This window comes from Etheostoma cragini, chromosome 15 (genome assembly GCF_013103735.1).
Source record: "Etheostoma cragini isolate CJK2018 chromosome 15, CSU_Ecrag_1.0, whole genome shotgun sequence".
Taxonomy (NCBI): domain Eukaryota; kingdom Metazoa; phylum Chordata; class Actinopteri; order Perciformes; family Percidae; genus Etheostoma; species Etheostoma cragini.
This window is the reverse complement of record NC_048421.1, coordinates 14315426-14443386: the sequence shown is the minus strand read 5'-3', so window position 1 is coordinate 14443386 and position 127961 is coordinate 14315426. Positions and strand designations below refer to the sequence as shown.

Sequence of the window (127961 nt, the reverse complement as noted above, 5' to 3'; positions counted from 1 at the left end):
CATATATATATACACATACACACATATACACATACACACACACAAATATATATATATATATATATATATATATATATAGATATAGTGGGATATTCTCTGGCCTGTATAATAAAGCAAAATGTATTCAGTGGCAAGTTTCAATACAGCATAATCAAACACTCCTGCTTACCACAAGCAGCATGCACTGTCACAACTTTAAAGCAACATCACCATTGATGTTTTGGTTTAAGACCAAACACTTGCAAAACTTAAAGGCGTTCCCATCAGCCTCAGCTGTGGGCTACAAATTGTTAGCATGCTAACATGTTAACATGGGGCTTATAATGTTTGTGTTGGGAAATACTTGATATTCCACAACTTTATGCATCTACAAATCTATCAAATGAATAGACGATAAAGCAACATGATGATGTTCAATATAAAGCTCTAATTAAACAGTTCACAACTCTTACATGCACTGGTATTTTAAGTAGCTATAGTGGTTGATCAAAATAGAATGGCCGATAAAAGAAAAGCAGGGCTATGGCCGAGGTAGGCATACCATGTGAACTATGGAAACACAATGCATAACAGCGATATCTTTTATAGGCCTACTTTGTGTTTTAGGCAGATGAGTAGGTTATAAGCGTTTAACGATCTGGATGCAAAATAACAAAGCCGACAGACTGTCATTAACACACCTGGTGGAGACCACTGCTCCTGCGTCAATGATTTAACACTCGCCACGAATGGAAAATAAACACGTCAGTATGCCTATATCTCTTACGTGTTTGTATTTGAGGATTTCAAATATTAAGGAAGACAAGTAACCCTACAGCTATAAAAGTAAAAAGTATAGCTAAGCTGCCAATTTTCAGTTTATGTGGAAACACTCACCTGGTGCCACCAAACGTCCACAAAGGCTCTGCCAGGCGGCGCCACATACTGAACTATTGTTTAGCTCAGTTAGTTTTATGTTGAGTTTATTCACACTGATATTTCCTGTTGTGTAATATCCAGCCAACCGGACAGGTCTCTGGTTTATAGGTCGTTGTTGTCTTTCTTGCATAGTTGAGCCATAGATTGATAAAATATCAACCCAACACACAAATCCTGTGGTCTAGTCTCCATTAGCAAACACGTAGCTAATAGGCTAACGACCTGTCAGTCACACATTAAATACGACCACCGGATTCATATTGGAGCTTTCCTGTTTGTGATGTAACAATTTAAAACTGAACTTTAACTGAAATAAAGAATTGACATTTAGGTAAAAAAAAAGTATTTTACTTATTATTTTAACTATCAACGAATCTACTGATTATTTTCTTGATTGGCCTACTAGATAATCACTTAATAATAAAATGTTAGAAAATAGGGTTAGTGAACATTTGAAATTCACAAGGTGACATTCAGATTGCTTGTTATGTTCAATCAACAGTCGAAAAAACCCAGAGATATTCAATGTAGGCTACTCAAATATGACAAACTATGTAGGCTACTGGTTGAAGAAGCTGGAACAAGCAAGGCTTTTCTTGAAAAATGACAATCCTTTATCAAAATAGTTATTTTCTGTTGATCAACTAGTTATTTATTTGACTTATCATTTCAGCTCTGATTAGCCGTTTTAGCACAGTTAGCGTCTGAGTTTCCATAGCTCTCCATTCCCCACATCTTGCCCCAGATCTAGGAATTAGATAAAAGTCATGTTATGTTTAAGCAAATTGTGTAAGGTGCTTTGAACAGTATATTGAAATTTTCAGACACTGTGTCTGTAGATGAATAAAATCCTAAAATAATTAAGCCACTCTCAAGTTGTAAGATGTGCTTCCCCCTCACCAAACTAAACAAAAAACATTAAATGGGACATGTAGTAGACAGATACTGTATGTCCTAGAGACCGTGACAAGAACCCTAAATGTGAGTAGCATCGACTAAATTCACACACACACACACACACACACCATGTTGTCCTTTACTCAACTACTCCAAGCTGCTTTAATTTCAAAAGAGAGCTAATTGCAATTAGCTGCATGGGGTGTTGAGCTGTGAAGTAAAAGGAAGTAATCAGTGTTGATTATAGAGCCTGAGTCTGATCAGAGTAAATCATACACTGTTCGACTCTTCTCCGCCTGCCTGAATCTGAATCCGGCATGACACCGGAGCAGAGCCTGTTTTAGTGTGATTACGTCCATGACAGCACTACTGACTCCAGCTCTGCCAGATTTGAAAGGATTACGTGACACAGTGAGGGTGACCTAATCATTTCTTGCCGAGAGATACACATAAAGATGTGATCTGGGTCAAAAGTAAATCTCCCCAATACAGCTGCCAGCCTGGAGCTAATGGTTTCCTGGCCAGTTGCTTTAATTTCATAATCTGGGTTTGTTTTGGAAACTGCTCATTATAGCTAAAGCTGTTCTGCTGTATAGCAGGCTTGATTCATGTATACACTGCAGCAAGATGAAGCTCTAAATAGTTTCAGCAGAGTCAGTTTGCTGTGATTAGCTGGCTAAATCAAGCTGTATCGGTTCTGAGAAACCAAAAAATAAAATGTATCTTTGAAGCCAGTGCGTTAAATGATCATTTGCAAGTCTAATACATCTGTACCTCTAGCCTATGTAGATGATATTAACTGATCCAAGCTGAAATACATAACCCTTTATTGATCCAATGATGCAGAAGCAGCATAGTGAACTGTAGCAGTCAACACATTTCACAACATGACATTTTAAAAGGCTCTTGCAGACATTGTGGTTTCAGGGAACTTTTTCAGTGCATACAATTCTTCTACCCAAACATACATTGCCTGTTTCATAACAAACCAACCGTTTGCATCAGAACTAGTGCATGGAAATGCTTTGTTCCCTTTGATGTCAACTGAGTACAATTTTTCTTTTTTAGATGTCACGTATATACATCTAGAGGCTGTAATCAACCATCTTGTACTGGCGAAATAGTAAAGTATTTGAGGACACCGTGCCTTGCTCTAGGGTAAATCAACAATTTGAGTGTGAGAAGAGATTTACACATTTCTCTTCCTCAACCTTTTTATTACAGCTGTCTGAGATGGACAAATTGTGTCTGACTTGATTGACTAACCAACACTGACACCTAGTGGTCAAAGAATTGCAAATATAATTACAATAGACTCAGAATTCTCTTTATTAATCCTTTTGGGATGATTCCCGCAAGGAAATTGAAATTTCCAGCATCCCAATTAGCAAGAAAAGAAAACTGACAGTTTAAAGATAACAGAAAATAGCAGTAATAACAATAAGAACACATATCTGTTAGGCGTATTTCAAAAGGTTTATATTTAAATTGTGTTTCTATTTAGTTTATTTATATTGGCCATAATTATTTGTCATAAAATAGTATACAGCAACAAAATAAACCAAAATAAAAGTGGCTATATCCTGTAAAATGCCTAATGACATACACAATAACTGCATACGGCAGACACAGCAGTACGTTGTTTTAAAGTTATTTAAAATAGCTAAAAGAGTTCATGAGAAATCATCTTCATGACGACATGTCAAGTGTACATGATGGTTACGGTTCATGATGGAGCAGAGTTCATTGTATGCCTCGTTTCCGTGCTTGAGTAGAGAAGAAGCAGAGAAAATGCACACAAAAACATGCAAAGGGAGTTCGGACCTTGGGCATAAACAATGCTTGCATGCTAATTTCAAGCATGATTGATGTGTAACGGGTTTTAGCCCACTGCTGCCTCACCGGCCCGACAGCACAAACTAATGCAAGCATGTAAGGAACGACTCCTTTAAAACCTTGTTCCTAGTTAAATGCCTTGATGTTCATTTTAAAGGATCACAGATAATCAAACAACAATAGACTAAAATGTTAAAATGGATAAAAAGTAATGTGCGTTGAAGTTGGGGGAACCCCCCCACACAGGAATCTTTTGTTGGCATTTCAATCGAAGAGGTTGGGGAAGTTGTCTTTGCAGTATTCTGCAAAGCTGAAGTCCTCAACAGTGAAAGGGACATCCTTCCACTGCTTTACAGTGATCCTGCCTTGAGGAGTTTCCAGGGCCAAGTTCTTAATCTTAAGATTGGGTAGCAGGGCAACCTCCTTGTACTTCATCTCATATCCCCAGTCCTGTGAATTTAAAAAAAAGAATAAAACTTACGCCCCAACATCCGCTCTGTTGATGAGCTGCCTTGAGCAGGTCAGTCTCTTATTTTCAAATGATATTTGGCGGAGGGCCAACTGTACCTTGTTGCAGGTCCTGCAACTGATTACACAACCGGGCTCCCAGTCCTCAAAGCTCCTTTCTAGCATCACCTGCTCACCGACTTTGTAGTGTTTCCTGAGAGCAAACATAAGCCACGATTAGGCCGGTAAAGACTTTTTAAAAAGACTTCAGCCTTAATAAAATTGTGCATTTACTCTTATATGACACAGAGTTCAACTCACTTAAAGTCAGGATTGACATTAACAAAGTGCTGATTGTCAAGAAGTTTAATGTCACTGCCAGAGGCCACGGACTTGAAACAGTTTCGACACAAGAGTTGGACACTTGCAGCAGTGTTGCGACTCTTTTTCTCTACTTTGTGGCTCTCTGCAATTTTCCTGCAAATAACTGCCTCTCTTTGTAGCTCAGTTATCTGGAGACAAAGAAAGACAAAAAAGGTAATGGCGGAAACAATAAGCAGTGAGAGCAAAGGATGAAGATGGACAGAGTGCTGCTCCCTCCTCACCTTCAATTGAAACTCTCTGAGGCTCATCTCCTGGACCTTAGCAATGGCTTTTCCTGTCAGCTCTTCCAGATATTCATTGGTGAGCTCCCTCTGTACTTCCCGCCCCCCTTTCTGGGCGACCACTGAATACTTGCTGTCTTTTGCTCTGGCACGTCCGCTGGCCTGCTGCTGGGCAATCTCATTTGTAAGCAGTCCATAGCGTACCACCAGGTTGCATTCAGGTATGTCAAGGCCTTCTTCAGCCACACTGGTGGAGATCAAGAGGTTGAGAATACCTTTGCGGAAATTTCGGATTGTGTCTGCCTGCTCATTCTGCAAGAAAACGGTAAAGTTATACAAAACAGAAACCTATCTACAGATAAGTTGTTACTGAATTGGGGGGATTTAAAGCTCATAGATTGTATATAAACACACCTGCGTCATGTAAGTGCTACCAGCGCCAGCCCCAGTGAGAAAGTCTGCCTTGATGCCAGCCTCCTGTAAGGCTCTATTGTTGAGGACCCAGTCCTTTAGGCAGTGGATGCTTTTACGGGTTTTGCTGAAGAGGATCCCCTTTGATTTCACATTTGGAGTAAACTGTTGTAGCAGAGTGCTCTCAAGTTTGGCCATCTTTGGGTTCTCATAGCGAGAATCCCTTGCCAGTTTCTGCAGCTCCACCTGATTCTCTGTGTAAAAACATTAAGTATTGCTTGCATGGTGGGGAATTTTAAGCTTAGCAGAAATGAACAACTCATGTGCATAAAAATAGACAAGTAACTTAACAGTTTGGATTGCTACCTTGGAAAAGTCCCACCAGGAAGAAGTCTGTTCCATCAATTGCTGTGGTGAACTTGTTGATGTAGAACTCCTCTAGGGAGCGATAAGCATCCATCATTCGCAGGGTGTCATTGATGAGCAGGGCATCATTGTACTGTCGGAGGTGGAGTGCACATTGTGCTACCAGTCTGTTGTCCTGTCTTACTCCTGAACCAAATATACATATGTTATGTACTTACATCAACGGAAACATTGCTTTATATAGACATTCGATTTACATTTAATTTGCCTCAAATGTGTTCTCCTACCCATCCCACGTGCACACTACAGGCCATTTCAGGATCAGAAAATAAAATCAGTTCTTACCACGCTGCTCTAGTACCACCACATCGGCCTCATACTCTTGTGTGCCACACTCTCTCAGTCTGACGTCTTGAGGAAGGTCCATATACTCATGGATCATCTGCATCATGCCCTTCAGATGGTCCCCAAATGGATCCTAAAAGATGATTTTTTTGTGATTGTATGACTATCCGTAGACTTTTTATGTGATTATAACATCTTTCAGATTGTTTTAAAAGTTTTTGCTTGTAAAAATTTAGATCAAAATCCGTGCAGGTTACATCGCTTTTTTTCATCCCAGTTATCTCAATGTCCCAGCCCAGGTCAGGTCAGTGGGAGTCTAACAGTAATTATCGGGGTGCATTACTGTCTACCACAGAATCTGTTTTTATTTGGAAATTCTTCAAAAATTCTAATGATACTGGTTTTCACATTTTTAAAAGGTGAGATTTCATTTTGCTAACCTGAAGCCTTTTCTCCACAATGTCAAACGTCTTGCGTGGTCTGGGGACTTTCTCCCTCAGCTCGGAGACATAGTTTTTTGTTGAAACTATGGCTGAGTCCAGATTGGAACAAATCTGAGAGTGAGATAAAGATGATGAGGAAACTACTTGTGGGAAATCCAACAAACCAGCTCATTTAAGTGACAAATTCAGTAAAAGCCCAGAGCAAATAAGAAAATTCTGACCTGCAGTACATGCCCCACAGCCTTTTCCAGGGTCTTCCCACCCCCCGTCCCCGGTGAGGCAGTCAGACCGAGGATCTGTGGCAATGGGCCTTCTCCTTTCAACTTTTTCTCTACGTAGCACGCCATCACCTGGTTGTAAACTGAGTCCTTGTGGGTGTGGTGACACTCATCGATTATCAGTAGAGTAATATCTGTAAACAACCATGCAGCATCATGTGTATAATGTCTACACGTGACTCTCACTCAATTAGAAAACCTATCTCACATAAATTCACCTTGCCATTAGATCATTATAATCTTTGATGTATAAGCTCACTTTCACTGACCTGAGAGCTCAACATGTTTGTTTTCCTCCTTGTTGATCAGAGCATTGTACAAGATCTGCGCTGTGCAGATGACCAAGTCTTTGTCTTGTACCACTCGCCCAAAGAAGTCCTTCTCGTCTCTCTCTCCACTGACTGCCATCAGGGTGTAGTCATGACCCAGGTGAGGCATGAACTCTTTGTTGTAATGTTGGTCTACAAGGTGAACCTACAGTATAAAAAACATGAAAAACACATTGGGTAATGCTGCATTGGTAGTAAAAAGATCCCCTTTTTTTTATTAGTATTATGAAAACGATTGTGCCCTGCGCATTATGTGTACCTTGTTTACCAGAACCACCACCTTAGCCCGTGGCTTAGTCTCCAGGTGTTTTTTGGCCACATACACAGCAGCACGGGTCTTTCCACCTCCAGTCGGCAGCCAAATTATTACGTTCTCTCCCCGAAGAGCCCTTTCAACCACTTCCTCCTGGTAGTCCCGCAGTTGAAAGTCGGCCATCCTAATCCGAATCTTTGCTCCTGTTCGACAACCAATAAGAATTACATAGAATTATAATATTGTATAGGCTACAGATGAAGAAATAAAAGGACACTACATCATAGCAGTAGCCTACATCAAAACTGTGATCATTGACATAAAGGCTCACTCGATCAGTGAAGTTGCTGAGAGAAAATAAGCATACATTCTGAAAGACATGCATGTTGAATCGTTGTATGATAAAGCTGCTAAAAAGTCAGACAACTCACCAGTCGGCTGTGTGGTGTTTTCAGCTTCCCCTTGTCCACTACCACCACACAGTGTGGTTGCTGGGGTTTTAAAGTCTGTTGATCAGCTGTGTGACTCGGAGACGGGAAAACGAAAGTAAAAGCCCTTTGACTTAGACAAGTGGCCCTACTGAGGGGGGCTCTGGAGAAACAGCAGATAGCTTCCATTTTGCAGTGACTACCGCCTCCCAAACTACACTGACATAAGACAGGTCTATTACAACCCCTTTTAAAAAGCCACGTCTAAGACTATATTTATACCTGATCTATATGTATTTACTCTATTAGCGGCTTACAGCTGAGGGGTTTTTGTACATGGTGCTGAAAGCGTCCTGAGCTTTGCATGCACCTTAACAGGGCCCTACCTCTTTTTTATAACATTAGGAAAACAAAACCTATGCTGTTTGCAGGAAATCCTTGTTGCTATTTTGCAACATTTTGAATTAAGTTGCAAGTTATTGTTGCTTGGGTAGAGTATTTTTGTGTCAACACTGTAAAGGGATTGCTTCAATCTCATTACACATAATGACAATAAAGGCATTCTATTCAATTAAATCTTAAACCAAGTTAAACATTTGGAATTTGAGTGAAGTACAAAATATTTCCTGACAGTTTAAGGGACAAAGTTACCAATCAGGCCAAGGTGGTTACTAAGGGCAACTACTTAGTAAAAGGCAGATAAGGGATACACTTGTAATTAAACTAAAAGTAGTTACTCAGTGATTTCTTCCCCAAATTAAGTATTGTTTCAAAATGCCCAACATAAATGTAGCATAAAGTTATTGTAAATGCTTAATTATGTTAATATATATTTAGTAACTTGTCTAAATTTGTAAGCTTAATCAGTGGTGAACAGCTTGGACAGATACACTTTGGGAACACATTTAGGAAAGACCTGTTGAAAAAAAAAGAGAAAAAAATCTGTGTTTTGTGTTTTACTTATTTTTGTCTTCGCTGTGACAGTCATAATCTTATTGGATATTGTGGCAGCATCATTTGAAGGCACGAGTCACTTGTCTTTTCTGAAATCCCCGTCTTGATTCAGTTCTGGCTGCAGTCCAAGTCAAGTGACTCAAGTTCACACCCTTAGTTTACAATGTCGTCAACACTATTACAGTAAATGGAATTTAAACCATGAATAATGTTAGTAGCCAGCCTTAAACTGGTGGAAAGAATCACTGACTGAAGCATAGGTGTTTCTCTCACACACACACACACACACAAATGAACATGCCATAACAGTGGCTAAGAGTTGGATGGTTTTTATGAATTGAAATTGTAAACAGTCCACCATGCATGACACCCACTACAGCTTGTGTACAGTGTGATAAATAGTTACCTTCTCCCGAACATCACTATGAAGACGGCTGGGTAGCTTTCCCCACCACCATGTTTGGATTGTATCAACAAACTATCCAGTAAACCTGGACCACAACAAAGAAATGTGGCTGTACACTATATAGACTACTTAGCGTGTGTGTGTGAGTGTGTGTGTGGAAGTGACTGTACTGCAGAGTCTAGCAACAGAACAAACAATGCCAACAACTACAGTATCACCTGCAGACAGGGTAAGAACCATACTAATGTGCGACCTCATCCTGAATGGTTTAGAATAAAACCCTGCCAGTGATAAATGTACAAATAGTGCATCATTTACTGTATAAATAAGCCTCTTCTATGTTGTCAACATGAAAACAGTGTTTTCTTGAAGGCAACAGTTGGGGAAATTTAGTTTATTGCTAAAAAAAATATTTGATACCCAGTCCATCACTAGCATCAGCCTTATCTGTTCATCTGCGATGTTTTCGATCAATTGAAGAATGTTGAAAACAATGTTGCTACTGCCTATATGATAATTTACTCTTTTCAATTACCACACATTCTATACATTCAAAAACAATATAGACATATTTAAAATACACGGGAGATAAAAACCAGCAGTGTTAGGTATTGGCACTCCCTTACAACTTGTAACAATTTAACTTAATTACATTTTTCACCAATCGACTGATCAAATGACCTTGATCAACTGCTGTTTTGCTTGTTTGAAAGCCATGATGTCTCTCTCTCTCTCATGGAAGGGCAAAATTCTCTGTGCGGGCAAAGCAGAGAAAGGGGGGGGGGGGGTAATCTTGCTCCTTATGGCCTCACAAGGAGCAAGATTCCAGATTGGCCCATCTGAGCCTTCATTTTCTCAAATGCAGAGCAGGATACCCAGGGCTCGGTTTACACCTATTGCTATTTCTATCCACTGGGGGACCATAGGCAGGCTAGGGGGACGCATATTATGTTTAAAGAAAAACTCAATTATATTTTCATGCCATGGGACCTTTGAGGACTTCACCCCTCAAAAAAGTTGTATCTTTATACCCATGAAGATGGCTGGGATGTTCAAGTGTCTGTCAGTAATGGAAGGCACCGTGGCTTTAGGTCCCAAGGTCCAGTTTGTTGTAAAAGAACTCTACAATACATAAATGTTACCTCGAGTGACGAGTTTTAAGCAAATTGGAATGAACAAATGTCATTAAAACGCGACAAAACCAGGTCAATTGTACAATAAATAATGGTGGAAAGTGTGGCATTGTTATAACTTGGACCTATAACTTTGGTACACTTAATGAGACATGTATATGCAGAGTATTGACCCATTGTGAGTACTGGGAAAGAGAAAATGACAACATAAAAGGGAAAAGTAATGCCATTTTTGACCCTTTGTAATGCTCAGCTTCATCACATATGACCAAACAACGCTCTGTCCAACAATTCCCTTGTAAAGTGTCATGTACATACCATAAATTAACTCAGATATGACAATAGCTAGCAATGTTGTCCCATCTTGGTGTGTGAAAGTTGCCCCTCGTCTGTTAAGAAATCTGTAAATAATTCTGTCGCCAAATTTATTTCTCGATCAGGCCTCCATCTTTTAATTTGAAGTAGAAGAACTTCTCCAAGGTGTTGGCACTCTTACAGTACTCGCTGTCTGGAGGGTTGTACTCGCGACAGTTGGTGATGATTCGCTGCAGGTCGGCAATGAAAAGCTTCTTGGTCACATAGTACCTATTCTTTAGTCTCTCTGTCATGGTCTTTAGGTCTGTGGGGACAAAACGGGAGAAGAGAACAATAAATGTTAATTCATAATAATTGAATGCATGTCTGGTGGCAAAACAGGAAGCAAATGTAATCAGGAAGAAGAAACACTGCTGTCTAATCAAAAAGATGCTCGCTTGCTCACCAATGGGGAAGCGGATAATCTCGTAGTAATCTGGAGCCTCCGATTTTTTCACTGGTTCCATGAAGGGCCACGCATCAGGATGAGTCTGTTGAAGAGATAAAGATCTGATTAGTTTACATTGCAGCATGGTGGCCAATGGTTAGCACTGTGGCCTCTCAGCAAGTTCCGGGTTCGAATCCAGGTCGTTCCGAGGCTTTCTGTGTGGAGTTTGTATATTCTCCCCATGTTGGCGTGGGTTTTCTCTAGGTGCTCCGGTTTCCCCGCACAATCAAAAAAAACATACACTAGGTTCTCCAGTCAGTGCCCTTGATCAAGGCACTGGCTCAGATCTGGAGTTGGTCCCCGGGGGCTGTAAATGGCTTCCCACTGCTCCCTTGAGGGAGGGGTTAAATGCAGAGAATGAATTTCACTACATGCATGTGTATGTGACAATAAAGTAGCACAACCTTACATTTTCCTGTAGGTAGCACGTATGCGTTTTGTGTTCCTGTCTGGTGTCAACAGGTGACCCTTACCTTTATCTGGGCCAGGAGGTTCTTCAGCATGTTGTATAACACGTCAGGATCCTTCACCTCTTTCCTGCAAAACGTGGAATGATAAATATGTTAAATATTGACTGTAGAAGAAAAATCACTTAGGCATCTTAATGAGGGGAGTGCATTGTAATCAGGGAAAACTGTGGACTTTTAACCTGTTAGCGGCAAAGTGTCACTGTGACACAGACACAAATGTTGAAGCCATTATGTGAAGAACTTGTAAATGTCTTTTTTGGCGCTCCCAAGTGGTAGGATCAAAATACACTCTGTGGCAGACTGCAACAGCACACAGGTGCCCTTCCATTACACCAGAATATTACATCAGCCAGAACACACACATCTCAACACTACAACATTTATTTAAATAATATATGCTAAAAGCTTACCCTTTGTCCTTGTTACTGGGTTTCCAGCCGGTCTCTCCTAGAAGAAGAAAAAAAAGACATAAATACTGATAGAACTGATTTATGAAAAATATTTTATTGTACACAAATCAAACCCTCACTTATGCCTGGAATGCTCTCCACCGGGATCTGTCGTACTCCCTCTTTAAAGCAGGTGAGACCTGGGTAAACCTTCCTGATCTGGCTCTGTTTTCTCTCAATCAGCTTCTTAATAATCTGTTAGGACATTTAGGATTATGTGATTATTAAGAACACCAAGAATCACGGAAGAAAACATGTTTTGGCTTAAATGATCACGGCCTCACATACCTCCTTCTGTCTTTTAATGATATGAGAGAGCTCCGTGTAGGGGATCCTCGGGTTCAGCTCACACTCCATGAGGGTCGCTCCCTCGTAGTCTTTGATGTATCCAAGGTATCGACTCTTCGGCACTTTGATGTCTTTGGAAAAGCCCTGCGAGGAAACCAGCGATTAATGAAAGGACAAGGTGGAGCGAGAGGACTGGGGCAGAGCCATTGCACAGGTCACGCCTGCAGTACCTGCTTCTTGAAATAGCCAATGGCGTACTCGTCTGCGTAAGTGAGGAAATAGAGGATGTTGTGTTTGATGTGGTACTCCTTCAGGTGGTTCATTAGGTGGGTACCATAGCCCTTATATTAAAGAAGAGACAAGAGAAAAGAATGTCAAAAAAACAACAGAAAAAAAGCAGAAGAGGTGAGGTTTTATAGAATAAAAACTGTTTATTAAGGCGGAAATCATGATGAAATATTAAAGCACTAAAAAGGAAAAGTTGGGGATTGTCGTTATTGTTACAAAGAGTCAGTCTGGTGCACCGTGGCTACTTCTGAGAATGTATTTAAGGTATCTCTGACTACCATGTGCAGGAAGTCTTTCTTTTATAACTAGGGCTAAAAAAATTCCTTCAGTAACTCGAATAATTTGATTACTAAAAAACCTTAATGCAAAAGGATTTGCCTCGCTGTTTCCGCAAGGAACATTATTACTGTCGCACACCGGGTTGACGCTGCTTGCAACACATGCCACAAGAAAGAGATGAGATGATATTGTAAGCAATGTAGGCATTAAAAATGTTGGTTTCCAAAACTTAAACCAAAACTATTGTATATTATTGCTCTTCAATAAAACAAAAGTATTTCTTATCCGATTAATCAATGGAATAATCAGTAGAATATTCAATTACTAAAATAATCGATAGCTGCAGCCCTAGAAGCTATTACAAAGTAAACAGTGTTGACAAGCACCTTGTCCGTCTATTCAGACGGCCACAACTCAACAGTGTAAATAGTAACTGCGTACCTTAACTTGCTCATTGGATGTGACAGCACAGAAGACGATCTCCGTGAATCCCTGAGTAGGAAACATCCTAAAACAGATGCCTCCAATGACGCGGCCATCTTTGATGAGGGCTAGGGTCTTGTGCTTCCTGTGAATGTTGGAGACATCAGAACGGTGCACAGGCGTCTGATGGTGATGTGTGGTAGGAGAACATTTACTTACGGGTCAAACACCAGTCGTGTGATGTACTCTTTGGGCATGCGAGGTAATTGATGAGAGAAGACATTCTGCAGGCCCACCAGCCACATCAGGATCTTCTTGTTGGACTTCTGGGAAAGGGAGTTTCCAATGACGTGGAACTCTATGATTCCCCGCCTCTCCTCCAGCCTGGCAGTCTCATCACGGGCAGCGTTCGGCGTCAGCAGATTAGTCTGGTAATATTAAAGATATAAACTGTGAGTACCACGGTCAAATGTGGAATAACGTAAGATGGTTGCCCGAAATACCTCAGGTCCAAGCATAGCAGCAGGGTCAGTGATTGTCATCATGACTTCATTGACCAGCTCCATAGGAATATCTCCCATCACACGGATCCGCTTGGCATCCTCTAAGGTCAGTGCCTCCGGAAGTTTGCGCTTCTCTCCTGAACAGACAACGACATTACTCCGCTCAAAACAATGAGAGGAGACAGCTAACAATGATCTTTGAGTCAGAGGGTTTTGTTAATCATAACACCATGCATCATCAACCAGTAACAAGTGCATGTCATAGAAGTGTATTGGGTTCTTTACAATGGCTTTCAATGATACACAATACTCCATTAGGCCTTCTAATTGCATGAGGTGTTTGGGAGGTGTCACTGTAGCGCCTGAGAATCTGCCAGAGAGGTAATGGAAAACCACAGAAGAAGAGCTGACAGACCTGTGATGGGCTCTGTGCTTCCAGCGTCCATGCTGCCCAGGGAGGAGACGCTGCTCAGACCTTTGGGCAGAGAGCCGGACACTGCAGCAGGACTGATCACTGCAATGGAGAGAGACGCCCCCGTACAGGTAATTCATTACAAACCCTACAACAGGAACTGTGACAGCAGTGACATACATTTACGATTATACTTACTATAGAGTAGTCATTTTACAACGAGTTTATGTTTGCAACCTTTGTATAAGAAATAAGTTCAAAAAGCAATAAAGCTGAATCTTTACAAACAGTATTCAGCAGTATTAATATAGTGCAAATATCTCATAGTATATTTATATTGTGTATCTATACTTTTGAATGATTCTAACTTATTATACCACCTCAATTAAGATTTTGGAGTTGCATGACTAGACTCATTTCTGCACAAATAAAGTACACAGTATGACCAATGACGACGTCCTGTTTTTGGCTTACTATCACAACACATCACGTTCTTGGGATTTTTATCTTGTTAATATTGTTGTTGTTTACTGTCTAAGTGTTAAATATCTGTTGAGCACTTTTGTCTTTACTCTGTGGAAGGAGTGTCTGTCTTATCTGTTGTCCATTTTTGTCCATTTTTTTGTCTTCTTCACCGCGGTGATGGTGAGAAACAAACTTTCGATTCCTCTGCATGTCTAGTATACGTGAAGAAACTGACAATAAAGCTGACTTAACTATAAATGCTATGCTATTCTTTGTGTTATCCGTTCTTCATGCGTTTACCCCGTTTCTTACACTGCTGGATTGTAAATTCTCCTTTGGACGTGAATAAGTTTTATCTTTTTACCCTAAAACTGACATTGTTTTGTAATGGGATGACTCTGCACTGGATGTGAACCCGCCTCACCGGTCTGATGTCCCAGCTGTGTGCCGTCGGAGGCAGGCATGGTGAAGTCGGACTCCCAGATTGGGGAATTCTCCCCATAGATTTCCTCCTCCAGCATGGACAAGAACCTGATGTCATTCAGCATAACAAGTTATTTCAAATGCATTTATTAGCAGGAGCCAACAGCTGCAGGGGAAGCAAAACTAAAGGTGAAGCAAAAGGTGATAAACAAAAGGTTTATCCAGTAATAGATAAATCATCTTCTTTTATTTTGGTTTACATGACTGAATGGAAAGTTCACCAAATAACTTTCATCTCTACAGACTAGCTGATATAAGACTTCATCGTGGGTATTATCAAAAGAGCCCTGTTTTTTTGTTTTATGGAATCCGACTGCAGTCTTTTTTTCCTACATTAGAACTTTTTATTCCCAATCTTTCGAAATGATTAGTAAGCATTTTTACAACTTTATGTCACAAAATAAGTTTTTGCGCTTTGATATAATTAAATTACAGAGCATGACCTTTTATCTAAGGATTTAAGCTGCTTTGTTAATGCTTCTTGTGCTCAGGTGCCTGAATGGGAATCCACAATAAGCTTGTCTAGCAGTGCAGCGATGAGCTTTTTTTAAGGCTAATATAAAAAATATCTGGTGAAGATGGATACTTCCATTGAATCCGAATATTTTTTCAGCTGTCATTGAAGCTCTAAGAAAGACTATTTCAAGAGACTCTGCTTACTTGGGAAAGTGTGTGAGGATGAGCGTGCGTTTTTCTGGTAGCAGTTTGTCCTTCTCCACTCTGAACTTCTCCAGAAGCTGGCGTCGGGTCACAGTGAAGATGGATTTGAGCAAACTGCGGCCGAACACGTGAGTGGTTTCGTAGCGCGGCAGGCTGTCGTTACTCTGGGGCACGTGGCAGTAGCACAGCCACCTGGGAGTCAAACGGGAAAACACTGCTAGTGTACACACCGATATATCAGCCTCAATCACAGAAATCTAACAAGTAAAAGCATTTCCCTGCTGACTTTAACAACAACAACAACACACCCACACACCTGGTGTAGTCCACTTTGTATGCTGTCCCATCGTCCTTCTGAGTGCGCTGGCGATACTGTGTTGGTGTCTCCAGCTTCCAGTAATTTAGGCACAAGAGGAACATCTTTGATAGCTCAAACATGGTCTGCCTTTCCTTTGGTGCCAGGTGGCTGAATTTATACTGAACAAAATTCAAAACCCCCTTTGGAGGAAAAGGACACAAAATATCAAAAAAAGGAAGCAAAGTAGGATGAATTTAGATGAACAGGGTGAGCACACAGGACACCACCTACTGTTAGGACAGACAGCACAAGAAACAAGCATGCCTATCTTCAGAGGAGGGCAGTATAATCCTGTGTCTTTTGCAGCTGCTGATGAACATCAGGAACGGACCTGAAGGTGGTTTTAGTTTAGTTCACCTGCTCGATGTTGGGCTTTTCAAAGGGTGGACTTCCGAGGGATCCCTCTACGACTGGCTGGCTCATCTGCAGGATGCATTTCCTCAGCAGCTAAGGGAAATGGGATAGAAAAGAAGAACAGTGTGGATTGTTTAATGTTTAACTGGGCAAAAAAACATATCATGCACATGGACTCACAGTTATTGGTAGGTCTGTTTGAGGGCTGTGTGTTTTTTTGTTTTTGTTTTTTTAAATCGTCATCCAATATCAACTGGCGCAATACAAATATCGTGAAAGACACTCAGATTTTTACTTTGGTTGAAAGAAAATTTCAGCAGACTACAACAGAACAACTATGTAACTGCTAGTCTTGTTCTTAGTGCTGCCTTTTATGTTCATTTCAAAATTCAATTTGTTCAATAAAAGAAAATCAGAAATGATTTCCTTGTCTTTGTTTTAAATTCAACACCAAATCTGTTGTACTTTAGCGGAATACGGAAATCAACAGAACTGAGAACACTTTAATGTCTGTTTTTTTGATTGCAAGTTATATCATAATGGCAATATTCAACAAGGTTGTAGAATATCGCACATTTTCCTCATACTGTGGAGCCCTAGTCCGTTTTACCTATTGTGAGACCCACTTTGGCTTTGCCTATTAAGACAAAACCTTCCCGTTTTCTCAACAGCACATACTGCAGAGCCATTAAACCTCTGAACAGCTCTCCATCCCTGAACCAGTACCTCATGAAGAAAGGTTCTCCTAACAAGCCTGTATAATCTGCACATCTATTTACACTGGTTTTACAATAATCTTCTATATTGTATTATGCTACCCAAAGTAGCTTTATTTGAGCTATTCATTGTAAAAGTTTGTGGATTTGAGTTCTGAATCCCTTTGCACCATGTCACCACATCTGTCACTCTAGCCTCCTGGACTGACATCCAGGTATGTGGTGAGCGGTGTGCCTTCTTTCTTTTCTTTTTTTAAATCTGAATGTGTCAAGTGTGTTTCCGTGTGGGATACCGTATGTGTATCTACCTGTATATGCTCTGTTTTTTGTGTGTGTCTTTGATGTCCTGTCATGAGCACACTGAAGCAAATCCCAAGCAACTTGCACCGAGTTGTAAGGCAATCAAGAATTGAATCGTAAATTTTACCTTGAATAGGTAGAAGTAGACCTGTTTGGTGTCGGTGTCCTCCTCTTTGTGTACAGACATGAAGAGGTTCTCCACGTCCACCACCATCCCCAACAAGCGGTTTATCTCATCCTCAGACACATTCTTCAGGTGTGACACATGATCAGCTGTAAGCAAAGCATTAAATAAAAACAAAAGTCAAAAGTACCAACATACAAGGTGTCAAACAACATTGTGAATCAAAAGTCCCTGGAATATAGCTGTATTTGATATTGGGAGATACTAAGGCCGGGGTGTAGAACGTGTTGTGGAGGGTGGGTAGTTGGTACCCAGAGCATGTCCACAGCTGCGGCACGGCTCGCTCAGGCTGGCTGCTTGCTGTTGCAGGTCCATTCGTGTGGCTGAGGGTGGATTTGGGTTTTTCCATCCATTGCACTTGCATGTGTCACTAGCCTGAGAATAAGCACAATATGCTGAACACCAAATAAAGTGACTTAAACAGTAACTAAACTGCAGTTTTTTTGTATGCCAATGAATGACTGAACAGTTAACTGATAACACGAATGCTTTCATCAAAGATGTAATGTGAATATTAGCTACAAATGTCCGAGAGGCTTACTGGCTGGCTGGCTGGCTAGCTAGCTAGCTACAAAAGTTACCAATGACGCTAAGTCATTGTTTATGTTTTTGTTTGCGGTGCCTTGGCCGTGCTACCGTTTCCGACCCCACATACAGTTATGCTAATACTACCCGAGGAGTGCTTTGTTGTGGTGAACTTTGGCTAGCTAAGCTAGCTACCTTGCATGCGGAGAATACGCCAAGTTTCTCAAGCTTTTTCGCCCGTGGAAAAGCTCGGACTTGGGCTTTCTTCTGGCTTGCACGTTGTTGCTGGCTAAGTCCCGGTCTAGCCGGGTCACTACTCGCTGATCCGGAGCCTGTCGCGGCAGTACTGGAACCAGCTGACCCAGTAGACTGGACTTGGAGAAGCCGGGGTTGCAAGGCCTGCGCCGCCGGGTCCGACATGTCCACGCTGCTAAACTGCTCTTCCTCTGCTCCAGTTTACCTCATATGCTGCCTTCAAGTGCTGTCGGCGAAAAAAGATTTAAAAGGACCGCACGCAGCAATGTTTAGAAATAGAAATATTATGTTGAGATTGTCACATTAAAACAGAGGTATTTATAACATATACATAAAGTATACAAACACTGCGCACAAGTGATTTTACGCTTGAAACAGACTTTTCGTCACAGGATCAATCAACCTTTCAATGTACAAATAACTCCATTATGTTTTGGCTTAAACATCTCCAAATTACGTGACCACTATGAAAGAGGCGACGTTATGTACATCTACATAGAGCGTAATAATCCATATACCTCCATAATCACGTAATTTCTGCAGTCTACGCCTCTGAATAATGTCAAAGTTTTATTTTGAAGATCTTCACCGGAAGTTTCCTTCTGCCGTTTGGCCTGCTTTGTTTTCGTGTGTACGTGTAGCTCATTCTATGGTAACAGATGTGTGTCTTATAGAAACTATACTTCATGATTTTATCTGGAGGAAAAAGCCCCATTATCTAAGGAAAGAAGTTATTAGAGTCAGTAAAAAACAAGGAGCTCTCGAGGTTCTGGACTTTAATATATATTGAATAAAACCTTTAAAATTCAATGGATTTTCTAAAGTCAGTATCTGGAACGCTTGTTTAAATCTATTGGTGGCATTGACGTCACCCAAATGTAAATTGTAAATAAAATGTAAATAGTCTGTTGACAAAATCCCGATTAAATTAGCTAACTTTCACAAGGCTGGACACTAATATGCGATTATAACTCCAGTCCTCATACTACATCTGGAATAATAGACATTTGCGTACCAAAACAATTTAGCTCATAGTTTGATAATGGAATTTTGTTAGTTGGACATCTCTCAAATAAGAATGTTAGGCATATGCTATGTAACTGTCATATTCAGAATTCAGACATTAATACAGAATATTTCATCATTTGTTACGCTATTCCTGCAGGTTATCTTAAATTTTTAAGAATTGTGAATGGCACATAGGAAAACTTTGTTTCTAAACGTGTTTTTATAGAAGGAATTGATATTGACAATAACTCGTGCAGTAACACAATATTTGTTTTGGACTATAAAATACTTTCTGTAAAATGATTTTAGTCTTGTATTGTAAGTGGGAAAAGGCATTCTTGACAACTATTTTATTAAAAGAAAGGTAAAATACAGTATTAAGATATACAATTTACCCCTGCTTGAATCGATTTACTGTTAAAATAAAACAGTTTTGCACCTCGTTGTAGCCGCTCGTTGACTCGAGGCTATTTAAAACCATGAGCGTACACTGCCCTCCAGTGGTCAAATATCTAAACTGCAACATTTTACATCCATAAAGTTATCGTCTATGAGGGCATAATGCCATGCTTCCACTTCCGGTTTAACATTTTCAAAACAAGGTGCCCATTCGCAGCAATCGGGAAACAAACTGAAATGATCATAAAATGATCGCGCTATTTCTTTCGCGGTTACCGTCACAGATGACCGCTATATCATTTAATGTAGAAATTATATCAATATTCATTCTGATTGATATCATTTACAGGTACAGTATCAATAAGCATGTCATCTTTATTTTGCCATCAAACCATACTACGCGCTAACGTTACTATGTGGTGGATTTCAATAAACAGCTCTGCAATAAATATTACTTTATTACTTACCAGTAGAAATAATATTAGAATCACGCGCAGTCACTCTCGCTCTTTGTTGCTTTAGTGTCAGTAGGACTTGAACAGATCTTCGGTGGTAGGATACCTATGACTTGTACACAGAACTGTTGTATTTAAATATTCAAGTGCACTTGAAAGCAACACGCCTCGCCTGTGGTGATTTTTCTGTAACGTAGCCTGTTGACACCGAGTTTTTTTTAAACTCTTGTTAAGCCTACACATAAATAAACATGATCCAATTTAAATATATTAATTTAAGATGTAAAATGTCTTCTTTTAAAATATCCTGAACACAGCTCTAAGATGGTTTAAAAAAAGTTAAAGCAAATATTCCACTGGTACTGGTTACTAGTTTAAAGATTCAGTCATTCATTTTAGATATAGTGAAATGATTTAGCAGGCATACATAAAAGATACCTTCCTCCTGTTTATTGCTCACTACCCATGAACCCACCACCAACAGTGGCTGATGCGCAGGTCTGGTTGTGCTAGTTGTAGATGCCATAACAGGATGACATTACAGTTGAAATCAGTCCCTCTCTGATATAAAGAGTAAAAATAAAGAGTGAGAGAAACGGAAGCTGACGAGAACACCTTAATTCACAAAGTTGATGACAGAACCAGTGCATTTAATACCATAGATCTTCAGAGAAAAAAAATTAAGACATGAAAACAAATCCATCACAAAATAAGTAAGGTTGACAAAACATTATGTAGAGATTGGGAAGATATGTTTTTGACAACTACTGACTAATTATAAACTTGAAAAGTCTGATACAATTACAGCAATTTGTCAATACACAGCTGTGGTTTTGGTCAAGCAAACACATTTTGCTGTATGTATTTGTCATTGTACACAGATGATTCAAAAACAATACATTAATGCTAAATTTACTTATGGGTGACCATTTTAATAAAGTACTGTTTTACGGTATATGGTTTGATAACATAGATGGATGATTGTGAAACCTAAAGGCTTTAAAATCACACCCAACAGCCCATCAAAAGAAGTTGAAGTAATAATAATAGTGATAACATAAAGTAATAATTCAATCTACACAGCTCTACAAAGAAGGAAATATCTCTCCATTCCCGTTATAAACCTCGTCTCCCTCTTTTCCAGGAGAAGACAGAAAAGTAGGACTGCTGCATGCGCCTGGAGTGTTAACAGTGATGGAAATACTAGAGAAACGCATGGCGCATGGGAGAGCAGGAGTCAGAAGACGAGAGGACAAGGCCAATGAGCCCGTCTCAGTCCTTCCTGTTGCTTTCATTTCATTTCCTCGACACAAATACAGAAAGGAGAGGTGAGCCAGAAGGCCCTGTTAGGTGGCCATTGGTATGACGTTTTTTTTTTTTTTTTCCTTCTTCCATGAATGGTTCCCTCCCCCCCCCCACCCCCCGCTAAGGTGACGTCAAGTGTCCATCATCATCAGTAGAGAGGTCATAGATTGGCAAGTCCTGGGTCTAAAACATGATTCTGTAAATGAGCCTGTGGGTAGATTTCTTGATTCAACGCCAGAGGGGGCTGGCGGTTTACTGGCCGGTGGACTCTCTTGCCAAACGGTTAATTGGTGCAGTGTTGCTCATAGGGTGGTTGGTCCGACCGTGGTTCGGGTTGACCGATGGGGCATTGTTTGACAGCTGGCTAATATCTGGTCTGGTTGATCGAGGCTGTACATTGGTTGGATCAGCTGTCTCGTCGTGTTGGTTAGTTCCCGCCCCCGCAGCACTGGCCGCTGCGGCCCTGCGGCGCAGCTTCCTGCAGGTCCACGCCGCCTCTGGTCCGTCCACCGGCGGCCGCTCCGCCCTGAGGCTCGTTCTTGGGGAGCTTTTTGGCTGTTTGAGGTCAAAGGCATAAGGAATTCATTTCTGAACTACGAGCAACATGACATCCCGTATTGATTATTCTGCCGATTGTATTCTCAATATTTTGGCCTGTAAAATGTAAGAAAATACTTAAGGAAAACTCATTTCACATCTTGTTTTATTTGCCCCCAAGTCCAAAACACCCATATATTTAGTCAACTGTATTTCAGGATAAGCAGCAAATTCGAACGTTTGACAATCTGGAGCCAATAAATGTTTGCCATTTTTACTTAATTAAAAATAGAAATAATTTAAACAGAGCTGAATTAGAAACTGAAAATTGAGCAGTGACCATTTTGATACTCGATAAATCATTTCAGTTTATTAAGCAAACACTCTGGTTCTAGCGTCTGAAATGTGAGGATGTGTTTTTTTTTCTTCCTGGTCTTGCGTTACAGTTAGGTGAATTTCTTTGGGTTTTGGACTGATGATCAGAAAATATAAAAAAGGTATCGGAAGATGTCCTCTTGAGCTCTGGGAAATGACATTCCTGATATTTATTATCAGTAGGATTAATAAAGTAATCCGGAAAATAATGGGTGAATTAATCAATGAGAAAACAATCATCATTAGCCCGAGAGTTTTTTGTACAAACATGAACTGATTATCAAGAGAGCTGCAGATCTATTTTCAATGGATGGCCTAACCGAGCAACTGGTGCAGGATGAAAGGAGAGTAAAATGTGTCCAGCACTCACCGATAGCCATAAAAATCTCGTTGACATTCATAGCCGTCTTGGCTGAAGTCTCCATGAAGAGCAAACTGTTGTCATCTGCATAGGCTTGTGCTTCCTAAAGAAAGAAATACAACAGAGAAACCAACAAAGTGACAGCTTGTATTATTTCTTCAAGTTTTAAATTAAAGAATTGTAAACTTCAATATAAATCTTTACCTGGAAATCTATGGCTCTCTTGTTGGCCAGGTCCGCTTTGTTTCCTGCCAGTGCAATAACAATATTCGGGCTGGCTTGTCGCTGGAGCTCCTTCACCCAGTTCTTAGCACGTGTGAATGTGTCCTTTAAAAAAATAAATATATATATATAAAAAAACATGCAGTTAGTAACATGAGACACTATGCTTTTAAACTTTAAATCCTTGATGCAGGTATTACATGTTACGTATGAATGTAAAAGTTAAAAGAGCAAAAGGTCTGGAGCTTTCTCTCGAATTAACAATCAACCTAAACTGAAAGATTAGGGTCGGCAAACAAATGACATGAGACTGTCTGGGCCGACCCTGTCCCGTTACCTCCATGTTACTTACTGTGTTGGTGATATCGTAGACCACGATGGCGGCCTGGGCTCCCCTGTAGTACATGGGTGCCAAGCTGTGATACCGTTCCTGTCCTGCAGTGTCCCAGATCTCAAACTTGACCGTCGTATCATCTAAACATACCGTCTGTGTGAGGAAGGCAGCTGGAAAGAATATATATAATATAACATGTAAGAAAGAACACTAGTCCAGAAAAATCACTATTTACAGGGATCAAGTGTAATATTTAAATTTCAACATGCAGTGATTCAGACCACGATGAAAGAAGGAGGAACGGTAATGAAAATCAAAAGAGACAAAAAATAAATAAATAAATAGAATATTTAAATTGAATTCAGGGAGTTGTGGTGCTATGACAACAATTGAGAAATGGGCAAGATCGTTCAGCAGCATTATTAGTTTGACTGGAACAGAAACAAACTACAAATCACAGCATGATTAAGAAAACATGCCAGGAGGGGGAAATAATAGAGAATCATGGAATTACACAAAAGAGAAAAAAAGTATCCTGTGTGTACAGTAAAAAGACGCTGTAGCACATACCGAGCACTGCAGGCAGAAGTCGCTCTCTGAGCCGACTGTCACATGAGGAAACTCACATACTTTAAAGCTTTGTAATCTTTGACCAGGAATGCAGCTCACCAGACGATTCAGTAGAATATAAAACATGCTGACTCGCGAGTCTTTAGTTGGTGTAAGCACTGAGCATCCTGTGCACACATCCTACAGCCACATTACTCATAAGTTGTAGGAAACATGGAGAAATGTTTGACGTAAAACGAAAGAATCTGACTTGTCAGAGTGTTCAGGCTGTGGGAGGCCGGTGGGAAAGAGCTGAGTAATGAAATAATGAACAACAAGCCTAGTCACAGAAGTGGAAGACGCTACAGTGGAAACCTGTCACAGTTGTTTTCCCACCAGGACGGAGGATACCAGAAAAAAAGTTTACTTCTGCGTAGCCCTCAAGCTCTAGCCCCCACTACGTAGAAAAAAAACAAAAAAAAACATTTCGACTGCATTCACACACATGCATTCGGTCGTCAGGTGCTCCGGCAATAACACAAGCCTTCCCATTCATTTTGAATGGGGGTGCTGCGGTTAAGCTGTGGCGATTGGGGGATGCAAGTGGGAAAAACTGCAGCGACCTGCGGCGAAAAGGTGACACAGATTTAACTTTTGGAGATATACAACCCGCTGCCTGACATGGCCAATCGTGTAAGGGCCAATCAGACTCGTTGGTCCATCGTGAGGGGTTGTGAGAGTCCAGTACAGTAAACCGTAAACATCACCGCCTCTATTGCTGCCACAAGAAGGTTCTAAAACCCTTTGATGGCAAAAAAAACCCCCCAAAAAACAGCTGACTGTTTGCTGCAGCAAGCACCCTCTGTCTCTTTTCTTACTTGCTTTCTCTGTGAAATAAAGCTGCCTTCAAGTGCGGACATACATGTTGAGATCTATAAGTGATCTGAAGAAATAATAGTTGTGTAATATAAAGACTACTTGTGCTACATTTGGGGGGGGGGGGGGGGGGGGGGGGGGGGGGCATCTAAGTGCCACTCCCATCATCGCACATGCCTTGAATTGACAATTCGCGGATTGCTTTCTCTGGCCTGCTAGGGCACTTAGCCCGACCACTTTAAAAAGTGTCCAATTTACAGACTGATTCTAATAGTCTTGCTTTAAAATGTAACAATACTTGTCACTCCCCAACGTAAGTTGAGTGCAGATTTACGTTGTGCGTGCGTCACTTTGCGACAAGTAGCCTACAAGGTGCTAACGAGAGACTTCTGTAAGATCAATACAGAACAAAAATGAACCTACTTTAGTTTGTTCACTGCTGGCTACAAGCTAGCATCAAACACAACAAAGGTTGGCAGTTGAAGGGCGTTTTGAGCTAACGTTAGCAATCAAACAATCCTAGACAGCTAAAACGTTTTTGAAAGGATTTCCATCTTGTGTTATTGTTTGTAATAAGATACGTTTATTATTTCATGGATTTCACAAATTTCAGCATGAAATGTTTGCCGTATTACGTTTAAATCTGAGCATGCGCGACTCCTATCTGCACTGGACTTGCATCGGGGAGTGACAATCCTTTTTCACCAGCTTCTCTGATCTGCAGGAGGTCCAGGAAATCCCCATGGTTGTCTCAATTCCTTCCTGTTTCAAATTACTTGAAACAGAGGAGTCCATTTTCAGTTCATGTCCAAATACATTAAATGCGTTTCTACAAAATCAACACAGCTGTCTGTCATGTATGAGCTTGGTGGCTCATGGGAGAGAGGTAATCAGTTGCAAATGATTCTGCCACTCCTTGTGCACAGGCAACAGAAAATACCAAGAGCAACAAGCAAGCATGCAGCTCCTCTGCACTGGCAGGGAAATGGTTTTTCCTGATTCAGCCTTCATGTTATGCTGACATGTTGAAAATATTTGTGATTACAGATAGAGAGATTCTACACAGCCACATGATGCATTTATGACGATGATAGATTAGAAAGCTTGAAGAGCAGGACCAACTCTGGGGATCACAAAACCCTCACCTCCGATGGTGCTCTCCTGGTACTCGTGGAACTGGCCTTTAACGAAGCGCAGCACCAAGCTGGACTTTCCCACCGCCGATTCCCCCAACAGCACTAGCTTAAACTGGCAGATCTTGTTGCTCGCTGCAGTGCCGTTGGTCCGTGCTGGTCCGCCTCGCCCTGCCATGGCGCTGTGTTGAAAATCGGGAGAAAGATGAGGAAGCCGGGGGAAGAGGGAGGAAGTCTGGTTGGCTTCGGGCTTGGTGCAGGGGCTGGTGAGGCTGAGCTAGATGGGGGGGTGGGGGTGGGGGGGAGGGAGGGGGTAAGTTCAGTCCAGGCAGCTAGATGAGCCAGAGGAAGAGAAGTCCTCACCAGTGGGAGCTGGAAGACACAAAATATTCAGTATGTGAAGCTTTATTCCAAACAGGAAACCGACTTTGTAATAAAACAACCATGTCATCTGCTAAATATTAAAGCCATAAGACTAGTGAATGGAGTAAAATCTAGAGAAACTGTCAAATAAATCCCACTAAATCTTTTGTTTTGGTCAAGAATACCAGCAGGCAATTTAGAGTTTAGGTTGTTGACATAGAAACCTGCACCACACCGGGGCTGGGCCTCCAGATAAAGACTTTATTATCTAACCATGCTTGGTATAAACAAGCGCAGGAGGAGAACACTTACTGGAAACGGTCTGAGCATCGTGCTCCCACATGTACATGGTCTACCATGCAATAAAATTCTTACTTTTGTTTTAATGTAGCGTAACTGCTTAAAGAATACACAGGACTAATAAGCACATTTTAAAATACAAATATATAATGAATACATACACAAATAATATACAGTACAAATAAAAAGTGGATCAGGTGAATTGATGGTGCAAATGTACAGAAGTACTGTAGGTGTAGACTATGTAAAACCAAAACTGAAGAAACAAACCATTGAAATGAGTACAAGTATTGCCCCCTCCCCCAGCCCCCCCAGCCCCCCCCCCCCGGGATCAGCTCAACCCTTTTGTTCCTGTGAGTCATCTATTAACAGATATCTGGCCACAGTTGAAACTCATGACTATAAAGTGTTAAGATCTCTGTGGCTGTTTCCATTTAACGCTACTAAAACCAGATAATGAAACTTTAACATTAATAAGCAGTCAAAAATAAAATCATTTTAACACTGCAACTTCCTGAAGCAAATTTTGTGGCATTAATAAAATCTTAACTATAACTTGTTGTAGAATTTAGACAGTTTACAATTCTACTATGAGGAACCAAAGAGGTTGACTTTAAAGTTTTTATAGTATTTCATCCAGCCTAATTTGGCCAAAATAAGCCACACAACTTCTACATATACAAAGAGAGTAATAATAAACCTATGATTTATTCTCTTGACATTGGCCTGCTTTGCATATTTGAAACCCTGCCTTATCTTTTTTTCATTTGGGTGATACACATGAGGTCAGCCAGCTTCTGCTTGGTCAAAGGACAGGAAACACAACTCAGCCAAAAGCAGGAAGTGAAGATTGCAAGACATTTACTGCTGAGCACATTAACACTTGGGATAGCCATAGCATTGTCACCAGGATAAGAGAAACACAACGTGTACTGAAGACAAGTAGGTGGGTAGACGATTCGTAAGTAAGTAAAATGTCGAGAATAAGGAAAACATAATGACCCCAAGGCTGATAGTCTTTACAGTTGGGTTGTGCTAGGCTTTTTTTCTCAGCTCATTGCTGAGCCAGACTTAAGCTTCAGCATGTGACAGGAGATCATGGCTCTGTCCATAAAATATTCACAACTGGCATGCTTCATTTGACAGAGTGTCAACCATACTAGGTTCATTTTAGGAACAAATTTCTGCTATGAAGGTCTACATCTACCAGTAGGTTTCAGTGTTAGTTTAATTTCAGAAATCATTTTCACAGAGCATCATGGGATATAAAAATACATTTAAAATCAGTTTACTTTTGATCTAGATTCTGGGAAGGCTGCATGGTAGTGCACCTGTGTCCAACTACAGCAGACTCATAAGCAGTGCATGTGAGGTCTCACTGGACTCTTAAAACAGCAGACATGCACACACACTATCACAAGGCCTGAAAGAGCAGAGGGAATCCTTCACAGCGACAACAGAGCTGGAGAAGGAATAGAGGCACTCTGTTCGCCGGGTCAAACAGACGGTCTGTCCTCGTTGGACTGCAAGCAGCAGAGACCATGAGCTCGCACCTGTGCAAAATCCTCACAAGAGAAGGAGAGGGTAATGGGCCGGGTTTGTGGAAACAGACCTACATAACAGATCTGAAATCTAGCTTGATTGCTTTTCTTGAACAGAGAAGTTGCAGAAGAATTACATTTTGGGAACAATTAGCTGGAATTCAAGTCAGGCAAAAAAATAAAATAAAATAAAATAAGCCTTCATCGCATGTTGACATCATTTACAACTTGTAAATTTTGATGGCTATATGAATCTACTGATTTGAAAGGTTTGGGTGAGACAGGTAGATAGATCTATATCAACAAACAGGCCCAGGAATAGGTTTTGTTATTAAGCACAGGGACTACATGTGTGGGACTTCTTTTTTTGAGCCATTCACAGGAGGAATTCAGTGAAGGAAGGTTTCAAAGACATAAAGAGTAGCCAACGCAAAACAGTCCTGTGTGTCCTGGTCTTAAGATCTGTTATTGCTACCAACAGAAACTATTTATAGGAAAATAAACAATTATTGTGTCTAATTGTATACCCAGAGTCTTCTTGCTACTAATTGATGTTGTAGTACCTGTTAAGTTCTTAAAGGGTAGCATCAATGCCAAAAGTAGAAGAGGCTGTCTAGCTTGCAATCAGAGACTCTTTGTTGCACTGAGACAGTCCTGTACACATCTTACACTGCCTGGCTGCGACGGATGCTTTCATGGCATCCCTAATGGGCTCCGAAGACTTCCACAGGGAAGTGGGTCAAAGAGAGAAACAGGGACACACGGGTCAGTGAAAGGGGGAGGAGAAAATGCAGGAGAAAGGGGAAAACTAGAGGGACAGCCTGTGAAATATTCCTAGTGGCCTCTGCTGCCAGAATGATACCCAAGCACTAAGCAGTGATTGCAGTGCATTGAACACCTAAATATGAGCATGTTTGCACAAATTAAATGCCTGTATAGATCCACAGAACTTATGGCAGTGTAATTCAAATGCAAAACCTGCACTAAAGACTGTAAAAACGACAGATCATTTTCCTATAAATAATTGCTGTTCTCTATGAAAGCATACACTGTGGCCTCCCACAATCAAATAATGATTCCCGTTCCTGTGTTGTGTTATGGCATGCGCAACCAAAATGATTCTTGCAGTGGTATTAATCATTGATAATTGCAATTAAGCAAAATCATACTTCTCAGTAACAAATACAAGTCCACGTTCGAACAAGCACTGTTCTACAAACTTCAGCAAAATGGTTAGGTCTGAGTTTTAGTTAACAGTTTCCTAGATGTTTTTATGACTTCTAGTTATGAAGAAATTAAACATTTGATTCAGCATTTGTATAGTCCGTCTGAAACTGGCGTGCATTGAATATTTATACAAAGTTTTGATTCTTCATTTCATCCGCAGTATGAACATGGACGATCATATGCGGTTTTCAATCAACAGCTCTAGCTTAGACATGGCCTCATTTTTTGCAATAGTTAAAGAGGAAGGAAAATACCAAGTTACATTTTTCCTCTGCAGGCCATGCAATTTAAAATCTGTTACATGATACGTTTTATGCAAGGGACTTGGCAATTGATTAAAGCAATAGAAAATTAAACAAATAGTTTGCAATAAACTTAACGGTGTGCCAGCATGTAATAAAAAAATCTGAACTCATTGAAACATAACATTTAGGAGTCGAACAACCTTTGCGGCTGGCGTCACGATCACGGTTTCAAGAGCACAAGCAGGGACTTGTGTTGCTCACTTCCTTTGAAGGGTGGGGTCCTGGAAGAACTGGTGGTGTCTGATATGAGGAGCTGCATCACCATCCTGCTTTTGTCTATTCTAAGTAAGCGAGTTTAGGTTACTAGTCAAGAATGGCTTTGGAAACAGTGATAGGGAAACTGGGGGCATAACACAGGAAGCGCAAACATGATACGCATAAACTAGCAGTTAGCAAGGCCAATAGGAAATCAAAGGCATTTCCTTTTCCCGTGACTGATGTGTGAAAAAGCTCCATACGCAAGCATAAAAATATAGCTACAATAGGTCCAGCTAAAATCTACACCTCCCTAAAATCACAGTTAAACTTTAAAAACTAACTAATACATTCAAAAACATTGCTCACCATATGATTCAGTGATCTTACAGTATAGGAGTCTTGCACAGATTTTCTAAACATGGAATTTAAACAGACTGAAGGAAATTCTCCCTTTATGCATCTCCATCTTAGTGCAGTCTAATTTTATTTTAAATAAAATCCTATATTTACTGGTGCATGCAGGCAGAGATATGGTCTTTGCCCCCTTCATGCCCCCAAGTAGTTTTTGGTGAATCATGAAAAAAAACGCCGCTTCAAAATGGGCTCCTTTCTGCAGATATAAAAAATGTAAGTTGTGGACAAGTTGATGGCAGATCACCACCACCGGCTTAAAGACACAAACTGCTACCATTATACACCTCAGGAAGTTGAACTCAACAGTACTGACCTACAACTTTCGAAGGTGCTGAAACATACCCTAGGTAAAACTCAGGTGCTTACTAAATAAACCCAACCTTCATGATGGGGAGTGGGGGGAAAAGTACCAGTCATTCTTTCCTGGATGGTTTGTCAAGATGTGTCACCACTTTAGAAGGACAAGGTCCATCTGCCATAAACCTAACAAGAGCTCAAGAAATTAACTGCAATTCCCCTTTCTGTCTCAAAGGTCCAAGCTCTGTTCCCCTTTATAAGCCATAAACAGGAGGTACCAAGATGCATGCTTGCGTGAATATATTTGCTTTTATATGCAAGGAGACACTCAGACAATAACATCAGCCATGTCAATTTGCAGAATTACCACACAAATGCTGTCAGAAGTAATGACATCTTTATGACACTTAATGTGAAAGTACAAACTGTGAGAGAAACTGTAAACCCTATTAACTACCTTAGATGAGTAATTAAGTTCAACTTAATTAATGTAAACTGAAAATGCATGTAACAGCATTTTAAAGAGAGTTAAAAGCTATCAAACCACCATAGAGCTACTTGAGGAAAACAAGTGGCAGTTATCTGCGACTAGTTTTAGCAGAGGGATAACTGGCTTAACGGTAACTTGTATAACGTTAGAAAAAATATATATTTTATATAAATATATAAATATAAAAGAAAAAATGTATTTATATATTATCAACTACTGTAAGGTAGCTTGCTAACCAAAATGTGCACCGAAGCTATGATGTAAGATATAGCTAGTCATGGAAATGGCTAGCTAGTTAACGTTAGCTATGATCCCCGGTCAAAATAATGCGACCGCTTTCAATAACGATAGCATAACACAGACTGCTAACTTACTAAGGTCAACTAGCTAACATCCAAAATTGACATTATTGGATGCTTAGCACTAGCTTGCCAACTTAAATTGTCGCCGAACAACTAATGCTTAACTCTGGAAATTAAAACTTGCATTCTTAAAAAAGCGTTAGCAAGGTTAGCTATGATAGCCAGTTCTCGAAAACGTCATTAGACAACTTTCTGGTTCACGGCCCCACGTCGTCAGCTGTTTGACATTTGACTTGTTATTGTGTCTGCTGCTGGCATACACATATGTCATATGCTTCTCAACAAATGTTCGTGCCAAGGCTTCTTGGACATGTTATGTGGTCTCCCAGGGCTAGAAACTCGTAGCCTCTCGATCCTGTCTGATGGACATGTCGACTGAACCCGGACTTGGGTGAACGATTGACCAAAATTTGACAGTGCGTGTCTAAATACGGTGAACAGCTAACTACTCGACGAAGAAGTTTAAAAAGCGTCACATGTTCCTCTTTACCCTCATGTTCTATCATTTTAATTTGTATGACTTACAATACTTTTTCTCCTTTCGCTGGTCTCATCGGCGGCGTCTGTCTTCGTCTTCTGAGGCTCTGGCCTTTCCTTCCGGTTAGCGATTTTTCCGGGAACGTCCCACTTTTTGTCAGCGGCGGTCTGACCAATGACAAAAGCAGTCTACACAAGACACCACTTTCTGCAGTACGGAGGAGGCGTTTCAGATTCACAAACACTGCACCAAGACATCAATTTGCTGTGTCAATCAATAATCAGATGTATGTCTAAAACTTGAAAACCAAATCTAAACACTGCAAACAGCCGTTTAAAGCATCAGAGCTAAAATAGCCTAATTACTGAAAGCCTGCACAATTTTAAGTTTCATTTTAACTTTTAAAATTTTAAGTTTAAGTTGCTATATATTTTGTCAACATTAGCTACTTATTACTTTGCAGATAATTAGATAATTAGATAATTAATACAAAATAAATACACCAACCCATGAATTACTACACATAAGTATGTAAAGTAAATAAACTATGCTCCACATGCTCTGCAACATTAATGTGAAGTACACATTAATGCATCACTAATTATGATCCAGAAATAAAACGTATGATTTTGAAATGAGCCATTCTGCATACTGAGTCATTTTTCTTAAGGTGTTTTAAGTAAATTTTGATAATAATACTCATGTACTTTTACCTAAGCAAGATTTTGAGCGTCCTTTGCTTGCAACAAAGTCTTTTACCCAGATCCCTTTCTAGTTTCTCACCTTCTAGTTTCTAGTATTTATTTGTCATGCAAGGGAGCATGCAGTTACCTTGTGTTTGTTTTAGTTGCTTTGTCGCCAATGGTTACGTGGGCTTGTTGGTTATTTTTTTGCTGCTACACTACAGTTGTGATGAACATGTACAACCAGAGAAAAAAAAATCAGACGGAAGGGGGAATATAACTCAATTTATTTAATCTCTTACTGTACCAGACAGACATTATAACCATGATATAAATCACTCTGACAATCACTCATGGCGAGGACACAATGAAGCATGCTAAACTAAACTGTTGCTAAATCAAAGAGATGAGCTGACTGTGGCTTCACCCAACACTTTGGTTCCAGAGATCACCACCCACCACTGAAGTGATGGGTGAAGTCTTCTGTAATAACAATTTCTTGACTGGAAATTCTGTACTCTGGAATTTGTATAATGAATAATGCATTGTTCTGAATTTTAATAATAATAATTTATTAATTTCACACGGGAAATGACAATGTTTTTACTCTGTTGTTAGAACACACATGCAGAAATGGAGAGATGTCAGAGTGATGGACAGTTGCCCGGAGCAGCTGGGAGTTTGGTGTTTTGTGTCGTGAACTGGCACCTCTCCAGCCACCAGTTTACCACCATACTTTGGTCTGTATGGGGAATTTTACTTTACAACCCTCCGATTCCCATTCCAACTCTCAATCCAAGAGACTGAGCTGCTGCCACCCTTTGGCCCGCCACTTCAATGGTGGGTGATAATTTCCAGATCCCAAATGTCGTGAGAAGCCACAGTCAGCTTATCTCCTTATTTTACTGTAACTGCAGATAAAGTGATAATAGAGAGAGTCCAACTTGATGTTCTTCATCATGTTTCTGAAAACATTATGATCCACCGGTTGTTCTTGCCTGATATTAATATGCAAGAGCTGTTTGAGAGCAATCAGAAGAGGTTGTGGAAGGTTCAAATCTTGTTTAAAGCTTCAAAGCAATAATTTGTTTCTTGTACAAAAATACTTAAAAAGACCCTCAACAGAACAACCTTTTTTTTTCTTCTTTTTTTTCATGGTATTTGGGATTTATAGGATTTCATGTTAAGTGCCACATGATTAGATTTAACAGGTCTGTATGCAGTAGGGAGGGGTTTCAGTGTGATTGAGTTTCTTATCTTCTCCAAAAGTGTTTGTAAGTTGTAAATCATTAATAACATGGACAACAAGATTTAGAAGTATCAGAAATGTCACTCGACCAGGAAGCATGAGGCCAAGGCTTGAAACATTGGCCATGGAACATATGGCAAGTCTCTGGAGTGCTGTTAAAACCATGCTGTTTGGGTATTTACTGCATGACTAGATAGCCAGAGTGGGACCATGGTCGGGTGAGTGGTCATGATTTTATGAGGCCTAAAATAACAATGTAGAAAACTTATAATTAAAATAAAACCTTAATGCAAATGTGCAATGCAAAGTATTGGGATTTTCTCCATCAACTGTACAGTATCACTCCTTTCTTTTTTTCTCAGTTTCAAGGTGAACAATCAGATGAATATCATATTCAGGTTTGTGCCACTGTGCTGTGTGTGATGAAATGTCAGCCTTTTGTGGTTTAACCCCCTGTCACCACTGAGTGGCGCTGCATGCCATGGTTTGGAACTTGCATCTCAAACCACTGTGATGACAGCAGTGAAAATATGTACAACATATCTCCCTTGTGCTAATGCTTTTCAGGGTACCTGATAACTTGCTTTTTATGAATATCTATATGTCCCTGTATTGAACGTTAAAAAGAGAGTGTGTGGTGCATGTCCTGCTATTATACCATGCAAAACTTAAATACACAAATAATTTACAAAATGTTTCATTCAGTTTTGGCAATCGGGTTTCAGCAGTAGTTTGTGCATTTGGGCAGGAAACATTTTAATTGGTGGAAAGCATTTTTATCCTACAGTAACACAACAAAATACCTGGGTCATCAGTGTGAGCTCTGTATTCCCTCCACGTCCAAGAGAGGTGGTTAAACTTCTACATTTGGAGTACTGATGCATGTATCTTGAGATTCAATACTGTCTGTCCTCTCTTGATACAGTGAAGCTCTACAGTCTCTGTCTGTTACCTGACCCAGAAGAGAAGATGCAAGGTCCTGTGTTAGGTGGACAGGGCTGGATCCTACTGGGTCATTTTGCCTGGGGCCAATGATAGAGCCCTGGTGGCTCTGGTTGTTCCCTATGAATGTTGAAGTATGGGCCGCTGAAGGGGTGACTGTGCTGAAGGTAGTGTGATACTGCGGCTGGCCTGTCTGGGAGTGGAGGACTGGGGCGGTCTGATTGTGATTGGGATCAGAGTTAGTTTGAATGCTCAGAGATGGACGGGCGTAGCCATAATTACCTGGGGAACACAAAGGGTGAGAGTTGCTCATTGTGGGAATAGAGACGTTGTATGGCACCTGGGTGGCCTGAGAAAACACTGGGAAGCTACTGAAGGCAGAACTGAGGCCCAGGAGGGATGGACCACCTCTGGCATGCGGGTGGGTCATGTAGGGAGAGTTTGGTGTTGTTCTGGCTGCTTGGAAGGCGTACTGGCTCTGTAACCTATGGACTGGGGCCCCTTCTCTGTCAGAGCAGCACAGGTGTAAACAGGATGGCACAGGACTTGAAGAGTGCAGCAAGTCGGGACTTCTGCCCTGGAAGGGCATGCCACTGCAGCTCCAAACATTTCTGGTAGGGTGGCTAATTGATTCATGATGAGGGTGAAGACCAGTGGCAATATTTAAAGGGACATGGGGTTGAGTCACACTAGGACTGGGAACCATCTGTATGCCACAAGAATATGTGGAATCTGGAAGGGCATGGAGCATGGCCACATGAGACTGCATGAAAAGCATTATGTTGTGGAGCTCCTTGGCCAGGTTGGATACTTCTTGGTTCAAGTCGCTCACCTGAGAAGAAAGAGAAAAGTTGGTACCAAGAAATGTCTGCCTCTTAATAATTATAACTCTTAAATGACAAAAAAGCAGTAATCAACCTGGTGGAAAATGATAAAAACACTTAAAATTGGACTGTATTTACTTCTTACAGTACCTTTAATACGGTCACCCAAATTCTATAACCCAAAAATAAAAATTCACTGATATAGCCATCTAATTTGTATTTCACATTTTTATCTTACTGAGTTGTGTCTAATATTGACCATACCTCTTTGTTCAGTTTGCTGATGTTCTGTCTCACTACCTCTGTCTCTAGAAGCAGGTTAGCACTCACGTGGAACTGGTCTGAAAAAGGATGAAAAACAGAGCTATACAAAACAGCTGATCTTAGATAACCCTCTACTTACAGCATGTAACATGACATCTAACGGGCAGGTACTCCTTGAATATAGAGAAACAAAATCAGCCACAAAGTGTCATTCCTGTGTTGATTCAACCATGCATAATTTAGAGTTAAACATTTTTTCCTTAAGTGTTTTTAATTAAGATCTTTGCTGTGTTAATTCAATGTAGTTAATTTTTCCTCCATTGTGCAGTTTGCAGAGACTTTACCTGTTACATTGGTCTTTGTGTCACTCGGCTCTATGTTAAATTGAAATGTGTGATCATTGTCCTCAATTCCATCCACAACCCTAGCAGAGACACAAATCAGTGTTACATAATGTTAAATAGATGCAAAAATGATTACTGAATTGTATTGGGGGTGAGCAGGATGAACAGGTTACCTGGGGCTAAGGTTCAGTGGACTGATACAAGGCAAGGATGGCATGAGTAGACTCGCCGGCCGATCGGTTAAGCCTGGGTCACTGGAAAGACTGGGCAAAGGAGAAGGAGAGAGCTCCTGATTGGCAATTGGCTGAGGAGAGGGACTCCGGCCTCTACCGTCCTGAACAGGTGACCGAGTGATGTGGAGTGCATTGATGTGGCGGAACTCCTCTCCTAACAGGCTGCTGAGGCAGCGTTGACGAACAGGGCTGCTGATCCCGTGGAACAAAGGCAGTCTCCTCTGCTGAGAGTGGCTCATGTCCTGTCCATGTTCATTATCATCTGCCTCAACAATATAGGGTAGTTTATGGCCCGTGGAAGCATGAGGCTGAGGAGACAATGGATGTAGAATTAGACGTTTTCTTTGACATGTGAAAATGAATGGAAGCTGCAAGAGTTTATTTGTTATGACAATATACACATCACATCAGTGTACAATTAGGGATCAAACGTACCTTAGCAGAGCCTACCATTTAATGTAAGAAATGAATACTGTCTTTCTGGTTTCAAATATGGTAAATAATGCACATTTGCATGTACAGAAAGTGCTGTATCAAAATATAAAGGTAGAGCTTTCTCCTTTGCAACAGACCATAAACATCTGCAGTCTTGTCCCTTTGGTAAGTGAACTGTAGATCTTATTGCAAGTTAAGTTTCTCTTGGGGCAAATCATACGTTGTGTGCTCAGAAACCTGAATTAACGAATGTAGCAAAGCCTTCTTTGCCTCTTCTTATAAAAGTGTTGTCTTACTGATTTGTACAGTGTCATACAGGCTTTTTTAAGACGCCTTAAGGTAAATCGTGCACTCATTTTTAGATTAAAGTTGAATCTCTTGAGACCCTAATTGGTCTTGTCTGTGCAGTCCACATATAAGCATACTTATATCATATCCATCCTTATATCAGATATTTATAAGAATTCAGGCAGTTACTGTGCCATTTTCCACATCAACCACAACAGTTCTGCATTTTCAGAAAGGCACTCTAATGCCTTAAGATGGAAACACATAGTGTGGTACCTGTCAGCCAGATGCGTCAAGCAGATGAAGGCTGAAGTAATTACCTTAGTGAAGTGCACATACCTGTGACAGTTTTGAAGACCATGGATGCTTTGTTGCTCCCTAGAGGTATTGAAGTCAAAATTAACGAGATACTCTTGAGCAGAGAAAATAAACACAGATGCATTGGAATTTCTATGTGTCTCTACGTGAGAGCAAATATCTTACATCAGCTTTACTGCCCTCTCTCAAGTTGTAGGTAAGGTTGTGGTGGATGTCAGAACTGAACCGGTTGCCGTACTCCGGGTACAGCTCAAGGACCTCCCTCAAAGCTCGAACACTGATGTACTGCAAGTCACAGTAGGTCAGCGCCTTTACGTCTGCATTGGTCTTGATCACCTGGTCCTGTTCAGGGAGATCAGCCCCAATAAGGTCACCTTTTCCTATAGGGAGTGTCGATTAAAACAGAGGGGTTACAACAAGGAACAACGTATCAGAAAGGTGCAGAATGAAGAAGAGAGGACATGGTGCACACTTGGTGCACACTGACCCAGGATGGCAAGCACCATGCCATCTTTCAGAACCTCCAGGGAGCCAGAGCAGACAAAATAGTTGGCTTGTAGGGCATCTCCATGACGTATAAGATATTCTCCAGGGGCACAAAAAGAGGTCTTGATGTGCAGGGAAAGGGAGCGCAGACACCCTCTGCCGGCTCGCTCAAATACAGGCAGCTGCAAGATGTCTTTGTTCAGGTGCATGGCAATATCAGCTCGCAGTTCATCTGGGAAGTCATGCAGCAGCTAAGAAAGGACATTAAAGATAAGTCTTCAATCATCACGGATCTGCTACAAAGCTTCAGGACATGCAAAAGAGCCCCACCTCTCTAGGTGATCTAAGTGTGTCTTTATATTGATGTGTTTCCCGACTAAATACTTTTACACAAATCTATGACACACAAACGTCCACGAAAAAGATGAAAAGCGTTTCACTTTAAAAGAGCAAAAGGCTGCATACAGTATATTTAGAAAATTATTTGATTTGTTAACACTGTGAGATGTTGTGTATTTATTCATAAGCTCCATTAGGAAATGCCTTTGTTTTAAAACTTACACAAACTATACTCGTGTAGCTCTATTTAGGAGTCTCTCGCTCCTCTAAATAAATCACATGATTTAGCTCCAAAGGGGGTTCTATGTTAAAATACTCAGACTACTCCTATGAATTAGATATTTTCGCCAAAAAAAGGGACAGATTGTTGTTTTAAAGGTTTATCCCTTCACATGACATGCCAAGCTGCTTAGTATAAACAGACAAACGGTGTTAAGCCAGCACGTTCTCAAAATCAGTGGCTTTCTGTTACATTCAGCAGTGAATTAATTATCCACAGATGGTGGCAGTGAGGGTGTTAATAAGTATTCTTTCCATTTCAACTCGTACTCTTTAGTAATTACAGGAAACATCTCCTAGATTGGTTCTGGCATTTGTTACTGAAGTTCTATTTGCAACGAAGTGCCGTCTACATTAGAAAATGGAACAAGACACCAGAGAATTTGAGGTGACCCACATTTTAAGGGTGACATTTCTGAATGTAGACTAGCACCCACATACAATGTACTTTTCTTCACAAAAAATACATTTGCAGCCCACACATTTGACATTTCACATATTGTACAGTTACTTAAAAAGAGACAAGCAGAAAAACATTTCTTATTAGGGCTAAAATGTTCAAAGATATCACAGGCAAGTGGTTGCTAATTCTTGATTCCTTACCCACCTCATTGGCATTAATGCCATTGTTGACAGACCAGGTTGACTGAAAGTACTCCAGCATCCTCTGCTTCAACAGCTGAGGCAGCCGATGCACACGGATGAAGTCCTTGAGATCCTTCATTCGGGTGTGGTAGAGAGAGCGGCGTGAGTACATGCGCTGGATGATGGCTGTCACATTGCCAAAGACCACTGCGTGCATCAGGGCTTGAGGTGGGAGAGGGAGTAACATGATGATGTACTCACAGCGTTTCTCATAATTCTAGCAATTTTTTGTGACACAAGTGAACTCACCACCAATGAGCATAATGCAGATGGAGAATATTTTCTCAGCGTCTGTATTAGCACACACATTGCCAAAACCGACACTGGTGAGGCTACTGAGAGTGAAGTAGAGAGAGGCGATGTAGGCGCTGGTGATGGAGGGACCACCTATGGTGCTGTTGATGAATGGTGTGTCCAGACGCTTTCCCAACTCCTGAAGCCAGCCTGGTGGACAAGGTCAGAAGAAAGCTGTTTAAGACTGTAAAGGCCTTAGGTGACTAAACTAACACGTCTGCTTTAATAGATGACCCTTTTTCCTTTGGTAGGTGACATAATGTAGAATGATATAATGCATGACTGGTGATATAATTTATTTAGTCTGTGACGCGAACTTCCTCCAGGCTGAGAGGAGACAAGCATGACTAGAGATGTGCAGTACTGTCCCTTTGTGGTTGCCAAGAGAGACTAAAAATGTCTCAGCAGAGCTTAATGAGTGAGAAAGAACATCACACTCTTGATTTAGTAGTGTTGGAGCTGTCATACACTCACACTTTGCTCACCTATGTCCCAGGTAATGGGGTCACTGCTTTCTATCTCCTTGCGTCCGATGACATACCAGACACAAGCCATCCAGTGAGCCAGCAGAGCAAACACAGACATGAGCAGGGTCAGGACCACAGCGCTGTACTGGGAGTAGCGATCCAGTTTCTGTAACAGGCGCAGCAGACGTAGCAGACGAAGCGTCTTCAACAAGTGCACCAGCGAGGTCTAGGCGAGTAAAGACAGAAAGAGAGAGCAGAACATACAAGTTGGATCCTTTTGTATCACTTTTCTTTTTTTGTATAACTTCTTTTTCCACACATACAGATTCAACCCACACTTGTTCTATTAGATAGATTTGTTGCCGTGACCTGTGACCCATCCTCCTTTTTTCTCACAACCTTCATTTAGAGTATTTTAATAGCCTCTATTGTGAAGCTTTTGCTAGGAATTTAATGTTCTTATTAGCAGTAAAGTTGTAATCCAAAGTCATTTTAAACAAAACCAAAGGCTCAGAGTAGTTAGAGGCCAAGCAAGTTTATTTGTATAGCACATTTACATAAGATAGAAAGGTATTAAGAAAAGATGTAAAAGAAACACAAGGACAACATGAAATGTCACACAAACAGAGAATTTTAAGGAGAGTCAAACTAAATAAAATAAAAGATCAAAATAAACTACAAAAACAACAAGATAAACAGTAGAATAAAAATGACAGCCTGCAACAGTGCATTGTAAGATATACAGTACATATACATAGAACAGAGTACAGACATTAATTAGCGCAGTGCAATGGCAAACAGAAAGGTTTTAAGCACTGATGACCTCTCACAAAGACAACTCTTGTCTTTGTGATAGGTCTGCACCAAAGTAAAACTTATCTTTGAGAAGTACTAGTGTTTCTCTGGAGAATAAACTGAAGCGAGCAGACAAATGAGAATGCTCAGTGAAGTGGTTGAAGAGGGATAACGTCTAGTCTAATGTTCTAGCGGAACAGCACAACTAAAAGTTAGTGGTCCGTCTAAAAAAAAGTATAAAAACCTTTGGGGCACACTGTACTTCGAGAAATGTAAAGCGATAATCTTACCACTGTGATGTTGAAAGCATAGAGAAGGTCAAAGGGCAACGCTGCGATTAGATCCACAAAGAACCAAGTGGTGCAGTAATGGAGATAGATGGAGCGGGCGTCGTACACCACCTGACCCGACTGACTCACATAGGTTGTATGGAAATTCAGAATAATATCTGAAAAAGAGAGAAGCACAGAAAATGTATCACACAACAGAAAAAAGAAAATACACGTTTGTTTTTTTTAAATTGCATTGTGGTATTAGATCCAAGCTGGGCAGATTGGTAGTTTATTCAGACTCTAGCTCAGGTACATACTAAAATAATTCAAGTAAATTAATTAACAATAAATACTTCACAATTGTAAAATTGATTACTCATTTGTAGCTTACTAGGGAAAAGACCAAGTGTTAGTGATTAAATCACAATACGCCTATTAGCTAATCTTAAAACAATAGCTGCAGTAACTATTACAGATGCAAACATTTCAAACCATTCTTCGGATATTGGGGGCAAAACAAAATTGCTGCAAGAGGTGAGATGATGTCGTTTTTAATATTGCAGTACATAAGTACTGTATGTTGTGCCAGTTGTTAATTATTTGAAAGTAATTATTCATTAGAAAAAAGTTCTACATTGATGATGATAAAGACCATTAAATTGCCGGCTAAAAATGGACGTTAGCAGTATTTCCTAGCAAACATTTGACAAGTACTGCAACATGTCAAAGTCTATTACGGTTTCACATGATACACTCAAAAGACAAGTTCTTCTTTTGTTATTGCAATTAGATAGATTGGAGAGTGTTCATGAATTTAAATGAAGCTGGTTCATGGACAACCATTTGTAGTAGTTCTTCACTGCAAATGGTTTACTGTTACAGAAAAAGAAAAGAAGAGCATGTGATGCCAGGTGAGCAAAATCTTTCCCCAGACAAAATTGTTGAGAAAAAGGGAGTCAGAGAGCCTCATGACATATGTGCTATCACACATTCATTTGAAAGGAAAAGTGGGACGAAGGGAGAGAAATCTTATGATTCGTAACCTGGGGCAACAGAGACACCCTGAGTGGGTGATGAAAGGATGGGGGGGGAGTCGGGGGTTGGCCATTGACAGGGAAACCACTGCAGCTGCACCTGGAAATACAGTTGTTCTTACTTGCATGATACCAATTATGTATCACAAAGATATTTGAACACAATCACCTACAATCTGGAGAAAGATGTGAGTGTAGTGCAAGCATACAATGATGAGGGAAATGTTTTTATCAATTACATCATACCAAGTATGAAGAGCATCTCCACTGCTATGTCACTGGTTCTGCGGCTGAAAAGTGAGTGATGGTGGCTGCCCTCATCATGACTGACAAAGCAGATGTCATAAGGCACGGCGACAGCAACGTAGAAGGTCGCCAGTAGAATCAACCAGTCCCACAAGGCCTTGGAGATGCTGTAGTGTAGCAGGATGAAACGGGACTTCTTAACAGCTGCCACCTTGTACTCAGGCAGAGATGGTTTCTGAAATATACTCTGAAAGACAAGTGCACATGTAAATCACATACAAATCCGGAAAGCATCGTGAAATTGAAATCTGTGAAAAATGGAAGGCATGAGGTTTCAAACTGCACTGCTCTCATTTACATCCCCCTGTAGTTCTGAGTCAACAGTTGGAGAGAATTTACTTAACAAAAGTGCTTGGATAATGTGCCACGGCCACCTTGAACCCTGCTGTATACTGAGTTGTTTGGATGAATAAAACTCAAATGTAAAAAATGTAAAAAAATTATAAACAATGTGCATTTTCTTTACCGCCAACTAAAGTAGTGATAGCTTTAATGACCTCAGCAAAAAACACTGTTTTTATATTGTGGATATAATGATCTCATGATCCAGGGGAATGCACTCACACTGGTCAGTTTCCTCTTGCCCCTCTTGGTGAACAGGTTGGTAAGGTTGTGCAGAATAGTCCTCCCCCCCTCTCGAGCTTGAGAAAAGTGCAATCGATTCCTTTTCCTACTCTGGTGAGCAGCCTCTGACACACCTGTGAGCAAAACCACAATTGCCATTCAGTGTAACTGTGCAGTATTCCATTAAGCTTTGAATTTTATAAATGAATGTAACAGCATGACTTGTGAAGACGAAATTAAAATGGGACATTTTAAAGCTAGGAAATGCTTGTAGCCAGGGCTCACCGTCTCCTTGGCCGCAGGGATGGCTTTTCCCATATGATTCACTGATGTCTTTAAAGGACAAGAGGAACATCACCACTTCACCTTTCTCATTTTTGATTGGCACAATATCCAGGAGGCACGGAAATGGATTTCCTGTGGATATTAAACAAGTAATTACACTGAAATTATCCCACAACAAAACAGCTAGATAGCTCTTACCCCTAAATTGATGATTGGATTTCTATTAAAACTGGAATAACACTTTTCTATCTTTCTGGTAGCTAACCTCTTCTTGTTCTCTTGTGTGTACATTCTTTAAAGAAAAACTGTTATCACAAAAGTGAAATTTATGACATCATCAATTCTCTGATACTTTAAGGTTAGGTTTATTTACAATGGTAAAACATCTGTTTCAGAGTGCATGGCCAACTCCACCTAAGGGTGATCATGTGCATGTGATCCTCACCATTTTTCCTATAGAAGCAGACTTCTCCCTGGTACGCCTGCTGGCACTCCAGAGCTTTGACCACCTGTTGGATTGCACTCTCATAGGTCTCGGCTCCATGCAGGAAGCTGCAGGTGCATGTTTTCTGCATCACCTCAGTCCGAACAAAGCCGGTCAGCTCACAAAACCCGTCAGAGCAGTACACAATTGGGTAGCCATGATGACCCTGAGCATTTCCCAGTAGGAAGTTACTGTCTGCAAGAGAAGAAATACAGGTACAAGTTAAAGTTACTGTGTGACCCTAAGGAATAGAAAAGACTGATTGAACAACAGGCAATATTGTGCGTTTTGCTTACTGCACAGCTGTAGCGCTGAAAGAAACAAGACATTCAGAGATGGCTACCAGGTTGTGTTCTCGCTCCCCACTTCTTATGCACACTTCACTCCAGATTTGATTTTTTTGTTGTTGCACCAACAGAAAACATTTTTTTCTTTTTCTAAGTCATTCTGTCTGCCTTCAGCTCAGAGCCATTTAATAGTCTATCAGAGAGTGCTTTGAAGTAAGCTGGTGTGTGTGAAGTCTAAGGACAAATGCAGGGCTCCAGCTGGCTCCATGGGGGACCTGTGCCTCTATAAGGCTTTGACCCTTAATTAGCAGGCGGAGCTTTCATCCTGTCTTTCGAATTTTACACACATATTTTCAAAGATCCATCCATTTTCTGTTGCTTATCTGGGGTCTTGTCACGGTGGCAGCAGGCTAAGAATAAGTTCTACGTTCTGTGTAGCTTGCAATTGATACCACACAGACTAGAACCGTAGCAAAGGGTTGTCAGAACACGTTAGGACGTGGTGTTCATGGGAAATGTAGGCTTAGTCCTACAAGCAGTGTTACCAGATAAAGATTACGTTTCCAAGCCAAACACACATAAAACTGCCCAAATTTCTTGCCAGAAAACAGACCAATCTGGCATCAGTGAGCTTAACTTTGCAATGTTACTAGGCAAAGTTTGTTTTTAGCCGCATTTGGAGGATTGACAGATGTTAATTTAAAGCCCTGCAATCCAACTTCAACACTAATTATCTTCTAAAACGACCAGAAAGTTAAAGCAACACCTATCTAAAACAAACTGAACAAAAACTGAACATTAGAACCTTCGGGTATGATTGCAGAACTTTTGTATTAGACATTAGTTTTATCCATATGCATATGCATGCACCTTGTAAACCTGCAGTTGCCGGGCAACCAGTTGAGACTCCAAGAAGTAACTTGTCCTCCTTACCCAGAAATAGCACATAACTCCCTGTATTCATGCACGTATTTAAAAAACAACATGGGCCTAAAAAGTATCAATGAGTAACCCGGTATTTAATAGTTGGTAGGCAGATTTTGATGCCTTTAGACAGAGACAGTCTTGCCGTTTATTCCCAGTTTCAATCTTACACCTAAGACAGTTAGACTTTCCTCAAGTCTTAGCACAATAGCAAAAATGAGAATGTCTGAAAAAAATTCCCTTTAAGATGTTCTACACATATTTGCAAGTAGGCATTTTATTTTTTGTGACAATCTTATTTTGAAATCTGTCTTTGACAATACTTTGGAATTGAGTTAAAAAGCTTGTTGCTACTAAGATGACATTTCTATGTATTTTGTTTATTTAAAAAGATGCTTTACTCCTTTTTTATTACTAATTTTGGCACTGCAAAAAAACTTACATTGACCCGTGTTTGTCTTTCAAACTCAGCTGAGAAGAATATTTTAACTAACATTTTAATATTCAGTTATTACATAACACATGCTCACATAAGGCAAGAGAGAATACGTCTCGGTCTAAAATATGTTTTTCTGTATGTGGAATAATGATGGAGATGTCCAGTTTTGTCAATTCAGAAAGATACTTGAAATGAAAGCACTGTTGGAACATTGAAGAGTAATGTTAGGACAAGAGGTGTGGATAATGAAACTGCAACTAGACTCTTTTATGTCTCTTTTGTAATAAAACACAAAATAGTTATATAACAGACTATTTCTTTAGATTCATGTATTAGAAGGGCTGTGACAGACTGCCGTGTTAATTTAAAGAATTTATCTAGAAATAGCAAGGTCAAGCAGTACACCATGTGTATGTTGTGTGAGTAATCTACCTCATTACAAGCTACTATCTGCTTGAAAAATACAGAGCTTGGAAATAAAGAAGCCTGCCAGATTTAATATATTCTTTATAAGCTGCCGAATGTTTTAAATATGGGGCTATGCACTCCAGGGTTTAGGAGAAAGCAAAATATCATCATCATTTACTGACTAATGCACGTCAGGTTTCACTCATCTCCACGTAACCCTAAATATCCCTTCAATAGTTAGACAGATGAACTGAGCCCATTAATGATGTCTTCTTTCATTATTTGTTCAGTCACTCTCTGAATGCAAGCTGATTCAATTTCAACATATTCAACTGCAAAGCACTATAACGATGAGCTGCAAAGACAACATTGAACACCTGTACTGCAGCCACATATCACATAAAAAGATGCTTTGTTATCTCCCTACAGCTAGGACAGTAAACACTGACTGGTAATACCACATGCAGCTGGTGTAGATTCACCTGATTTAGTTTCTAATATTTTTAAACCAGAAAATAATTAGCAAGAAGGCAGCATGGAGGGGGTGTTAACAAGTGTCCATTCCAAAGAGGAAAAGACATGTAATTAGTAATGTGTGGATATTTTCTACCTGATAAGTGTGCAGTTTATCTCTTGTGAAAGTAAATTAAGATCTGTGCACGCTCTTGTTGCCATGGCAATTTGTGTCAAAAAAATAAAACGTATGCCAATGCAGCATTTTGCATCTACAGTGTTACCAAGACACTGTGACCCGTGAAACACAGATGAACCCATAAAGAATCTGCAACAGTGGCCTTGTTCTGATTTGTACTCAACACATGTAATAGATATGACTGACTCTGATTGCTGAAGTGCTTATGAATGAGAGAGGATTTAGTAAAATTACTTTAAAACTGGAGCCCTTTGAGCCCCTTAAGCAGATATTCTTAAATCATGTGATCACTTACACTCATCAATTTGATCAATATTGATGCAAATCAGTCACATTACTCTCTCGACTGTGATCCTCTCGAGCAATGGTATGTCTTAATCAGATCCCTCAAGCCCCTTACATACCAACCAGACTGCTGACAATCTGCAGAAAATGCATTTGGACTGATCACTCTCCCCAAGTTGGTCAAAAAAGGGCCTCGGAACACACCAAAGCAGAGAAACGTTATGTGTCCCCATAAGAGCTGGCGCTAATCTGTGATCAGTATGCCAGACTGTCATGGCGGCTTGTTCAGAATTCAATCTCATATTTTACTAAAATAGATCACTGAAACATGTTTCTGAAAAAATTTTAAGTGATAAATAGGCCATGCAGTTGGTGAATCTATCTTACTTTCAGATTGACAAATGTTAGTTTTTTTCATCAGATTTTGAGAGACTTTAGTCACGCTCCTTGTTTCCGGGTTAGCACTCTACCAATCAGATTGGTCATTTGAGTCCAACTGCCGGCAGTGCCCACCTTCCGGCTGAGGATGTCGGGTCGGCCAAAATAAAGGACGACGGCCCCTCCGATGGATGACGGCACTGAACACTTCAAACAGACTTGAGTCACTGACCTCGCCAGACTGTCCGATGGCCGATTATTGGTTTGGTGTGTCATGGCCTTTCCTGGCAGTTGTCAGATCCTGTCTCTAAAATCAAAGTCCTCTATGTCTTCCATCTCCTCTGCTTGTTTCTATGGCTTCATGTTACTCAAGAGAATAGTATGGCTCACACTGACAGCCATGCACGACTGGCCAAACAATTGTGTAAATGTGATTTACCTCACAATCATTTCTTTTCGGTAAATGCTAATGTCAAATCTTAGATAGAAAACAGTGCATGTTGTAAACCAATTAATCAAATTTCTTATTCATTGCTTTCTCAAATACTCTACTTGGCATTCACCAATAACATTTGATTTTTTAAGTGAAAAAACTGTCTCTCAAACACAATGACTCATATTTTAAAGCGTTAATGTGTTTTCCTTAATGATCCATTATGGCACTTATGAGGAGGAGAAACACCTACCAAGGCAGTTGAGAGAAAAACTCTGGACAAGAAGGGATGAAAAAAGCTACAGTACAGTAGCCAAACAAACAAGTATATAGTTATAAGATCCAGGGCTATGATGCTCTTGACCCTGCAGTCCACAAAGTAAAAATGTTGTAATTATACGTGTGTATACATATCTTAAATTATATCATAACTGTTACACAAAATCATCAATTCAATTTTGTATTTAGCTGAAAGTAATTACTTGCATTTGGAGTATAAAGTGATAAAGTGAGGGAGTATTTATTTTTTGCTTTCAAGGAAAATGGCTGAGCAACACAAATTATGTTTGATTGGCTCTTGGCCTCTGCACTGTTAATTTTACTGTAACATTATTTTCCTAAAAAAATATCAGGGCCATTTGAAATCCACCTCAATTCCGCTGAGACCATTCTCCATTATTAATTTTTTTAAATTGTGGATAGCATTTGTTCTGCATGTAGATATAGTATTAATTGGAATAGGTTCCTCCGCCTTGTCTTCAAAGAGATGTCATCATCACACAAAAGGCTTTCCATTACACCGAGACAGATTCAAGCCAGTTTTTCAGATCATCTCTTGTCAGTTGGCCCGTTTACTGTACCTCCCACTCATCTACTTGGTCAGTCTGTCCACTTGCACATCGGATACAGAGGTATTGTGGCAGCTAAGATTGAGAAAATGTCTGCGGTGTGGTTTGTGTATGTGTGTGTGTGTGTGTGTGTGTTTGTGTGTGTGTGTGTGTGAGAGACATGTGATAGGGAGACACAGACAGAGATAGTGTAATCACACTGAATTTGTGAATTTGTCAAGTTGTAAAGGACATGGACAGTCTGACCCATACAAACTCTGTCACACAATGCATCGTGTTCTGCAGTGAGCTGACTTTCTACTCTGTTTATTCTGAGGCATGGTGCTCACTAACAGAGTTGGACTGGGAGGGCAAGAACAAGCATAAAACAACCAGGGTCAACATTAATGGATGGTGGGTGAACATCATTACTGTCAAAGCATGAAAATTAACTACTAATGCCTAATTGTTGGACTCTGTTTAATTATGCATTAGCACAGACCAGTATAATTCATGTGTGTATGGTTTGTGGGGGTGTAGCTATAGTATATATTCAAGTGCAGCATGCTATGGACAAAAAGGTTGTGTGTAATACATTGTACAAAACAAGGAGCTACTCCAAATAGGAGAATACTATTGCCATCTGGGAGGTTCACAGTGGCAACACAAGAGCAGAACAAAATTGCAGATGTGTTTTTTTAAGCTTGAATTTACATTTGAGAAATTATTGAAAGTACTGTGATGCATGATGCATATTTTAATATGAACAAAATAACTGTAGGAATAATGGGGAAATCATAAATACATGTGCTAAGTAAAGCATTGTTTCTTTAGGAACAGTAATGTTTATTTACAAATTGCAATTCATGGCTGTATAATTCTGTAATTGTTGTTAATTTCCTTTAAATATTCGGTAAATGTAAAATGTAAATGTGCTTGCTGGCACAATCCCAGAAGTTATTACATGAGTGACACTGTGCAGAAACACATCTGTTCCTGATTGAGACATCTGTTTTCAGCAGAGTCAAAAACAATTTTTCACCAAACACTTCTGTTGCCTCATTTGCGTGGAGCTTCCATTTTCTTGCAATTCTCCTGCTACCGTTACACCTTGTGTAAGCATGGCACAAAAACACCAAAAGGATATGGAAACACAATGAACAAGATCAAGAAAATTCCAACACTTCTTGCAACAGTCTGCTCTGCCACAAACATAGGACCTAAGGTTAAATGTTGCAGAAGAACAATGCATGTGACTTGATAAAAACATGTAGACATTCCAATAGACAATTATTTGTTAGGTAGATTCAAATTGAAGATGATGGACAATAATAAGCTCTACAGCCCTTAATATTTGCATTTAAAGGATTCAATCAACAATTTGCTGTTATTTTAAAGAAAGACCTTGACTGGCACCGGGAAGGACTTTGGACACTTGGCTCAGCATTGATGGATCTTTGAAGTCCAAGCTATAGATTTGTGCTACTGCCTTCTCACTTCAGTCTGACGTGTGCGTCTTGTGCTGGTCTCCCTGTTAATGCATCTTGTTTGTTTGTCTGTGTGTGTTTCTTTGTGTCTTGTTTGTGAACTGCAGAAATTGTTCTTGCTGTTGTGTTTTTGTTGTTTCTCCCTCATTCCCGTATTTCCTCTCTTTGTTTCAGAGTGAAACATTTGACCGCAAGGAAGGACTGTGAAAAAGTTGCACTGTGCCTTCTTCGGTATGTGCGGTGTACCTTTCTGCGTGTTGTCATCTGGACCATTGTTTTGCGTTTTGGTTTGGCTCTTTAAATTAAAAAGAATTGAGACCTTGACTGAAAAATGCATGAATTTCAACAGTGAAACATCTTAATAAGCAACAAGTGGCTCTTCAGTTCCAATACATCATCCTAGACTGCACTGTCCGTCTCCATTTCTAGTTCTGGTTTACTGTCACAACTTGCAGTCTTATAATTGGATCTCACGACCGTTGGACACTTTTGTCAACAGCAGTGTTTTTCAGTGTCAATCACAATCCTAAACTAGGTTACAAAAACGCCAAAGGCTAAACTCCTAAAAGCTTAACTGGTAGAGTGGCCGCTTTAGAACTGAGAGGAATCTATTTGCAGATGTCACAATATTAATTTAACAACGTGTATCTGGGGAAAAAGTTTGGAACACATGGACTGCAGTATCGTGATGATACTGATTGCCCAGAGAATCAGCACAACTAGTCATCAGATGTACACAACCAAAAAAGGGATGTACTGAACGTCTTGTTGGTTACAAATTACATTTAAACTGCAATTTAGTAATTGTTAACCTTGACAAGTCTTAAAGGCATAAATATTCGGAGACAACTGTAGAGTATCGGAGAAATCTCTTCTACAAAATATACTTACGAGTGCCATCAAAGTGGTTTGCAATGGTGTCCAAGAAGGTGTTTTGTGGAGCAAGGAGGCCCTTCATCACAGGCATCTTTCACTAGATCAGGAGAAGGCTGCAGACTGTCAGACAGAAGTTTCCAGTAGTTCCTCACCATTCCCCAAAGAGGACAGAGAAGAAAAAACACTTTTTCCACAATGCTCTGATGGAGTGCAAGTTGCTCCTTTTCTATGTTGTTGAGAGAAAACCACTGACTTGCATTGTTTCTTCTTCTGCAGAGACCTCAAAGGTGTTCTCTAAAGCTTCTCTGTCAGTATTGAGTCAGGAGCTTTCAGGGTTCAGTTGCGCATCTCTCTGCTCTCAACACTGCTCCAGCATAACAGCGAAGCCTCAGCTTCTCTTCTGGTAGTCGAACTGGTAGGTTCACTCACCATTTTTTCTGCCATTTCCGAGTCCCCCTGCCTCTCTCTCTCTCTCTCTCTCTCTCTCTCTCTCTCTCTCTCTCTCTCTCTCCCTCTCTCTCTCCCTCTCTCTCTCTCTCTCTCTCTCTTGCCCTCCCTTCTTCATACAAAAGCCTGAACCATCTTCCTTTCAACACAGTGAATTTATTTGTTGTCTCTCGCCTTCTCTCTCTTTCTCTTACAAAACCTCCTACATGTACATTTCACTCCCCAGAGTGCTTTTTAAGTTATTTGAAATCACTTGTTTTCTCTATCTGCTCTCTCTTTCTCACTCTTTCTACCTGGGTGTCTTTTCTGAAACGACAAGATTGAAGTTGTTGATAATTATCTGTTGTATAGAACAAGAAAAGAGAGTCTGGTGTACGACAGCGTTGGTTGTTGTGGACATTCAGCAACAACATAGAGGACAAGAAAAACAACATGGTGGTCGGAGGGCAGGTTGAATAAAGAGCCGCACTGGATGATGCTTCACTGTTTGGTTCAAGGACACTACATTACCTCTGCTGCCAAGCATGATATCTGTCGACAGCTTGAGGATCTGAATCACATTATATTTGATGCCTATGCTGTAGGCTACATAAACAAACACCCACATACATAGTCACTGTAACACATGGAGTATAAACCAACACATACACACACACACACACACACACACACACACACACACACACACACACACACACACACACACGCACACACCCACACACACACACACACACAAACTGATGGCATTTCTAAATAGCAACACACACTGGTGTAGCATCTTGCCAATTACCAGTTTCCTCCAGATTTCACGTGGAGAGTAAAGCTGTTGTGCACATCACGAAGACCTGACATTTCATTGATGCATAGGTTATTAAAATCTACACTTCCATGAAAAGGTCGAAAACATTATTACGTTATTTAAGTATCTAAGTTAGCGAGAACAAAAGAATTTGTTTTATAAAATGATCCACGCGAGTCTTTTTGTCAGATTTAAAGTACTAAATGATCAGGAATTTAGCATCATAAAGTATCCCTCCTTAAAGAATAACATGAAGTTTAACTATTATAGCTTATGGTTCTGGGTCACATTGATGCTTTAGATGTTTGAGGCTGTGCTAATTTTTCCTTCTTTATATTTGGTTGGGTAGTTTCATGCACAAAAATGGATGATATTCTATAAAATCCTAATGTGTGTAGTGTCACTGTCTGTTAAGAACCACATATGTCTCAAAAAAGAGAAAAAATAACTGTTTTTGGCTTTGTGAGTTTGTACTGTATATTCCAGCTGATCCCAGAGGAGTTTTACATACTTAATTTAGCTTGAGAGGTACAATAATTTTCTTAACAAATAAAGGGACTCTTCAATTATCAGCTTATCATAAACACTGAAGATCAACACATCTGAAGATTTAGGGTTTTTACTAGACAGGAGTGCTATTAAACACTACCATCTGAAAAGAAACTAATCTGTCATGTAATGGAGTAAAAAGTACAATATTTCCCTCTGAGCTGTGGTGGATTAGAACTATAAAGTAGCATCAAATGAATATAATCAAGTAAAGTACAAGTACCCTAAATTTGCACTGAAGTAGTGCTTGAGTAAATTTACTTAGTTACATTCTACGACTGACAAATGATAACATTAGTATTGCAGCAGTCTTGCAGTGTTGTGCCCCCGAAACTATTCATGTAGGCTTAAAAACAAAAATCTTCTTTTTGGTCTTGGTTAGGAAGTATAAATAGAGCACACAATTGCTCATTGATTTGCATTTTTATCATATCAGCACCATCTTGTGTTCAACTTTATTCACACACTGTGATGGGCTCCGATGTGCAAGCTGTAATAAATCAAAATAGAAACGGAGTGTAAGGGACTATACACAAGTTGTTTGGGTTATTTGGTCAATCTTGTACTTGCTTTGAACCCTCCCCTTTACTTGGAAAGATATGCAGCCTCCTGCTAATAATCCCAAATTAACCAATTTCCAGCTTGACATAGCAGAACTTGCATGTTAGGTGTGGATTTAGCAAAATCATGAAAAAAATGTTGCTGTTTATGGTTACCGTTCTTTTCCAAGCTGTTCTTTATTTTTTTAACCAAGTGATGTAGCCCACTTTTTAGACGGTTTAATCCGTACTAGCTATAGAGATCCATGTCTACAGTTTCTGAAAACTTACATTAAGCTTCTACTATGAAGTGAAGTGCATTCATGCGAAAATTATTAAACAAGTTGGAAGCTTTGTATTTTTTATTATACCATATGGCCTTTTTCATATATTACACATCTGCCTAATGTTATCTGATAGGCAAATGCACTGCACAGCAAATTACATTAAAAAAAGCACAGTTCAAAGAAAATCACAAAACAGTTTTATATGAGCCTAAAAAATAATAAATAATTCAATTACATTTTCCCAGATTCCCAGTGTACTGATGCCTTGAGGTATTTAGCTTAAAACAGGCAGTGGCGTCGTGACGATATATTTTGACTGAGCCATCCAGTCCATATACCAGTCTCCAGCCCTCTCTTCAGTCCGCTTCCCCATAGTCAGGATCCCTGCTGCTTGGTTCCTGGAGCCTTGGAGGAGCTGTTGGAGTCGGCTCTGCATGAGATGCTCATCATCTCTCCGTTTACCCAGAGTAAGGATGCCAGCGGCGGCGTCTCCTGTGAGTGTTCCACCCAAGTTCTTGCTGCCGGAGCGACACAGCAATGCATAGAGGTGACAGGAGCGAGCCGGTTGTCTGCAGCACTCAGACATGCTCTGAGCATCACAGGCCAGATGAGACAGCAGCAACATCAAAACCAGCACCATGACTTTCTGTTGGGCCAAAGAGATTAGTTTACACCCAAATGAACTGATACACAAATATGATCAGCACAATGTATTTTTTTGAAAAAGTTCACATCATTGTTAATTTGGGCACAAGTCCTAGAGAAAAACTGTTTTTACCCACACATAAGAAAAGAAAGGAGTATATGCCTTTAGGCTCATTGACAGCCCTTGTCCTATTGATAATGATAAAAAACACAATACATAAAAATAATACATACATAACACAAATTACAATGAACTAGTTAAATACTATGCAATAACACTGATTACCAATGACTCATGCTTCACCCCTTAAATAGTGTTTTTAAAATGTCCCAGTTATGATCCTTATTGATTCCCTGAATCGTACGTTTTGTAGAAGAGGACGCCCTGCAGTTCCCTGTAAATGCAACCCAAGTTCTGTGGTTTAACCTCGTGGACATGTAAATTAGGATCGCAAGGACATGGTGAAACAATGTCAATGTTAATTGTACTGTAAATACATGCAACAAATGCACACAAAAACTCCTTAGTTATACTAGAAATATTTAATAAACTTAACATAAAAAAGCATCACAACACCTTGAAGCTATTGTGTTTATTTTCTATCTCCCCCCCGTTTGAAATTATATGTAGTGACAACAAAACTGTTGGCGAGTCCACATGAGCCTTCTGTAAGTGACAGACTGTTGTGTGGAGCTGATAGTCTTAATTATCTTTGTAGCAACTCATTTTGCATGGCTTCAATGTAACGGACATTCAGTAATAACAAAAAGTTACGCACTAAAGCTATAAAGTAAGCCACCTGTCTTCAGTAATATATAAAAAAATCCTAAGCTGAAAGATTCACTTACCTATAAATTAGTGACCACCCCTATGCAACTTTGCAAACCCCAAATGTGCAATGCCACACAAATAGAACGCTATCTTCGAAATAAAAAAGAAATCAAATTCAAGTGGCTTGCCTTGTTAGACGTGTCCATTCCAGTAGCTTTCTGGAAGTTGATGGGGAACCACGGCATCTTCTGGCTTGTGTGAAGAGGAGGTATCTGATCTTCCCGGGGGAAGAAGAAAGGTCTTTTATATTGTTCTGTGGTGTCCATACCGATGGACGTCAGTCAGGCCAACCACAAACATGACACAAAACCACTAATTCTGCTCTTTTCCTTTTGCCCTTGAAGGGTTGATGTGATGCTCCCTGCGATTAATTAGTTTCCTGCAGAAGAGCATCTCCAAGGAGACTTCTCTGGACCTTTAATGAACAACAGGTTTTTCTTTGTGGCAGCATGCAAAAGGTTTATGCAGACATACCATTTTGATGAGTGAAGGACGGAAGTCAATTAACTAATGTGTCCTGTGAGTTCTAAAATATAAATATAAAGAAAGCCCAGATACCTCCTCAGTGCTAATGACAAACTCATTCAAAAGTCATGCTAATTGAGGTTCTGGCCTTTTTCTCTCGTACAAAAGGTGGGTGAAGTGTTGATGGATTTGCTTTTACTTGAAGAAGAAGAAAAAACTGAAACTTTTAGCTTTTTTTCAGAAGGCCACGTGCTTTGAAGGAGGGTCTGACAAAGCGAGACTACTTTTATCTAGACTGTTGGTCCCACTTAATCTGCTTTATAAACCGCAGAATACCGGTACTCATAAGTAATCATGATGACAAATATCTACTGAAAGCAATTTTTGACTTTCAGTGAGGTTTTTCATCTTTTCATTCTCATTTACTTAATATCTGTTGCCATCTTACGGACAACAGGAAACATTGCTTTGAAACAACAAACTCAATTATCAAATAATTGGCCTCCTTTTTGTTTATTGTTAAGAATAGAGCAGAAGAATGGACACATCACAGTGCATCAAAAGCAATCAAAGCTTTTTATTGCTTTCTTTAGATTAGCTGTGAAAGGTGGTTTTGAAATGCTCTTAAGCGCTAGCTATGTTTGAATGCGATCGAAAAAGTAATTTCACTCAAAGTCATTCTCTAAAATTATTTTCACTAAAATATCAGTCTGGGTACTGATTGATACATTAGACAGAGAATGGGCATATTCACCATTCTTATGAATTACATTTGCACGTATCCTCATTCAGAAGCTTTAAGGAGAAATGAACGAGAGGACAGAATAAACAATGAAGCCAGTTTTAATGGGCCACTTAAAGGAGCTTTTACAGAATCCACACTCACGTTGCAGTGAACCACATGTCAGGTTTATTATTTGACACCGGTGTTGTGGTGCAAACCAGTTATCCCTTGTTCCAGTCCCACACAAACTGGTTCTCCTGATCTGCAGCACACAACATCATGTGTCAAATCACTGTATATGTGGAAGTAATGTTAAAAAAGAATCAGAATATCAATAGAATTAACAACAATTATTATAATATCAATCATTAATGTCCGTGTCTGCAATAATTATTTTAGCAATATATGTTCCCTTCATACATTTTACATACAGTTTACATCTATATTCACTTTGTTTTGTTTCTATTGACAGCAGTAGCATGTTTCGTCTAACAGGCAGGGTCAACTATTTCAGTCGTGATTGGCTGGTGATCTCCTCCACTTACAGATGTGGGCTAGCGCCACCCTGGGGACCAAAACACCGACTCACGTAACGTCACACACACACACAGCCCCTGGGGAGGAGAGAACAAGACCCTGTGGGGAGAGTTCAGGAATGCTAAAGAACTTAAATCCTATGGAAGGACACCAGCAAGGGGTGCAAGAAGAGCATCATATCAACAGGTGTAGTTTGGTTTTTCTGTTTAGGCTCTACAGCTTCCTGGTTTGTGCGGAAATGGACATCTGTGATACTGCTCTACGTTGTGCACTTAAAATAGAAATGGCGTCCTCTTCATTATAAGGAGTGAGGGTTTGCACTCAGCTTTTACGTCTAAGATGGCAAAGGAAGAGTGCGTGAACATGAAAAAATAAAAGCTTAAAGACATGGAGTGAGGTAGCCTGTACCCACAGAGCTAGAGAACATAATTGAGGGGCATGTAATTAGCAATACCCAGAGAGAGAGTGACAGGGATATCCAACTGCAAAGCACATTCCTATGCAGAAACACACACCAGACGTTTGTTACCAGCTTTTACCGTTTTGGCTTTTCACAAGAGGGAAGACAGAAGAGACCTAAACTTCCTGCCTCAGATGGACGATTGTCTTCCAAATCCATGACGGAGAAAGGTAAACATGATCTTTATAGTTTTCCTTCCTGTTTCGGAATATGTGATTGAAGTGTGTGGTCTCTTCTTCTTTTAAACTTCAGCCAACTCAAACCTGCTCTCAGACTTGTGTCTCACTTCTAACACGACGAGTCTTCCTCACCATTATCATCTCTTTCATTCTCTCAGTCACTTCACCCGTCTCCCTTTCGTTACTGGCCTCCAGATTTTCTTTGACACCCTTCTGCTTCTCCATCTCTCCCTGTCTGTCTCTCTTTGGGTAGGATTCTCTGTGGGCACAGGCTGCGGGTCAGCATGATCCCACAGGATCGCCACTGACCATCTCTTTCTCACAGTTGGTGTCCACAGGGCCTGCTGCCCTCTGCTCTTGGCTCTGGTACTGAAACTGTGGTAGAGATGGTGGTTGAGTATAGGCCGGTGGTTTTGAAAAAGTTTGAACCAGAGGGAGAGCTGGTAGCTGGGAATGGGGATGAAGATAAGCCTGAGGTGCTGTCTGGGATAGGGTCTGAGTTTGGGACTGGTGCAGTGGAGGAGGCTGTGGGTGGGTCTTGGCCTGAGGCTGTTGCTGTATGTGGACTTGCTGTGGGTGGTGGTGAGGATGGTGCTGGAGCTGTGGCGAAGCCGCTCCGTTCTTACTGAGACCACAGGACTGAGCTGCACAGTTGATCTGACGCAGAGTGTCGAGTGCCTCGCTCTTAGCATGCTTCAGCAGGTCTGCCTGACCCTGAGATTGAGACATACAGGAGACAGAAAGAGAAGCAGCTTTGTTACCAACACGTTATGATATAAGATTTAAAGGTGAGAAAAATAGCAGAAAAACATATTTGATATCCATGTCCTAAAGGCTGCTTTAAAGCTTGGGTAGACACTTTATTTTTGGCGTCATTGTGCAATAAATCCATAATAATCTTTCAGCATTTTGTAACTCAAGTGGTCTGAGAGAAAACTACACTTCTGCACCTCCTCATGGTTCTGTATTAAGGCTTCAGAAAATCTAGCCGTTGCGGAAGACTTTGGCCAATCACAGGTCATTTTAGAGAGAAAGAGTGTTCCTATTGACTGTTCTGCACATGCATCACCCGTGTGACAGAGAAGGGGAGAGCTGCAGAAAGAGATCTCACTCTTCTTCAAATTCTGAAGAGGTTATACCCACTGCATCTTTAATTTGTATCAAGATCTGACTTAGATAGCATAATCTAGTTTTATGATACATTTTTGTCCTAGTCGTTTTGTTTGTAAAGGGAGTTTAATCTCAAAAGGACCATAGGCTTGTTAAATAAAAATTGCATAAAGGGCAAACCATAAGCTTAAAGTGGCACAGGATTTTTTTCTTATTGTGCATTAACATATAAGATGCAGAGGGGGGCAGTACAAAGCCACTGAATGAAGGCTTTCGGTTGCCTGCCAGCCCTTTACACAGATTCACTCACCTACTGAATAGTGCTGTTATATGGTGATAATGTTATACTACATTTCTGCTCCTTATTTAGGAGCACCGCGGAGATGAATCCTGGCCCTGCCATATGTGCAGGAAGTGGTCAGGGAAGGCGTCCTGTTTTACAGCACTGTCAAGTCAAATCTGGGCCACTGACATGGCTGCCTGCCACCTTAAGCTAGCCGTCTCTACCATATGGAAATGTGGTAGTCTTCTCCACAGGCTTTTTTTTCTCTGTGTAAGAGGTGCTTATATTATTAGAATTGGCCAAAAGAAAGAAGAAAAAATCTGACCACATTCTTTAACAAAGTCTCTCCAACTTTACAGTTCTTAAATCCCTGAACCTTCCCCTCAGGCAGCATTGCCGTCTCTTTCATCGCGTCTGGTCCAACACTTTCTTTACTCCATTGTCTCTCCAACATCTGCTCACAAACAAGTTAAAAGCAGTTCTCAACAGTGTATCTGTGCATTTTTCCTCCCTCCTTCCCACTTTTCTCTGGACTCTGTCTGACCCTTTGTGACAGCTTGTTAAGTTAAGTTAACATCCCTATGAAGAGGTACAGGCTGACTTGTTCTGCACCAGACTAAAGTGTCCCATAAATGGTAAAAGAGATGACGTCCTCAGAGCCAGAAGGCACAGCAGTGTGACATATTGCTGCATGAGAAAAAGGTGATGCCCTGCACACAACACTCTACTTCCAGGTGATGTTAATACACTGCAAGTGGCCTTTTACCTGAGCCACTCCAGCACGCAAATCACAAGAATGAATAAGTCATATGTTCGGAAAACTGAAATTATGTAAGTCATGACTCACCAGGCATAAAATAAGACAGCGAGAAGCCGGTTCTGTGCTGCCAGAGCCAAATCACAAAGACACTTGAATTTGGGTACATTCACCCCTGCAGCTGGTCTAAAGCTATCCACAGGGGGCTAAGCCAAGCAAGGACAGCCACCAAATCCCAACCACTATATCCTCATTAAAATCTCTCCTAATCTCCTACTTGATTATCAAAACCTGTCTATTCCCTTGATAGAAATTGGACACTCAATAACCAGCCTTTACTGTATATTATTTTAAGATTGTAGATAGAATGGTATAGAATGGTTTGTGACAGTGGAGAGATCCATGCATCTCAAATTGAATTAAACATCATATATATAGAACAAAACAGACAAAATCTATGAGCTTGAAATCTATGATTTGGGAGACAACAAGAAACAATATAATTCATGGAGTCTGTTATTCTTCTTAAAAGGGAACTACAATATGCTTTACACTTCAAAGCCTCTCTCTGTCTCCCTGGTTTTGCTTTTCTCTTGGCAGTGAGGTAAAATAAGTGACAGGTTAGTATGACTGGTAGAAACGAAGAATTCCCCTTATTCACCATGACAGCTCTGATCTGACTATAACTGTCAAAGTGAGGGTGGAGAGGGAGTTTGGGAAACAGAGAGAATAGACAACTTTTTCACTCTCACTCTTACTTCCTCATAGCTTCCCCACCATCTACCAGTGAGTGTGTATAGGCCTGCTGAGGATCTGAAGAGGATGACAGGTGAAATAAGTGCAGATGGCAACCGGCCTAGGCAAACATGCACCAAACATTCACCAAATGTTCAGTTTGAGACGCAGCTTACAACTGAAGAATGGGGGGAGGAAGAGGAGGAGTTATGTTGACACCAAAAGGCTTCATGTTGAGAATGTAGCTCATCGAAGAAATCAGAAGACTAGGGACGAATGAGGGAAGTGTGTGTTCAGAGAGAAAAAGAAGGGGTGGGAGGAGTTCAGCTTATGCGTAAAGACGGAGTGCGGGTGAGAAAGGGATTATGTGAGTGTCCACCTGTTAAACTATTTAAGCACATGCGTTTGCCAATTCTTAAGTGTGCAATGAAGCGTACTTTCATGTCACATGAATTCCGGGTACTGCTTTTTGGACATTTAGACTAAATTATTACTCAGTTAATTGAAAAATCTTTCTATTTGAAAATACAGGAATGAAAAGGCAAAGAAGGATCAAGCAATCAAACATTTACCTAGCCTGGCACTCAAGCAAAAAGCTCAGCCAAGGAAGCTTCTTCACTCAATACTAAATGATTTCAGGGGGACGAGATGAGATAAAAATATCCTGGCTGCTCTGTCCTTACTTTGCAATGTAGTGTTTTATCATTGCTGGCATTACCACCGTGGTTCATAGAGGCAATGAGATGAGGTTTACCTTATCTCCCCGTGTCAAGGGGCAGGCAGGGACAAGAATACATTTTGCTGAGGATCATCTTAGAGGCAAGTCCAAGGGACTCAATGTACCCATATGAGGAATAAAAGTGCAGCGTGTGTGTCTCTAAAAACAAGTGTGAACAATCCTAGCATGTCTTGTCAAGATAGATAAATGAGCAAAGAAATACAAGTGTGTTTGTTAACAACAGCAATTAATTAGGCGATTAAGGGATTAGAGAGAAGGCCAATGCAATTATCCCAGAGAGCTTTCTTAAGACACCATGTAGTTATCTCAGCAACACAATCTGGGATTGCTTATCCAGCTGATTATAGTCTCCAAAATAATCTCACATGTTGACATCCATCAAAAGGATTAGCCAGTACTTTACACAAACTGGACATATATAGAGTAGTACAATTATAAGGGTTTTTGTCGTGTTGAAGGACACAAGCCAGGTGTGGTGCAGGTCATCTCACCTTGAGGACAGTGATGTTCCAAGCGTAGCTCTCCATGGCCTTTTGAAGTTTGCGGCCTTTCAGACCCTCCTTTGCTCCAATGCGATGCAGGTCCTCATGGAAGTCCAGACCTGGACACAGACACATACACATACTGTACATTACATGTTAATACACATTATAAACTTTATATCAGTAAATCTAAAAACAAAATTAAGTGTACAGACACTTAAGGACTTTACTTCACATAAACCTAATTACAGAATTTGGCTTTGTCTAATAAGTCTGTATTATCTCTCGTTATTGTAATTTGTTTGCCCCAAACCTAACTGTATGTGTATACGTGCACATATAGATGTAGATATCTCTATTGTGCATTGTAGGAAGGTAGCCAGAGCACAAACATATTTAAATAAAGGAGTTTGACAGAGAGTGCATACCTCAGACAAGGATGGACAATCCTCTAGATTTGTTCTTTTAGACAGATATGAAATGGCCAGACATCAAAATACCTTTTTAACTTCCAGTACAGTAAGTCAAGATAAAATACCAAAATGTTTTTAATAATAAAAAAATACTTGAAAAGGTTTCTTAGTTCTGCACATGGATCCAAATCCACGAAGTTGAAGTGAAATCTGTTAATATGAATCGTATCTATCTAACTAACAAACCAAAAACATAACGTACCTAAAGAAGGTATTACTAATACAATATTTTGCTTGCTTTTGGGTTATTTTATTTCATTTTTGCAGTGTGCAACACAAAAGTATGCAGAACAAAAGAAATCTAGAAGTTTACAATACAATGTGCTGCATTGCTAATGGGGATAAAATTGAAGTCATGAAACGCAGGCTAACCTTTAATTAGTCTATCAGTAGATCCAGCTTTCTTTAGCCCACACAGACCATTACTAATCTTCTGGGCATTAGAACAAACTCCTCCTAAAGCTGAATGTCTCTGCCTGCTTGCCAGGCGGTTTCTGACAACTGACCTTATGCCACCCCAGCTTTGATTTACTGCAAAGACATTGAATACACATAATATGCTAAAATTCACAAATATACATCATTAGAAGTCATTTCTCCCTCAGCTCTTTTCAGTGACTAGTAGGCAGATACCTCCACTTCCACTGTTGTCAGGAGAAGACTTTCATTAAATTGATTTTTGTTGGAGAGCAGGAGAATTACATCAGCCCTGTGGCAGCCTGTTTTTTGAAAATAATTCTACACTCAACCCTTGCTCAAAGGGAATAGATAAGAGACGGTTTGTTTATTACTTAAGGGGCTACCGGAGGAGTTTTGGGGTCTTTAGTAAAAAAGAATTTGACCTTCCCTTTGGCAATAATACATTTTTCTATGACCCTCCAAAATGACTGGGCAAAAGGCATGACCCCCCCAACAATGTATTGATGCCTACTGGTTTGCACTTGGCAAAGATGTACAGATAGCGCTTGCTTTTTTACAACCTTGACATACATGATTAACCTCTGCCATTCTCCTCTTACACATTACACTCCACAATGGTGGGCATGTCAGTAGATACTCACTTTAACATGGTTGTGGAATCAAAACAAGTACGGAAACTAAATGCACACTTCCTGCATTACTTCAAATACTAAATTACTCCTCTAGTAAACTGGTATTTACATGAAATAAAACAATACAACATTGGGCCATTCAACAAAGCCCACTGGATAATAATAAATTCAACACATGAACTGGTTGCTATGGACTTGTCACTAGGCTTCTTAGTCATTGTATATTTTAGCATAGAAAGCTGCTGAAGCTGAACATTTTCCAAGACTCCATTTCTCTGACAAGCGTCAATCTGGGAACTTGCATACTACCACTCCTTCCTTCTCAAATGACTGAAAAAGGCTGTTGTTTGCACAATTTCACAAATAATCAACAGGACCGACAGGATACTTGAGTTGGGTATGGCTGCAGCCTGGAGACCTCCCGTCATGCCCTCTTGCTGCGTTTTGTCTGCAAGCTTTGACTTTTCAAAATAAAAGATTGCGTCGGGTCTTCTATGTTTTTGGACATTGGTGTTTTAGATGTTTTTTAACTAAACAGTATCGCAATCATGCTAATTAATACAATTATTTGTTCAGCAGATTTCTTAGTTGCAACTCGATGCAAAGCAGTTGTGTGTTTGTTTACATGAGCGGACGGGATTTATACAGTTTGGGAAATTGCACGGTCTCTACAAAGCTACACAGGGAGGGACCCATCTGCTAGCGATGGGGGCCAAGACTGAGAGCTACATGGAAAAATGTACCCCAAACAAGCCACTTCAAAATGTTGCTGTTTTCATGAATATAAAAAGTTGGGCGACCCTCCCCCCTAGACTAAAAAAATTTTTATGACCCTACCGTCAACAAAGAATAAAAGACATGATGCTCCCCTATTTTCCTCCGTTGGTCCATTCCATAAATACCCAAGTGTCTCTAACATGCATATGTTTTATATGCATGTTAACATAGGTTATTGAAGAATACAATTCTCTGGTTTAATATTAAATGAAAAGGACATGCTCTAATTTGTTTTAGGAGTCAGGTGCACTAAAGTTAAAAGCAGTTTTTCAAGTTCAGACCAAGCTTGTGCAACATGAAGCAAAAGCCAGTCATCAGAGCAAGTCTGATAATGTCCCAGAGTAACACAGAAGTTCTGTAAGCTAAGATACCAGTGAGTACCACGTCTCTCTTTGAGAGAAGACCAGCCAACACTTTCATTTAAAATACAATGATGTGGACCATAGACACCAAAATATGATGAGGATGCATACATGAAGTGGATGCATGTCTACAAATCACATCAACGTAGTCCAACAAAAATGGGGGAGATGATTTTTTTGTGTAGAAATAGCCAATATTTTATCAGTTTTTATTACAAGTCGTAGGTGTTCTTAGAGCTTCTTGCAGAATATTAAAGGAGCACTGTAAGTTTTCAATTGCAACATAAACAGAATCAGCAACATAATACAGCACTGTGTCATCCGCATACCCATGGGCATGACAGTTTCCTAAAGATTAAATTAAAATATTGCTATAGATGGTAAAAAGAACTAGACCTAAGACTGAGCCCTGTGGAACACCTGTTGTTATTGTTAATAATTCTGAATTCTTCCCACTTTAACAGATTGTTGTCTCCTTATAGGGAGTTCTTAATAACAACACTAATTACAAGCTTAAATATTAAAGCCAAAATGAGCAGCTCTGTAAGAGCAGCAAATTATCTACTGTGTCAAAAGCGTTGGAAAGATCAACAAATAGTGTGGTACAGTGCGTCTTTTCTATTTAAATCTAAGGCTGATACAATGTCATCAACATAACAGCATTTGTAGTATTGTACTGAAATGGGCTTAAAATGGAGGGTCTGGACAGAAATACTTTTAATTGATCATTTCCAAGAACTATGACTGGCATGGCAGTTTGGATATTGGTATATGGTTGTTGAGAATGTATTTATCACCTTGCTTATGTAGGCGTGCAACATAAGCCATTGTCAAAATACTGAGAACTCTGTTGGAGATTGAAAGATTGAAAATATGAGTTATTTGCTCTGAGATAATATGGGCTGAGAGCCTTAGAAAGTAGGGGTCCAAATTGTCCTCTCCAGTAAATTTCCTGGGATTGATGGTAAGGAGAGCATTTTTAACTACACTTGAGCAGATAGGATCAAGGGTAAATATATGCTTTCAATAAACAGTGAATACATTGTCATCAGTTGGGAGGTCATCTTATCCACCATTCTCAAAAAGGTGTACAGCAGCAACAAAATGTTTTGCATGGATGTGCATCTGTTTCTGAATTGTCTGAAAGCTGTCAAATCAAAATGTGCACATAAAAAAAAGTCCCTCTCATACAATTCAAAGCACCACAAAGATCAGCGTAAAGAAGAACATTTAAACATTTAAAATATACCACAAATGTAATTTCAGAAACTTGACATATTTGTATGCTTGACACTCACCACAAGAATATTTTCCAAAATAATCTAAAGCACACTTAAAACAGATCAAGAGGTCAAGAAGTAAATACAGAAAATTTGATCTCTGATCATTCGGTGCACATCAGACTCAACCTTGCAAAAAAGAGCCAGGACCTGTTATCCTTTCAGATTGATCTCAGGAAAAGGTGTGCGTATGACACGTAGTGCGCCGTTATTGGCGTGTTATCAAGAAGCATACTCTGTTTTTAGCGTGTTTATCAATGCCGTTTGGCCTCCAATGAATTACATTACCTTGCAATGGCATGTGAATTTACAGGACTTTCACTTTCACCCAGGAGAACGGGGATTGTGTCCCGCGTGTCACGTTTCCTAAAGTCAACCATCGCTCTCTTCTCGCGATAAGACGGAAATTGGCATACTGTACGTTTACGCCTGCTGTATACAGCGTTGACATACAAGCGGATAGCTCAAAATGCGTACGAATAACATGCCACTCAGCTTAAGAAAGTCAGCGTGTGTGTTAACACAAATTCACGTCATGTTGCTTCTTTAATTCCCATATAATTGGTAGTGTAAGACCACTGCAGAATATCTCTTTCTGTGCCAGAAGTTGTGTTAACAGGGTTTAGGGCTGATTTCATCTTGTAATCTGGTGTAGTTAATGGACTGCTGCTGGTGCAGAGCTGAGCCAAAGTGATCACAGGACAAGAGGAGAAATGCAGACACAGAGCTGAAGAAGAGATGAAATAAACTGGAGGCGACCTATCGCAATACAGCCTCTTCAAGCTTTTAATTTCCTAATTATTAAGCATTTCATTCCCCCAACAGTCACAAAGTTGCTGTTCCTTACTATCACTTAAACCCATAGTAATAAACAAAATGTGGACCCAAAGGCGATATGGGATCCTATGCTTTGCTGAGAGAGAGAGAGATAGTGAGAGAAAGAGAGAGAGCTCTGAGAAATCAGTTCTTAGACAGACAGGAGGACTGAGGGGACAACACATCTTTTTTGAGTCGACACACACATGCAAACACGAACACACTCTCACACCGTTCAATAAAGCCCTACAGTCTCTGAAAGGTTGTTGTTGCTTTTGTAATGAACACTGCAGCAAAAGCTCTTATCCTCCAAACACACATGCACAGAAAAAGAGACTACAGGCAGAGAGAGAGAGGAAGGAAAGTAAATAATACAATCAAACAGAATCTCCAAACAGGATCTGATGAACAGTAATGATGAAAACAAATATGGGAAGGGTTGAGAATGAGTTTCAGCCAGATCAGTCATTTACACACACACACACACAACACAACACAACACAACACAACACAACAACAGTATAAACCAAAGGAAGATTCAGGAGGGATATGTCTTTATCCCTTGGATTTCCATGGTTATGGAGTGAAATCATGCTAACAAAGTAGGAGTGGTAAGAAGAGAATATTTGTATGGAGGGGGACTTCAATAAATATGACACAGTTAGTCTTGCAGAAAGGCAGCAGCCCCCAAACTAATACCGTGAGCTTGCCCCTCTTCAAGGTAGGATGCAGGGCTATATTCAAAAAACACCTGAACGTCTCACAACCTAATACACAGAGATGCATGCTATCAATACATTAATTAAGCCCAGCATCTATAGCTCTGATGAGTTCATCAGTCAAGTTTAAAATGTTCAAAAAAGTGCTGAAATAATTGAGAAAATCCTTTTGGAAGCTAATGGAGCAAATGACAGGAGAAGGAGTGGGAGTTGTGATCTCCATACACATACAGATTAGATATGCATGCAGACACATAAGCTAGTGTACAGGGTATACACACAGACACAAACACACAGTGGTAGCATCTGGAGGTGCCACATTGTGCATCCCAGCTGTGTATTTGCTTCCCATTAGCGGTGTGTGTGAGATGGCAAGCCATCAATAGTACCCAGGGGGGATCATCCAGCACCTCTCCATTCTTATCAACAGGTCAGCTTCACTGCCCAAATTAAAACTGATTAGCTGCAATAATGACCAGGCGTAAATTGAACACAGGAAGGACAGAGGAGAGGGGAGTAAGAGCCACAGTAACCCCCAAGCTGTTCCTTATTGCTTTTTCTCTTCTCCTACTGTGTGAGAGGTGAATCTGTCAACGTACCACTCATTCCACGTTGCTTGAATTTAAAATGGAAGGCAATTTAGGAGGTAAGATGTTAGTTCAGGTCACTCATTTCAGACTGCACGTCATTTTGAATATGGCTTTGTTACAAAAGCGTTTTTTCTGAGAGGCGGGGAACACTTTGTATGGCGAGGGCTAACATGTCAGGTCCAATCAAAGGCCACAGCCACAGCCACAGCCCCCCCCCCCCCCCACCCACGCACACACACACACACACACACACACACACACGCACGCACGCACGCACACGGACGCACGGACGCACGCACATGTCTTTCTCCAAAGCTGACAGTCTATCCTCTAATAGCACCTTTTTACCACTTCCCAGTCATTACACCAAAATTATACCTTTGGCGTCCGGATCAATCATAAGGACAAAACCCTCAATTCTATGCAAATCCACCAATTCCTTTGTTGTATGCCTCCACTCTCTTATTTCAAGTCTGTGTTCAGTCTGCTGCTATTGTCATCCTCAGTCTCTACATAATCATATGGCTTATAAGATGCGTTCTAATGATTCAGTGCTTGTCTTAGAGGCAGATTCATGCTTTGCCTGTCATCACAAACAAAGATGCAGCATTTTGTTGTGGGTCATGAGTTCATCCCAATGTTCTCTGTTGTGTTTCTGCTCTCTAAAGGATAAGGAATGCTTAGAATGAACTAAGTCCCAAGCTAAACCAGACCAAGACAACAGAATGAGGGAGAAAAAAGCCCATTTAGGGGAATGGATTGTTGTTGTGTGTAGCATTTCAACTAGTAAACTTAGATTGAAGTCACTTAGCTCATCCTTCACAACCTTTCTACTTGTTACGTATTCAGCATCATGAAGGTCAAGCAGATTTTAGAGCAATTTCATACACATTCTCCAGCAGCTCTGCCATTTTTATGAATGAAATAACACAATCCAAATAATTCCCCTTATTAGGCTTACGTTAAAGGTGCTCTAAGCAATGTCACACGTGTTTTAGGCTAGAACATTTGTTGTCATATACAGCAAATCTCCTCACTATCTGCAAGCTGCCTGTCCCCAGTACAAACTGTAAAAAAACACAATATCTGTAGACGTTTCAGGGTCTGGGGGGAAGGGGAGGGGACAAGATGAGGGGGGAGGGAGGGACAAGCTACGTATACTTTGAACGTCAACAAGAAGTAACGTCACCCAACATCGCTTAGAACACCTTTAATATGACTATTTTGATACATTAGATTTTTCCATTTGCACTAAACCATGCAGTTGAAACTAGACCTCAAACTTAACGGGACCATTCTTAGAGAATTCTTAAGTCATGCGAGGAAAAGCAGCAGTAGATGTAGAGATCCCAGGAACTGGATGAGACAGGAAGCAGATGGAGGGCACAGAGAGCACGCTGTGTAGAGGAATGGGACAAAAGCGTCTACATCAATACATGGAAAGTATTTACTTAGATTATTTTGAAAGATCGGAAAATGTAGATTTATGGAGGCAGTATGAAGCATTACAATTTCTCCATCAAGCATTTCTCCTGTCTTGAAATCCTCTTAATTGATATTCAAGCATTGTAAGCACTAATACAAATTCATATTTGCATCTGTAATCATGAATGGACAATATTTTATAATGCAGTTAGACTCACTCAGTTTTGTATTCTGAGCTAATCTTACTTTATATTTCCTTAGGCTAACAGTGTTACATGTAATTTCAAGTCTAGAACTGTTATTTCCCAATTTTGATTTGAGGCAATAGGTTACATTATGTAGCTTTTTTTTTTCTTCTTTTTTTTTTTACACATAACAAGCTAAGTAATTGGATTTTGGAAAACAGTGCTAGGGCATAATTTTTCCTTTCTTTTTTTAGGGCTCACTTATCGCAATAAATTTGCAACCACTGCAACGCATGTCTGGAAGCATAAAATCAACAGACATGACAGATATGTACGTTTGACACTGGTGGCAGTTTGGATTGAGGCATGCGTGTTAATGCTGGGGGCAGGGGAGTGGCCGATAGGGAAAGTGCTATGTTGGGCATGCAGCTGAGTCTGCCTCATTGTATCATTATTACATAATGCTGCACTTACGTAAAAACCGTATAATTCCAAATTTAGGAATTTCCATGTTTTCCCTTCAATTGGTTTTTAAGGATTACATGCTGCTTAAGAAAATGCTTTAACCCCAAGGCTTTTAAGGCCTGCTTTTAACAAGCATACTTGCAAGGCACAAAACCAGGTTAATTTTCTTACTGGAGCTCTTGAAAATTTGACATTTTGGAAGTCCAACATTTTCAGCAGACAGCAGCAGTAAGCTGAGCATCAGCCTCTGGTCTCCAGCTACAAACACAGCTGTGTGTATAGCACTGGCCGTGTGTGGTTTAAGCTCTGCACAACTCTACAGTCATCTCTTTTGAAGATGTTTTCAGCTCTGCGCTGGGGAACCTTAGAGGCAGGGGAAAGCTCTGTGATTGAAGCCCCAGCGTTCAACCTACATTCCTGGGTAACTGTACCGGACGGATACCAGCTTGGCTTGTTGTGGTGGGGGTGAGTGAAGCATATGACTGCCTCTGTGTGACACCAGGGAGTAATGCTGGGCATAGTGGGCTTCAATTGGCTTATCGGCCTCAGGATATTGGGTTGACATGTGCCATTGAGTGAGCCTCCCATGTCTACTTTGGGTTTGTCATACACAACAACACACAAACACAACACAATAAACCAACAAATGGCTTTCCAAGTTTACACCAACATTGCAAGCTCTATAATAAACCTGAATAGGTAGGTTTCACATTTGCTTTTTTTTTTGGCTGCCTGCAGCAAGAATGTGAAATGCAAAATGAAGATGTCAGTATTCATACTATGTGCTATTTGAGGACCTCTTCAGAAGTGGCACTGCTGCGTAGTACAGAAGCGAAGCAAATGAGGAACAATTAGTGCTGGATGTCACAGAGGCTGGAGAAGACAAGCCACAAGATTTCTTGATTTAAAGCCATTTCTCTCCTAATGATCTTTTTATAGTGAATTGTATCTTACTTTTTTTTGCACTAAAAGGTCAGACCTCTTACATAAAGCACTATTTTTTTAAACGCTGCATTGACAAAAGGCTTTTTTGCCATCCCTCCCACTCTCCTCCTCTCAAAGGAGGTTTGTGCTCTCTGTCCTCTTTCTCCTGTAGCCCTTTGTTTGTGTGACTGGCTGATTGTTTTCACCTGCCCACTGACATGATAACTACTTGGTGCCGACTCACTGATGATGGCCTTTTCTATCGACAGCAGCCACTGCTGTTGATGGAGATGCAGTAGCAGCAGATACACTTTGCTCATTTTATTAGGTAGGAGGACACATAAAAGGTTTGAGGGCTGCAGATGCGCAATCTTACAGTGATTCATCTGGATTGTACAGCAGAGCAGCTAAAAATCTCCTCAAATGAATTTGTGTTGCTTTGTGTTGTATGATCTTATGTTATCTTAATAAAAAGAAAGAAATAAGCCAGCACGGTAATTTAATTTGTGCCTGATACAGTCATTAACCTTCCAGTAGCAGAGTGATCTATCTTTTCCCGCTTTGTTCCATGGTGCTGCTGCTATATTTTTGAAATGTCCGAAATTAAGAACATTTTCTCAAATCTGTATCTTATACAAAAATGTTCACTATTTTTGCAGGAAAACCAAACTCATCAGCTTAGATCACATATGCAGTTATGATCAACACACTCTGAATGATGTAGAGAATGAACGGGGATGTTGCAGATGAGGACTTTGCTTATCCCATAATGCAGCGTACCTGCCCGTTGGGCTTGTGTGAGCTTTGAGTAGACGACGTCAGCCGACTCAATCAGTGTTCTGCTGGTTTGAATCATCTAGAAGACAAAGAAGACATGTAGTTAATTTGCATCGGATCACAGCAACATACAGGCGTCATACCTGAAAAACCTTAAGCACAGGCCCAGCCAAACACAGGTGAAGTTTAAAGTATATACTGTAACTAAAAAGCAAAGAGCAATACCAAGAGGGAAACACACACAAATAAATAGCTGAAGAGGCGTCTATCTTGCCACATTGTTAGTCACTGACAGCAATTATTTGGGCTGAGCTTTTTGCCGCTGTGTTTACAGGCACACTAATAATTCAGCTTAAACACAATTAACGCAATGTAGCTGTCATGTAAATGTCTTTATTTGATTACTTTAATTGAGGTAAGATTATAATCAGAGGAAGCAATTTCTTTCCAATTAATTGGCCATGTAAACAACATAGTTCACATTTATTTTGCCTTGTGTACAAGTAAGAGAGAAGCCTGGATAAAATCCATGTGAAAAGCTGTTTAGTATTACAGCAGTATAAGTCCCGTGTTTTACTCTTTCCAAACAATCTAAAAAACATGGCCCTGGGTTAGACTGGACCTGTCTTTTAGACTATATAAACTGTATTTAAGCTTTCAGCTTTCACCTCGACTTTTGCACGTGACCAACACAACACTGTGTAGTTTGAGCCTAAACTTCATCCCACAGGCTTTAGAAGAGCAGCTGGACCAGCCCTACAGCACTAAGGAGGAAGCTAATGAAGTTTCACACTTATTGTTAGTAGGGAGACAGGGAGTGGACTCTCATCCCGTGTGTGCATGTGCATGCCTTTTCTTGTTTTACTATCCTTATGAGAACTATAGTGGGCTCACTTTGGACTGGCCCTTTGTTAAGGCAGAATCTTTGATGCCTAATACATTAAGTATTTGATGGACTTACAGTACATGTCCAATAATTTATTCACCAACCCCTAAATGGTTGTGAACTGTGAGTTGTATGCATACTGTATAAGTGACAGTTGTGGCAATAGCGAAAGTAAGACAGAGAGCAAATCTTTCAGCAAGAAAGAGTCTTAATAGCAACATGTCTTAATGCTGCACTGCATTCTGGTCTTGAAAGTCGCACCTCTGCTTCTACTGTAGCAGATTACTTCCAGTGTGACTGTTTTTTGTAGAATGCAGTCAATGATAGAAATATATCCCTTTGCAAATAAATTAATGTATATGTACAGTATGTGTGTATATGAGCTGGTAACGGAGTTCCAGTGTGCTGCTGACGCTATGTTCTGCTAAGGGTAACAATGCTTCTGCCCACATGGAGGGGGGGGGGGGGGGGGGGGGGGGGGGGGACTGAGGACACGCACAGCACACTAATATCCTACAGTAAATGGCCGGGTGTTGGCAGCCATGAAGTCACATGTACTTACACACATGTGCACACACACTGGGTCCTCTGTTCTTGAGAGGGGAGTGTGCCAGCAGGCACAAAACTACAGCTGACCAGGCCCTAAAGCCTCAGTACAAGATCATAGGTTACGTACATACAGTACATTAGTTTCTTACCTTTATGCAATAATATCTCCCTTGAAAACAGCCAACCACTGATATATTATTTACATTTGCTGGACAATTAACAGGCCAGGAAAGGTGATAAGACCTGAGAATGCATGTTCTAACTACTACTAAAACCCTAAAATATGGCTTCTGGGCCCCGCATTTCTCTCCATCTTTTTGTGGAGTGGAGCGTGAGAGTTGCTCTGACAGTGCCAAGCCTTCCGTCAAGTGCGAGGCCTCATAAAAGCCCAGACAGATTCTATTTGGAGCCGCTTGCTGCATCTGTCCTGCAGGAGCACCGACGACCTGAACAGCGTGGACCCAACAACCTTGTTCCTCGCTCATGACCCAATTCACCAGCTCCCAACAAGCCTCACAGGAGGGGAGGAAGAGGGGAGAGGAAGCAGTGGGTGATAAATAATTACAGACAGTCCTCTAAACCCCTTTTCGGGCCGTGCCAATGTCAAGTGGTGAAAAATGCAGTGTTCTTTGTAATAGAGGAGGCAGGGTGGAGAAGGACATGCTAAATTATACAATGAGAATCTGCAGCTTGACAATCTGACTGGTCAAATAGGTGGTTTTAGCTATGTTAAGAAGTCTAGTAAAACACATCCAGCTGTGCAAATACGTAAATCAAATGATAAGCAAACTAGCATTAGGGAGTACTTTGGACATCTTCAAGTGATTTGGCATATTATCTTTACCTGAAGTAGATATTTAGAGAGATGTTACACACTTTAATAGGTTTGTTATTGTCTCACATGAAAACCGTATAAGATGCATTTAAGTGTGTATGTATACGTGGCGTGCATACTGAATGTGTACTTCAATATGGATTTTTAAAAGGGAATTTCTGAAACATTTGTTCAAAAGATTGCTCATCTGTGTATTACCATACTCAGTCTAACACAACAACAGTACAAAGGTTTCTATTTTTCTGACGGCATCACATACACTCTGTTGTGTATATGCAGATTATTTACCATGTCATAGGCGTTGAGCACTTTGCGCAGCAGCTCAGGTACAGGACCCTGAGCTTCCATGGTGGGGTAAGTCTCGCTCAGGTCCACTGTTACCTTCAGTGACCGCTCACTGTTCATCAGCCAGGACGACATCGTCAGGATACACTGCTTCATGTTGGCCGCCGGGGTCAGGCCACAGAGCTCTTTGAAGGACACCATGGCATTCTGGGAAGGCAAACAGACACAGTGAATGAAAGCATTTTGGGTATGAACTAGGGCTGCTTTTTTTTTTTTTATTATCATCGCCATACTAACTTGCGCAATAAACACATTGTGAAAAATTGTGACAGATTGCAAAAAGACACTCAGCGATTCTTTCTAGGTAAAGAGAGTATTAGCAGAAAACTGCACTTGAACATGTAATTGTCATTTTTAAGAAATGGTGCCTTTCGTGTTGGAAATCTTGTTGAAAGTAATTTCCATTCCGTTTTTTTAATTCAACAAGCATTTTGTTTTATTTCAACAGTATACTAAATGCCACAAAAAAAGCAGAATTGAGTCTATTTTAATATCAGTTAATTCAATAGTAACATTATTGCATATTTTTCTCATATTGTGCAGCCTTAGAATGAAAACATAAAAAGGCGTAAGTAAAAATAATCAATTCTGCATGCCGCATTTGTGTCAATTAATTAACCCTTGTGTGGTGTTCATATTTTTGTTACACAGCCAAAAATACATAAGATATGTTTACTTTAGCTCAATTACCAATGATATAGACATCATTTATGGTTCATATTTGCCATTTACCCCTGTGAGATCACATTTATTTTGATCAATTTCGTTTTTTGTGAGAAAACAAGGGAATTCAATTATAGAAAATTAAAAAGAAATATAAACACAATTTTTTATCATTATGGGTGCTTATTTCTGACAACATAAACAGGTGAAAGTGCTTGAAATGTAACAATTCTTTTCTTTTTATGGGAATAGCAGGTGCAGAAAGACAACATAGTTTCATAGCACCTACAATTAAATACACTCAGGTCCAGAAGACCCAAACACCTCATATGTAATAGGTATGAGTAGGGTTACAGAAAATGAGCCAAGGCCAGTGAGTTGGAGTTAGAAGAAATAATTTATAGCATAATTTGTCTTTTAGCAAACATTAAAAATGCATCCTACAGACCCACAAGGGTTAATAGATGTCACTCATCTGAAGTTCCTCTGGGAAGCGGCATCAACTAAACGTGTTAATGTATACCAGCATAATTAAATAAACCTAAATATTCTGTATGGCTCTGAACCTCTAAACTGTCACTACAGTAACCAAAGCAACTAAGGCAATCTAAGGCAGGGATCTGGATACTCCCCTCAGACCAGAAAAGAGGAAAGATAGCAGAGTGTGTTTGTCTTGGTGACACATCTCCCATAACGTCAGTCTGCTCATTCAACAGCCCAGAGGCTCTGGAGCCAAACTTCTGACCACAGCCTGAAGATCCAAAGTACATTCAGTCACTCATCCTTCTCTCTTTCTTCGTTTCTCTTTCGCTTTGCTCGGCCTCCTCTACACATATCTTTGTGTTTGTCTTTCAGGTTTCGCTGCAAATATCAATCTTAAACTATAAAAAAAACAAGTTAAATTACCCAATCGTTCCCGTTTCTACATGGACCACTGACCATGTTAACTCTCTGCAGCTAGATAAATAGAGAAATCCATCTCAACAAGTCCTGTTTATTTAATCTAGTACTGATAGCTTATCTTATTTTTCATAAGGGGCAGCTGTTGCTCAGTTAGTTGAGCGGGTCTGCCATCATTCACAAAGTTAGTAAGTTGAACCTTGAGCTCATCCTCTCCCCACTGTCCTTGAGCAAGACACTGAAGTCTAAAGTGCTCCTAATGTTTTTTGTCAAACCTATAAGAAAAATGTGTTTCTTACACCTTCAGTTTCAAATCAAAAAACCTAATTTGGCATGTTCACACGGGTAGGATTTGGAACCAAAACAAAGAACAGAATGTGTTTTTTAATTTACTATCCAGGCAGATTTTGGCACAGCCATCATTGAAGCCTTATACTAACCTAAAATTGGTTAATAGTGTCATGTCTCTCCCATTTGATATTTTTGCTAAACTCTCACAACAGAGCAGATGCAAAGTTTTTGAGCTGCCAGCCGGCTTTCCGGTCCACCAAAGCCAGAGTTTCTGAAGGTCTGGGTTAGAAAGCTTTGCAGCAACAACGCAGCTGCCTCTTCTTCTGTCAGCTTGGGAATTTCAGCCACCAAACAAGGCCCACTTTTTCAAATGGCATCCCATCAGTTAGCTTGCTTAAGAGATAGACAGAAAGGACAGCATGACAGAACGAGGTGAGAGAAGAGTGAGGGACAGTGTAAGAGAAGGTATACTCACTGGCTCTTATTGGAAAACTGGCATCTTACCAAACAGAACTTCTCTGTTATTCGGAGGGTTATTAATTGCTCTGCTGATTGGCTTTTACTACATGGTTCCCCAAGCTCAGTCTGAACTTGGAAAAACTGCTATTAGTTTAAGCGCACCTGACTCCTAGAACAAATTACAGCGCTTTCTTCAAGTCAACTCAATTGTGCTTCTTGGACAATTTAGAAATCTGGTTTTAAAACTTCTACTTGTAACTGCTTCACATAATTGTATTTTCTTTTGCATCCATTTTATTCTAATGTATTTAACAAATAATTTTCCAATTCTGAATGTTTTGTCTTCCTATATTTCTTACGATTGTACTTTCTGTGTTGTTGTTCTGTATTTGTCTTTGTAATCTAGCTCTATGACAGTGAAAATGAGGGTCGACCCTCAATGTTCTCTTGAGGATAAATTAAGGTTAAATGGGAAAAAAGCTGTTTAGGCAGAGGCATGAAGAACAGAACTTGAAACTGCTAAGAGTGAGGGTGATGATGAGAAGCACTGGAAACACAATGCAGGTAAGAGAGCATCAGAGAGAATAAGAGTATCATTGTTGGTACTTGGTGAGTCCGTCCACACACTTACTACTCTGCATTGTGGGAACCAGCTGTCTCGCTGGGCTAGACCTCCAGGCAATCCACCCGACCACCCCCTACCCCAGAGGATGTGCTGTCACTGCGGGGTCTGACCTTCCTGTAGATGGAGAGGGTGGCCACGGGATATAGTAGCCATTTGTATGCTGAGCCTCAACCACAGTTAACACCTCTTGGGCCATTGAGCACCGCCACAGGAAGAAAAACAATAATGGAAGACGGACAGCTTTGGGGCTCTGATTTAAAACCCGGTGTGTGAATGCTTGAAGACTACGAGCATGTCTCTGTGTGGTCTGAGCCGACGCTATTAGCATTTATTATACTTTGTATTATTCCAGGCATGTTTGTATGGGACTACATGTTTTTCGATAATTGTTGTTCAATAATAGCTACACCGTTTCCAAGCCATGGTGTTAAAAAACACCAATGAGAGGCTTGTGTTTTTAATTACTCCCTTCCCCCACTTTACTCCCCTTCTAACATTCCCCAAATGAGAGCTCCGTGTCCAGTTACAACGCTGCTTTTGTTTCTCTCTCTCGTCTCTCTGGCCCACAGTATTGAGTGGTGGGGAATGTGCCAATGATGGCACACAAACACTGTTCAGTTAATAAAAAGAAACTCCAAGCTGGCAGCTCTCCTCCATCAACACTTAAGGTTCATGGGCAGCAGCACTCCTGAAAGTCTCCCACAGAAATAAACAATTTGTTGACTAGATCCACAGATAAAAATATGGCAAACAAATCATATCTGCCCACTGGTCAATGTTCGTGGATCTCGTTTGTCCTTTAATAGTCAAACATACTTATTATTCAAAGCAGACCACTTGAAAGCTTTGCTGTTGGAGGATAAAAGGAGTCTTACAAGAGCTTAAAGAGTTAAAATACCGCTTTTGACACACATCTAACGGGTGTGTGTGCACTGCTTTCATGTATAATGTTGTATATTGTGGCATTACATCTGGGATTTTTGTGAGTAAAAAAGGTATTTTATTTCTCACGTTAATGTCTAACTTTGGCTTTAGGAGTGGCGAAGCTTCCAGAGCTGGTTGTATCCTTGGGGGTTGTTGGCAAACGGTCCTGCTTCTGCCCTCCAGCTCCCTCTAGATAAAAGGCACCAGGCTCCACACAGTTGGCCTCTACACAGCTTTCACAACTGGCCTTTTTACATTTAAAAAGGCAAAGGCCTTGTTCTTCATTTATAATCTTTAAAGCTTTCCTCCCAACTTCACCTCTTTCATTTAATTCATCAACCCTCATCCCTTCATTTAAAAAAAAAAAGAAAACATTTTCATTTCAAACGGTTGTGGTGCCAGTCATGTTTGATCAGGTTAAAAGACACAGATTCTCACCCAATTTTATATATACTGTATATATTTGAACAAACATTAGTGTCAGCTGTCACACATGCTCATGTTACTAACCTCTAACCTTCCGGATCAATTCACCTGCCGAGCAGATACAAATTTCTCTTTTTTATTAGGGTCTGGGGAGAAAAAAATGATGTCCTCTTTTCAGACCATTGCCTATTTCCACAACTGAAAAATGCATGCCACAGGTTCTCCAATTGCATATCTGCTTATTTAGTTTGGTCTGTCTTTTGTTTGCTGTGCCATTAGACTGAGGTTACTGTCTATCAGGCCGATAGATGGACAAACAATGGTATTTATAACTGTTCTGGATACATAAAAAAGGAATGTGCTACATTAGCTCCTGGAGGAACACATGTATGTCCAATTATGTGTCTTCCATATTTCCCAGCATTGGCTACTCATGAAAACAAGACACCAGGTTACAGGAGATATCAGGTTTAGAAAGGACATTAGAGAAGATAATCAGTAATCAGATTTGTCAACGAAATCTTTTGGCCACTTGTTTTCTTTTTTTTCCTTTAGATAAGCACATACTCAGCACATAAATAATCGTGTTTGGTTACATGAAACACTTTCATATAAAATTTAAGAAGGATAAACAAAATAATTGCATCTTTCATTTATTTTTATAATTTTTTTTTTTTAATTTAAAATAATTCTATTAACACATTCTTTTCCACAGGTTGACAAAGCATTGTTGATGGAGTTGTGTCAACAGTGTGTTCAGCACTATTATTTTAATATTGTTAGCTTTCAGAGGACAAGAGTCTGCCGCTCTAAACTGACAACCAAACGACACCTAGCTAGGTATCCACTCACTGGCTCTCCCTGTGTTGTAATTTGTAGAAGGAACAAATGAGAAAAGCTTTGTATCACACCCTTCAGTCATCACAAAAAAAAGATACATGCACTGAAAGACTTCTGCTACTGGTCTTCATCCAAGTATACACCATGGTTACTTATCTTGTCTTAATTTGCTCATCTAGAGGAGTTTTAAAGTAATGCACTTAGTGCCTAGCAACCCAGTCCTCTTCCATGGGCAATTATTGTTGCTCATTAATGATTACAATATTCATAAACATGATAATTTTACAGCACTGTGACTCTATTACCACTCTCTTATACAACATAAATAGAGCACTATTAGCAACAAGCCTCTATCCAAAAGAGCAAGTGGAATGAGTCCAACCAGAACCAGTTACATCAGTTTTCACCTATAAGCAAGAAAAAGGCCATGCAGTTTAATTTGGTGGAAAAGGCAAGCCCGTCTTTTCATATCTTCACCTAAAACCCAATATGTAGATAATTGGGTTTGATAATAATCATTCAAAGTTAGTACTGGGAAATAACGTTAATTCAGAATAACATGTAGATGTGCTGTTAAGCGTACCAGGGTCTGCAGAGCATGAACATCAACAATTTTGATGATCCTGCTATCTTTACTATAGCATTGCATTTTCCCAAACGTCTATTGTATGTGCAGAGACTTTAAAATGTTCTATTTGGATCCAAGTGTCTCCAGCAAAGCCTCAAAAGTTGTTTATACCATAAAAAAAAAATTGCCAGATTTTCTTAAGAACAGATCTGCAATATTGCCATAGTCATTTACAGACTGAGCACCCAATCTACCGAAAAGAAAAATCAAGTGCTAAGTCTAAAAAAGGTGTAGCTTTAAAATGATAGAGAGAAGTAACTGGTGGATAACCAAATCCACTTCATTGAATCTCTGTGTTGCCATTGTTTATGAGATAAATAGCATTGCTCTGTTAGACTAAAATGATTTCATTAAACTTTTGGATCACCATCACACTAATCAAAGAGATCTATGATATTAAGTACTTGTTCTGAATGTTTAATAAGATGTTTCATAAGCATTTCACCAGAATGTAAAAAGTACTTCAAACAGAACTCATTTCATAAATACTTTAAGTATGTACTTCCTTACCTGCACATTTTCTCTGAGGTCTGTAGCCTCCCGGAGGGGCTGTGTAGAAGCTCTGAAGAGCTCGTCCACTACTTTGATCCCTGTAGTCTTGGTGGTGGTGTACTCCCGGGCCTTTCTATTCTTCCTGACAGATAGACCCCTCTTATGTGCCTTTCCTCCACCCCGCCTGTTGGTGATGGCTACATGGACAAACAGGGTGGTGTTTGGTAGGAACTCTCCCATTAGTGATTGTAGGGGGACATGTCTATAGCCTGGCTGTAGGCACTCAAATGGGATGGTATACTGGCCAATGAACTCGTCTCCAATGTAGTCGTCATCAAGCACCACAAAGCGCAGTACTGCAAGTTCTGGTAAATTAATCTGGAATTCAAAACTCTCATCAAAAATAGGATTGTCACCATTCTGGGACACAGTCTTGGTTCTTTGCTCAGCACAGTCAGCTGGAATGCCATGGATCTCCACATATATGTAAGGCTCCACCACATCACCTTTAGCAGCAGAGCCGCGAGGCTTGGGCAGATTCTGCCCACTGATGACCTTAATGTGAAGAAGCTGGGCAGACACCCCTGGCAGCGAGTCCCGAGCATTGGCACTAAAATAGGACACCTCTTCCCTCATGATGGCTGGCCGCAGAACATACCCACAGTTTCCATTCTGCCTGAACCAGCCTAGGTTAAGGTCCATCATCAGGCCTGGTGTCTGGTAGTTCATGGCCACAATCTGACAGCCACACTTCCAGAAATCCTGGGGGTTCATATTGCTGGCATCAATTCTCATAGGTGTGGGATATACCCTGGAGAGAAAGCGCTTGTTATAACAGACAAATTCCTCTGGGAACTCATTGGCAAACCTGTTTGCATCAACCTCATTGAAGGAGCATATCTCCCAGTATTTTTGGTCTCTCTTAGAGATCTCAAAGTCCCTAAACTGGATCGATTTGCAGAGAGATACAAGATCAGAGAGCTCCCTACACAGTCTGAGTCTCCTGTAGCTTAAGCCATTTAGCTGGTCCTTTTCATCAGCTCCCACTCTTCGAGACATTTCCAGACCCTCTTCCTCATCTGTCACATCACCCTCATCAGTGCAGTTGGGTGGTAGCCTCTTTCCCTTAATGAGGATTTTACCTTTGAGTTTCTCAGGGGAGGGGAGGTAGTTTTCCTCCTTGAATGGGGGTTCAACATACAGCTTGTCCCCAAGAATCTTCTTCATATGCTGTGCTATGACCCTCTGCTGGGGGATTGAGCAGTGGGTCACTAGACAGAGAATCAGGGGATACTCTGAGCTCTCAAAAGCATATTGGTTTATAATGTCCAGGACTTTAGAGAATGCTAGATGTGAGGCTACAGAACTACCCACGTACACCACTGGTTCATTATCAGGGCCATCCCATACAATGACCTCAATGCTGCGACAGCCCATTCTTAGAGCTCGGATGTAGCTGCTGATGTCTGACGAACCCCAGAAATGGTCTTCCAGAAGTGAGGCATTATGTGACGAGTTGATGTAATAGTGGGACAGAGGCTGGGTCATATCTTGGCACACACGTTTGTGCTGAGGGTCAAAGATGTGGCATTCAGATGAGAGGAGGTAGTGTGTAAACCCATCAATGGAGAGGTAGGCCCTCTCCCTCCCTTCGGCAGATGGCTCAAATTTCTGAACAATATCCCTGCACATGTCCTCCGTTACACCTTCCACACCCTGCTCCACCTCCACGAATAGCATCAGATCTTTACTGTCCAGATACTCCTTGTTGCTGGAGAACTGTACCAGTAGAAAGAAGATCTCTGGCCGTGTGCAGAGCTCACAGTAAGCCTCCACAAAGGTGTCCATGTTAATTCCCTCTCCATATTGGTCTTTAGCTTTCTGGAGTTCCTTGAACTTCAGCTCTATCCTAGACTCTTTCATTCCAGGGTTGAGCCCCTTGATGATCTGGGTGGCCCTGAATAGGTCTATGTGTCCTTCCTTTTCCATATCTGCAAGTTCAAACACTGAGCCAATCCAAGACGTTCGTAGACTCGGTTGACTGGATTCCACCATGTCTACAGTGTGCCGGCCATAAGACACCAGATACCTCAGGCCCATCACCCAGGTGCTGACAACATCTGCTGTACTGGCTACCAAATCTAAGGACTCATAGTTATCCCCATAGATGATTGAGAAGGCACATTCATCAGGGAACTGATCTGAGAGACCATTGCTGCGCAAAACTGGTGTTTTCTTTCCCAAACGAACCTCCTTTATACCCTTGATCTCTAGTTTGGCCTTTTCCGAATCCTTTTTTGATGGCTCCCAACGAAGCCAGTGCATGTCTGGATCCAGCAGGAAGTAGCGGTTGTACATGCGTGAGTTAGAGCGCACCTTCTTCATCTCACAACCCTCCATCATAAATGCCATGCAAGCAGCTGTGCTGTTGATCTTGCGGTCATTCGGCATTGAGCTGAAGGACACCGTTTTCTTCCTCACCTGCCTTTGTTTGGAACCATCCTGGAAAAAGAATGGGATGGGGGAGGGTTGGGGTAGAGAAGGTTTATTGGTTACACTTTGTATCTATATTCAGAAAAACAGTAAACACCACAGTAAGATTATGATTAGCTGAGTTAACACATTTATCATTGAGTGGATTTACACATAGATACTTGTGCACTAAAAAGAAAAATCCTAAATCGAAACACAAGCTGTTACGCTGGACATGATATCCGGGAGTTGAACTGGCATCTCTCCAGCTACCAGTCCACACTCTGTACTTGGGTCCGTACTTGTACTTTAACCACCACCCTTTCAGTCCCCTACCATACTCCCTACAGACTAAGCTACTGTTACCCTTAAAGTAACTTAATGTGAAGGCAGAGTAACTGCTGGGGTTTTCCCTTGAGACTAATTGTAATTTGCAGTAAAGCATGAGGTCCGTTTCTTTTTTGGACTACTTGCTGTAATGATAGGGTACAGAACTTGAGATACAATTTTGGCTTGGCTGAAGTCAGAATGATTTCATCCCTCAAACAAAGTTGAGGGCTTTAAATTTGGTTTCAAATTACCTTTTAACTGCAAATGAGATGTGGTTAAATAATTATCCTGTGGGCAACCTCTCATAAATGCATTTCTTGCCAGACAATTCCAAAGACATTACAATGTTTGATAAAGCTCTGTGGAGACTATCTCTCTATAACCAAGGTAAAAGCCAAACATGTGAAAGTAGTGAAACAGATGCGTCAAACACTACCTGCCATGACATGGCTGAACTTTTTTAGCTTTTAGGTCATGGGCCTAGCTGGCAGAAAGCAGACATACAGCACTGCCCTATTTCCCTACAAGGCTGTGGTTAGCTAGAAAGCCTGAATGCAGATGGCCTGGTTAAAGGCTTGGAAAATAGGCTTGTTGAATAATGCAAACCACAGAGAAAAGCACAGTTAAGTAAAAACTAAACCAATGCACAAATTACTTTTACAAATTAATTATTCTAGACACAAAGCCTTTGGGACTCTCCTGTCGAAACGCAGACAAAGGAAAAATTAGTTTTAAAAATGATTTTGTGAAAACATCTATTACCACACTCACGTGTCAATGGTGATTCTTGATTACTACAATTGATTTGAAACCCATGTAACCAAAGCCACCTAATCTCAATTCTCCTTGTTCTATGTCTGTTGATTGTGTTTAGTTTGAAGAGAGGAAGCTAGAAAGAACAGAGGACCCCAGGGCTATGGAGGAGTCAGTATGTCTTTCCCCCAAGACAGTGACTGCCTGTACAGGCGTGATGGATCTCTCCTGAGCATGAGTTTAACTGTAGTCTAGAATGAAAAGCCTCAGGAAGATCCATCTTTCACCTGACGGTCAGAGGCGGATGACGCCCGGCACCTCATCACGATTAATGAGCACCACTTGATGCAAAGCTGAAGATATGACATGATGATCCCTCTCTTGTTTTGCCCTTGTTTTGAGACCTCTATCTCTTATACCTACACATAAGTACTCAATATTGTAATTAAAAAAAAAAAAGTATTATATGACAAAAAATTACAAATCATTCTTTAACTTCAATGAAATACCTTTTGGAAAATATAGATCAACTGCTCTTACACAAGATAATGTGCTGTGGCCCGATGCTGGGACCACCCATGTCAAAATGGTTGTTCACAATGTGTTAAAATAGAAATATTCAAGCATTTATTTTCGCCTCCTTGAGAAACACTTGCATGCAATTGCCGTGAGAGCTTGTGCTTAGACCAACAGGCACATGGTTATCCATGTGCTCTTGCCAGGACTGTGAGGGTAAGGAGGTCGGTGTTGGTTCAGGTGGAGGATAAAACAACTCCAACTCTTTCACTCAGGTAACCTTGAAATACAATCAACTGGTAACACTTAATTGAATGGTACACTAATTATCATGAATTCCCTCATGTGGTACTTCATGAACTATCAGTAATGAAGGATTAATAGTATCTCATTCATGACTTAATGCATGAACAATGTGTTAAGTAATGCACCGTGTATGTGGCCCTTTTAAATAAAGTGCTGACCTGGTCAAGCTTTGAAATTGATTTTAAAGACGGACCAGGCAAGCTTTTTATTTGAAGGGCCACAAACATGATGAAGTAATGAAGAAGTTATGTTCAGTTAATCATGATTACATCAATACAACTCTTTAGAATATATGTACAATATGGCTGGTCAGTTTTATGAAGAAGACATGAAGATTATTAATACATCCAAAATCAAGACGATTCAAATACCTTAATTGGTACATTAGTTAACATTTTGTTGCCTATTTGTTCCAGCATTAAGTTAAGCATGAGATAGTATTAATCCTTGTACATTACTGATAAGTCATGAAGTACTACCCAAGTGAATTCAGAGTTTTATTTATGCATGAAGTCATGGATGAATTCATGATAATTCATGTACCATTATTGTGTAAGTGTTACCAAATAACTTGTCAACCGCTTTCCATGAAAGGCAGACAGACAACAGAAGTGATGCTAACCCTATCTTTTTAAAATGTATAAGATTATAGTAATAATATACTTAAAATAATAATATACCTGTACATCCAAGATAAAGCTTTAGGCCATAACCAAGAGATTTCATTTAAACTTATATGTCATCCTCTTTTATTTGACTAGTCTGCTACAGTTAACAACTCAAGCCTAGTTTGTCTCTCATCTGGTTTGTTCTTCTGCTCTTTGCAAAAGTCAACTAGATGGGCGTCTACACTGACTGGTGTATTGGGGACATGTGAAGAAAATACCATGAGACAGAAAGCAGACTGAGCAAGTGGCATCTGTTGGAGTGGGAGATCTGTTCAAGTCTGATTGTTTCCAGGTTTGCTTTAGGGAAGTGCTGTAGCCACAGAGAGTCAAAGAGAGCAAGGGTAATCTTGTGTCCCATTAACATGCTGTTACAATTAGCTGGACGGCCGGGTAGGATGACATGCTCCAGTCTCTCAATCAAGACCAATAGTCCCAATGTGTCTATTAGGGGTCATTTCATACACTATTGAAACTGAATTCTGTTTATTAAATTAAATTAAAACTCATAAGCCTGGTGACCTAAAGGTAAAGAAATAATGAGTTGTCTGTTCAATGTGTGCGTTGTAGATGAATGCCTAAAAAAAAGTTAGGGCCAAAAGAGAGAAACAAAACACAATACATTTGAAATTTCGTAAAGATTTTGATTTCCTTTTAACAAGTCTTTTTTGTCTTTTTATGTGCAGCTGTCTTCCCCCCTTGATAAGCCATGCTTTTGTTGCACTCTCTCACCATTTATTCGCCACCCCTGGGGCCTTTCCTGGTAGATATGTCAGTATTTCTGATAATGTGTGTATGCTTAAGTGCTTCTGGCTTGCCTGCCTGTTGCTGCTGTTGCTGTAGTGATGTGGGGGTATTTCGGTAGTCCTCCACACCTCCCCCATCCCCTTTCCTGTGGTGACACTGACTGCCCCGGGCTGGGTCAAACACTCCCTGATGGAAGGGTGAAGCTACTGGGGACGGGGCAGGCTGTGAGACGAATCCGTTAACATCCTCTGGGCAGTGGTATGTCGCACACGCTCTACCGCCCGTCACAGTTGTCACACCCTGATGCTGAGTGCCATAAGTAGTATAACATGGGGAACTTAACTCCAGGGAGGCAATTAATGCAACATGAGCATGTTGCCTGTTACACTGCAGTGCCCCACTGAGTGGAGTATGCCAAAACAATAACTCTTTAAAATGGTACTGCAGGGCATACTGAACAAGCTTTTTTTTTTATAGACTTCCTACCTTTGAATAATATAATAATCATTACATTTCAAATAGTCAGTAGGTCAGACTTGTTTCAGGTGAGGGTTGGCCTCCACCAGGGCTGGACTTTGTCACCAATCCTGTTTGTAGCATTTATGGACAGGATATCGAAGCGTAGTCGGGGTGGGAAGGAGTTGCAGTTCAGTGGGCTGGGGTTCTCATCGCTGCTCCATGCAGATGATGTGGTCCTAATGGCATCATAGGCCTCGTGTGAAACAGCTGGGATGAGGATCAGCACCTCTAAATCTGAGGCCATGGTTCTAAGCAGTAAACCGATGGGGTGCTTTCTCCAGGTAGGTATTCATCCTTAAGTGAAAGAGTTTAAATACATTGGGGTCTTGTTTGCGAGTGAAGGGACAACGGAGCGGAAGATTGGTTGGAGAATTGGCGCAGCGGGTACAGTGTTACATTCAATTCATCGCACTGTTGTGATGAAAAGAGAGCTAAGCAAGGCAAATCTCTCGATCTACTATTCAGTTTTCGTTCCTACCCTCACCTATGGCCATGAAGGCTGGGTCATGACCGCAAGAATGAGATCCAGGGTACAAGTAATGGGTTTCCTCAGCAGGGTGACCTACATCTCCCTTAGAGATAGGGTGAGAAGCGCAGTCATCCATGAGGACCTTGGAGTAAAGACGCTGCTCCTTCGCATCAAAAAGAACCAGTTGAGGTGGTTTGGGCATCTGGTAAGGATGCCTTCTTGGCGCCTCCTTAGGGAGGAGTTCCAGGCACGTCCAGCTGGGAGGAGGCCTCTGGGAAGACCCAGGACTAGGTGGAGAGATTATATCTCCAACCTGGCCTGGAAACGCCTTGTGATCCCGAGTTGGAGCTCGTTAATGTGACTCGGGAAAGAATAGTTTGGGTTCCCCCGCTGGAGATTCTCTCCCCTTGACCTAACCCCGGATAAGCAGGTGTAGCGGATGGATATATTTTCAATTTTTTGGTTCTATCATCTTCAAAACCAATATACATCTGGTTGGTTTCCCATACTCCCCCGGTCTGCTGTGTGTCCTGGAATGCAGCACTATAAGAAACTAACGCATGCTTCATATCCGGAGAGTGTGCATGTTTGTGTGGGTGCAGCACAAGCACCCTAAGAAAAAACCCAGGGCTTTCTCTGCTGCCTGATCTTTTGTTATGTTAGAATGCACAAGCAAAACTAAAAAGTCTTCAGACTGAAAAATACATTGTTCAGCAGCTCAACATTTGAAGGTTACATTAAAAAAAGGGTATGTGTCTCAGCCACTAGACGCTAGTATGAGCAGAGTGCTGAGCCGTTCAACCTGGTTTTGAACACATGGAGGATTAGTTTCTCCCCTAAAGGTCTTCCTGTGGGACTCTGGGCATGCTTCCTCTTTCACTACCCACTGCCCCACTTCCTCCCCATCCCACCAAACCTCAAGCCATCCCACCTCTTTGTCAGGCCTGGGCTGGCTAGCTGCCACTCGCTACTCCTCACTCCTATCATATCTCAACTCTAAAAAGGGGTCTGCGGAAAGTAGTCCGGCATGGCTCAGTTCCTCTCGCCCACAGAGCTACTGTGTCATTTGTGTGTGTGCAATGTGAATCGTTAAATAAGGCAAAAGGGAGCGTGGGTAACGGGGAATGAAGACAGAACAGTGCAGAGCTCTCTTTAGGACGCGCTTGCCAAGATGTGAGTCATAGTTTGTGTGTTGCGTTTGCTTGAATGTGTGCTGGGGAATCATAGGATCAATGTCCACACACATATAGAACACCCTGACAGACAGCTTGTTACTGCTAAGCCACATTACACATCAAATGCACATATTGATGTTGATGTCAAACACTGAGCAATCAACTACACACAGACAGAATTTGTGTAGCCAATTACCTTTTTAGTCTCTGAAATTACAGTCAAGGCAAAAATATCTTCCCCATCAAATTATCGATAGTAGCTGTCGTTCTTGGAAGTGTTGCCTCTCTGGACAAAAAATGAAGCAATAATTCACTGTCCATGTAGAGATACTTTCACAATTTAAATTTGTATCCAAATACTAATCTTATGCAAATGTAGTCCTTGAATACCCACAAACAAGATAGGACAAGGTTATCCCAAAAGCAACAAGTGATGAATGAGGAATTAATTACTGCACAGTGAGGTTGGGCTGTAATACTGTATACCGCGGGGTCTTAAAGATAGCAACGGTATCAGTTTCAATACATTAGAAAAATACAATGCACTTATATAGGAGACAATGATTAAATATTAAATATAATTTCTTTAATGCCTAAAAATGCTTGTGTGATTGACATTGTCAGTGTGGAGGAGAATGAGAGGGTGGTGGGGGGGGGGGGGAGATATGATAATTATTGTCTTTTTTGGAGCAATACCAACCCCGTTTCCTGCAGAACCAGTAGGAGAGTTTTGGCTCTTTATGGGCTTTGCCTTGGAGGATTTCACAGCTCAGTAAGCCCTGCTGTGCTGTGCTTGGATGAGGTAGGTGGAAGGTCATCATCAGAACACCCCCACTCTCTTCCCCTCCTCAAGTCTAGGCTGCCCACCATTACCCCAAGGCACCACACTTCCAACGTCCAAGATGGTTACACAAACTGACATCTAAATCCTGTCTCACAGAGCTCAGGGCAGACATAACTCTGGCTCTAACAGACTCTACTCCCTAAATCTGGGAGCAAAGAGGCATCCATAGAGAGAGATAGAACAAGAGAGAAGTACAGCTGTATGCTGAGACTGTGTATATGCAAGAGGGAGAGATAGAAGGACAGAAATTGAGAAGAGAACAAGTTCAATGAGCTTAATATCAACTTAATTTGTTTAGATATTTTGGCAATGCTGTGCAACCTCAATGCCAATAAAGCAAATTAAATCAAATTGAAAAACTAAATTATCATAAGGGGGAAAGAGAGAGAGAAGAGGGATGGTGAGATAAATAAAATGTCAGTAACGTTTTGCCTTAGCATTATGGCATTTTTGATCTGTCATGCTCAGAAAGCCTTGTCAAATTGAATACAGATTTTGGAAATAGGAGCGACGAGGGAGGGATGGAGAGAATAAAGAGAGAACTTGGGCCTTTCACCATTTGTCAATCTAATCTGTCATGTGGGCGTCTTCTTTAATTCTCACAGCGGTACTTTCAGCGGCACATCATGCAACTCTCGCAGAACACAAAGATAATGTGCGAATAGTCCAGAAAACAAAATGGTCTTAGAGGAGAGGCAAGAGTATGGGTTTAAATTTGAATCCAGGTGGTCCATTGTGCACACTGTTACTTGGGATATAAAAGGCCAAGTTCTGCTGTTAACACTCTTTCCGTGGAAATTCCCCAGGGAACTGTGAACAAGCTAAAGATCACCAAACAGTCTCACTAATCACTGACCCACAGAGCTATTGAGCTGTGGGACCACAGAAAAAAAGCACAATGTGCTGCCACCCAGCTTAGATAATTTAGTCACAAAGCATTTGTGTTTAGAAGTGCATTTTTTTCTGACTATCAGTCATGAGACCACTCAATTAGAGCCCGACCGATATATCGGCAGGCCAATATTATCGGCCGACAGTAGGCATTTCCCGAACTATCGGTATTGGCCTTGAAAATGGCCATTGAAAAAAAGTATATATATATATATATATTTACAATATTCATTCATCAGAATCATTTATAATGACAAATAAATGATTCTGATAAATGAATATTTAAAAAATAAAATAAAAATGTCAACCTTTTTATGATTTTTTTTAATACATTTTATTTATCAGAACTTTAATATAGTTTGATGTTCCTCTGTTCTGTTGTAAAATTAAAACAAATTATCATATTACTTTAACTTATGAATAACTTTGAAAAAAAAACTATTGTTAGGGAAATCTGTTTAAGTTTTGTTTTGTGTTTCTGGATCTACATTCAATATATTCAGTATGGCATGTCTACAGGTTAGGTCATAAATCTTATCACACCTTTCAGAGTTTAATGCACATTTGAATGCACTCACACACATACACATGCACACCACGTCAGGCTCTCTTGTGGTTTCTCCATAACATCGCCCCTTGTTTTCCCCAGCTGCTTTCCTTATGCTTTCCATCTACTCCCATCACCAGTGGGGCCAATTATTTCCTGCAGAAACTATTTCATAAGCTCACTTCTGATGAGTTGACGCGTGTTCATGTTTGCATGCTTGTTGCTAAGCATGAGGGAGAGAGTCAGACAGGGAGAGAGAGTCTCTTATCGTTTTTCAGGGTCAAGTCACATCCAGTTGAAGATTCCCTCACAGTCAGATTCCTGTCTTATCAGTCTGTGGTTGTCCTCTTCCATATAGGCAAGGTGTCCTCTGTCAATCTCAGCTCCCACTCACTCTAAGTGATTGTGTGTCTGTCAGGTCATGTTGGTAATTCTGTAGAAGCTGTGTCAAATAATAACACAATAATCCTGGTCTGTGGGAGGGGGGAGACACAGGAGAGGTGGTTTGTCCCTGGATTCCCTTACAATCTCCTGCTGAATGTGCTCTCCACAGTTTTCCCTGGTTAAGCGGAGGTTTGTTGGAAGGTTGTTTTATCAGCTCATATTCATGCTTTCTATTTCCTCAATTTACTATGCCAACTTTGTACAAGCTCTGTGCCCCAATTTAACTAATATGTCTGAGTGTCCCAGAACAGAACCTGCCAAGACTACAGGGTTTGATTCTCACTGGAGCCACTTACACATCTAAAAATGCATGTCAGGGCCTTTGGATGAAACTGTTCATAAAATAGCCCACTGCTGCTGTCAGATGAAAATCTGTATCTCCTAAGCATCCAAAGGTTTTTCCTACTTAAAGTTACATTCTGGACCTTTTGCACATTGGGGTTTTAATCTGTCAGTGAGACTGGCAAGAAGTAGTTTGACAGTTTTTTTTAAATACTAAAAGGCACCAAAGGGACAATATAGGTCAGGTGACTATTTGCTCAGCTTATGTGTGAAAGAAGTTAGTTTATTATTTGGGTTTTTAGGTGTGGGTACTCACTGAATAAGATGATAAAATCAACTTCACTTTACAAGCTGATACTATTGTTTCGGTTAAGAATAGAATGCTCTTGTCTCTTGCATCACTTATTTTGGTGAGTGGCTCAAGTTATGTTCTTAGTCAACTAACACATGATTTTGTTGCCTAATCGACTGTAATCTGTAAAACTGAGTTTCTCCATTAAGAATCATGCAAAAGACCACTTTAGATCTTATGTTTACCAGAGATTTGCTCATAAGGTTATTAGAAATAATTCCTTCAGCATGAAAGAAGCATCAAAAATAGTCAACTAAGATCAAAACGACCAATTAGACGATTAATCGAGTAAGAGGGGGCTGCCCTACACATTTCCATGGGCCAAACACTAATTGAATTTCACAGCATATGGACTGCTGCATCTCCTTCCAACTCCACTAAAATCATGAGAGTCAATAAAATTGGAGTTGATGGGGTTTTATCTAACAGCCTTATGCTAAGCCTAGTCCCTGACAGATACTGCTACAGAAGGCACTCATCAACTCCTATCATAACTACCGGTGTGTTTAATACTCCCTCGTGGTCTGCATTGCTTTAATTATACAGTGTTGTCTGATCTCAAAACATTCCTCTCATCACCACAGTGTTTTCCCATTTCCCCAGAAGGTTTTCAGCCACAGGCCCTAGATCTGTTTGTCAAAGATGTGGAGGATGTGACATGAAAGGGTGTTTGCCACCCGATGATGACCAATGAAAGGATAATAGTTGACACTAGCTTTGATGCTTGTGTCCCATCATCAGTCCTATCCTTTCTCTCTATTCCTTGTCCTTTCACTCTATCACTATTGTTTGCTCTCCCACACTTTGTCTTTCTCTCTGTCACTAAATCAATCAATTTCTTTTTTCCTGTCTTACGCTCTCTGTCTATTTGCTTACATATGTCCATTCATATAGCAGCATTAAAGAGATGAGATTGATACTGGGAAATAATTAAGGTATAACTAGCAGTGTGATGAATGTTTCTACCCTTTGGGAAATGATACATGACTTCCTCAGTAACATCTGACAAGGCAGCTGTTTTGAACGGCTCATAATGGATCATCTGCCTAAGCTTTGGTCGCAACAAAAAAGGGGAAGCCAGAAGAATCCTTATGGTCACACACACACACACACACACACACACACACAGACACACAGACACACACACACAAAAAGTGGAAATGAAAGTATCCTCTGTTTTTTTCTCTGTGTTTCTATGAAAGACTACAGCTCACTTTGAACAGGAAGTGAAAATGTAGCAGTGGCATTTTTGTATAATGCTACCAGATGTGGCGTTTCTCTGATCCAGTTCCAATGGACTTTTGCACAGGAACTCTCTGAAGCGCTGACCATATACATATATCCTTAGGTCATTAGTGTTGCAGCATGGCTAAGACTGACATGTTTATCAAAGTCAGACAGCGGAAGCTGAGGATGAGCACGGGGCTGATTAACAACAAATGTCAGCCTGTCAGTCCATGTGCCACACATCTCTGCGGCATTCACCCAACACCTCAGACACAATGCTCATATGAAATGACAGCCTGCCAAAAGATTAAAGGCAACTCTGCAAGAAAGAGGAAAATAAGAGAGATGTTATCTGTACAGCGTAAAATAGAAATGCGTTCTTTTAATGCCCCACAAAAGATAGAGTACTAGTGAGGAGTCAACATGGGATTTGCAAGCCTGAGCATGAAGGTTCAATGACTATAAATAAAACCAGACCACATGTTTCCTGGAGCTCAATCGCTTCTCGGACTTCATGTCCCGGCATCCTCAATACTTCAATTTGCCAATGTGGCCGCACATGCAGGCATAACCTTGACTGCTGTCTGCAATGCAGCGAATGCCGTTTAGAGAGAAGTGCCCCCGCCTGCCACCAGAGAGCTGCGCGGCTGCTGCAGTACAGGACACCTCTGCTAGACTCCCCCCCCACCCCCCGAAAGGGACCAATGACTGGTGGAGATAAAAAGGGGAGAAGCATCCAGCACTGACAGACGTGCCTTGTGGTGTTCAGACAATCACACAAACCTGTACACACACTTACACACAACAGCCTGTTCTTGATAGCAATTCTGTGGTAGTCTCCATCTAATTTGAAGTGCCCTACAGTTGTTCTTTTCAAAATCCAAAAAGTGGTTCTGTTTCACACACACACACACACACACACACACACACACACACACACACACACACACACACACACACACACACACACACACACACACACACACACACACACACACACACACACACACACACACACACACACACACACACACACACACACACACACACACACACACACACACACACACACACACACACACACACACACACCTCCAGGTGCAGCACACTCACTCTCCAAACGCCCACCATGTATGTATTTTAAACTTCATGAGCTGAGATACTATTTAGATGCTGGAGTAGAGAAAGAGAAGAAGGAAGCTAAAATTGGCAAGTGTTCAGTGACGTCCAGTCACCTGTGTAGGTGCAGAGGACTCTGTGTGGGTAGAAGAGCAGGCGTGCTTACTGTAGCTCAACACACATGGGGCCTTTGGTAAAGGCAATTGTTTTCTTCCGAACACTCGTCTCTGCTCAGTGTTTGGCAAAAATAAGTCTACATCTCTGAGCAGGCTTTGATCAATGATGCATTTTCTCTTTGACACATTCTACGCCTGCACCCGTGAAGCCCACTCAACTCTATTAATAATCCCTGCGAGCCTGATACTTGGCTGGGCTCATTCTGTCTCGTCAAGAGACTGGCAAACCAACTCATGGACTGTACCAGTGTCAGTGGGAGAAAAAAAAAAAACTGGTGTGGTATCTGCATCCCTTTTTCTTTAATCTGCAGAATGGTGAGGGTTTTCAACACAGCTCCTTTTCTATTAGATAATCATTCTGCATTTCACGTAATTGGTTAAGCATATTTGGACCAAACCTTGCATGTTTTATATTGCCTCTACACTGTAGGGCTGCAAGATTTGGAGAAAAAGTCATATTGCGATTGATAATATTGCAATTACAATTGCAATATAAATAGTATCATGAGTTTACTTAATTATCAAGGAAAGGAACCAAACTAAAATGTGTAGTTTTTTTACTTGAACATACAGTACAAAGTTAGAAGAACATAAGAAGAAATAGATAAACTGTGTGAGGAAAAATCAAGAGACAAAAGAGACAGCAAAGACAATGTTAAGTGAGCTAACAGTAAACACTAAGCTTCTTAACCCTTGTATGGTTTAAAGAAGAAAAATGAACAAGTTCCTTTTTTCCTACCTGAAAATCAACGGTTTTACCTTTTTTTTTGTGATAAACATGTATTCCTGACTCAATTTGGAAAATTATTCTGGATATGACCACCATTTATGTTTTTTCCAACATAAGGATGAACACATAGTGGATTTTTAACCTTACGACAAAAAACGAATCACACTTCCATTTTTAATTTTGTTCTAGTAGAGACTGATTGCACTCCCTAAACGTATACAGTAGGTAATCTCAATTGTTTGAAACTGAGATAAAGACAATATTTGTTAATCGATTACAAAGTCAAATTTGATTTCAGAATCTACAGGGCAAACTGAGAGTCAGCCACACAGCACACCTCACACTTTTTGCGGTTATGTAATTGCAGAGTGACATCGTGATTGTGATTAGATTAATTGTGCAGCCTGATATCTCCTCCATGCTTAAATATTCCACAGCACTACTAAAATGCTATCATACCAGTTAATGGAAGGTAACAATATATTTACTCCAGTTCTGCACTTCTGACATCCATACACGTACAGTACTTTCGTGATTATTACCTCTTTATTCTACTTTAAACTTCTACCCCACTACGGGGAAATGCACTTTATACTCTTATCTTATCTATACTCTTAACAATATTGTAATAATAGTGATGTGTAAGTGCTACTTTTGCTTAAGTAAAGAATACTTCTTTTCCCATTGGGCAAACCAGTGATAACTGATAAGAGCTGGGAGCAGATCCCGATTGACTAGCTGCTGAGATGATTAACCGTTTCATTAGCTTTTTCTCCCAGTAGTGGAGACAAATGTAGATCATTGGATGAGGTAGGTGTGTTTCTGTGTGCTTGAGTAAATGCACGCTAAAGGGAGGGTGGAGGACACGGGAGCAGAGTGGTTCAATGTGCCCACTTTGCCAAAGCACTATGAGTGAAGGTGACTGTTGTGTTTGCCTGAAAAGCCTGACTGACAGGACTGTAGTGAGGACACTCAGGACCATCTTGCACTGAGTGGGCTCGGGGGATTGATACTAGTGGTGGATTGATTCTCGCGATGGATTGGCACGGGTGCAAAACTGAGGGCTTATTGCGGAAGAAAGGAGGCGGTTGATAAGGAAGGAAAAACAAGGAGAACAACTGTTCCTATTTCTAGGTCTGGCCTCACTCCTTAACTGAGAAGAGGGGGAGTTAGGATTCCCTGGGAGAGAACTGAACAGCAGGAGGGGAGGTGAATCTAAAAAGGATGCGTAACAAAGCCACACTGATATGCAGGCTCAGTTAGAAGCGGTCCCATTTTACTAAAAAGCCCTGGCAGCTACATTAAAGGGACCTCATCTCTACTAGCAAGGCCACGTTCTAGTTTCTAAAGTTAATGTGAAGGTGATGGAGAACAATGATGAAATCTGTATTTATTGTAACTGTATTTTTTTACTGAATTAACTATTCTGCTATTGTGATCTAAAGCAAGTTATGTATGGTCCCACATGACTAGTGTCATTTCTCATGCTGTCCCTTTTTCTAGGCAAAATTGTTAATCTCAGTGCAGCCCAGATGCAGTTGGCCCAAAACAACCAACACAATGTATGTAATCTTACGCAACATAATCCTCAAGAGTTCATTGGTCTTAAAACTGCGATTTGAGGGGATGTGGAACTCAATCTGCTGCATTATTGTAAAAAGGAGCTAGTGGAAAGATGAGCGCCTCAGCCACAATCCTAGGGTTGATTGAGACCACCATCTCAATGGGCTTCTCAAAACTCTAGGTTTACTTAACTTAAGTCCCTGTCTCTTGGAAAAGCGGGATCAACTTTCAGGCGGTCTTTTTGGTTGGCTCAAAAGGAGTCAAAATCTCTTTCAGATTATTTGTAACACCTTTGTGTTTTTAAGAGTTCTGATTGTAATCCAGCCTTAAAAAGATCATCTAAGCACTACTACACTCGCCTATGTGCCTGTGTGCCAAATGCACACATTTAAACACTCCCACACAGCTTCAAAGAGAAACTGAAATCCGAATCAAGGAGGAGGAAGCACTCAGATGAATTTGATAAGTAAGTGAAGCACCGTTGGGCTATTTTGGTCTTCTGTTGTGTTCTCTCTTCATGTGGTTGACTTTACAGCTCCCTGTGGAACACAACAAAAACGTGTAAATCTTCCACCACCAGTAACAGAAGCAGTAGTTCAGGCAGCGGAACCACATCAGTGTTATGGAAGGACCTGCCAGGACTGGACCCTCAGCCCGTCATTACTGCCCTCTGTGCGGTACGGTGACCAGACATCCCGGCAAATTTGGGACAGTCCAAGCAGTTGTCTCGAAGGACAGTCTCAAGAGCAGACTCTCGAGTAGTGATAGTCGGATAGAACATTAACCCTGTTCATGGTGACTGAGTGGTCCTGCAGCCAGTTCCCGTCGGCTGCAGCAGAACAGTACATAGGCCCTACGTTGGCAGCTAGGTGCAGATTTTGATAACAAGCATTGCTATTTTTCATTCATTGATTGGCTTAGGCTGGTGTCCTGAGACCTGATGAACATGTAGCTGAAGAAAAAAAAAACGTCTCTGCAAGTATCGGGAGGACTGTGTAGGGAAATAGCCCTGGATTCATTTAGTTTTTTTAATTAAGATAATATTTTGGGCATTTTTATGGCTTTATTTGCCAGGACAGATGAGGACTTGAAAAGGGGGGAGAGAGGGGGAATGACATTCAGCAAAGGGCCGCAGGTCGAAGCCGAACCCGAGGCATCGAGGATCACAGCTTCACACGTGGGCACCTGCTTCACCAACTGAGCCACCCAGGCACCCAGATTACTGCAGTTTTACGTGATGCAGACCAAGCGTTTTGCAATGTATGTAGGAAGGAGTTGGTATTTCACATGGGGGGGGGGGGGGGGGGGGGGGGGGAGTCAGATGTCAGGTTGCATTCTAGCAGCAAACTACGTATCGAACAGCACAACTGTTCAAACCAACACTTTGTTTGTTTGATTTGTTTCATAATAACACATTCACGACTTTAATGATTTGTATTTGTATTTACTGGTTTAAATGACAGACAGTTGAATTCTTATAGAAAAATAAATCATTTTAGTGCTTTCATCCCAAATTTTACCCATTCTCATCTTGTCACCCTACTGTGGGGAGTTATAAGGCCTGGATCCTAAAAGCAGCCTGGAAGATGACTTTTGGCCCAACCAGCATTACTTTGGCAAACCGTTGACAGCTTCCCTGCACCCTTGTACCTTTCTCTAACATATCTGTGATAAAACTCTCCCACAAACCAAAACAACACATATACATAGATGGGAGCCTTATTTCAATGATAGAGACTATGCCTAAAGTCACAGCATTACTCACATCCCTCCAAGGACAACAAATGCCTTTGTTGGGTATTTGCTAATTAAAAATAGAGAAAAAGCGCAGAGTGTGATACTCAATGTCCTTCAAAAACAAAACAATTTAAATCCCAGTGCGGAGAGGCTGATTTTACTCAGCAGGCTGTAGTGTGTGGGTGTTACAGGGGCATGGAGGGGGGGAACCGGGGTCAGAACAGCTGTTTAGGGCTTCGGGGGGGAATGCAGCAGGAGAGAACACACAAAAGCACACACCACACTCCTTTAACTCAAATACCCTCCCGCCAGTTTAGTGAACTCAGCAGCATTTGGGGCCGGTCTACTGGACGATCATGTGCAGTTGGGATCCTACAGGGCCCTCCTCTCCTCATCCATTTGCTGTTCCCCCAGACCCTACTTTCCTTCCTTCCTTCCCTCCTTCCTTCATCCCTTCATTCCTTCATTCCTTCCTTCATTCCTTCCTTCCTTGCAGAGTGCTCTAGCTAAAATCTGCCATTATTGTAGAGTGTCTTTGTTATTTCCCTCCGCCTGTGCAGTTTTACTAGAAGTTGTTCAATCACTGGGCCGTGCAAGTGGGATCTTCTTTGTCACTTCCTGTACAAAAGACTTATTGTGATTTAACATGCCGAATCTGGGAGCATCCCAGCTGATTTACTACACTCATTAAGGACAACAACACGAGCTCTGCACTCTTCCATTGTACAGTCTTAGTGCGCAGCAGGGATTTAACAGTATTGTTAACACTGCAGCAAGGTGATAATGATACCACTATAAGGTGCACTATATTGTTGCAGTGGATGTTTGGAAGAAGGATGTAAGACCTTCCTCCATTGCTTTTATCTCTGTTATGTTATATGCATATATGTTAATATCCTTCTCCCTTTAGATCTCTGTTTGCATTGTGAGGGCACCTGAAGGACATAAAGTGACACACACACACACACACACACGCACACACACAAAACATAGATATACATTTCATATAGTTTTTCCACCAGAGAGTAGCAGGGCTTACCTACTAGCAAAACCCTTAATCATGGCTGCATTCTATTGATTTCACAGTGCCTCCTGAGCAGTGCCCCCACCGCAACCAGATCCATCTAAATCCCATTCCTCACACAGATTTTCTTTCAGGAGCTAGGGACATGTGCGCAGCATTGTCAATCAAAATGCAGTTGACTACGTTTGAAACAAGATTACAACTGACTGCCAATTTCTGGTGTAAAAGTCATTGAAATTAATCAGTGGTGACCTTTCTGCTGAGAAGCTTGGCAAAGCTACATCCAGTATTTGTATTTTATTCACAAACCCGTCTAACAGATAAAAGTGAAATTATGAGCAGTAAAAGGAAACAAGACTTGCTTACAATAAAAAGTTCTTTTTTTGGATATTGTCAGCATGTTAATTAAATGATCATTCACGGCTAGATTCTGACATGATTTGCCAGGCTAATGAAGTTCAGAAGAGGTACAGCAGATAGCAGAACTCAGGTGATGAATGGCCACACTTTGTTACACCTGAAAACACAGGCAGGCAGTGTGGTGGAATGATGAGTGCTCATTTATATCTAATCGCAATGTGAGATTTTAGACAAGATCATTTAAAACCACATTTTGCAAGAGAGGAAAACGTTATTGAATATATACTGGGTTCCTCTGGCAGTACCTTCTGTTCCAATCCTGAGACTATAAGGTCATGCAAACCTCGATTTGGGGAATCTATGAATGTTGCTAAACCCACTAAAAGCCCATAGTCAGGCATCACAAGAAAAACCAATGGTAACTGGTTAGAACCTTTAGGAAATTGAAGAGGAGTACATTTTCAAGAAAAATGAAAAAGGGGTTAATAGAGCACTAGCAAGTGTCCTGATCTGCTTTCATCTGTCATGAGAACAGAGAAGCCTTTTGAGATGAAGTGTGTTGTTTCTTTCTTGAAGAAGCTTAGCCTATTGGCATTTATAAAACGACTCAATGTAACAGCTTAAGAGTGTAGCAGAGCTTACATGTATGGCACACTAAGAAGCCTGCATACCCACCCCCATATTTCCCAGTGTACAGCATGCACAACACACAACAATGGATTATTTATTAGCCCTAAAATAAGCAGATTTTTCTTTTTAAAAATCATTTCTAAAATGCAAAAGTCATAAAACACCTTTCTCACTGCAGACAGTTTGTCTAACACATGTAACTAACATTAACAATAGCTTTTCCATGCTTTAGCCAGTAAGAAAAAAGGAATGAGATGTGAAAAGACAATTTGCTATATATTTTATAAATGGCAACAGCCCTTTATTTGATTGTCACAAAAAATGAATGAGACTGCTTATCGAGATAAGCGACAAGAGTTGAGGCATAAGGTTTAGGATGGCATGATATACTTTTCTTATGCTTTACATTCGGAAGTTATTTAGAAGCTAATTTGCTGGATTTGAGATCTGTGTTGGTATTAACATGTCAAAGTAAGGTGGTCTTATGTAACAGAGAATCTGCCAACTAAAAACACAGCTAGGCTGAAAGTTTTAATCGCATGCGCTTGTTGTCCAAACTGATGGCCTTTCTGCTGAGGGAAAAAAAAGAAAAAAGAAAAGATTGAGCAGCAATGTAGGGGATGATCCACTAACTTAAATCACATAAGAAGTGGCCTCTACCCTCTAACACTTGCCCAAGTCCCAGGGTGGCCAATGAAAATTTGTGTTCATCCAGCATTCCTATTATAATTAATTAATTTAAGATGTAGAGAGAAATGTACATAGAGGTTAATATAGTGGCCTGGTTGCCTAGCAACTCGGTGATGCCTTTCATGTGTTAATTTACACTCAAAAGAAGGTCCGTGACTCATGGCCAACCGAAAAAAGAAATGGCTTTGATTTAAAACAAAAGGGCAAAAACGGTGTGGACATGTTATAACATAGTCGGTTTGAAAGAGTCACTACCTCAGTCATAAATTATACTGCATCTCACCTATGATCTATATTCAAATACATATTTCCTATTCTAATGTAAAAGTTATATAACCAGGTTAAGGTCTTAATAAAATTAACATCCCCTCAAACAACATTCATAAAAAAAAAAAAAAAACGTTATAACATAAGAAGACCGTGAAACTTATTTATTAGTGAAAGGTTAAGAGGCACATTCAGCATTTAATATTTGCTGCACATTCTCTTTGCAATATGTCTACATGCATCACCTGATTTTACAGGGAAATAAAATGGATCTTATAGGAAATTATAGCTGCAGATGATAATAAGCATGAGCCTTAATAAAATAAATGGGTGAAACAGAAGCCCAGCTCACCAACAGTGGGTAAGGAAATTAAAAGCTGTGCAACATTTACTGAGCCTAGTGCATTGAGTTCATGAGCTGTGCAGAGGTGGCTTGAAGGACAACAATCTCAGCGTATAGCACCAATGCATGAGGAAAACAATAGAAGGTACTTTGTTGTCACATCCACATTCATGTAGCTAAATTCATTCTGTGCACTTTCACCCATCTCTCAAGGGAGCAGCGGGCAGCCGTTTACAGCACTGGGGGACTAACTCCAGATCTGAGTCAGTGACTAGATCAAGGGCACTGTCTGGAGAATCTAATTTATATGTTTTAGATGGTGGGGGACACCGGAACACCCCGAGGAAACCCACAGAGACATGGGGAGAACATCACATGCAAACTTGACTTGAGTGCTATCCACTGGAATAGCACGTGGCTCTAATGTACACGGTGAAATGAGTCACCCTGTTTTAACTGTCCAAACAATGTGAAAATGCAGTATGATGTTCTCATCAATCTGTCAGGATTCATTTCAGTTTACACACACACACACACACACACACACACACACACACACACACACACACACACACACACACACACACACACACACACACACACACACACACACACACACACACACACACACACACACACACACACACACACACACACACACACACACACACACACACACACACACACACACACACACACACACACACACACACACACACACACACACACCAAAGCAGAGAGGAAGGGATGATGGAAAGCTGTCTTTAGGAGAGTTCAACAACAAGGAAGGACACAGTGCGCTTGCAGTGTCTCTCTCTCTCTCTCTCAGTGCTGAGTCAGCATGATGACCCCCTTCCCCCCTACATTGTCCCTCCAAAACAAAGCCAGACGCAAAAAAGAAAACCTTATGGTGCATTACCTCACCGATCTCTCTCTCTCTCTCTCTCACACACACATGCACGCACGCACACACAACACACACACAAATAAAGCCGACAAGCCACTTTTTCCGGCTGATCGTTCAGCTTTCAGTTTCTGCTTTTTTTTATAGTGAAGAGAAAACAATTTCCAGCAGCACATCCTCTTTCACTTTCTGTCATGCTCTGTACCAAACAAACACATAACTAGACACACAAATAAAGAGCCTAAAAAATGCCTGAACTGAAAACAACAAGCTCGCATCATGATTCCAATGTGATCAAGGTTGTGACGTGTAGGTGCTCTGGCTGCTCATTTTTTGTTTAGGTTTCTGGCGTCACCTATTCAAGTGATGGGACGATTTTCTATTAGTACCTTGATAACTGCAGGATTATTTTTTTAAAGTTTAAATAAAAAAAAAAAAAAGATCACTATTACAAAACAGGAAAACCTTAGTTTGCTCTAATTTCAATAGTGCCTTACACTACAGTGCTACTTTTAATCAAATGACCTGCTCCCCGTCATAAATAGTGTGTAGGAGTTGTTCTGCGCAGATGACTAGCTGAGGCTTGATGAGGCTTTTGGGTGTCGTTACGGGCTGTTTCTTTGCCACATCCTTGATGATACAATATATACCACAGCCTACTTGATAGAGATGAGCTTTAATCAAAAGCAGAATTAATATTGATGGATGACTAAAGTGGAAAATCACTCGTTGAGCCAGTCAGGTGGCACTGCCAGTCCACCATCAGGGAATAAATCTAAATTTCAGGACACTGACGCAAACATTGACACATAATGGATGTTTGACTAGAGGTGTGAAATTGTGCATCTCGTCCGTCAAACATCTTGCAAAAAAATGAGTGCATTTAGGAGAGATATTTGTCATTGATATGCAAACAGTGCTAGCACTCTCCAAGAGCAGACGATGCCATGACTTAAATGGTTAACATAAAAAAAATCACCTGAAGTTGTAGCTGCTTTCACCCTACATCTACTATACAAAAACACTTTTATAACATTCTAATTTTAATACTAGTCAGCTGAAGACAATAAAAAGCAATTAGCAGCTAGCTAGAACTAATAAAATCTTTTCAGCCTCAAAATTTGAACAGTTGTAGGCTAGGAATGAGAACCCTGGGTTTTATCTACCTCTAAATCACTGACAAAATGTTGTGGCAAATGTGCCCCTGGTATTATTGTAAACTGCATTATTTGCCATGTGAGAACAGGAAGTTGACAGATATAGCATCGGTAACTAAGGAGTGTGAACAGTACAGCTGTTGAAGAGCCGTGTGCAGATCCACTTTTTGCAGCAGGAACTGTGACTGAAACGGTTTGGCAGCTTCTGGTTGTTTCTATACTAAAAGCAGCAACACTACATTGCACATTTATTCCCACACAAATGTGCCTCTTAGAATACATTAGTGGAATAAAATGTAGCCTATTTCATCTTATATAAATTATACAGGGTCTGTTGGCCTCTTATGTTGCATTGCTGAAAGTACGGGACCCCTCCACCTCACGGGGGCTGCAGCAATATACTTTACTTCACAGTCCAGGCAAGGTCAATAACATATTTCCACTGTGCAGGCCTCTATTTCAATGTATTTCCAGTCAAGAGCTCCATCAATAAGGGATGTAGCAATTGACCTGATATGACAAGCACGCTAATGGCCCTACATACATGACAGCCATAACATACAGGCAGGGCAGGCAAACACCCCGCCACATGTCCTTCACAACCACCAAAAATCTGAAATCAATACATGAAGTGGGGGAGGAGGTTATTAGAGGTGCTTGCCACGGGCCAGGCTGGAAGATGCTTATGACTGATAGCTGGCTGCCAGGTTCCTATATCACCTACGCAGCGTTGACTCTGGGAAATGTGATCGTCCTTCCTCTCCTTCCCTATCTCTCTCTCTAGTCTGGAAGTGAGTTGGGGGAGGGGCTGATGGGAGAGGAGGGAGGAGTAGCACATCCTCTTACAAGGACAAACTTCTGCACGGACAGGAAAGCATTTAACAACATTAGGATAAAGTGCACGTGCGTGTGTGTGGTTGAATGTATGCTTGTGCTTGTAGTCGGAAGACTAAAATCGCCCCGTGATGTGCAGTGTGGCCTTCACCTGTGTTCCACTCCAGTGCTCCTGGCATCCCTGTTTGATAAACTAGCTTCTAATCAGATTGCCATGCAGTTATCTGCTAATCTAATGGCGGCCTGGCCAGCCTCGAGATTTAGCTGAACATCCCGTCAACCCTCCCACTCCACCCCAAAGAACTCCTCCGCCTACTTCCTATTTGTCTTCCTCTGCAATGCAACTGTATAGCTCTCCGTCTTGTAAACACCCCTCACTTCTTCCAGCTTTTACCTTGACCTCTCCAGATCTGTACAACCCCGCTCTCCATCTTAGGCAAAGCCTGCATTTTTCTTTGTCATCCTATTCCGCCAAGTTGTTCATTTTCCATTCTCTCATTTCTGGAACATGAACATACATCTCATCACCACTGCATCCTTCGCCAGACCTCCTTTTCCCATCCTTTCATCTCCACTCTTTTCCTCCCCTCCCTCAGCTCCGTGATTGATAGCAGGCGGCTCCATTGTGGGGGTAGGATGTGGTGTTTCAAAGCGCCATAAACACATGCACTCTCACACACATTATATCGCTATATGGGTCTCTGGAGTGTATGTGGCAGGTGGGGGAGAGGCTGCACCACAGGGGCTGGCACAACTCCAGCACCATGGATGCTTCTTTAACAGTATAAGCAATAACATACACACACACACACACACACGCACGCACGCACGCACGCACGCACAGCCACAAGCAAATGACCAAATGTGCACCTGTTTCCAACACTTAAACACACATGCACATATGCAACACCTGAGGGAGTTTTGTCTATCTCAGCATGAGGTGTCTGTGAATACAGTGTGAATACTAATTACCTGAGGTGAAGGAGATGACTGCAATGAATTAGATGTGTCTGCTCCGTTTTTGTCATTGATCTCAGTTCCACATTTTCTATCTGCTCTCTTCCTTTGCCATATACTAACTCTCTTGCCACTCCTTCCTGACCTGCAGTTAGCCCTGTTGCCTGACTTCTATTAAGCCAGTGGCTAAATTGTTTACCATAAGGCTTACAGTAAACATACAGTGGGACTCAAAAGTTTGGGCACCCCATGTACATTTTTTTATAAATGTGCATTAAGAAGCCTTCTTCCCCGCAACAACAAACGGCACACAATGCAGTTTCCCGGTATTGCTTGTTAGACCTTTCCGGTTTCGGGCTCCCAGATCGTGGTCGGAAAGCACAGTGGAGATGTTCCCTCCAGGGCCGATACTCTTCCAGGGTAACACACATACACCACAAGTAAATATTAACCTTTACCTTTACCTGCTTGGTTTCTGGGTCGTGCGTTCAGGTAAATCCGTTTTTCAATTCTGCTGGTAAATTGAAGGGTGTTACCCTGGAAGTGTGCCATTGGTTGGTTGTGAGAATTTACACATTAAAGTTGCGGGGAGAGAAAAAAATACTGACAACCAAGCAATCTGTCCTTTCCAAACGGGCATTGCACTAGTACATTCAATTGAACACACACACACACACACACACACACACACACACACACACACACACACACACACACACACACACACACACACACACACACACACACACACACACACACACACACACACACACACACACACACACACACACACACACACACACACACACACACACACACACACACACACACACACACACACACACACACACACACACACACACACACACACACACACCTAAATAATATCTATGACTGGGAATCGCAATCTGCTGGACAAACACACACTTTCACAGTTTTGTTTCTTTCTGACAAACAAGTTATTAACTTCATTTAAAAAAGGTGCTCCAACCAATGCCACGCATGTTTTAGGCTATTTGTTGTCACATACAGCAAACATCACCTCACTATCCACGAGCTGCCTGTCCCCAGAAGACACTGTGAAAAAGACGCGGTCTCTGTAGACAGCCCAGGGTCTACAAAATGGCAACAAAAACTAAATGTGCCCACCTGCACCACGAAGCACACACAAACAGTGTTCCAGCATTCCAGCTAATAACCAACAAGAACGATTTGGGGTGGGGGGGTTTGTGCACAGAAGCACGTAAGGGAGGGAGAGGTGACAGGATGAGGAGGACGGAGGGGGGAGCTAGCCTCTGTTTTGTTTGAAAATACTTCTAACGTCAACAAGAAGTAACGTCACCCAACATCGCTTAGAGCACCTTTAAAATGACGCCTTGGAACTGCCAAACAACAGACACATCGGTGGGTATCTCAAGGCAAACAAGGTCGGCCCAGTCCTCACAAAAGCAGCATTTTTCTGTTTGAAACAACTTGGGAGAAAGCTGCCTTTACCTTTTCAAACCTCTCGTTGACAGAGACACTGGGCCTACACTATACTGAGGTTAAATGAGGACAGGAAGATAGGAGGAGCACCCTTGTGGCTTTACTGAAGCATGCAAAAATAAGGACAAAAATAATACATTAGTACATGCAAAATGTATGGCTTTGCACCTTCACTCTCTCCCTTTATCTGTGTCTCCCTTCCCCATCTCTCTCTGTGTCCTCCTGCTTCGTGACTGGGCTGCCGGGAGAAGACTGCAGTCCTCAGTGTTCAGGATTACTGCCAACTGTAGGTGCTTATGGACTATAGCTGTGGAACAGACAGTGCCCTCTCAGTTCTTCTATTTCTCCATCTCCTGCCTGTTCATACTACTCACCATCTCCAACTGACTCCCCCCCTCCTCCTCCTCCCTTTTCTTTTCTCTCCATTAATAAGCAGCATTCAACGGAGCAGTCTGACCATTGATCTGTGTGTTATTCCCTCACTGCTGTTAGCATGGAGCTTTTAACCTCCAACAAAGTGTTACCTTTACACAGAGAGTGCAAGCTGTTTCCCTGTGTTTTCAGTCTTAATGCTAAGTTAACCTACTGCAACAGTAGCTTCATATTTAGCACACAGACATGGAAGTGGTATCAAGTTTCTCATTTAACTCGTAGCAGGAAGTCAAATGAACTAATTCTTTACAGATACCCTATGTACTTAGTTTCTATTATTTATATTTATTTTATTTTAAGTTCTTTAAAATACTATATCATAAATGTACACTAAAGTGTTCTTATCCGCTAAGGTGATTCAAAATAATCAATGAATTAGTTGTTTGTGAATTATAGTGGATGGTTGTAGCCCCTTTTTTACTGTAAATCGCTTCGTCTTTCAACAGGAGACACAACAATGATCTTCTCTTTTTACAACATCTGGCTTCATTTCAATCTTTCAAAACCACCCTGATGCCAATCATGCACTTGATGATTTTATTATTTAAACACAATGTAACTATAATCACTATACATATTTAATTTAATTTAATTTTTTAATTTTAATCTGTTTATTGATGCCCAATGGGGAAATTACAATTTACACAAGTTCACAACAGTTGTATCTTCTGTTAGGATCAATGCTGAGATCTCAATTAGTTAGACTGAGATTGAGTGTATTTTTGGCCAATCCGGTGAGCCACCCACACCTCTCAGCCCCCGCCAACCCACTGACAATCAGAGCTATGAACTGACCTTAATTCTCAGTGATTATCAAACTGGCTTCACTGTTGCATGAGTGTATGACCTTTTCACACAATCATGTACTCAAAGTTACACTCGCTCATGATTGGAAAGCCATTCCACACACACGGTGTAAGGTATGGTGACTAATTAAAAATGATGACGTAAGGCTCAGGCCTACACCGTTCAAAAACTGAATACCAAACACTAATAGTGAAACACATCTCCCTTCTCATTAGGTCGGAATATTATGTTATCCTTGACTCCTATAAGTGCACTGCATTTTGTTGATGACTGTATTAAAACGGATACCGTTTTTTAATTTTAAGACCCCGCGGTATACCATATTAACACACACACACACACACAACAATTGAACACCTCCTCTACACCTCTGTTTCCATTTAAATAAAAGGCCCATGATGAGTGCTCCTCTTACACACACATTTTAAGGCTGCTGACAAACGGGTCACCCTGTGCTGAGAATTTGTACCTTGACTGTCCTGTTCAGCCTAATTAGAATCTGACATTATGTAATTGAAATAAGGTGCCTAAATAAAACGGACTTTGTGGCAGTAGGAACTTATTACAGCCCCATGCTGATAATTTGGCATGTTTCTGCCCATTAACTACAAATCACATTCACTTTCATTCAGTTTTTAGATTAATTTGCTCCAGACAGTCATTAGTTTTCTTTCATTGCACTACAGAAAGAATATCTAGAATTATTAAGTGATGTTTTCAAATGTAAAAGTCACATTTCTTTTGTATGTTCAAGCATTTACAAACATGGAGGGTTTAAAAAAATAAAAAATAAAAAATAAAAACTTCCTGGTGAATGCATTGAAGTACTTGAGGAAAAACCCCACATTTCAAGACTTCAAGGGTGCAAAAACAGCAAACTTTTTATTGTAAGGACCAACCAAACCCTGATGATCCTTTTCAAAACATCCATTTGTTTGTTGCTGATCGTCAGGGGAGGATTTTCAGACAACACAGCTTATGATTTGTTTTTCTCTTTCAGGAATGTCAAAGATCAGTTTCCTTGAATGAACCATTCTGCAGAGTGTTCTGCTCATTACCTCACAGTGACAAAAACATTGATGCAACATGTAAGTTGGATAGGAAATACATCTTATAGTATGCTATTGAAAATGGTTGGCAGTGTAGTTAGGGCTAAAAAATGGAAATGTTCATAGTTTCTTTGTGAGGAATATGAGAGGGGTAGGGGGTAAACTCCAGGAATTCTACTGTATGGTTTGTTGCTGATATTCTGCAATTTTTATCGACCCTTTCCTGATTCATTTTTTCTCTAGCTGTGAGAGAAAAAAGGTGTTTCCTCCTCGCTGTGAGACTCAGCTGGAGCTGCTGCAGCAACCGTAGAAGCAGAAATAACATACAGTGGTGGAAGTTATATTCATTACAGTATAGCATCGACCTAGAGTCAATTGTCACACCGGGCTGCACTTATGCAAACATGATGGTTGCAGCGGCATTAGCAGCTTGTGGTTAACTGTTAACTTTACTTTGATTTGATGCACAGTAACTTGCTGCAAATCTTGCACTGTTTTTTTTATTTTTTAGTGAAGTCTACCCACACTTTCCACACCCTTTAACATTGCTCTTTAAAAGATAAAATGGAAATATTATGAGCATAAATATCCACACAAACAAACAACTGCATCTAAAATGCTAATTTGCTTCTGAACTAGGCTACTTCATTTTTATCAACAAAACCGGCATCAATGAAGTCACTCTCAGTCATCATGGCCTATTAATTTATCCCGCTCTTATTTTCCCAGCTCCTGGGCTGAACTCACTGCACAGTATCACATTTCACACTGTAACGTCCGGATCCATCTCTCTCAAGACCCCTACATGCAATGCAAAGATCACCAATGAAATCCCTAATTCTTGCTGTAAATCACAGCAAAGACCTTCACACACACTGTATACTTTAAGAGAAAACAAATATACAAACTGGCACCCAGAATATTCAGCGGATGGGGCCTTGTGGACCAGAGGGCACAGAACAGATAGAAAGCTGGGATTGCATGAGAGCCTTGCATCTAAGCCTTTGATCCCCAAATTCATATTTTATATATTTTCAGGAACGACTGAAGGCGTCCTCTGTAAGTAACTGCCACACACATACAGTGCAGTAATGCAAATATACATAAACCATCTAGACACATGTACTGTACGGAACACACACACACACACACACACACACACACACACACACACACACACACACACACATGAAAACACACATGTGAAAAGAAGTGATTTAGTGAAGCCTTGAAGATATTGTAAATAATGTATTCTGTATAAGCCGCAGAGAAACAAACTGTAGCTGTAAAAGGAAATGCTCGCTCTGTGTGTGTGTGTGTGTGCGTGTGTGTATGTATGTATGTATGTTTGTGTTTGTGTGCATGTGTGTGTCAAGCATCAGTGGAATGTTTGGGTGACATGCCAGCGCTTGCACTATAACCTGCAGAAAGACACCCTGGGGTCAACTTATACTCGGTCACAGGCAGCATGAATAAGGAAACGAAGAGACAGATGGCCTCAGTAACATCTGTACAAGATTTGGGATGAACAGAATATGAAAAGTAACCTCTCTGTTGTGTTAGAGAAAAGTCTAATGTGAGAGATTTAAGGGAAATTTAGTTCTATCTCATGTTCAGCTTGTGCAGGTGTTGCACTTTAAGGACATATCAATAACAGCACATGCAATTTATTTTAAAGTGTGCGCAGCCACCACAGCAACCGGTTCATTCTAGAAACATCAAACAAAACACCATATTTATGAATAGAAGTGCTAACATTAATCTTACCCTCTTTTACCTTTATTGTCTAAGTAAATTCGGACCACATGGTACGGTTGACTTCTAACAATACAAAATGCCAAAAAGGGTCAATCATTGAAGCAAACAAAACAATTTAATTGTACATCACATCCACCTTCCAATAACATACACACTCAGCTCCTGTGCTTTAAGCCCAGTATGTACTCATCTTGTGCCATCTGTGACAGGGCAAAGAGAAAAATGGCACCATCTGTGAATCCCTGGCAGGGTCTGTGTACTAGTGGCGATCATCAACCACAATGGTGAAAAAAGATGTCAGAATATAACAAGCCTGTCTATACACACTGGCCCACGTTGTTCAAAAACATCACTATAAAAGGCCAAAAGCTAGAACATGTTTCAGAATGCTCCCCGGCTTAGAGGTTTCTTTCATCGTGTTTTTCTATACAGGGCAGCTAAATATGTGAAATGACTGCATGAATGACAAGCAGCAAGGGGCCGCAGGGCATAGTCAAACCCGCTGCGGTTGTTTTGAGGACTGAACCTCTACACAACGGCGCCTGTTCAACCAGGTGAGCTACCCGGGCTTCCTTTCAAACTGTTTTTTTAGCAGGTGAAAGATTTCTATGAGTTGGTTCCAGTATGATGCATTTTACACCTTGCATCAGGTTTTGCACTGCATTGGGTTCCATGCAAGTACTTTTCAACAGCACTGCTTTGACCCAGAAGATAAAGCAGGCAACACACAATGACAATGCTAACATGCTAATGTTTTGGAGTTATAAGGTATGTGAAAAATCTGCATCTAATTGTTAGGAAAGGAGTTCTATATCACTTTTTCTACAGCTACATTGACTTTAAAGGGTATAGTTCTCATGAGGCAAAGAGGGTTGTTTTCTCAGCATGTTATGTTTTTAACTATAACTGCTGATAAAATAGGCAACCTGGATTTCGGGAGCAAAATAATGCTTATAGTCTAAAGAAGAAAATATTACTTTTAATATAATAAGAAAGCCAGACTACAAATTGAACAAGATATTCAATACCATCTTTCAGCATTTTACTGTTTTTGTAATATACAGTTTTTGTGCAATCGATTCATTTCAGTCAGTACCAAAATAGTATTGAGGTTTGACACCCAGCACTGCTACCTTACATGACTGAACACTGTGAACTGATCATAAGATAATCTCATCATGTCTATCCACCATGCCTTTACAACACAGCAGGCTGCTCTGCTTTGTAGACCTCAAAAGAAGACAAAAAGCACTTTGTGCTGTTCAGCTCTCAGAATAGGTGAATATAAAATCAAGCCCACGATTTTAAAGTCTATAAACAAGGGGAGGTCCGTGGTTGGCCGGGTCTTGACATGGTACATGTTAGACAGAACAAAAAGAGCTGAATGCAATCACAAAAAAACAAAAAAGCAAAGCAGAGCAGACAGAACCCAGGAACAACCCTGGCACCCATGCTGACAAGGGAGAAAGAAAATATAGAAACTAGGCAGCATGAGAAAGCCAAAGTTTTTTTTTTTCCTTCAGCAGCTCCACAAGAGAAGTCTCCGCTCAAATCTATAGAAGTTCAAACCTCCAAACACAAGCTTACACTTTTCCGTGACCACTGTATTAGACATGTGGTGAAAATACCAACAAGTGCAGCATTATGTACTTTCAGTTAAAGCAGAGGTAACTGGGGCTAGCCATCAATAGTTTTGATTTATTTTCCTGCAAGAGAATGTTTGCAGTTCATGATTAGGTTGGAAACACACTGATGAAGGCTAGTGGGTCTACACATAGACATGCATGTGTCAAAAAAGCTGCAGGACAGCTTGAGTTGTATGTGACTCCAACTATGTACAGACAGATACAGTATCCTGTATCACCTAATAACATCTATGATGTCTTAACATCTCACTCGCTGTGGCCGGCCTTAAATCAGATCCACCCACACGGTCCTATGGTCAAGTTGAGTCACTTTCTTCCTCCTGCAACTCCCTGGTCTGTTTTCTCTCAGGAAGCAGATCTGAATTTCCTCTGTCGCAATTAATTATTCGTGAGGAATTTTCTTCCGTTTGATTGAGAAAAGCTGTGCAAGAATGCTGCAACATTCAGTGTTAAGATTTACCACCGTCACTTCCGATATCAGAGCGACTGTGACTGAAAATGATCTCAATGAGTTCTGATCTCAGACACAGAGATGGTTGCAGCAGACCACCCTGGGCAGCAGCAGGAGGAAGGGGAAGAACAGAAGAATCAAATGGTGCCGACGTGAAGACAGTGGGCTCCATCCGGCCAGCCTAACCTAACAGATTGACTGTCTGAGTAAATAAAGGGAGCTTGATTAGGACTTGGCGCTGGTCTTACCTATTGCCATCCTTTTCTGCTGTTTTTAATTAAATTGCGTGAGAGACAGCCGAAGAAACAGAGCCGACTCCATCTCCTGTGTTTCCTTCACATCAGTGGGATTACCTGGAAAAAAGCTTGGATTCGCACTTAAGTCTGCACTATAACAGGATGTGAAACCTATGGAACACGGGTTATATGTGGTGACAGAAAAAAATAAAAAGAATGAGAATAGCACAAAAATTAGAACTTGACTCTTACGAACAGCTTTGAATGTTAAAAGAGAACACGATCCCACAATGGATAGCTAGGGACATGAATTGCTTTCAAATGGCAATGTAAAAAAATGAACGCGTAACTTTTTTTTTTTTCCTTTAAATGTTTTGATGATTGCAAACCGTTTCATCATCCTTAGTCACTCAGCACTCTTTTGAGTGTGCCGTTATGTGCCCTTCCAGTCTTACTGTACACTCACAAAAAGAAAAGAAAAAATGCCACATGTTCTACAGGCAGTAAAAACATGTCAGAGCAAAGCCAGATGCAGCATCTCTCACAAACACGTTGTCCTATTCAGCCATCAGACCCAGCTCCTTCAGATGAACCGGAGATGGATCCAGCCTGACAAATCTGTATATTGATCATCCTTAATTATGTCCTTCAAATGACAACAGCAATCCTGGGAGAGCCAATACCCTTTTGGAATCATCTCCAGATTTACATCAAAGAGAAAATACACTAAAATGCCCCCCCCCCCATCCCCCATCCCCCTGTGGTGTCATCACTGTCGCACACGTCTGGCATGGATCAACAATGTAAGAATTCACCCCAAACACACCCAGGACTGGACCCTAAACACATCATGGAAACTACGCATCAAATACTCAGATATAGACCCTCTCTGTTGTTTCTCCCTTAACTTCTCAGACTATGACTGATGTCTTTGATATTTCCCTGCTTTGGATCTACTCCGATCTTATACTTTAATGACAGCGATGCAGCTTCAAGTGATAAGACGTTTTTAAAGAGACAAGATAAACTGACTAAGTCCTTCGGAACCTGGAAGTAACAAGCCAAAAACAAAAGATACATAAATCACAGTTCATCTATTTTTTTTTAATTCACTCAACTGAGATGTTGATCCCTCTTGTTCTAGTAATGTATTTGGGGCTTTTGAGTTCAGTGTATCTCTGTGGGTGACTGACCGTGTTCCTTGTTTGACGCTAAACTGTGGATTCAGAGACAAAGAGGCCTATTTCAGAGGTTTATATTTTGCTGTGGGAGAAGCAGCCAAGAGAGCAAGCGATGATTCAGCAGCCAGACGTCACCACTTCACATCTTCTGCTGCCTCCTTTTCAAAGCAGTGCAGATCTCAATTCTCCAAAAATACCTAAGCGTTCAGTTCGCGGGTGCTGCTGCAAGAGACATGGGCATTACTTTAAAAGAGATCAGCATTTTATTCTAACTTTCTGGATCTATATTCCATCACTTTGAATTAAATTTTAGGAGGGAGCGCTTAATCTACATAAAGCCTGTGATATGAGCAGTGAGGCGTGGATACCCTCTTTGTTCTAATTATCTTCAACATCATCATCATCATCATCATCTCAGATGATCCCACTAAATGTGATCAGTGTTATAAGTTCAGGCTCGCACTGAGGTGGCCTCAGTCGTCGAGAGGATTAGCCAAATCTAACACTAGCTCAACAATAGCCAGAAGTGGAGGCAGCCTGACCACAGGATTCATCAAGGGGGCAGAAATGAAAGACACTCTGCTACCGTCCGACAGATCACATACAGCTATTTTCATACAGGTTTTTTAAGTTAACATTTGAAATGTCACAAAGAAAAACATGTAATTACTTGTGTTGCTTTCACCGGAAGGCTATATGGGGGTACCATTTGTAAAGCAGCTCACACTATATATAATAGCAACATTTAGTCACATTTAGCTTCAAACCATGTTTAAAAAACTGGTAGGAATTTTTGAAGGTCACTTTTTTGCACAGTTACAATAGTATTTGTCAACTTAGAGATATTTTAAATAGTTATATCCACATTTTAAATGTTACACCTAAATGTTAAGTTTCGGCTAAATACGCAAATTCAAAATGCCGGTAACCGGAAGTACCAAAATAAAAGCTCAAGGAGGTCAGTGTGGGTTTATAGCGTCAATAAATGAATACAAATCTCATCTGGGGAAATGGCCTCTTGGACATGGATTATCGTGATAATAACTAGCTACAATAATTAACACGTTTGGAGAAACTGTATGTGAAGAGTACTTTGAGTTATTAGTTTAGCAACCAGCCTTGATATCAATCTTACTAAATCCTTGTAGAATTAATAAAATAAGACCATCCACACATCAACCTTGGGCAGTTATGAGTCATGCTTGCATGGCCAGATTTAAGATGGGGACACTACAGATCCTCTGTTGAGTATCTGGCACAATGCGGGTGGGAGCTGCTATCCGGGAAAAGAGGTGGTCAAACACATTATTGAACTGCCATTTCTATTAAAATGGTGAGTGGAGAAGGATGACTTTGATATTAGAAGCAGCATTTTAGTGCCTGTGGTTATTTGACATCACTTTTTGTGCCCTGTTTCTGTGTTTCTATCACTTCACCAGAGGAAGGTTTGGAGATGCAAGGGTATCAAAATTACAAATCAAGGTTTTTCATGCAGGAATGGTCTGTTCTTTAAAAGACGTGCACATGGTTTTGTCAATATCCCCTAACACTGAACATTCCAACTGTAGTTGACCTAAATAGAAATGGAGTAGAATCTTTTCTTTTTTAGAGTGATTAAAAATCAAAGCATCGCCTCCTCCTCTCAGATGTTCTAAATTTTCATTCATTCAGAGAAGCGTTCACTCTGTCGACAGGACTGACCGATCCATAAGCCAATCAGGCATGTCCCTTATTGATCATGCCAGTACACTCTGTAACTGATGAGGTGCACACCGGGTCATAATGGCTCACATCTATTACATCCTGCCACTCATGGAGGCAGAGTGTGACATGGATGGGAGAGGACCTCACTTACACAAGACAGACCGATCACCGTGTGATGCTTATTGATCTTAATTTCTGATGAACATTAAAAGTATTACATCATTGATGTCTTGCCTTCTTTTTATATTACTTTTAACCCAACCATGAACTTTTTTCTTTCATGCAGATCTCTGAAAATAAATGTTTGACCTTCCATTTGCTGTTAAGGTTAGGGACTTGACAGAGAGCAGGGAACAGTGAATAGTACAAGGGATTAAAGAAGAAAAGAAAGATATGGCAAATACTTAAGAGAGATTCCATAATAATAACATGCAATAGTGTCGTCCTTAAAATTCTTCGTAAATCCTTCCCTAGTTGTGCTAGCTGTCAGTTCCCTCCACCCAGCAGCCAGAGCTGGCCTTGCAGCTGTCCACAGTCCAGCATTGCATAACAAGGCTTCATCACAACCTCACCCCCCCCCCCCCCCCCCCCCCCCCCCCCCCCCCCCCCCCTTTAGCCACTTTGCAGCCTCTTCACCATGACACTGTAACTCCGCTGAGGAAACGGCAAGAGGACAAAGTTGCATGCCCACTTAAGGGACAGACACACAAACTCTTCTCTTCTAAGATTTGCTTGTTAAGAGGTCAAGTTAATAAGGTAATGCAGTGTGGTAATTGCTCATTTGCTTCCCTATTCTCATGGGCCCATGGCCCCTTTACCTTTTATACTGACACACACACGCATGCACGCACGCACGCAAACAGCGAGAAAAGTGCTGCTCAAATGTGGGTGGTTTTGCTGAATAGGGATATTATGATCATCGGTACTTCAGTACTAACTGTGCAAATATTCTGAAAAAGTGGTACTCATTTTTTGTTCTTGTCTTTTTTTCCACATCGTGGTATCGACTTTGGCATTGAGTATCATGTACTTTTGTTGGTATTGGAATAGGCTACTAGATTTTTGGTACTGCGACATTCCTAGTGCTGAAGCTATACATGAACCAAGTCTACAGAATGGCTGCCCTAGTTTCCCACCATGCTCTGCTCACACAGTGTGTATCATTTCTTGACTGTAATGTGAAACACTCCTTGTTAGAGGTGTTCAGGTTAATCAAACCCTACTCGCACACACCTGCTTAACATGAGTATCAAGTATGCAACGATTCAGGCTATGTGTACAGTTGCCCTGTTTCAGTTTAGTCAGCTGATCAGTCTTTGACATTAGAAGAAGATCCTTGGATATGTCAGTGCACTTCTCAGAAAGTATAATTAAATCCTACTGGTGTCATCTACTGGTGTCAATTCCTACTGGTGTCAGGGGCGGCTGTGGCTCAGTGGTAGAGCGGTTGCTCGCCAATCGGAAGGTTGCTGGTTCGATCCCGGCCCCTGCAGTCATTGTCGAAGTGTCCTTGGGCAAGACACTGAACCCCGAACCCCCCGGTGCTGCGCATCGGAGTGTGAATGTGTGTGAATGTTTATCTGATGAGCAGGTTGCACCTTGTACGGCAGCCCCGGCCACAGTGTATGAATGTGTGTGAATGGTGAATGTTTCCTGTAGATGTAAAAGCGCTTTGAGCAGTTGTTAAGACTGGAAAAGCGCTATATAAATACAGCACATTTACATTAAATGCAACAGTAGAGATTTACACAAGTCAAGTGACAAGAGTCCACCAACATTTAATGGCATGCAAGACAACCATCCTCAAATAGATCCTAAAACAGATAGTTTCCTTCCAGCGTAGCAAGATCATGGCTTTATTATGGAAACTACAAATCGACAGCCTTGCAGTTAACGTATTCCGGCATTGCCACTAATGACCTCTTTTTTAAAGCTGTCCCTGGTTATTTTTGGAGAAAATACATGAGAATTTACTATACTTTATCACTCAGCTCCTCAAGATCAATATCTAACATCTCCCACACAAGATATTCATTAAATCAGTTTTTTGAAGACGTTTTATCTATCACATTCATACAGCACAATCCCCTCCAGCTTTCCTGTCATGTTTGGTCATGAGCTTCCCACAGTGGTGGACTGATTGTTACTGGAGGAAGACTAGGGATTTAAGGCTTTCAGTTATATTTTTACGAAGAACAAATCTCTTTATTTTAAATACCAATGAAGGGTCGGGATAAAAACAAATAAGATTTGTATTTTTATTTAGATTACCATGTGTTGACATAAATGTAACATTAAAAAAAAATAAAAAAATGGGAAAAACATGAATTAGCCAGTGTTCTGGTGTCAGTTGCTAAGCAAACTAGGTTTGAAATGACAGAATACAACTCTCCAGTGTGACCAGCCTACGCAATACTTTTATCTCCACCAAGGACCCCATGTCCATGACTGACATGCAGACGGCTTACGCTTTGTGTTGTAAAAAACAATGCATTTGTGTGCACTAAAAAGCATAACATGGGAAAATATAACATAAATCATATGAGGAAACTTGCCATCTTGCCTATGTCGGTGTGTGGAAGATCAGTTAATTAACCTCCAGTAATGGGAGCACTAATTAGGGCTGGGAAACCATTAAAAATATTAGCATCACATTATCCATTGCTGTAAGAGCTGTATGGAAAGAGATGACCCACAAATTAGGTTTATATCAGGCAAAAGTTCCAAAGCACACCAAGTTGCCAAACCCTTCTATTACTCCTCCAGAAATGAGATACCTTTAATATGCAAACTGCATATTTAAGGAGTTTATGACCTAGCTATGTAAAGAACTGCATGTTTTTATCAAGATGATTATCACAGCTGACCTCATCTTAAAGTGTCTGTTTATTTCATCAGTGAGTTTGACACACGTGCAGGGGCATCCACTAAGTAGCACTTAGAACAGCATAGCCTATAAGTGAAGACTTAAGAATTTCTTATTCTTCGTGAGTGGATCACATTTCTGCTTCAGGGACATACAGTCTAATTCGGGGTAATCCCATGATGCATCTCGTGTTGTAAACTTCTACAGAGATGCACAAATAAAAACAATTCTGGAGTATAGGCTATATATCTACTCCGGAACTCTTATGGACCACTGGAAGTGTGTGGACCACAGTTTAGGTAACTGGGCTTATTTATGCCTGAGCCTTTTCTTGATTTGTTAAGCTCTTATGTGACACAGCCACTTAGCAAATTCCCCTTGTGTCACCTTGACAATCTTTGACAAGAAGTGTTTTAATTAACCAACCTTCATGATACCGCAAGGTATGTTTCCAGCTCCCTGACTTCTCTCGGCGGAATGATCACGGCTGCCACTCCCGGTCCTCGGACTGCCGTGCTCCCTGTACCGTCCATTGGAGTAAACTCCTTCGGCCCCGTATCCCTGGGCAGCGGCCGACACCTCCAAGTACGCCCGGGTACCGGTCAGAGTCAGCGCGGCCGCACCGCCGGTGATTCCCGCTGTGTTGGTCGCGCCCTGGGCTAGCGGGGCGCCGATGATAGGATCCGGAACATGTCCCGACACAACATCTGAAGCGTGTACCCCTGCCATGATCAGTTACAGCAATGCCCTTCCCAGCTCAGTGTAAAAACAGCCCATCTCATAGCACGGTGGACTCGCAGTCCAGGGCGGCTCGTCTTCTTCTCTGGATCACTAGTGCTGGTACATCATCGGACGCACGGCGGCGTCTGAAGCCGGATGGTCGGAGTCCTCCCGGTCAGATAATGAGCAGACGGCGTCCCCCGCACGCGACCTCCTCCTCCGATTGGCTTTCTGGACGCGTGTGCTCAAAAGCCCTGGGAATACTGTTTTATATGCTGAGGGTTTGCTGTTGCCGTTTATGTTTACAGCTCTCACTTTCGTCTCATTGTCTTCAGAAATCTGTTTCGCTCACCACGTCTGCTTCTCCGGACTCTCCGCTGCGCGCACCGCCTCGCGTGCTGCTCACTTTCGCAGTGCTTGCAAACAGGAGAGCTTCCCCCTTTCACATGCACCCGCGGGACAAATTCAAGACGGCGAGAGCGCAATCGCAATAAGCCCCAAAACGCGTGCACACCCAAGCATGTGCGTGTACAATTAAACCCAGCGTCTCGCGCGAGCAATCACAGTCTTCTTCAGACATGCGCGCGCACCATGTCCCCCGTATCACCTAGACTTACATTGAATATTTAGAGTGCTTTACACATGCTTTACATATGTCACACGCACTCTCACACTAGGCTTTTAAGAAGCCTAAGTTATAATATAAAAAAATATACCCACATTTGATGTGAAGAAGCCCGTAGAGCTTGTCACTCTCACCATTCAGCAGGCTCTACACAAGAGGGGGCTTCACGTTTTAAAAATCCGTGAAAAATGGATTTTATTCAAATGTATAGTATACTATCTGTATGTATACCAGTTTCCAACAACGTTTCATTTTTCTCCTCGATGTGTTTTGGTGGCAGCATTTTCTAAACTCATCTCACGAGGAGCCAATTTACTAAACAGCTGCAGTGTCCTCTTGGAAAAGAAAACTCACTTGGGTGTCCAGTGTCCAGTGTGCTGAGCCAACTGTTATAAACAAAACACATTTATAGCTTGGATGTTAATTTATTTTATTTCATCTGGACCTATATTTTATCTTTTCACAAATAAAACCATGTTAGGACCATCCCTCTCTGAAGTCATCCGGATAACAATTCATTTCAGGGAAAACGTTATACTCTCTGGTTAACAAATTTCCTTAATCTTATGGGTTTAAATAGTTAAATATACAAGCTTAAACAACAACAACCCACTTACCCCGAACTGCAGCTATATGAAGAAGACAAACTGAGTTGTAACTGTCAGCTGTTGTTTACCATGGACTGCAACACGGAGGTCCATAGTTGCAGGTGTGAAACTGCTGGTGCTGCAGTTCTGCTACCAGATGATCCTGTCTGAGCCAGTAGATTAGATTAAGCCCAACACTTCCGGTCCATGTCTGTCCTGCCGACGACAGTCTCGGTAACTTTCTGAACACTACTGCATCTTTTCAACGCTCTGTTCGATTGTTGTCTCACAAGCCCATGGGCGTGCTCTCTCTTTTCTCCTTGTCCTCTCTTTTCCCTCAGGCCTCTCCGTGCTTGACCAGATGTTTCTCCAGGAGATTCGGCTGTAGAGATTGTAAAGCCATTTAGGTAAAATTGGGATTCATGATATTAGACTGCATGAATAAAATTGACTTGAGTATGGCTTCAGATGTGTTACAATACATGTCATTTAGCTGACGCTTTTTATCCAACGCATCTTACAATTGCTCTGTGTCAGAGGCAGCCATCTCTGGAGCAACTATGGGTTAAGCATCTTGTTCAGGGACACATTGTTTGATGTATCACAGTGGAAATTGAACCTGGGTCTCCCACACCTAAGGCATGTTTCATATCCACGGCACCAGTACCACCAAGCAATCATCAATGACACAATGGGTCCTTGCATTGTAATGCAGGGAAGTAAGGGAAAAAACTGACTAGATGTTTATTGTCAATTACCTGCTATTGTAGCTTCAATGATGGAAATCCAGCTCACAATGTGAAACCTGTTTTAACTCATCAAACATGATGAGGAGAATAGTTAATACACTACTCCTCTGTATTTTCACAGCATCACTCTTTATGAGAGATGCGTGGATGCTCTTCCTCCAACCCACATGCCTTTTTCTTAGGTATTGATTTAAAGGCAATCAGCAGGAGGAAACAATAGAGTGAAGACTGTTAATATTAGTCCCACTCATCGACGATTGCACTCAGAGTTAATTGAAAAGGCTGTAGATGTGCAACATCATTGCAGTCTGTCCTTGACACCCCTGTTTCCCATACCATAAAACTGAGCATCTGCTGACGCCTCTGAGGCCAGTCCAAAATGAACCACAACAATGGTGTAACATTCAACGTCAGGCTAACTCAGACAAGACATGACAAGTAAGCTGGGATAATGTAACCTCATATATAACCCACTGAGGATGCCAAGCAAATCAAGCCAATTTGCATGAAAGGAGTCATGTGCAGCAGAGAGCGTAAGCGAAGCGTCTGTTCATAATTGTCAAATATGGCCAGACTAATGAGAGCCCCGGCAAAGTCTTTACGTCATGGACAGACTTGATTCTATATTAGGATTGTTATCCTTCATGCAAATTCTGCAAACAATAGGATGAAGGAACGGAATGCTCGCCGGTAGAGAGAGACAGTTATTGGGTGCTGAAGAGATCTCATGCCTCCTTCTCTTCCTCGCTCACTCTAACTCTAACTACCCTCAACCCCCTCCTTTCCCTTCTGATCTCTCAAGGTCATGTATTATGCATTCTCAGGAATAATTTAGCAAAACTTTTGCTTTTAAAAGCTTCCCCGCCATGCCCAGCTGTGTCACTTTAATGGGAAAAGTCTGACGGCCAGTCTCCAAACTTGAACATCAGCTTTACGCCGATTTAAACCAAAGGGTAGGGCAAGCTGTGACCACAGTCAGCCTTGTGAAAAGGGCCTTTTCATTGATACACCCACAAATACTGTATGTTCTTTGAACTGTAAAGCATTGCAATACTTACTGAATACATCAGTCAATGTGTCCCTGAGCTAGACACTTACCCCTAGTTGCCCCAGAGGCGTCCAACCTCTCATATATACATATGTAAGTTGCTTAGGATAAAATCCTCAGCTAAATGACACGTACTGTAATAAATACAGGGTAGGCTGTATCAGCACTCTTGAACACTGAATTGGCAATGTCAATCTAAAAAAAACACCCTTATTGTTTTCCATTGCGGTTTGCTAGAGTTTCCTGTGGCAGGATGTAAGCCATGGTTATGTGCAGTTAGGCACCACTCCCTCTTTCTGCAGTAGTTGACAGGTTCAGACCAATGGATCTCCATCACCATACCTGCAGGTCTCTAAATGGCCCCCTTCTCCCACTCGGGCCCATCAACAGAAGCCAGGCCAATATTATTTATGACAGCGGGCCAGTGATCAATTCTCCTAATCCCAGCTGGCTACAGGGGAAAAGATGCAAGGGTCACCCGGTCAAACATTGAGGATTTATTACCACACAAGATTTATGTAGAAAGCCATAGTGTGCCAATTTATAGTTACCTTTTGCTAACTTCAGAGGAAGATAGTACTCTATACACTCTATAGTAGAATTAAATAAATGGCAAAGCGCCCAATCACTCACTCACTCACTCACTTACTCACTCACTCAGTCACTCACTCAGGGACAGACCTCACTTTTCAGTAGTCCAGTCAAAAATCTGTCAGAAACTTTGTGGTCCTGGTACTCTGTGCTGACACTTGATCTCCCTCCTGCAAGTTCCAGGCCCACAACTTGGCCCACTATCCCTCAACCTAACACTTCACTTCAACACACAAATCAACGAGAGATATCATGGTCCTGGTATTCTCACATGAGCCAATCCACTGGGCCCAGATGGGATTAGTGTGGAATTGCCTCTCCCCACACTCACTCACAATGGCCAACACAGGGATGTTTCTTTAAGGTACTGATACAAAAATTAAACCACATGAACAATAATCTACTTCTCACGGAAACATGCTTTTTGTGTGAATGGTACATTTGAATGATGATTTCTGTAGAGGAAGTTCCTGCGAGCAGAGGGTGTGTTTTTCTGAGCTTTGTCACCGCACTTCCTGTGTCTGCCCATGTGATAATCAGCCCTTTTTAATGCAAGAACCTTGCAGGAAGTCTTTTCCACAAAGGCTTTTTATGTACTGTACTGTACATACATTTTTTCTTCTTTTTTACGGTTACTTTTTAAAGGCACAATTAATTATCTAAACAAAAGATAGGATTCTGTTATTGAAATCAGAGGACAGGCCTTGTGTATTATCCAGGGAGTTCCCCTTGGCAAACATTTCATGGTGGTGTAGAAGATTTGTTCACATCACGTGTAGAAAAACAGGCCTATATATTAAATCATGTGTGTTTTTAATGACACAAAATGCTGTTTTTACATTTATCAACTGTGCCCACTTTATGTAACTAGACCCTTATTTACAGTATATGCTCAATTAGTAAATGATTGTCTAACACTCCACTCCCTGTAAACTCTATTAACTGAAGCTTTTAAATCCTTTTAAATTGAGCCCATGTGGATTTCATATGGAGAAGTGAAAATGGCAAATAAAACAGGGCAGCTTGTGGAAAGCAATGTTCTGTAAGTATATAATGCTAATGCAAAAAATGGTTACACTTGCTAATTGTTTACTATCTGAATGTTTTATTCATTTTTTAATACCATATTATAGTTTTACCTTATATAAACATACTGTATATTTGAACTTGTTTAAGCTTTTTGCTCTCAATCAATAACATACCGCTTTTTAAGTAAATCTTAACTGTGATTTCGCCACATATGTCCTCAATGAGTACAGGGCTCCTCTGGTGTTCCATTGTACTTCACTGACACCTGGTGGTGACATGGCTTGGACTAGCTAGACCAAAGAACCAAAAAAACTAAAGTATGTGCTTCTTTTTAGTAATACCTGCAGGTGAGATTATCTTTTCGGCTAGTTAACTAGTTAGAAAGTAGTAAAAACTGCAAACGTCAAATGGCAGATTACATATTGTTCATATTTGGCTGGCCATATCTATATGTCTGCTGGAGTTATTCTACAGCTTGGAGGATCATGTCCACATCTCACATACTGAATTTCAAAGGCTTCAGTTGCCCAACTAGAAAACATTATTTAAAGACATTTATATTCAATAACTGAGGCTGTTAGACTTACAGAATTACTACTTACTATAATACAATTAGATAAAACTCAGGCCCTAAAACAGAGGACAGTCAGTGAGCCTTGCAGGGCATATCCCCTATATCTGGAGTAATGTTTAAATTTAAAAAGTGACCCCTCAAAAAAGGACAAAAAAGAGAAATACAATTCAATCACAAAGCTCTGTGTTACCAAGAGAAGAAGTTGGAGAGAGCCCTCATCTGTGCCTTGCTCAGGTGTGCCTCAACAGTGCCCTGGAGGTGAACAGGCACCTCTCCAGCTACCAGTGCATACTTCATACTTCATACTGCGTACAGTGGTGCATGCTGGCCTTGACTGGCAATCCTTCGGTTCCCAAGCCCAGTCCCTACAGACAGAGCAACTGTGGATCAACCAAATTATATCCAAAGACAAATAAATGCACATCAAACACTCTACATCTATGACAAAACTAAGATTAAACTTAAATTAACTTGAGCATTGTGAGGGTCCAGAATCTTATGTACCAACAAACAGACTTATAGACCAAAGCTGAGACTAGTCAAGACAGACAAGAAGAGCAACACTTCTGGCAACACTGCAGCCTTCATGAAGATTACCATAATGAAACTCAAATACCTATTAATATTATAAGAGCAAAAACATCAACAAAGTCTCCATATTCAACTGAAGAAAAATTGTCATTGTCATGGAAGCAAGACATATACCAGAGCTGCCTTAACAGTATATAATTTCATATGAAGTATGTATGATTGTCATGTATTATGGTATTCTATTTAAGTGCGTCATCCTTTTTAAATTTCAAATGGTACTTACAGGGCTCGTGCAGTTTATTTCGATTATGCCAATAAGGAAAATTTGTATTACTATAATCATAATAAAACATACACCAATCCACTATATAAAGCAAATAGTTGTAAGACCCACTGCTGCAGGAAATATTTCCTATTAACCTAATATCACTTTAGGTGCAAACCAGACTGCTCATGCTGTACCTCTGTCTAAAACCCTTTGTGATGGATGCAGCTTTGGTATCCAAGCAACAATCCCTATTGCAGCCTTTTGTACTGGATTACAATCACTGATTTGTGCACACTTTGAGCCTATGACATGTATAGCAACCTGTGTGTATTGTATATATAATTAAGAAACGACAGGCACGCAGGACATAATCATCCAGATAATTAGTTTTTTCTCTACAGAAAGCAGCAAATTCATTTATAAAGGCGTTACCTGATAAAGAAAATCACTTAAGCAATAGCTGGTCAAACTTTATTGGATTCCATGGAAATTGGAGATTTTCTTATCACCTTTCCCAGATATGACACCAGGTGGGGAATTAGCATTTTAGCTTCATCTCAAACACACACACATGAAACAATCTGTTATTTTTTTAAATATCCAACAGATGGCAGAAGTGAGCTTATTCAGAATATTTGCAATCATGACAGTATGCTGCTGTTGTGGTTTGTGACTCGTGAGGGTAGTGTATTTAAATAATGTGATACGCACAAAATCTAACAGTTATTATCTCTACAGCTGGCTTCCTGTACTCACCTTCTCTTATGTCCGGAGTTTTGAGTGGCCACATTTGAATGAACATTACATTTTAAAAGGTTAAAACGTACTAAGTTTAACATTGCCTCCATTTAAGCCCACTTCTATCAAATATACCAAACTATATATATGTGATTTTATTTTGTTTTTACAAAGTTTTAGCACCGTCCATTGGCTTAAGCCAGTATGACAAATCCACTTAAATCCTCAATGCATCAGTTTGTGAACGTTTAATAGGATTCGTTTGTTCCTGCATCTGAAAGCCTTATTAACATTCGGCAGGAACACACCTCCCTACTCGTCAAACAAGCGTGAAATTTAAATGTAAGAGGTTTCCACCTGCACATTAACAAATAACACCTTTTTACAACTTCAATATCCTAAATCCAAATTACTTACATATATAGGGAATTTGCTTTGCCTGGGGGCCACTTTTGCAAAAGGACAGGAGGCCAGCAGCCAGTTAATGAACAAACATGAATAGTATTTATCAGTTAACATGAATAAACAAATAAACAACAAAAGCCAGTCCCAACAGGCCCACATAGGTCAGGTGCATGTAGAGGGCATTTCTAGAATTTGAGGACATTCAGGGCTTAGCCAGGACCTCTGGATCCTCCCATACTGTAAAACTATTTTAATTTTTTTTTTAAACCCTCATTTACATTTAAAGTATAAATAAATAACACAGTGTGAAATAATGGTATTTTCATTGTGAATGACAAAATGGTCGGCGGGACAACCACCAACCTTTTTCCACCAAATCTGGCCGTGGGCTGTAAATATCACTGCCCTAAATGAACAACTTTGCCTGATGCTCATTTTGGAAGGATTAAACATCTAAAAGGAGTTTTCTGGGATATGCTATCCCAGAGGTATCCAGAGGCAGTTGCAAGGTACTGAAGGGCCTGAAAGCCTGCAGCCTCTGCAGTGAAAGCAGCGGGTGTGGGAGAAGTTCGGAGAAGACATGAAGACTTTCGATCGGGAGGAAGCGGGGAACCATCCGAGTTGTGTACAGTAAGGATGGGACGCTGTTGACCTCAACTGAGGAGGTAAGAGGGCAGTGGAAAGAGCAATTTGTGGAACTCCTAAATCCATCTGACACAGCCTCTATGGTAGAGGCAGAGCAGGAGGATGATGGGGGATTGTCGTCAATTTCCCTGGTGGAAGTTGCTGAGGTAGTTAAACAACTCCACAGTGGCAAAGCCCCAGGGATTGATGAGATCCGCCCAGAAATGCTGCAAAGGAGCCTGCTGAGTGTGCCCAACAGGTCTACATGTGTTTTGTGGATCTGGAAACGGCGTATGACCGGGTCCCCCGGGAGACACTGTGGGAGGTGATGCGGGAGTATGGGGTGAGGGGGTCCCTTCTCAGGGCCATCCAATCTCTGTTTGATCAAAGCAAGAGCTGTGTCCAGGTTCTCTGCAGTAAGTCGGACTTGTTCCAGGTGAGGGTTGGCCTCTGCCAGGGCTAAGCTTTGTCACCAATCCTGTTTGTGGTATTTATGCACAGGATATCCAGGTGTAGTCGGGGTGGGCTGGAGATCTCATCACTGCTTTTTGCAGATGATGTGGTCCTGAAGGCATCATCGGCCTGTGACCTTCAGTACTCACTGGATCGGTTTGCAGCCGATACTGAAACGGCTGGGATGAGGATCAGCACCTCTAAATCTGAGGCTTTGGTTCTCAGTAGGAAAACGATGGAGTGCTTTCTTTATGAATTTTCCTCTTCATGGGAATGAGGCCTCACCCCAAAAGAAGGAGTTTAAATACCTCGGGGTCTTGTTTGCGAGTGAAGGGACAATGGAGCAGGTCATTGGTTGGAGACTTGGAGCAGCAGGTGCGGTATTACATTCAATTTATCGCGCTGTTGTGACAAAAATTGAGCTGAGCCAGAAGGCAAAGCTCTCGATCTACCGGTCTCGTCCATATTCTCACCTATGG

At 40.9% G+C, this 127961-nt stretch overlaps 7 protein-coding genes and 1 long non-coding RNA gene across 12 annotated transcripts in view; 1 reads left to right on the top strand and 7 right to left on the bottom strand.

Annotated features, from left to right (window-relative positions):
* The window catches only part of znf385c (zinc finger protein 385C), a 147646-nt gene extending 146554 nt beyond the window's left edge, over positions 1-1092 (bottom strand). Inside the window, exon 1 of one of the 2 annotated variants that reach the window (XM_034894810.1) lies at positions 877-1092. In XM_034894810.1, the coding sequence (XP_034750701.1) occupies positions 877-1048 (172 nt within the window). In that variant the 5' untranslated portion in view covers positions 1049-1092. The remainder of the gene's footprint in view (positions 1-876) is intronic. The other variant, XM_034894811.1, reaches the window with a different exon arrangement.
* Positions 1093-3909: 2817 nt separating this feature from the next.
* On the bottom strand, positions 3910-7708 carry dhx58 (DEXH (Asp-Glu-X-His) box polypeptide 58). The gene is made up of 12 exons (XM_034894800.1): positions 7560-7708; positions 7135-7331; positions 6816-7020; positions 6490-6680; positions 6266-6379; positions 5826-5958; positions 5481-5666; positions 5118-5368; positions 4704-5015; positions 4420-4610; positions 4219-4312; positions 3910-4101 (listed from the first exon to the last, which is right to left on the bottom strand). Exons 2-12 carry the CDS (start codon positions 7309-7311, stop codon positions 3916-3918), a joined length of 2040 nt encoding a protein of 679 aa, XP_034750691.1. The 5' UTR covers positions 7312-7331; positions 7560-7708; the 3' UTR covers positions 3910-3915.
* Positions 7709-8823: 1115 nt separating this feature from the next.
* Positions 8824-20322, bottom strand: kat2a (K(lysine) acetyltransferase 2A). 2 transcript variants are annotated; one of them, XM_034894777.1, is made up of 19 exons: positions 20138-20322; positions 18204-18489; positions 17735-17858; positions 17427-17572; positions 16287-16376; positions 15888-16069; positions 15572-15763; positions 14853-14959; positions 13967-14065; positions 13552-13688; positions 13268-13476; positions 13067-13193; positions 12289-12399; positions 12059-12202; positions 11851-11965; positions 11732-11768; positions 11325-11388; positions 10810-10894; positions 10475-10668 (listed from the first exon to the last, which is right to left on the bottom strand). In XM_034894777.1, exons 2-19 carry the CDS (start codon positions 18426-18428, stop codon positions 10475-10477), a joined length of 2388 nt encoding a protein of 795 aa, XP_034750668.1. In that variant the 5' UTR covers positions 18429-18489; positions 20138-20322. The 2 variants fall into 2 exon arrangements, with proteins under 2 accessions (XP_034750667.1, XP_034750668.1); XM_034894776.1 differs by lacking the exon at positions 20138-20322 and having other exon boundaries at positions 8824-10668; positions 18204-18428.
* On the top strand, positions 16826-28972 carry LOC117958468. The gene is made up of 3 exons (XR_004659728.1): positions 16826-16882; positions 25531-25536; positions 28961-28972. It is a non-coding gene; the product is annotated as an uncharacterized LOC117958468 (long non-coding RNA).
* On the bottom strand, positions 20585-31977 carry rab5c (RAB5C, member RAS oncogene family). 2 transcript variants are annotated; one of them, XR_004659719.1, is made up of 7 exons: positions 31840-31977; positions 25830-26189; positions 23278-23429; positions 22908-23030; positions 22713-22806; positions 21758-21985; positions 20586-21723 (listed from the first exon to the last, which is right to left on the bottom strand). XR_004659719.1 is itself a non-coding variant. In XM_034894869.1 (6 exons), the coding sequence occupies exons 2-6, from the start codon at positions 25993-25995 to the stop codon at positions 21858-21860; spliced, it is 663 nt and encodes a 220-aa protein (XP_034750760.1). In that variant the 5' UTR covers positions 25996-26189; positions 31840-31977; the 3' UTR covers positions 20585-21857. The 2 variants fall into 2 exon arrangements, 1 of the variants encoding a protein (XP_034750760.1); XM_034894869.1 differs by having other exon boundaries at positions 20585-21985.
* Positions 31978-34405: 2428 nt separating this feature from the next.
* On the bottom strand, positions 34406-51101 carry kcnh4a (potassium voltage-gated channel, subfamily H (eag-related), member 4a). Its single transcript, XM_034894758.1, has 16 exons — positions 50634-51101; positions 43584-43817; positions 43139-43270; positions 42854-42987; positions 42230-42476; positions 40968-41125; positions 39901-40108; positions 39371-39565; positions 39084-39283; positions 37860-38109; positions 37538-37752; positions 37394-37432; positions 36272-36639; positions 36099-36178; positions 35755-35831; positions 34406-35498 (listed from the first exon to the last, which is right to left on the bottom strand). The coding sequence occupies exons 1-16, from the start codon at positions 50707-50709 to the stop codon at positions 34578-34580; spliced, it is 3534 nt and encodes a 1177-aa protein (XP_034750649.1). The 5' UTR covers positions 50710-51101; the 3' UTR covers positions 34406-34577.
* Positions 51102-53316: 2215 nt separating this feature from the next.
* Positions 53317-55305, bottom strand: hcrt (hypocretin (orexin) neuropeptide precursor). Its single transcript, XM_034894885.1, has 2 exons — positions 54845-55305; positions 53317-53885 (listed from the first exon to the last, which is right to left on the bottom strand). Exons 1-2 carry the CDS (start codon positions 54980-54982, stop codon positions 53514-53516), a joined length of 510 nt encoding a protein of 169 aa, XP_034750776.1. The 5' UTR covers positions 54983-55305; the 3' UTR covers positions 53317-53513.
* Positions 55306-56006: 701 nt separating this feature from the next.
* Positions 56007-119776, bottom strand: si:ch211-210g13.5 (inactive phospholipase C-like protein 2). 2 transcript variants are annotated; one of them, XM_034894757.1, is made up of 7 exons: positions 98528-98532; positions 84359-84364; positions 79914-82399; positions 73591-73794; positions 71036-71111; positions 61197-61306; positions 56007-57795 (listed from the first exon to the last, which is right to left on the bottom strand). In XM_034894757.1, exons 2-7 carry the CDS (start codon positions 84360-84362, stop codon positions 57361-57363), a joined length of 3315 nt encoding a protein of 1104 aa, XP_034750648.1. In that variant the 5' UTR covers positions 84363-84364; positions 98528-98532; the 3' UTR covers positions 56007-57360. The 2 variants fall into 2 exon arrangements, with proteins under 2 accessions (XP_034750648.1, XP_034750647.1); XM_034894756.1 differs by lacking the exons at positions 84359-84364; positions 98528-98532 and adding an exon at positions 118967-119776 and having other exon boundaries at positions 79914-82397.
* Positions 119777-127961: the final 8185 nt, after the last annotated feature.

What these genes read in the sequence shown, in the direction of transcription:
- hcrt (XM_034894885.1), bottom strand. Translation starts at nt 54,982, where the DNA reads ATGGACACCACAGAACAATATAAAAGACCTTTCTTCTTCCCCCGGGAA. An exon ending in GAATGGACACGTCTAACAAG is followed by an intron (nt 53,886 to 54,844) that starts GCAAGCCACTTG and finishes TTGGCCCAACAG; the next exon opens with AAAGTCATGGTGCTGGTTTT.
- kat2a (XM_034894777.1), bottom strand. Translation starts at nt 18,428, where the DNA reads ATGTCGGACCCGGCGGCGCAGGCCTTGCAACCCCGGCTTCTCCAAGTC. An exon ending in TACAAAGTGGACTACACCAG is followed by an intron (nt 15,764 to 15,887) that starts GTGTGTGGGTGT and finishes TTTGACTCCCAG; the next exon opens with GTGGCTGTGCTACTGCCACG. An exon ending in GGAGAGCATTCCAGGCATAA is followed by an intron (nt 11,769 to 11,850) that starts GTGAGGGTTTGA and finishes TTCTTCTTCTAG; the next exon opens with GAGAGACCGGCTGGAAACCC.
- kcnh4a (XM_034894758.1), bottom strand. Translation starts at nt 50,709, where the DNA reads ATGCCTGTGATGAAGGGCCTCCTTGCTCCACAAAACACCTTCTTGGAC. An exon ending in GGTCTTCAAAACTGTCACAG is followed by an intron (nt 36,640 to 37,393) that starts GTATGTGCACTT and finishes TTGTCTCCTCAG; the next exon opens with CCTCATGCTTCCACGGGCCA. An exon ending in CACAAAGACCAATGTAACAG is followed by an intron (nt 35,832 to 36,098) that starts GTAAAGTCTCTG and finishes ATCCTTTTTCAG; the next exon opens with ACCAGTTCCACGTGAGTGCT.
- dhx58 (XM_034894800.1), bottom strand. Translation starts at nt 7,311, where the DNA reads ATGGCCGACTTTCAACTGCGGGACTACCAGGAGGAAGTGGTTGAAAGG. An exon ending in TCAGAGAGTTTCAATTGAAG is followed by an intron (nt 4,611 to 4,703) that starts GTGAGGAGGGAG and finishes CTTTGTCTCCAG; the next exon opens with ATAACTGAGCTACAAAGAGA. An exon ending in GTTGCAGGACCTGCAACAAG is followed by an intron (nt 4,102 to 4,218) that starts GTACAGTTGGCC and finishes TTAAATTCACAG; the next exon opens with GACTGGGGATATGAGATGAA.
- si:ch211-210g13.5 (XM_034894756.1), bottom strand. Translation starts at nt 119,269, where the DNA reads ATGGCAGGGGTACACGCTTCAGATGTTGTGTCGGGACATGTTCCGGAT. An exon ending in CACACAAGCCCAACGGGCAG is followed by an intron (nt 61,307 to 71,035) that starts GTACGCTGCATT and finishes GTCTGTGTCCAG; the next exon opens with GTCTGGACTTCCATGAGGAC. An exon ending in GGAACATCACTGTCCTCAAG is followed by an intron (nt 57,796 to 61,196) that starts GTGAGATGACCT and finishes TCTCAATCTCAG; the next exon opens with GGTCAGGCAGACCTGCTGAA.
- rab5c (XM_034894869.1), bottom strand. Translation starts at nt 25,995, where the DNA reads ATGGCAGGGCGAGGCGGACCAGCACGGACCAACGGCACTGCAGCGAGC. An exon ending in TCTACGATATCACCAACACA is followed by an intron (nt 23,031 to 23,277) that starts GTAAGTAACATG and finishes ATTTTTTTAAAG; the next exon opens with GACACATTCACACGTGCTAA. An exon ending in AGAGAGCCATAGATTTCCAG is followed by an intron (nt 22,807 to 22,907) that starts GTAAAGATTTAT and finishes TTCTTTCTTTAG; the next exon opens with GAAGCACAAGCCTATGCAGA.